General features: G+C 39.4%; 1 protein-coding gene across 1 annotated transcript; it reads left to right on the top strand.

Annotated features, from left to right (window-relative positions):
- Positions 1–30,349: 30,349 nt before the first annotated feature.
- On the top strand, positions 30,350–126,745 carry DEPDC1B (DEP domain containing 1B). Its single transcript, XM_066375530.1, has 11 exons — positions 30,350–30,434; positions 39,962–40,227; positions 56,086–56,221; positions 59,305–59,432; positions 60,961–61,091; positions 64,376–64,423; positions 68,099–68,239; positions 119,725–119,891; positions 121,427–121,603; positions 124,096–124,281; positions 125,833–126,745. Exons 1-11 carry the CDS (start codon positions 30,387–30,389, stop codon positions 125,992–125,994), a joined length of 1,590 nt encoding a protein of 529 aa, XP_066231627.1. The 5' UTR covers positions 30,350–30,386; the 3' UTR covers positions 125,995–126,745.
- The last annotated feature ends 17,434 nt before the right edge of the window (positions 126,746–144,179 follow it).

Raw genomic sequence — 144,179 nt, 5'->3', positions numbered from 1 at the left:
GCCCCCAGCTTCATTCTTTTTCCTTAGGATTGTTTTGGCTATTCGGGGTTTTTTATAGTTCCATATAAATCTGATGATTTTTTGTTCCATTTCTTTAAAAAATCTCATAGGGATTTTGATGGGAATTGCATTAAATTTGTATATTGCTTTGGGTAATATGGCCATTTTGATTATATTTATTCTTCCTATCCAAGAACAAGGAATATTTTTCCATCTCATTGTATCTTTTTCGATTTCCCTTAACAATGCTTTGTAATTTTCATTATATAGGTCCTTTACATTCTTTGTTATGTTTATTCCTAGGTATTTTTTTTTTTTGTTGCAATCGTGAAGGGGATTATTTTTTTGAGTTCGTTTTCTAATATTTCATTGTTGGCATAGAGAAAGGCTATGGACTTCTGTATGTTAATTTTGTATCCTGCGACCTTACTGTATTGGTTTATTGTTTCTAATAATCTTTTTGTGGAGTCCTTCGGGTTTTCGATGTATAGGATCATATCATCAGCAAAAAGTGATACCTTTACTTCTTCTTTTCCGATATGGATGCCTTTTATTTCTTTGTCTTGTCTGATTGCTCTGGCCAGAACTTCTAGCACCACGTTAAATAAGAGTGGAGAGAGTGGACAACCCTGTCTTGTTCCTGATTTAAGGTAGAAAGTCCTCAGTTTTATGCCTTTTAATATGATGTTAGCTGATAGTTTATCATATATGGCCTTTATCATGTTGAGATATTTTCCTTCTATACCCATTTTGTTGAGAGTCTTAAACATAAAATTGTGTTGTATTTTATCAAAAGCCTTTTCTGCATCTATTGATAAGATCATGTGGTTTTTGTTCTTTGTTTTGTTGATATGGTGTATTACGTTAACCGTTTTGCGTATGTTGAACCATCCTTGAGATTCTGGGATGAATCCCACTTGATCATGATGTATTATTTTTTTAATATGTTGTTGTATTCGGTTTGCCAGTATTTTGTTTAGAATTTTAGCATCTGTATTCATTAGAGATATTGGTCTGTAGTTTTCTTTCTTTGTGCCATCCTTGCCAGGGTTTGGTATGAGGGTTATGTTGGCCTCATAAAATATGTTTGGAAGTATTGCTTCTTCTTCAATTTTTTGGAAGACTTTGAGTAGAATAGGAACCAAGTCTTCTTTGAATGTTTGATAGAATTCACTAGTATAACCGTCTGGGCCTGGACTTTTATTTTTGGGGAGGTTTTTAATAGTTTTTTCTATTTCCTCCCTGCTGATTGGTCTGTTTAGGCTTTCTGCTTCTTCATGACTCAGTCTAGGAAGGTTGTATTGTTCTAGGAATTTATCCATTTCTTCTAGATTGTTGTATTTGGTGGCATATAATTTTTCATAGTATTCTACAATAATTCTTTGTATATCTATGATGTCTGTGGTGATCTCTCCTCTTTCATTTTGGATTTTATTTATTTGATTCCTGTGCCTTTTTTCCTTGGTGAGTCTTGCCAAGGGTTTGTCAATTTTGTTGATCTTTTCAAAGAACCAGCTCCTTGTTTTATTGATTTTTTCTATAGTTTTTCTGTTCTCTATTTCATTTATTTCTGCTCTGATTTTTATTATCTCCTTTCTTCGGCTGGTTTTGGGTTGTCTTTGTTCTTCTTTTTCTAGTTCCTTAAGGTGTGAAGTTAAGTGGTTTACTTGGATTCTCTCTTGTTTGTTCATATAGGCCTGAAGTGATATGAACTTTCCTTTATTACTGCTTTTGCTGCATCCCAGAGATTCTGATATGTCGTATTTTCATTTTCATTTGTCTGTATATATCTTTTGATCTCTGCGCTTATTTCTTCTTTGACCCATTCATTTTTTAGAAGTATGTTGTTTAGTTTCCACATTTTTGTGGGTTTTCCCCCCTCTTTTTTGCAGTTGAATTCTAGTTTCAAGGCTTTATGATCAGAAAATATGCTTGGTACAATTTCAATTTTTCTAAATTTGCTGATATTGTCTTTGTGGCCCAACATATGATCAATTCTTGAGAATGTTCCATGTACACTAGAGAAAAATGTATACTCTGTCGCTTTGGGATGAAGTGTCCTGTAGATGTCTATCATATCCAGGTGTTCTAGTATTTCGTTTAAGGCCACTATCTCTTTATTGATTCTCTGTTTGGATGACCAATCTAGAGCCGTCAGCGGAGTATTGAGGTCTCCAAGTATGATTGTATTTTTGTTAGTTTTTGTTTTAAGGTCAATAAGTAGCTGTCTTATATATTTTGGTGCTCCTTGGTTTGGTGCATATATATTAAGGATTGTTATGTCTTCTTGATTCAGTGTCCCCTTAATCATTATGAAATGACCATTTTTGTCTCTGAGTACTTTTTCTGTCTTGTAGTCAGCATTATCAGATATGAGTATTGCTACACCTGCTTTTTTTTGGGTGTTGTTTGCTTGAAGTATTGTTTTCCAGCCTTTCACTTTGAATTTGTTTTTATCCTTGTTGCTTAGATGTGTTTCTTGTAGGCAGCATATAGTTGGATTTTCTTTTTTAATCCATTCTGCTACTCTGTGTCTTTTTATTGGTAAGTTTAATCCATTTACATTTAGTGTAATTATTGACACTTGTGGGTTCCCTACTGCCATTTTATAAATTGCTTTCTGTTAGTTTTGTATCTAGTTTGATTCTTCTCTTTTGTTTTTCTTTCATTTGTTTTTGTTTGTTTGTGTTCCATACTTCTTTCCTCTGTTGCTACCTTTTTTAAGTCAAGTGTTTTTGTGGTGGTTTTTTCTAGGGTGGTTACCATTAAGTAATGAAAAGGGTACCTACCATATTCATTGTAGTACTCTATCTTATAAGTATTTCTGCACTTCATCGTCCTTTGCTACTGTTAATCTCCATCCTCTCCCCCCTTTTTTTCCTTTGTTGTCATAGTTTAAGTTTGGTTTTATTGTGTTCTTGCTGGAGCTGTTACTTGTGGTGTTGTTTTCTTTTGTTCTTTGAATCTGGTTGGAAAACCCCCTTTAGTATTTCCTGGAGTGGGGGCTTTCTGTTGATAAATTCTCTCATCTTTTCTGAATTTGTGAATGTTTTTATATCTCCTTCATACTTGAAGGATAGCTTTGATGGGTATAGTATTCATGGCTGAAAGTTCCTCTCTTTCAGGGCTTTAAATATTGGGGTCCACTCTCTTCTAGCTTGTAGAGTTTCTGCTGAGAAATCTGATGATAATCTAATAGGCCTTCCTTTAATGTTGTACTCTTCTTTTCCCTGGCTGCCTTGAGAATTTTTTCTTTGTCATTGGTTTGTGTCATCTTTATTATGATGTGCCTTGGAGTGGGTTTGTTGGGGTTAAGAAAACTCGGTGTTCTGTTTGCTTCTTGAATTTGAGGCTTTAGTTCTTTCCACAGGCTTGGGAAGTTCTCGTCTATTATTTGTTTGAGTATATTCTCCATTCCATTTTCTTTCTCTTCTCCCTCTGATATACCTATTATTCTTATGTTATTCTTTCTGATGGAGTCAGACAATTCCTGTAGGGCTTTCTCGTTTTTTATTATTTTTGAGTCTCTTTCTTCTTCTCTCTGTTGTGCCTCAAGTTGTTTGTCTTCTATTTCACTAATCCTATCTTCAATCTGGGCTGTTCTGCTAGCTAAGCTTGTTACCTCGTTTTTCAGCTCGTGAATTGAGTTTTTCATTTCTGTTTGATTTGTTTTTATAGTTTCAATTTCCTTGGTAATATATTCTTTGTGTTCATTGAGTTGTTTTCTGATCTCCCTATATTGCCTTTCTGTGTTTTCTTGTATATCTCTGAGTATTTTTAAGATTTCTATTTTAAATTCTCTGTCATTTAGCTCCAAGGCTTCCAATATGTTAAGTCTTTTCTCCATAGATTTTTCCACATCTATTTGTGTTACCTCTCTTTCTTTTGTATCCATAATATTCAATTTCCTCTTCCTTATTGGCATCTGAGGGTGGTCTTGTTGATAGCACTAATTAGAATTAATAAAGAGTAAAAAGTAAAAAAAAAAAAAAAAAGGAAGAAAATCTTAGACAAGCATAAGATGATTTGCTTGTGAGTGATGGTCAACTAAGAGATATAATGTGAGGGATAAGAGGGAACCAGAAAAAAGGACAAAAAAAAAAAAGAATAATAAAGAAGAAAAAAATAAAAATGATAAGTGAAAATTTGTTGTATTAAGTGGAGCGAAGACTAAATACAATGGAGACCTTGGGTTGGGAGGACCCAAAATGCCACAAAAATAAACAAACAAGAAAAAAACAAAAACAAAAGCGAAAAAGAAAAATAAAGCCAAAAAAAGCCTTGAGTCCCAAATTAACTAATTTGTTCGTGATTGAGGATTAAATGGGATGAAAGTAAAACGAGAAAAGAAAAAACGAATAGAAAGGAAAAAATAAGAAAAAGAGAAAAACGAAGGAAGAAATAAAAAAGGAAGAGAAAAATACAAGATAAAGCAAAACAAAATAAAACAAAAGAGGAGAGAGTGAGAGTTAAGTGTTTTGGAGTATAACCTTAAAGGAGGGTGAGGATGAAGAAGAGAAATAAAATGTAACACTTATGGGTAGTGTAGTTCAAGAAAAGGGAAGCATAAGATGGGCAGAGAATAGAAGGACCGAGGTGGAGGAAATAAAGGCAATAAGAGAGAAGAAACAAACAACAACAACAACAAAAAAAATTAGTGGAACAAGTTGTAAAGTCTGTGGATTTTTCTTGATTTTGAGATGTTAACTTCTTCCTTTTTCTTTTCTCTCCCTCTTCCTGGTCGGTGACTCTACCCCAGGCTCTGCCCCTGTGTCACACTTAGGTAGGGATTTGCAGTTGATGGGATTCTATGGCAATGTCATATAATTGGCTTTAGTCTTGCTGGTAGTCAAGGCTTGTTGGCGTTTGCAGGGTCCAACGATGAGAGAGTTTGCTTTCCTGGATTCTCTCTCCTTGTCCCCCCTTCCTGAATTAGCAGCCTGGTGATCCAGCTATAAGGCTGCAACTGCTTCTGCCTGGGGAGTAAGAAGCTCAAAGAGCTGGGAAATCCCCACTCTATCCCCACTCAGTGCAAGGCTTTGGGAAAGGCTCTGGCAGTCAGGGCCTCCAGTGTAATCAGGCGGGGGTGGGAGTCAATTGTTGTCAAGGTGACTGTTCAGCGCCTAGCATTCAGTTGGACCTCTCATCCCAGGCTTTCCACACTTTGTAGCCTGTTTCGGCTGGGAAGAAGAGGCACTAGTCTCTGCTTGCGACTAGTGTAGTATAGATCTTATTATCTGCCATGTCCTTCTTGTTAGCGTTTATCCCTGAATATGGAGGCTCTATCAATCAGAAGTTGCCCCCGCCCCTTTAGCGAGAGGCACTAAAAAATATCACGCCTCTTGTCTTGGGTCGCTGAACTGAGAGAGATCTTATCAATTAGAACCGAGGGTGCGCAGATTTCACGGGTTAAGCTAATTTCAGTGATTGGGTCGTAGCTGTGCTCCCGAAGGTATTTCAGGCTGCCTGCGCGCGCCCCTCCCCCAACGCTTGATTGTTAGCTTGAATGGCTGGGTGAGGTGCCCCGCCCACGGAGAGAATCTCCCAAGTAGGGAATACCGCCCTGGGGCCTCTCCCGCTCCCCCCGCTGGTGGCGGCTGGGGCGCACAGGGCGCAGGATGATGGGGCACCCTGGGTGTGCGGGCCAGCAGGGGGCTCTGGGCGCGTGGAATGCCCAGGGTACACGCGCGAATGGGGTGCTCCGGGCACCGGTGGCTGGCGACTCTCACTCGCAGTGCGCTGGCCGCTGGGAACGTTAGAGGTGCTCGCTCTGCAACCGGACCGGGCACGCCAGCGGCTGCTCGCTGCTCCGGAGTGTGGGCAGTGTTCGCTCTGCAACCGAACCGGCGCGCGCCTGCAGCTGCTCGCGGCTGCTGCTCTCGGCTGCTATTCGCGGCTGCTTGCGGCTGCTGCTCGAGGCTGCTGTTCACGGCTGCTGCTCGTGGCTGCTGTTTGCGGCTGCTGCTCGTGGCTGCTGTTCGCGGCTGCTCGCGGCTCCCGAGTGTGGGCTGACTCACCACAGGCGCACTTCCTCGCGGCTTGAATGAACGTCCCTGCGGTAGCTTCCTCCACACCCTCGTCTCTCAGATTCAAATGATAACAGTCCTTTCGCTTTCAGTTTGTGTGGAACTCCGGAATGCTCCGAGGATAAATTTTCCTGTTTCTAGTTGATAAATTTGTTGTGATTTTGGGGAGATCTGTCGGACACGCTGCTCACGGCGCCATTTCCGTGACGTCACTCCTGGCTTATTTTTACTTACAATAATATCTACCAGGTTTATCCATGTTGTCACCAATGCCAGAATTTCCTTATTTTTTAAGGCTGAATAATATTTAATTTATATGCACACACCACATTTTCTGTATCCATTTATCTGATGATGGACACTTAGGTTGTTTTGATTTCTTGGTTGTTGTGAATAATGCTGCAATGAACATGGGAGTGCAGACATCTCTCTGAGATACTGATTTCATTTCTTTTGGGTATATACCAGAAGTAGGACTGCTGGGTCATATAGCAGTTCTATTTTTTATTTTTTGAGGACTCTCCATACTGTTTTCCATAGTGGCTGTACCAATTTACACTACCACCAACAGTGCACAAGGGGTCCCTTTCCCCCACATCCTTGCCAACACTTATCTTTTGTCTTGTTGGTAATAGCTATCCTAGCAGGTGAGAGGTTGTATCTCTTGTGGTTTTGGCTTGTGTAATTTTTATTTTCTTACTTTATAATGAGAAAGTAAAAGAAAAGAGATAATTTTTGTTAGTAAATATAGTATTTTACCTTTTTGAGAATTTCTACTTCCAGAAGCATCAAAGACTTTTAAATTGCTAGAAATAATTTGTACTGCAAAGCATTTTGTTCTTTAAACCATTAACATATTTGACCTAGCTTATATTATCAGGTTTTATTTTTAAAAACTAAATTTTGGAAGGAAGCTGACTCCCTTTAACATCATATACTAATAGTCTAGCTAATGTGTTCTTCCCTCTTTGGCAGGGTAAAATAAACAATATCCATTTTTCTTTTATACAAAAAGAAAAAGAAACTTTAGATATTGTTATTAAATAAACAATATACCATATTTTTTGCTCCATAAGACGCATCTGACCATAAGACACACCTAGGGTTTTTTATTTTTTTAATTTTTAATTTTTTTTTTTTTGTATTTTTCTGAAGTTGGAAATGGGAAGGCAGTCAGACAGACTTCCGCATGCGCCCAACCGGGATCCACCCGGCACGCCCACCAGGGAGCAATGCTCTGCCCATCTGGGGCATTGCTCTGTTGCAACCAGAACTATTCTAGTGCCTGAGGCAGAGGCCACAGAGCCATCCTCAGCACCTGGGCCAACGTTGCTGCAATGGAGCCTTGGCTGCGGGAGGGGAAGAGAGAGACAGAGAGGAAGGAGAGGGGGAGGGGTGGAGAAGCAGATGGGCACTTCTCCTGTGTGCCCTGGCCAGGAATCGAACCCGGGACTCCTGCACACCAGGCCAATGCTCTACCACTGAACCAACTGGCCAGGGCCACACCTAGGGTTTTAAGGAGGAAAATAAGAAAAAATATTCTGAATCAAATGGTTTGTTAAAATATTTAATAAAATACCATATTTTTCGCTCCATAAGATGCACGGGTATTTTCCCCTCCACTATGGAGCGAAAAATATGGTAGATACATTTAAGTACTTCTAGTTACTTGGATCTGAATTGTTAATAGAAAGTCATGTCTCTAACTCACAGGGATTGTAAAATGAAGAATAAAAGCTACTAGTCTAAAACATATCAGTAACATCAGATTGCAGAATATTCTTTGATACAATAATTTTTTCAAATGTATCTTTGTAAGGGATATGCTTTTATGGTTGTACATACCCAGTTGGCTAACATATATAAGATAAAGTGTTTTATAATCAAAGAAAACTGGGCTAATATTGAAAAAGACATGAACTGTACAGATAACTTTTTACCCTGACACATAAAGTAAGAAAATGGGGCAAAGCATTTCCAGGGCTTAGAAATAAACAGATGGCAGAATTCCACAATATTGTAAGAGCTATGTTTCAATTCTTTCCCTCTAATTAGCTAGTGATTGAATAGAATATTGATCCTTCACAGTTTCTTCTTTCCTTGTTTTTTTTTTTTAAATTTATTTATTCATTTTAGAGAGGAGAGAGAGAGAGAGAGAGAAGGAGCAGGAAGCATCAACTCCTATATGTGCTTTGACCAGGCAAGCCCGAGGTTTTGAACTGGCGACCTCAGCATTCCAGGTCGATGCTTTACCCACTGTGCCACCATAGGCCAGGCTTTCCTTGTTTTTATAATTAAAAAAACAAAAAACAAAAATGTTGTTAGGATAAGGCAGAAATGTGTGGTTTATTTGTTCTGAGGTACTAAAGGAAAGAAGGGTCTGTGCATCTGCCTAATTAGGGAAGCCTTCAAGGAGAGGAGCAATAAGACAGGCTGATAAGATGTCCAATGTCCTCCTTGCTGACCAGGTGGTGTTCAGTGGATGGAGTGTTGGCCTGGGATGCTGGGGACGCAAGTTCAAAAGGTTACTGGTTTGAGTGTGGGATCATAAACACCCCCATGGTTGCTAGCTTGAGCCCAAAGGTCACAAGCCCAAGTTTGATGGCCTGAGCCCAAGGTTGCTGGCTCAAACAAAGGGTCATTGGCTCAGCTGGAGTACACCCCCCCCCCCGCCCGCCCTGTCAAGGCACGAATGAAGAAAGCAATCAATGAACAACTAAAGGGCTGCAACGACTAGTTGATGCTTCTCATCCCTCTCTCTCTCTCTCAAAAAAAAGTCATCCTTTTTTTTTACACAATGTTTACAATTTAAAACTCCCAATGCTTAATTGATTGTAACATTGTATGCACTGTGGAAATTAAACAATTTCATTCTAATTTATGTATAGAGTTAGGAAGAAGAAATTTCATTGTTCCCATTTTTCTTCTAATTTTTTTCTTAAATTAAATTATTTTTCCCTTAAACTACATTATCTCTTAAAAGAAAACACAGGCTAGAAATAAAAAATGTGGAAAACACCAAAAGCATAAGTAGAAAATGAAAAATCTATCATATTTTTTCTATCCAAAGAGATTTATACTCTTACTATTTTTTTTATAAGTTTCAGGTAACTTGCAAAATAATACTGTATAACAACCAGCTTCAAAATCTCAGTAGTTTACAATGACAGTTTTCGCACTCATGAGTCAATGGGTTGGATGGACTGATTTTGTCTGGAGTCAGGGTTGTTGCCATATCTTAATTGTTGTAAATAATACTTAAGTGACCATAGTAGTACATAGATCTTTATGAATTAATGTTTTTATAATCTCCAGGAAAATACCCAGAAAAGGAATTGCTGGATCATATCCTAGTTCTATTCTTACGTTTTTAAGGAACCTCCATACTGTGTTCCATAGTGGTTGCACTGATTTATAATCTCACCAGCAGTGTATGAGGGCTCCCTTCTCTCCACAGCCTTGCCATCATTTGCTATTTTTTATCTTTGGGAATAGCAATTCTAATAGGGGTGAAGTGATAACACATTGTGGTTTTGATTTGCATTTTCCTAATAATTAGTGATGTTGAACATCTTTTCATGTCTGTGGGCCATTTGTATGTCCTCCTTGGAAAAATGTTTATTCAGAGCCTTTGCCCATTTTTAAATCAGATTGTTTGTTAGTTTTATAAGTTCTGTATATATTTTGGATATTAACTCAGTATTGGAAGTATCATTTGAAACTATCTTCTCTCATTTGGTTGGTTGCTTGTTTCTTTTTGTTGACACTTTCTTTTGCTGTGCTGAAACTTTTTAGTTTGGTGTAGTACCATTTACTAATTTTTTCTTTTGTTTTTCTTGCCTTTAGAATCCAATTTGCAAAAACAACTCTGAAACCAATGTCCAGAAGCTTAGTGCCTATGTTTTCTCCCTGTGTTTTATTGTTTCAGGTCTTACATTCAGGCCTTTATTCATTTTGAGTTAATGTTTGTGGTGGTATAAGATAGAGATCTAGTATCATTCTTTTGCATATTCTTGTCCAGTTTTTCCAACACAATTTATTGAAGAGACTTTTTTTTTTCCATTGTATACTCATGGTTCCTTTGTTATAAGTTAGTTTCCCATGTATGTGTGGATTTATTTCTGGGTCTCAGTTGTGTTCCTTCAGCCTATGTGTCTAGTTTTCTGCAATACCATACTGTTTTGATTACTCTAGCTTTGTAATATAGTTTGAAATCAGGGAGTGTGATACCTCTGACTTTAATATTCTTGCTTCTTTTGCGAAGTGGCCCCAGCATTCTTTATCTGAAACAAAATGTTTAATTTTACCAACTCATTTGTGTTTTTTAGAGTTTTATAAGGACTCAGTTCTCTTCCATATCTTTTTTTAAAAATTATTCATTTTTAGAGACTGGCAGAGAGAGATAGAGAAGGGGGGAGGAGCAAGAAGCATCAACTCCCATTGATGCCTTGACCAGACAGCCCAGACTTCGAACACTGAAGGACATCAGCGTTCCAGGTCGATGTTTTATTCACTGCGCCTCCACAGGTCAGGCTTTTCCTTATCTTTTGTGGACCATTCCAAATATATCATTAGTTTCTGCATTAGGGAAGGAAATGTTTCCTCTGGCTGGCCAGCCTTCATTTCCTTGTATTAAGTGGATAAACCAATTGGGTATATAGTTCTTGCAGAACAGAGTAGAAGTGTTTTTGATATTCCTCTGCCTGTTATTAGCTGCAGGAGGTCCTTTCCCCTGTCCTCACCAGTTAAAGTTGCCAGAAAACTAGACAGGCTTCCATTCTTCTCTCCCTAACTCCTGATACCAACCCTTTTACATATTTATTGGCTACTTCTATTTAATTCCTTCTGTTTGAACCTTCCTGTGCCCATCATCTGCTCATTTTTCTATTAATTAATGTCTGAAATTTTTCTCAAAAATATTTTTTAAAATGCCTCTGTATTTTTTAAACAAAGGCTCTTTTTACATTTACATAGCAACACTTTGCTTTTTCATTTTGAAATGAAACATTGAAAACAAAATATTTGAAATGTTGAAAAACACTCTTGCTTTTACTTTCTTCTTTCATTTATTTAAGTTTTTTCTATACTTTAATTTCCATAACGAACAGACATACTTTTATGGTGTAAATAAATAAATATATACCCATTAGGATGGCTACTGTTTGAAAAAACAAGCAAACAGAATAACAAGGGTTGGTGAAGATATGGAGAAATTGGAAACCTTGTGCAGCTCTATGAAGAAAAGTATGGTTTCCTCAAAAAACTAAAAATAAAATTACCCTGTAACCAGCAATTTTATCTTTGGGTACACACAAGAGAATTGAAAGCAGTGATGTAAAGAGATATTTGTACACCCATGTTCATAGCAGTCTTCCAAATGTCCATGAATGGGTAAACAAAATGTGGGATTTACATATAATGGAGTATTATTTAGCTTTAAAAAGGAAGAAAAAATTGACACAATGTGTCAACATGGATGAACCTTATATGGTAAATAAAATAAGCTAAAAAACCCCAAATACTTTGATTCCACTTATATGAGGTACTTAGAGCAGTCAAATTCATAGAAACAGAGACTAGAATGGTGGTTTCCAGGGACTAGGGGATGGGAGGAGTGGGGAGTTAATTGGTACGGAGTTTCTGTTTTGCAAGGTAAAAAGAGCCCTGGAAGTCAGTTGTACAACACGTGAATGTACTTACACTGCTGAACTGTACACTTGAAAATGGTTAAGATGGTAACTTTCATGTTACTCTTTCCCCTTCACATTTACTAGACTTGTAACATGACACCAAGTCTATTAGATTTGGTTTCAGAGTTACACTAGCATTGTAAAAGGAGTTGGAAAGCTTTAAAAAATCTGTTAGAGGCCCTGGCCGGTTGGCTCAGTGGTAGAGCATCAGCCTGGCGTGGAGTCCGGGTTCGATTCCTGGCCAGGGCACACAGGAGAAGCGCCCATCTGCTTATCCACTCCTCCCCCTCTCCTTCCTCTCTGTCTCTTCCCCTCCCGCAGCCAAGGCTCCACTGGAGCAAAGTTGGCCTGGGCACTGAGGATGGCTCTGTGGCCTCTGCCTCAGGCACTAGAATGGCTCTGGTTGCAACAGAGCAATGACCCAAGATGGGCAGAGCATCGCCCCCTGGTGGGCATGCTGTTTGGATCCCGGTTGGGCGCATGCGGGAGTCTGTCTGACTGCCTCCCCATTTCCAACTTCAGAAAGATACAAAACAAAACAAACAAACAAACAAAATCTGTTAGAACACTTTCACATAGCATACAGATTATACACACACACACACACACACACACACACACACACACACATATATATATATATATATACACACACACACATATATATATACACACACACACACACACTAGAAAGCCCGGCGGTCATACGAAATGACTGCTGTTCTAGATATTATAAATTGTAATTAAAATGATTTGTGCAGAAGTGTCTGCTAATTCAAACTGAATTACCTGGGGCAGGCAGCGAGGACGCCCCTTTGCTTACTGCCCCACAGGGTTTCCCCCTTCTACTTGCTTAATTGCTTAAAGTAGAGTGCAATGAAGGAAACCACTGGCGGTACATTTCTTAAGAGCCACCGCTAGCTCAATAAATAAAGGTGATTTAAATAATAAAATGTTAATTCACATGTCAAAGATCTCTTTGTACACAACATTTCTTGTGTAGATCTTTCCATCATTTTTAAGCTCGCCTTGCAGAGGACCATCATTTATTTTTAATTTTACGTCCGTTCTTTCACAAACTCTTGAACAGGCAACATAAAATTGACCGTGTCCAAATGCAGGCTCAGGTAAAAAATTGCCAACACGCTGATTAGTCAATAATTTATTCAAGAGTGGTGGATAATTCTCAATTAGTGGAACTACAATGTTTCCGTACTTGCAACATTGAGAAAATCCTTTCTTGCCACGGTCAAATCGATTAGTTTCTAACTTGAAGTTTAAGGACTGACAGTGTTCACATTTAATATTCATGCCACCAGAGGAATGCTCTAAAATTAAAGTTTCTCCGTTTGAAACTGTTTTAATCCTTTTTGCGTTTCAGTCAGCATTACTCTGTCGTTTTTTTGCATTTCTCTCCTGCCTTTGTTCAAGGGACTCATTTTATCAAGACAGGCTTTTTTGTCTTGCATCTGAGGCAAGCCTTGTTTCTCTATGCTCATCAGTCTCATTTTGCCGAGAAAGACGCATTCGCTCTGCGACTGAAGCAAGCCTTGCCTTTCTCTGCTCAGTGGTTTCTTTTTGTCGAGAAAGCCGTTTTTGTGCAGCTTTAGCTCCTTTTCTCTCCTCTTCAGTGCTGTATTTTCTAGGAGGCATTCTTAAAAGAAATTACATTAGGACGTAGTTTTTATGTAAAACAGATGATTGCCAATGCAAACAAATGTTCACCTTCCCCCTGACCCGCTCAATTTGCGTTCAGCCGTGGCAACTTCACCCCATTGGCTAGTACAGTTACGCAAGCAACCAATAAGCTATCGGTGACAAACAGACACTTAAGTCGCATATAATAAAGATATACACACTATTCACAAAATAGTATTTATACTAATATATATATACTATTCACAAAAATTAGGGGATATTTTATCGCTTCATACTCATTTTGAAATATCCCCTAATTCTGTGAGCAGTATATAGTTGACGAGCATACGGATTGTATATAGATACAAGGAATCATTCAAGTTATTCTCTGTACTCTCTTTCTTCCACATATCATTGCTAAAATTTTCTATCTCTCACACTTTACTTGCTCTACTTTATTTCAAATCATTTCCAGGACAGGGAGAGACCAGGTTTTTAGTGAGACCACATCTTATGGTGGCAAAAGGGCAGATCCTTGGAACTCGGGGAAGGGTGAAGGTAAGCCCCGCACTCAGACACTAGCCCCCTTTCACCTCTCACCCATCCTTTTTTCCTCCCCGCAATAGATCCAAATAAATTTCCACTTCCTCAACTTCCTCTTTCTCTTCCTCCAGAAGACTCCAGCCTACTTTTGAAGGTTTTTGAAACGTTTACCAGCTTTGGGTAGCTTTGTGTTCCAAAACTCCTATTCTGAACCCCAATCTCATTTTATATTTCCCTACTAGGTATGAAAGAAAAAGGGGAAATGGAGAGCACCAGGCTGCTGGGGAGAGTTTAGGGAGGAGACCATGACTTAGATTCCCCACTGTTTAGAGAAATATTTAGAGAACCACAAAATGGGTGTGTGCTTGCTTCAGTGCCAGGAAGTGGCAGCGACGTTTCACAGCCACCGCCCTACAACAGCCTTTGTGCACTACTGTGAAGAGCCTTCCACCTGGATTGCTAACGTACACCCTTGCTCCAGCCAATCTTTTCTGCATTAGCCAAAATTCATTTAAAAATAAAGACCCAATTATGCCTCTTTTTTACTTAAGCCTTTTAATGGCTTCCCATTATATGGACGATAAAAACTAAAATCCTTAACTTGCTCTCAAGGACCTCAAAATGGAGTCAATATCCGGCCAGCCTTCCAGCCACCCCAGTAGCCCCTCTCTCTAGCTTTTGGTTGAATAAAGGCCTCAACATTCTTTTGGCTTCTCAACCATTCCAAGTTCCTCTTTACTTATGTCTGGAACCTGTTCAACTGCCTACCTTCCTAGCCCTCTGCTGCCACCACCCCGCCCCCAACATATACACAGACTCCTTACCCTTGAACTGAATAACTCCTGTCCATTTTTTGGATCTTAGCTTTAAATTCATATTTTTAGGGATGCCTTCACTACTACCCAGAGTATGCCAGATTCCCTGTTGTATGCCTAGAACACAGAATGCCTGTTTTTACAGTATTTTCAGTGAAATATTTGTATGATCATCTAGTTCATATTTGTCCTTGCTGCTGGACTATAAGCTCCATGAAGGCCACGACTGTGCTTGTCTTCCTTCAGGTTGTATCCCGGGTGCTTAGCATAACCTTGGGCAGAATAAGCACTCAAAAAATATTTGTTGGATCAATATAGAAATTGATCAGTACATAAAAGATGAGGTGTGAGTGTGTTCTGTGTCACCCTGGGTCAGGTGTTGAGGTGTGGGAGGGTTAAGTCACAACATCTTATTTTTCTCTGCCTGAGTTTGGAAAGAACTTGGAGATAGATGCAGGAGTCAGGCTGGAAAACATAAAAACTTCACTGCTAGTACTGAAGAAAAATTTATAAGAAATACTATTTCTAGTTGAAAAGAATAGAGGCTCTCCTTGGAGAAATGGATAATTTCAGGTCTGGAGGAGGAACTATACAAGATGAGCTTGAAACCTCTTGTAAGTAGAAATAAAGGCACTGCTGAAAGACTACTAGGACATAGTGAAAGGACACAAGAGCTGGTTTCTAAAAGACATTAATAATAATGTAATGGGTCATACATAGTAATGGGTCATAATTCACTAAAGCATTCTTGAGTCTATAATAATACTTGAAAAAGCAGGAAGTGGAGTAAAGTTGAGGAAAGTTCTTTACATAGCATGTCACTTTAAAAATGTAGAAAGAATGATAGAATTAGAACATCGCTATTTTCAATCACAGTTGTAATAACAGATTATCAGTCAATGCTAAAACCACTGGGTATGAGTTTGTTGCGAAACAGGATATTCATGTTTTCATAGTATCACCCTACAGATTATTTATTAAGTAGATAAAAAAAGATACCTTCAAAATAAAGAAATCTGGTGGGTACCACCTTAACCAAGTGATTAAACTCAGCATCAGAGATAATGGGAGAAATGGACATATTCTTTCTGGTGTAATGTTAATGGAAGCACACAACATCATCAACACAGCATTCTTGCTAAATATTTAATATGAATCTAATCGTCAAGGAAGCTTCATTATGGCATACTGTAGGACACAGTCAATCCCTTTCAAATTCATCAGTGTCTCATAAAAAGGAGGGAGATTCTAGATCATGGGGAGTAAAGAGAAAAGACAACTATGTAGTAGGCATTCTTTAAAATAGGTAAAAAGGAAATTTTTTGACAAATTGAAGAAATTTAGATATGGATCATATATATGGTCATTTATATTTGTAAAACTTCCTGGGGGTAAAAATGGTATCGTGGCTAAATAGAAATATGTCCTTGTTCTTAGAAGATGTTTATTGAACTATATAGGTTTAGCCCCTCCCCAACCTTCCTAAAAAAATAGAGCAAGACAGAGAGATAGCAAATGGAGCACAATATTAACAACTAATGGATGTATTTGGAGGGTGTGATTAGAGCATATAGGTGTCATTGTACTGTTTCAACTTTTCTGTAGGTTTGAAATTTTTCCAAATAAAACTGGGGAGAGAAGTGGTTAGGAGGAGATGGCTTTAGGCCTGTTGACTAAGTGGGCTTGGTGGTACTTCCTTATACCTAAATTAGATAGCCTTACCTTGCCGAAGTCACTTCTGGACAACCACAGGCTTCTCCCATCCCCTGTTCCCTCTGCCCCTAGCCAAGGGCCTGTTATTATAAAATTTATGGCTCAGACTAAGTAGAAAAACAAACTTAGCAATTTTTTGTAGGCAGGCAGATCCCACCAAAAACCCCATAGGGCCTGAGCCATTCTGGCCCAGTTTTACTTCCTAAACTCACTGTTCAGAGAAGTTACCAGACAAGAAATATTATTCTAAGGCAGTGGGTTTCAAACTAGACTGCACTAGGGATCCTCTGCCCAGATCATAACCCAGAACAATTTAGCCATATCGGTGGGGGTGGAACCCAGGCAACAGTAGTTTTTGAGCTCCCCAAACTTGTGCAGACAAGTTTGGGAATGGCTGCTTTAAGGTAAGTCTCTCCATGTGGAAATATGACTAATTGAGGAATAAGTATTCACTCCCAACATCAGTCAGGGAAGAAAAGCAATCTACCTGAGCCTTTTAGGTTGTGGTAGATTGCAGGCTCAGAAGGAAAAAATCTCCTTGGAGCTGTTAGTGAAAAGAGAGACAGAGAGAGAGACAGAGACAGAGAGAGAGCTCTTGCCCTACAGCCACCCAGCCCCTACAGTCATCCAGTCCCCACCCTGCTTCAGCTCCTCTGTGGCCACAGCATTGTAAAACTTTTACATTACTTCTAGTAGTTATTTTGTAGACCTCATAGGATTTTCTATAGAAATGATAGCTGTCTGCAAATAAAGACAGTTTAAGTTATTCTTTACAATCTGGATGCTTTTTATTTCTTTTTCTTGCCTCACTGCAGTAGCTAGAACCTGCAGTACAGTGTTAACTAGAAATGGTGGGAGCAGACACCCTTGTCTTGTTGCTGATCTTCAGGAGAAAGTTCAGTCTTTGTCATAACATCTGATGTTAGCTGTAGGATTTTCATAGATTCTTATTAGTATTAGGTTGAAGAATCTCTTCTCTTCCCCAGTTTGTTGAGTTTTCTTTTTTAAATCAAAAGTGGATGTTGGATATCATGGAGAGTAAAGAGAAAAGACAACTATGTAGTAGGCATTCTTTAAAATAGGTATAAAGGAAATTTTTAGACAAATTGAAGAAATTTAGATATGGATCATATATATGGTAATTTATATTTATAAAACTTCCTGGGGGTAAAAATGGTATCGTGGCTAAATAGAAATATGTCCTTGTTCTTAGGAGATGTTTATTAATACTAATAAGAATAATAAAATAATGTTGTCAAATTATTTTTCTACTATTTTCTGTTTTCTTATCCTAAAATAACTTTCTAAAATAGAAACTTCAAACATAACAAAAATAGACAGAATAGTAATATGAACCTGCATATGTACCCATCATGCAGGTTGGTAGAGATGGAAATTCTTAGGTCCCAATAAAGTCCTGCAGAATTAGACACTGGGCAGGGCCAGCAATCAGGGTTTTAAGGAATCCTCCAGGTGACTCTGATGCCTGCTAAAGTTCTAAAACTGCTGCTCTAAAGCACTAGGGAGTCTTCAAAAAAGATAACTATAATACAATTATCACACCTAAAATTTTAAACTCTTAATTTTTATTATCTTAATCTATTTATATTCTAAAATCTAACTGCTTTTAAATTTTTTAGTTTTTATTTTTATAGTTGATTGAGTTATGATCCAAATAATGTGCACACATTGTGATTAGCTGGTTTGTCTCTTAAATCTCTTATGGGTTCTCCCTCCATCCTCTGCGCCCCCCCTTCCTTGCACTTGTACACACCTGGTCATTTATAGAACCTCCCACATTCCAGATTTTGTTGGTTGCAACTCCTCATGTTTTGGGGGTTTTTTGGGGTTTTTTTTTTACAGAGTCAGAGAGAGAGTCAGAAAGAGGGATAGACAGGAACAGACAGGAACAGAGAGATGAGAAGAATCAATCATTAGTTTTTCGTTGCACATTGCAACACCTTAGTTATTCATTGATTGCTTTCTCATATGTGTCTTGACCGTGAGCCTTCAGCAGACCGAGTAACCCCTTGCTCGAGCCAGCGACGTTGGGTCCAAGCTGTTGAGCTTTTGCTCAAACCAGATGAGACCGCGCTCAAGCTGGCGATCTCAGGGTCTTGAACAGGGGTCCCCAAACTTTTTACTCAGGGGGCCAGTTCACTGTCCCTCAGACCGTTGGAGGACCGGACTATAAAAAAAACTATGCACAAATCCCTATGCACACTGCACATATCTTATTTTAAAGTAAAAAAACAAAACAGGAACAAATCCAATTTTTTTTTTTTTTTTTTTTTTTTTTTTTTTTTTGCATTTTTCTGAAGCTGGAAACAGGGAGAGACAGTCAGACAGACTCCCGCATGCGCCCGACCAGGATCCACCCGGCATGCCCACCATGGGGCGACGCTCTGCCCACCAGGGGGCGATGCTCTGCCCATCCTGGGCGTCGCCATATTGCGACCAGAGCCACTCTAGCACCTGGGGCAGAGGCCACAGAGCCATCCCTAGCACCCGGGCCATCTTTGCTCCAATGGAGCCTTGGCTGCGGGAGGGGAAGAGAGAGACAGAGAGGAAGGCACGGTGGAGGGGTGGAGAAGCAAATGGGCGCTTCTCCTGTGTGCCCTGGCTGGGAATCGAACCCGGGTCCTCCGCACGCTAGGCCGACGCTCTACCACTGAGCCAACCGGCCAGGGCAACAAATCCAATATTTAAAATAAAGAACAAGTAAATTTAAATCAACAAACTGACCAGTATTTCAATGAGAACTATGCTCCTCTCACTGACCACCAATGAAAGAGGTGCCCCTTCCGGAAGTGCGGCGGGGGCCAGATAAATGGCCTCAGGGGGCTGCATGCGGCCCGCGGGTCGTAGTTTGGTGGCCCCTGGTCTTGAACCTGGGTCCTCGGCATCCCAGTCCAACGCTCTATCCACTGCGCCACCACCTGGTCAGGCACAACTCCTCATGTTTTGCTATCCTCTACATTTCCCATAAATTGATAGGTAAAACATAGCACTGCAGTCCGGTTCAGTTTGCATTGGGGTTGGGGGCATGAACTCTTACCAGATGGCGTTGTGGTTCCTGTTTCTTTAAAAGCTTCTGGCCAAAACTTGGTTCTAGCTATTCGCACTGCAGCTCTGTACTTACTCCAAACTTTGCCTCAGCCTCCTACCTCATTCTACCTTCTTTCTTCCCATGTTTTTGGGGTTTATATTTCTCTTGGCCCAGTTTGGAGACCTTTATCTCATGGCCTTTATCTAACATTCTCTTAAAACGCTACCACTGGTAACTTCAGCTTCAAGCGCAGAAGAACAGGAAGAGGCACTATCTTCTGGGATGCTGCCTTGGTCCTCAGGATGCTTCCTGGTGGGCCTGCAGAACCCCACCTCCAGCCCACAGCTTGTGGGGATCCTACAGTAATGGCATTTCGTGGTCACTCCTCTGGTGTCCCCTCCCCCCAAAGGGGCTACTGTCAGGAGACCTGGAATCAGCCTTACTGTCTTATTAACAGTCTCCAGGGTTCTGGTATGGAGACAGGCTGGGGACCAACCACTCTAGAGAACTCTGCAGAGACACTCTCCCTCAGAACCCTTCATTGGAGCTGGAATCAAAGCACTGCTCTATCCTTAATTCCAGGAGCAACAGAGAAAGCTAAATAAGAAAATGCAGTCAAACAGGTTTGAATGTCTAGAAAGTCTCTAATTTTAAATGAAAGAGAAAAATCCACAAATGGATTATCCAGTCAAGCTTGGAACCAAGTGCTGTGTTTTTTGTCCTCTAAAGAAAATCCTTTCATCCCTTCGTTTTTCAGAGCTGGTTTCTGGGTTACATTGTAGGTGGATGACTAAATTCTTGGTAATTTGTGAGTTGGCTCCCGCTCCCTCTGTGGTCTGGGGCAAACACCTCCTTGTTTCTTTTCCTTTCTTACACGTAGAGGGTCTGCTTCAGGTAACCTTGGGAGGGGGTGGTGGAGACTGGAGGTGACATGAGGAGGTCTGCTCAGGGGCTGGCCATGTTTTGTTTCTTGATCTGGGTGCTGGTTCCAAGAATATGTTCAGTTTGTGAAAATTCCCCAAGCACGGTACTGCTCATCTATGTGCTTTCCTCTATATATGTTATAATTCAATAAAAAGTTGTAAGAAAGATTATCTGTGTCAGAAATAAAAGTAGAAGATAAAAAGTAATCATCATTAGTAAGGACAAATTCTTGAAATGATTTTGTGGTTTTTATATCCATGCCCGTTTCAGTTACTGGGCTCTGACAGCCAGTAAGAGTGGCAGTGTTGTTGCAGGCGAACACAATAAGCATTGTTGCCTTTGTGAGTCCTGTGAGATAGCCCAGCACATACAGACACCCTGCCCCAACCCCGGCTCACAGACCCTCCTTGTTCCCCAGCTGCTTTTGCCTCACAATCTCATTTTCATCCTGCTCTGGCTTAGTGCTGCTGGCCACGGCCCCCTTGGGGCTCTCTGGGTTCCTGTGTTTGTTTGTGGTCCATGGGTCTTGGCTGCCAGGATTCTCTGCTGCTGTGTCCAAGAGTAGCAGATTCCCTGTGAAATATCTTGCCCCACAGGGAGCAACCCCTGCCTTGGATGCCATATACTTATAAGTGTCTGGCTGTGAGACCCGGCCATAGTGTTTCTCAAAAGTTCTGCACATTCACACCCTCCTTCACTTTTGTTTCTGTAAATTGCATTCTTTATGGCAATATTAAGTACATTTGTTATTTCAGGGGCCCTTTGTGTTGAATGTTTGAAAAGTGCAGAGAATTTTATCCTACTTTTTAAATTTTTTTTAAAACTGAGCTTCGGTGCTATGTGTCAGACAACTGATCTGCTAATCCTGGAGTTTATCATTTGACAATATGTCAGCTACCTGAAAGTTCAATAACGTATGACCTGTAATCTGCTAAGGCAAAATCTTGAATCTTATGACATTGAGAGTAAAATAGAAGAGAAGGTCTTTGAATGGATGTCCAGAGTTGAAACCTCTGGGAAGGGAACAAGAGTGGGACAAGTCCCAGGTGTGGGCCATGGCCAGGCTGAGGAGCGGCAGGGGGCGCCATGCCAAGAGCAGGCAGAGAGGCCTGGGCTGAGCTGTGAAGCAGAGAAACAGGCCAGGCAGGACAAGTCCCCTGCTCTCTATATTCTTCCTTTCTCAAAGTCCTCATTTATCTGCAGGGGTCAACTTCTGCAACTCTATCCTGCCCTCTTGATCTAATATTTTCAACCATGGGTCATCTCTATTTGGATGTTTCACTGTTAATAAAATGCTGCATGTCCAATTTCCGACTTCTTTTGGCCATTGGCATTTATGAGGACCAGATGTAATGACTTGGGTGAATTCTCAAACACTAGTATAATAGAGTTTCCCCATAACATACATTGGTATGTAGAGTGGAGAACATCAAAGTTAACTAAACAGGGGATCCTAGGTGGTTGGCAAGGCTCACTTTCAAGCAGATGACATTCTCTTGCATACCAGCTGCCAAGGTGGGAGGTTCAAGGTTTCATACCACGCAAACAAGAAATATACATGTTGTGGAAATGTGTAGTTCATGGTAAAGAGTCAAATCATAAGTCTATAAAATCTAGGTATCTCTAGGTACCTCTGTTGGTAGAATCTATAAATTGAATTTTAAACAAGCTGCCTTGGTGATTCTTATGAATAGTGATGTCCCTTCTCGGGGCTCCTTCTTGCTTACCCAGACAACTTCTGTTTCATTGTGGTTAATGGTGCAATATTTCTGCCAGTCTCCCAGATGACATTAAGGGCCATCTATGGCTTTTTCTTCTCCCTCATATCTATAGCCAACCATTCACTAAATATTGATATTTCTTCTATCCCTTCTAACTGCCATGTAGTAGCTAGAACCAACATTGAGAGTTTGCTTACAGAAGGTGTATCAGTTTTCTTTTGTTACATAAGAAATTACTATAAATTTAGTGATAAAGAACAATACCTATTTGTTAGTTCACACTTCAGTAGGTCAGAAGTCTGGTATGGTGTGACATGCTCTCTGCTCAGTCTATCAGGTGTCAGAGGCTGAAATCGAGACATCAGCCAGACTGAGTTCCTCTCTGGAAGCTCTGGGGGAAACACCTGCTTCCAAGCTCATTCAGGGCGGCAGAATTTGGTTCCACTTTAAATCTCTTGACTTTTGCAACCAACTGAAGAAAACTCTTTCATCCTAAAGAGTTCATGTGATTAAGTCAGGCCCACCTAGATAATTTCCCTATTGCAAGATCAACTGATTTGGGACTTTAAGTCCAAAAAAAGTACCTACACGTGCAAAATCCCTTTACAGTAGTAGGTAGATTAGCATTTGATTGAATAGGTGGGAGAATGTGTGTACATGGGACTGGGAATCTTTGAAACCATCTTAGAATTTTGCCTACCATAAAAGTGAAGTAGAACACTAAGGAATTTCAGTATATTTTCTCAGTTAAGTCTTTCAATAACCCTATGAAGCAGATACTACTATTATTTCCATTTTGTTGGATAGGAAACTGAGACACAAGGGAAAAGTCTAAGCAGCAAGTTTCATGACACTCCATTGCTCTTGAAATTTCATGTCCGTATTCATTCAACTCCCTTCTAAATAGCTTTCCTGCCTTCATGATCTTCCTCCTCTAATTCATACTACTATATATTCTTTGCCCAGACCAATGTTAGTTAAAAAAAGTTTTTTCCCATCAGGTCACTTTGCTAGATATAGAGAATTATACCTAGCTATAACAACAAAGATGCATAGGTACAATATGCCAGAAAAGGAACTTATGCACAAATATAAAAATCTATTCAGCTATATTCTTGATAAAGATTTTATTATGCTAACTTAGAATTGTAATGGTATGAGTATTAAGGTGGCAGGAGGGAGGTATATGTGTGAGTTATAACACAAGATATGGAGTGCAGACCATATCTTTCCAGACTCAAAAAGGAGAAGCAAATATGAGTAATCCTTAACAAGAAAGATTGCTAACAATAAAACCCTTAATAACAACAGAATGTAGGTTCAGAAGCAAATTTTACAGGTTAAATTAAAAATATAAAAGTTAACTCAGATTGTAGAGTACATATATACAAGAAATGCACTTATAGACAAAATGAATCTCATTTATCTTTGAGATGAATAACTTTTGAAGCTTAGTTTTACTTGCTTATTCATTCAACAAATATTTGTGGATTGCCACTATGGGCCAACCACTGTACCAACCCAATTAACTATTTTTTTTTCCTATGGGAGTATTATAACAGCTTTCCAACTGGTTTTCTTGCTTCCCCTCTTGCCCTCCACTCCTATGCCCTTCACAGTCTACTAGCCACACAGCAGCTAAAGTGATGCTTTAAAAGATCTTACTTAAGATCTTGACACTTTGCTCTTAATACCTTCCAATACATTTTATTTTATTATGATGATTTTTTTTTGTATTTTTCTGAAGTGAGAAGCAGGGAGGCAGAGACAGCCTCCCGCATGCGCCTGACTGGGATTCACATGCATGCCCACCAGAGGGCAATGCTCTGCCCATCGAGGGCATTGCTCCGCTGCAACCAGAGCCATTCTAGCACCTGAGGCAGAGGCCATGGAGCCATCCTCAGCACCTGGGCCAACCTTGCTCCAGTGGAGCCTTGGCTGCGGGAGGGGAAGAGAGAGATAGAGAGAAAGGAGAGGGGGAGGGGTGGAGAAGCAGATGGGAGCTTCTCCTCTGTGCCCTGGCCAGAAATTGAACTCAGGACTTCCACACGCCAGGCTGACACTCTACCACTGAGCCAACTGACCAGGGCCCCAATACATGTTAAACTAATTTGGAGTACAATGAGAATTCCATGGCCCATAATGTAGCCTAATAAGCCCTTCTTTTCTCTGCATCCAGCCCCCTCTCCTCTACTCTCCTTTTCACTCACTACGCTTTAGAAACACTGGCCTCTTTCCCATGTTCCCTGGACATGGAAGGCAGGGGTATACCTCAGGCTGTTATTCACACATCAGCTAAGAACATTTTTCTCTAGACAGCTACTCCTTTATTTCACAGGTTGTTTACTGAAATGCCACTTCACCAGAGGGACCCTCCCTGGCCACCTGAGAGAAAACAGCATGCCTCCACCCCCACTCTCTCCTTTTTCTTCTACTTTTTTTCCCAGCCTCAATTACCCTCTGGTGTATAGGGGGTCCTCGGGCTACAACACAGTTCCATTCCTATGACAGTGATGTAACCCGAATTTTGGTGTAAGTCAAAACACATCCTAACCTAAGTCACTTACCTATCCTAACACAGTTGTTAAATCATAATCTAGAACATAAAAACACAACTAATCCACAGAAAAAGGAAAAGGACATAAATATGCTCTACTGTACACTGTACTGTAGTAACAGAAAAAAAATGACAAAGCAACACAAATAGAACATTTGCGCTTTTAGCAGTCCAAAATGGCGTAGGTAAGCATACTGGGGGAGGCCAACTCCCTCTGTCATACGCTGTTACTGCGTATTCTTCCATTGTGGGCAACCAAACTAGTTCACCCACTTAGTCCATAAGTACCATGCTAAAGGCGTAAGCCGAAACATTCAAGTCTCATCTCAATTTTTTTAAGTTTTTATGGGAGTGAGTGTTATAAACTTGAAACATATGTAGAGACTGTCGTAACCTGAGGGCCCCCTGTATATACTTTAAAAAAAAATATTTCAGAGTTGGCTTGTTGTCCTCTACCTACTGGAATGTCAAGTTTCTGGAGCTAAGGGCTTTGTTTTATCTACTGTATTCCAGTGACTGGAACAGTGCCTGACACGTAGTAAGTATTCATACGTGAATAAATGAAATGAATGTAAATCCTCTTATTTGTGGCATTTATTTTTTTAAATACTGAAATAAAAATATTATTCAACTGCTTAAATGAAATAGTATGGTTTTATATTTTCTATGTTTTTATGATTTCTTCTTTACCTGTACCCCAAAGAACACAATGTTCCTGTTAGTGAATAGCACTGATACAAGTTCAGGTGGTGGGTGGGGGGGTGCGTTTCCCAACAGACTGATGAGAGTACAGACCAATAGCAGTGGAAATCAAGTCACGGTTATTTAGGAACCTCTGCAAATAGACTGTCACGATGGCTTAAATGCCGACAAACACAACTGAATGTAGTTGCAGAACAATAAGGTTTCAGCAGAGGAGTTCTTTTAAAATGACACATCCAACCAGCCAGCAGTCCTTTCTGAGCAGGAAGACCGAGTGGCAGCCAGGGATTCTCCTGACAGTGAAGGCATGGCTCCCAGCCACTCCCTACTCAGTGTGATTGAGAAATACAATTTCCAACTCCACATTATACATGACATCTGTGTTGCTTTTTCTTCCACAGCTTGAAATTTCCTAATGTTAATGATAAGTCAGTGGATGATGGTGATACTGCCACTTCTCAATGTACTAATATTCACCTTATAAAGATGTTCTGAGGATGAATCAAAACTGTTCCACGGATCTTGATGACCTCACACTTACTATGCCAAAGAAGAGTATGCATAGTAATTTATTAAAACTGCTGTACTCAGAATGTGGAAAAGAATTTTAATAATTAATTGAGATATAACTAAGAATTTAACTGTCTTGGGGGTGGTAATCTGATTGATTATAATTACAATTATTATACTTCATATGTAGTCATTCCTAGTCAATACAAAAATATTAACAAGCCAAATAATTAGAAGGTTGAAAAAGAAGTCAAATGTGTGATGTTTATGAAACTCATTCCTGGGAAGGGTCATATGGATGGACTTACGAAAGGTTTCTATCATCTTCTTCCCCCTCTCCTGAAGAGTGTTTTTGTATAAATATAAATGACAAATTTGACTTTATATTTGAAAATTATCCATTTTGATTTCTGAAGGTATTAGTAAAAACCAACTAATCAAGCAACCAAACCAAACCAAACTCCCCAGGTTTTCATGGCAGAAAATCTAGGTTCAAGTTCAAGTTGTGTTAATTGGACACGTAACCTCTCTGGTTAAGCAAGTCACTTATCCTCTCTGAAGCTTACCTTCCTGAACAGTAAAAAGAAGTTATTCATAATTTACATATACAAGTAAGTCTGAGAATCAAATGAGATAATGTGAAAAAGCTTCGAAAGGTGCTCTACAAAAGTAAAGATGGTAGGCCCTGACTGGTTGGCTCAGTGGTAGAGCGTCGGCCTGGCGTGCAGGAGTCCCGGGTTCGATTCCCGGCCAGGGCACACAGGAGAAGCGCCCATCTGCTTCTCTACCCCTCCCCCTCTCCTTTCTCTCTCTCTCTCTCTTCCCCTCCCGCAGCCAAGGCTCCATTGCAGCAATGGGCCTGGGTGCTGAGGATGGCTCTGTGGCCTCTGCCTCAGGTGCTAGAATGGCTCTGGTTGCAACAGAGCAACGCCCCGGATGGACAGAGCATCGCCCCCTGGTGGGCATGCCGGGTGGATCCCGGTTGGGCGCATGTGTTAGTCTGTCTGACTGCCTCCCCGTTTCCAACTTCAGAAAAATACAAAAGGAAAAAAAAAAAGTAAAGATGGTAACTTATTTCTTGCAAGAAATAAGAGTTTTGTCCAAAAAGGGACTGAGGTAGCTTATGGTATTATGTATATACTACCAGAGAAGAAGTAGAAAATATAGGTAGAAAAATAAAACAACTCAGCGTTGCATTTTTTATATTGATAGTTATTGTTATTAAGAATTGGTCACGAAGTTGGCTCTAAGCTTCTTGTAGATAAATCAGATAAAAATGTTCAGTTACAATAGTCATGAGTCTGTCAGAAAAAAACATAAACTGGAAGTTTTTTATGCTTATTAAACTGGGGTGCCAATGGAGAGGGAGTGGGTATTGTGGTACGCACTCAGCTGTGAAAACACAGTATAAATTATCTTGTGCTTCAATTTTGAGTAAGTTAAAACATTTTTTACCTTAACAACATATCATTTATTTAGTTATTTATTTTTTGTATTTTTCTGAAGCTGGAAACGGGGAGGCAGTCAGACAGACTCCTGCATGCACCGGACCGGGATCCACCCTGCACGCCCACCAGGGGGCGATGCTCTGCCTATCTGGGGTGTCGCTCTGTTGCAACCAGAGCCACTCTAGCGCCTGAGGCAGAGGCCATAGAGCCATCCCCAGCACCCAGGCCATCTTTGCTCCAATGGAGCCTTGGCTGTGGGGGGGGAAGAGAGAGACAGAAAGAAAGGAGAGGGGAGGAGGGGTGGAGAAGCAGATGGGCGCTTCTCCTGTGTGCCCTGGCCGGGAATCGAACCCAGGACTTCCGCATGCCAGGCCAACGCTCTACCACTGAGCCAACTGGCCAGGGCCTATATCATTTATTTACAATTTTTGTTTCAGTAGTTACTGTGTAGCAGATATTGTTCTAGGAACTGGGATACAATGGAAAACAAAAAGTCCCTGATCTCATGGAGTTTGGATTCTAGACCAGAGTAATGTTTGCAACTGGATGAGAACGAATATACTTTTTACTCTGCTAAAATGAAATTCACAGATAATCAACCTACACATAATTAAAAATTTACATGACATTCATTTATTTGAAGATAAAATTAAAAGGAATTTATAAAAAGGCAATATTCATTTGGAAATGTAAATAAATACTTAAGCATGGCTACACCTAAAGATTTAATGAAATAGGCAAGTACTTACATCTACTTATAAAAAATAAATTTGGATGAAAGAGAAGTAAAGACAATAGTCAACTTAATATTGTTATCACTTTTTTCTTTATATTTGACATTTTGAAATAAGGACTAAATAAGTATATTGCATCAACATACACTATACTCATGAATTACACCTTTATAGATACAGACTGACACCACAAACTGTGCTGTCATTACTGACATTGTAAGCAACTTTTCCTAAACAAAATAATATTCCTGGAAACTAAAGTGTGTATTAAAACTGCCTGGAAATATTTTTCTATTTATGTAAAATAGAGCTAGGTGCCCAGCTCACATAATTACAAACAGGTTTTTCACTTGCCTCAATACTCAGTGGGACACTAAAAAGTCATGCAGAACATTGGGCAGTCTGTTGGTTGTGCAACTTGAAATGCTGTCATGGGGTGCAATCCCTCCTCCCTCCTTTTTTTGGTAGAAGACAAAAAATAAACTTGTAATTTAGAGACTGATAAGTGGTATGAAGACAATAAAACAGTGCAAGAGTCGAGTGGCAGCATTCTAACCAACCCCGAATTGTGAGACAGACAGTCTTGCACCAAGCTGGGGTAAGAACATTTCTGGCACGGGAACAGTCCAAAGCAGACGTCCCCAAACTACGCCCCGCCCCCTGCCGCACTTCTGGAAGGGGCACCTCTTTCATTGGTGGTCAGTGAGAGGAGCACTGTATGTGGCAGCTGGTCTGAGGGACAGTGAACTGGCCCCTGTGTAAAAAGTTTGGGGACCCCTGGTTTAAAGGCTGAGAGGTGTGAAAAAACTTAGGGAACAGAAAGAAGAACATTGTAGTTTGAGCTAGGCCAGAAAGGTAGAAAGCACTGAACTTTTAGATCACAGAGAGGGAGAGAATTTCCCCATTATTCTTTGTGATGTTGAAAGACCAATATCAGTAATCCAACTGAAACTACATTTACAAAGACTGTCTTTGTGGCCCCTGCTTATTTTGAAGATGTGCCTTTCCATAAAAGGAATTACCTTGGCTATAGCTTCTAATGGACTCTTGGGAAAATGCTCAGAAAATACACATAGTGTTTTGTATCAGATCCCATTTCCACCAACGTGGCAGGTTGGGGATGGACAAGGGGCTGAGATTTCTTTTCTCCTTATCTTTGTGCCCCACTGCTATTCCTTGCCAAGAACAAGCAATTCTCTTCCTTGGAATTCAGAGGTGCCCCCTACACCCCCTGCAAAAAACAAGGTTTGCTAAGGATTCACTCTTTGGAAGTAAAATGATCTTTATTACTTTTTTCTGATTACAAAATACAAATGTATTATTCAGGAATTTTTCTGGCTTTCTAAAATTCAGCTAAATACATACCTAAACCAGCAAATGAACAAAGGGGGTTATGAAGATGGGCTAAAGTTGGAGTCTAAATCTTCACTCAGCTCTTATGTCTTATCCTGACTACTCACTGAGGGGATCAGATTTGAACTCTGAACTGCAGTCATAGGTATGGAGTTGGTACTTCATTTCTCCTTTTGAAAAATTGCACACCAGACTACCAATTCCCATGTGGGGAAAATCCTGAGCGGTAAAAAAGATCTCACAGCCCAACGGCGAAGGGCTGAAAATTTCAGTTTGATACAAAATATAGAACTCAACTTCAAGGGTAAGCCTACTCTACCAAAAGAACAAAGAGAAAAGCTGAGTCGGGGCTCTTTTACAGCTCTTGACTGTTCGTACACGCCATCGACACTCCTGTGGCCAAGGGCTCTTAGTTTTTAAAAGTCCCTTCACGTGTAGCCGCTGTCCGCTCGCCTCATTTCGCTGCCCACGCCTCCCAACCGTGGCAGCACCTCCGGGTTCACGGTGCCCCTGGAAGGGCACTCTGTCCACTCCAGCCGGGTTCGGTCAGGGAGTTCCAGACTTTCACTGACGTTCTAGCGGAGACAGCAAGTGTATGCCGGGTGGGCGGGCCGTGGGGAAATCTGAGGGGGACTCCAGCCACTTCGTCCCCGGGGGTCGCAAAGACAGTCCTTCCCGCCAGTCCACACTGGCCCCTGTAATGTGCACGCAAGGTGGGCCGATGGTCAGGAGCCGACTTAGCCCGTGAGTGAGTCCACATCTCGCTCTGCAGCAGGACTCCAAGGAAACACCGGCCCGCCCTCTCTCCCTTGGGTCCCGGCGGCCCCGCCCAGCAGTTCCTGTCACGTGCCGCAGCGCCGGCCAATCAGTGCCCGCTGCGCGTTGGCTCGCGATTCAAATTGCGGTTCCGTGAACTCGCAGGGAAGATCGCCGTCGGGGCCGCCGCTGCCGCCGTGTGCGGCCATGGAGCACCGCATCGTGGGGCCCGGCCCGTACCGAGCCACCAAGCTGGTGAGTGAGCCTGCGGGGGTTGGCAACACCTCTAGTCCCGCGGTGCCCCGGCCTTCCCGCCGACTGCGTACTGGTCAGTCTCCGCCGCTCCGGGCGGGCGGGCTCGGGTTTGGAGGGGGACGTGTTCGGGCCCGGGTGGCCGTTTTATGGAAGTTGCTCAAAGACAGGATAACGGGGCCCGGAGCCCAGACCGTCGGGGGCGCAGCCGCGTTCCCGAGATCTTGGCCTTGTTCTCGGCAGCCAGTGGCACCTCCCAATTTGAAGAGCCCGTAAAACCAGGTGGCCCCCCCGCCCCTTCCCCGAACCTCTTTGTCCTGCGTAATCCTGCGCCTGCTGCCGGGAGGGAAAACACAGTTTGTAACCTTGGGGACCCGCGCAGGGCGTGTCTCCGTCTTGAGTGTCACTTGTGGTGACACTTGAGGTTCTTTCTAACGGTGCGCACAACAGAGTGGATCATCCTGGCCACATTTCCGGTCCCTGGCGTTTCTGTCTTTGTCATCACCGACACAAATGGGTTGGCCTGGTTGACAGGTCTGAAAGAGCCTTTGCAGACCCTGATAGTCCAGGGTGCTGCCTTTTCTCCAGAGAGAAGAGCTTTGGTATTCAGAGTTCTAGGACATACGTAATTGATTTCTTTATGACCTGGAGCAAGTTATTGTAGTGATTTCAAAGGATTACCATACTGGCATAAGTGGTGACAATTTGGCATGTCCATAGCAGGCTTTTTAGACAGCTTTATATGAGAGCATAATAGTAATTTGGGAGGAAGGGCCCTCCTTTCTTGGACTGTCACCACTTCTGGTCACATCATGGAAATTAGTCTCATTGTTCTTTGCATCTTAACGGATATCCAGAAAAATATGTGAATTAAGTTCTAAACTCTCATCATTCAACTAGACTTGTATATGTGGAAGAGATGAGGACAGTGGGACAATGGGAACTATATAATTGGGTTTCCTTTTCTTCCTAGAGCCAATCACACTATGGCCAGTGGGGTCAATCCAGAGCTAAGAAAGCCAGCTTCTAGTGGGAATGATAGTTGGGACAGGTGGTTCTTTAATTTATTTGGCTCATAGGCCACTTTGAGAATCTTATAAAGATGATCTGCTCTTAACAGAAAAGTGTACATGCCACATACTTATGAAATTTTACATATGATTTCAGGGAACTTGGAGAGTCTGTGGCATTGTTTCATTTGGTTTAACCATTTACTTGCCCACAATTTTGTGAGTCAGCTCTCTGCCCTGGGCTTTTGCCAGTGGTACTTCTGTTAGGGCTACTCATATGCGACAGTCATCTGGTGACTTGACTGGGACTGGATGGTCTAAGACGACCACTTGACTTAGTTCTGGGCCAAGTGTCTTCACATGGGGTATAGTGTGGTTCTCACACACCAAAAGGTTTCTGATTGAAACTTTTTTGTTTAGATCTCATTGGTCAGAGCAAGTCAAACAACTAAATCCAGCTTGTAGAAATTCAGCTCCACTTTTCTTTTTTTTTTTTCAATTACAGTTGACATTCAATTTTTATTAGTTTCAGGTATACCGCATAGTGGTTATTAGACATTTATATAACTTGTGGTGTTATCCTCCCCATCCCCGGTAGGTCTAATACCTGCCTGACACCATACATAATTATTACAATGTTATTGATTATATTCCCTATTCAGTTCCACTTTTTGTATTTTTCTGAAGTGAAAAGCGGAGCGGCAAAGAGACAGATTCCCATGTGCGCCCGACTGGGATCCACCTGGCATCACCTAGGGCAGTAGTCCCCAACCCCCAGGCCGTGGACCAGTACCAGTCCATGGGCCATTTGGTACCGGACCACAGAAAAAGAATAAATAACTTACATTATTTCCATTTTATTTATATTTAAGTCTGAACGATGTTTTATTTTTAAAAAATGACCAGATTCCCTCTGTTATATCCATCTAAGACTCATTCTTGACGCTTGTCTTGGTCACGTGATACATTTATCTGTCCCACCCTAAAGGCCGGTCCGTGAAAATATTTTCTGACATTAAACCGGTCCGTGGCCCAAAAAAGGTTGGGGACCACTGACCTAGGGGGCGATGCTCTGCCCCTCTGGGGTGTTGTTCCGTTGCAACCAGAGCTATTCTAGGGCCTGAGGTGGAGGCCATGGAGCCATCCTCAGTGCCTGGGCCAAATTTGCTCCAGTGGAGCCTTGCCTGTGGGACAGGAAGAGAGAGTCAGAGAGAAAGAAGAGAGGGAAGGATGGAGAAGCAGATGGGCTCTTCTCCTGTGTGCCCTGGCTGGGAATCGAACCTGGGACTTCCACACGTTGGGCCAACCAGCCAGGGCCTCAACTCCACTTCTTTATGGACAGACAGAATTGCAGTCACATCACAAAGGTGCCTGTGAACAGAATGAAAGAAATGATTGCGGCCCTGGCCGGTTGGCTCAGCGGTATAGCGTCGGCCTAGCGTGCGGAGGACCCGGGTTCGATTTCCGGCCAGGGCACACAGGAGAAGCGCCCATTTGCTTCTCCACCCCTCCGCCGTGCTTTCCTCTCTGTCTCTCTCTTCCCCTCCCGCAGCCAAGGCTCCATTGGAGCAAAGATGGCCCGAGCGCTGGGGATGGCTCTGTGGCCTCTGCCTCAGGCGCTAGAGTGGCTCTGGTCGCAATATGGCGACGCCCAGGATGGGCAGAGCATCGCCCCCTGGTGGGCAGAGCGTCGCCCCATGGTGGGCGTGCCGGGTGGATCCCGGTCGGGCGCATGCGGGAGTCTGTCTGACTGTCTCTCCCTGTTTCCAGCTTCAGAAAAATGAAAAAAAAAAAAAAAAAAAAAAGAAATGATTGCATTTATCTTTGCAAGCAATCTACAGACACCCAGAATGATTCATTTAAAAACAATCAAAAAATACAAATTTAGTTTTTCCTTTGGGGTAGCTTCTAAGAGGTATGGATGGTGGTGGTAGGGAACAAATAGGGTGTTTAAAAAATGTTTTTTATGTCTCCTACTTCACAATTGCCTCTACCTTTTGCAACCATCTGTACTTAAGGCTATTGGTAAGTCCAGTGTTAGGGATGAACTAGAGATTGTACTTTATCAGGGTCTTTCAAAACTGTATTCTCCTTTGTGGAAGGAAAACAACACATCCTCCCCTCTCCATCAATTCACTCACATTTCTTATACAGGGGAAACAGAGGGAGGCTCTGGATATTGGTTCACCTAGTTCTCATTCTTCCTGCTTTAGACTAAAAACAAATCACACCATAATTGCAATTGTTTTTTAATCTCATTTTCACAGAAATGTATGAAGTACCACTTTTTATAGATACAGAATGCCTGTGTATTGATTAGATAGTGCTTGAGTCTGAGTTGCATTAAAATATTATCAAAGGAATTGATAAAGTATCCTCTACTCTCCAGAAGTCTTCAGTCCCTAAGAAGTGATGTTCAAGCCAAGTTTAGCTAAAACTGATAATGTTAAGCAGAAAATTAAATTATGTTAAAAATTAATGAAAATACCTCAGTTTAACCAGAATTTTCCAGGTAGTCAGTCTAGTTCTAACCTTTATTCTATTTGATAAACCTGATCTTAAACTAAGATTTTGTAAAAACAGAAATAATAGCCAAGTTTTTTTCCTAAAGTGAGAATTCCTGATTTGTCAGTGATCTTACTCTTATTACAGATGCTTTCCCTCCTGTGAAATCTATAAATGTTTCCCTGAGAAAAATTCAGCTGTGCCTTAAAGCTTTTACTTGACTAGGTAAATCGTAAAGCTTGTGATAGATCTCTCTTTCCCTTTCTCCTCCCACTCCCAGTTTACCATTCCCCCCTTTTTTTCAATAATACTCTCAACCTAATCTCCAGGAAAAGCTTTGGAAAAATCTATTGGCATACAAAGAGCAGGCCTTTTACTTGTTCCTTTTAGGGCTCACCGCACTTTCTCAGCCATATACAGCTCCATTTTCTTCTTTGAAGGTTCTAGTAGGGGAGCACAGCTACTTGTATACCCTTGACTGGAGAACGGTCCTCTCTATGGGGGAAGGTCATCCTCTTCGACTGAATGTGTAGCTTCGGGAGGGACGCACATGGAGTGGTGAGAGAGGAAGCCAGCCAGCCAGATCAGCCGAATCAACCCTGGTGGTCAATGGGGTGACAGATGTCACAGCCAGATCAGCCGCACATCCACAGCTCCATTTTCTAAAGCATCAAAGTCATTCCTGAAAATAACATTTATGAACTAGTTAAATTTTTATGCCAGAAATCAAATGACAGACTTATAAGTCAATTCATGATGAATATGAAAGCTAATTAGCACTTAATCATCACTGAAATAGATTTCATTTTTATAACCCACATAGAAACAATTATTTTAAAAGAAATAATGAGAAAGAAAATTGCTTTTACTGAAGATTGCTTAAATTTACTGATCCTTTCTATGAACCTAATTCTGAGTTATCTATATCATCTGATGCAACTGGTAAACTTTAAAAGACAGCCATTATCGAATATGAGAGCTAGAATATACTCCAAATATTGTCTAGTCCAATTTCCTCATTTGATTGAGTCCTAAAGGATGATCTGACTTGGTCAAGTTCACATTGCTAGTATGTGGCAAGTACAACTAGATCTAGAATTTTCTGGTCTACAAATTCCCTGCCAGGTGCTGTATTATTATAACACCACTGTCATAATATTTTTGGTCCTAAGAAGGAAGGAAATGAAATATTCTGGAGGAAAGAACAGGAAGCACATTTCAACACTCAGTATTGTATTTTGGAGTTGAACTCATGATGTTAAGCAAAAATAGTTCTTCTGTATGATTCTTTATGTCAAACTAGAGGTCTGAAATAAAAAAATGATACCAAAATACTTTTTTAATCATAAAACAAATTAGCCCCATTTGCTATAAAGATTCTCTCTTCAACTGTAATGATATCATGGAAGAAAATCAGATTCTCAAGCTCTATTTTATTGTTTGTTGACATAGGATATTTTCTTCTGAAATATAAGTGAGAATGGTGAATTAGTTTAAAGATAGCTGAATTATTTTTCTTTATTGGCAGAGTAGCTAAATAGCTACTTAATTATTTTTGGAAATAAGTAGGTACAGAGACCCTGGTCTTCACTAGGCTTTGAAAATCTAGTGGAAACACTGGGTTGAGTAAATATAAACTGTAATGATAAATGCCATTAAAAATAAAACAAATTCAGGCCTTGGCCGGTTGGCTCAGTGGTAGAGCGTCGGCCTGGCGTGCAGGAGTCCCGGGTTCGATTCCCGGCCAGGGCACACAGGAGAAGCGCCCATCTGCTTCTCCACCCCTCCCCCTCTCCTTCCTCTCTGTCTCTTTCTTCTCCTCCCGCAGCGAGGCTCCATTGGAGCAAAGATGGCCCCGACGCTGGGGATGGCTCCTTGGCCTCTGCCCCAGGCGCTAGAGTAGCTCTGGTGGCAACAGAGAGAGCCCTGGAGGGGCAGAGCATCGCCCCCTGCTGAGCAGAGCTTCAGCCCCCTGGTGGGCGTGCCAGGTGGATCCCGGTCCGGCGCATGCGGGAGTCTGTCTGACTGTCTCTCCCCGTTTCCAGCTTCAGAAAAATACAAAATAAATAATAAATAAATAAAACAAATTCAAAATCATTTTTATAAATTCCCTATTCAAAAAGAGATATGAACCTTTGATAAGGTTGTCATAAAATATTTTGTGTGAAATGAAAACCAGCTGTCAAGAGAACACCTAAAAGTCCAGTTGGAATTCTAATAGATTTTTTTTTTCTGTGTGTGGACTGCATTGAGTTGAAGGTTCACACGACTAAAAGTGTGAGAACTCAAACAAATTTTAAAGGCTATAGGCGCCCCAACTTATCAGATTTTAACTTAGTATTAAATGACTGGAATCACAAGGGTATATAGTATTATGCTGGAATAAACAAATAACTCAGTGGGAGAGAAAAGAGAGTTCAGAATTTAAAAAGGTAACATGTAAGGTAGCTTAATATTTTAATTCTGTGAGAAAAGGATGGCATAATTGGCTCTCCATTTGGAAGAAAATAAAGTTAGATCTCTCCTACCTTACACTGTAAAAAATTTTAAAGTTTCAAATATTAAAATAAAATATCTCTATAATATTAAAAGAAAATTTTGATAAATATTTTTAATACTTCAGGATGGGGAAACTTTCTTAGTTAAGAGAGTAAACCCTGAAGCCATAAAGAGAGAAATTATATTTGTTTCCTTAAAAACAACATCATTAACAACAAAACCTTCCCAAAGCTAGAGACCACATAAACAAATTGATAAGCCAGGAGAAAACACTTCTAAAATATTTAAAGAAGGATTAATAGTCCATATTTTTTCATTCAGTATATACAGTGTGTCTGTAAAGTCATGGTGCACTTTTGACCGGCCACAGGAAAGCAACAAAAGACGATAGAAATGTGAAATCTGCACCAAATAAAAGGAAAACCCTCCCAGTTTCTGTAGGATGATGTGGCAGCATGTGCACATGCGCAGATGATGACGTAACACCGTGTATACACCTGAGCAGCCCACGGCCATGCCAGGCGAGATGTGGACAGTACAAAGGAAAGTTCAGTGTGTTCTGTGGCTCGCTAAATTCGAATCTGTGACCAAAGTGCAACATGAATATCGGCGCGTTTATAACGAAGCGCCACCACATAGGCATAACATTACTCGGTGGGATAAGCAGTTGAAGGAAACCGGCAGTTTGGTGGAGAAACCCCATTCTGGTAGGCCAATAGTCAGTGACGAGTCTGTAGAGGCTATACGGGATAGCTACCTAAGAAGCCCTAAAACAGGGGTCCCCAAACTACGGCCCGCGGGCCGCATGCGGCCCCCTGAGGCCATTTATCCGGCCCCTGCTGCACTTCTGGAAGGGGCACCTCTTTCATTGGTGGTCAGTGAGAGGAGCATAGTTCCCATTGAAATACTGGTCAGTTTGTTGATTTAAATTTACTTGTTCTTTATTTTAAATATTGTATTTATTCCCGTTTTGTTTTTTTACTTTAAAATAAGATATGTGCAGTGTGTATAGGGATTTGTTCATAGTTTTTTTTATAGTCCGGTCCTCCAACAGTCTGAGGGACAGTGAACTGGCCCCCTGTGTAAAAAGTTTGGGGACCCCTGCCCTAAAAAATCTGTGTGTGAGCCCACATCGAACTGCACTGAATAGGTATGAAACTGGGAGAGTTTTCCTTTTATTAGGTGCAGATTTCACATTTCTATCGTCTTTTGTTGCTTTCCTGTGACCGGTCAAAAGTGCACTATGACTTTATGGACACACTGTACTTACTGAACAGATGTACTGTATGTCAGACACTACACTTGGTGTGGGGGATACTAAACTAAGCATAATAGACTAACTTTCCTGATTTATGTGCACTTAGCTTTAAATTCTAGATTAAAACAGGTCCTTAAGGTTGATTTAAAAGAGAAACGGTCCAATAGAAAAATGGGAAGTCTCAGATGAAGAAATAAAAATGACTAAAGATGAAGATAAGAAAATGTAGGCAAAACATAGCAATAGTATTTCTTGTACATAGGTTGACAGAAGTGAGAATGGTAACATCTACATATGGCCAAAGAGAAGGCAGTAGGCTCATACATGTTGGTAGGAATGTAAATTAATACAATTCATTTAAATATATTGATACTCTTTAGAAATCTGTTCTATCAAAAGTAAATAAAAGCATGGTAGTCAGGTTGTATAAACAAGAATTTTTTTTTTTTTTTCATTTTAGAGAGGAAGAAGCATTGCTTTGTTGATCCACTCATCTATGCATTCATTGGTTGATTCTTGTATGTGTACTGACTGGGGATCGAACCCACAACTTTGGCATATTGGGATGACACTCTAACTGTATAGTGCCAGAATGTACTTTTTTAGAGAGAGAGAGAGAGAGAGAGAGAGAGAGACAGACAGACAGACAGGGACAGACAGGAAGGGAGAAAGATGAGAAACATTAACTCATAGTTGCGCCACCTTATTTGTTCATTGATTGCTTTCTAATATGTGCCTTGACAGGGTTGGAGATGGCTGGGTGTTAGAAAGTATGAAGAGAAACCTGGAAGAAAAGGCCTAATCAGAAGGGAATAAAGGAACCATTGTTGGGCAAAATAAAAAGAATATACTGAGATCAGAACTTTCTGAGATTAAAACTATAATTGAAAGAAAAAAGTAAAATCAGAAAATCTGATACTGTTTTTTAAATTGAATTTATTGGTGGTGACACTGATTAACATAATAATACAAGTTTCAGGTACCCAATTCTACAACACATCTCTGTACACCATATTGCGTGTTTACCCCCAAGTCTAATATTTAATCATCGCCATTTATCCCCCCTATGCCCTCCTCCGTCCCACCCCCCGCAATCCTCACACTATTGTGCATGTCTAGTTTTTTCTTTTTGTCCTTTTTTTGCTCAATCCCTCCACCCTCATAAACCAGTCTCCTCTCCAAGAGCTATCAACCTGCTCTAAAAAAAATCTGATTTTAGTAAGAAGGGAAATGAAAAATAAAATTTATAGTTTTGTGAAGTAATATACTTGAAAGAGAAGAGTGTGTGGAGAGAAAATGGTATGAGAGTCAGACTGAGCTTTCAGGACTTTTAGGAGGATGGGTGGGAAACCGAGGGTTTAAAAGATGTTGGAGTAATTATGTAGGAAGAACACCATATGTGAACATTTTATTTACTCTAGGGATGGCTGATGAAGGTGTGGATGTCTAGATTTATTTTTAAAATAGGAAAGTACTTTAGTCTGCAAATTTTAAAACATATTTTGACAATAGGCACTATATCTCTTTTACTCTCCCCATACAATGTCATGCAATAAACAGTAAATAATTGCTGAATGAGGTAAAGTCATATGGAACATAGGGTTCCAAGAAGTGAATTAAGCATATTGGGCTAAGTTTACTATTATTTTTGAGCATATGGTTCTCATTAATCTAAAAATCCATTAAGTTTTCATAATAAGACAGCTTGATGACAATATTTCCAGTAAATATTTATGGAGTGAATACACTAATTTTTAAAAATTACATTTTTTTTAGAGCAAAGCTTGTAAATACCGTATTTCCCCATGTATATGATGCTCCCATATATATGACACACCTTAATTTGGGGGCCATGAAATTTGAAAAAATATGTATTACATAAAGTTATAGAACTCAAGTTTTATTCATCATAAATTCATACAACTCATCACTGTCAAAACTCCCATCCATTAGCTTGTCCTCATCTGTTGACGAATCACTGTCTTCAACGAGTGCAGAAAGAAGCACGAAAAAGCAGGAAATGCAAGTAAAAAATCTACAGCCACTGTGTAAGACACACCCAGTTTTTATACCCCCCCTTTTTTTTGATAAAAGGTGCGTCTTATACATGGGGAAATATGGTACATAAATTTCAAGGCTCTATTATTAATGAAATCTTTTAAATGAAATACTGCATTTGTTGTCTTAAATATTTTGGATGCAATAACCTTTAAAACATCAATTGATTACCAAATGCCTTTCTCTCTTTTTTCTACTAGTGGAATGAAACCGTTGAGCTTTTTCGCACTAGGATGCCTTTACGGAAACATCGCTGTCGTTTCAAAAGCTACGAACGCTGCTTCACGGCGGCTGAAGCTGTGGACTGGCTGCATGAGCTGCTGACGTGCAGCCAGAACTTTGGTCCTGAAGTGACCCGCAAACAAACGGTGCAGCTGCTGAAAAAATTCCTGAAGAATCATGTTATTGAAGACATCAAGGGAAAGTGGGGTCAGGAAGATTTTGAAGATAACGGGCATTTATACAGGTAACAGCAACCAGTAAACCTCCCCTGAAGGGGAGGAAACGTGGATCTGGTCAGTGTTGAAACTTCCTCTGGGAAAGAATCTACCTTGTCCCTTGGAGGGATGCTTCCCCTGTGCTGTGTTGAACTGAAAGTGTTGTTACTGTATAACCATTTGCAGCATTGTACTTTTCCTAGAGAATCTGAAAAAGGTTAGCAGTAGCTCTGGGTTGGCCTGTGTATGCAATGAGAGGCGTGTATTCAAGGGCACCAGTGGCAAAGTGGGTCTGATATTTAAGCAGAACTCAGGGCTCATGTGAAGATTGTACTAGAAGTCCCTGATGTCTCACATTAACCCTCACTGTACGTCTGCTTTTTCTCATTTTGCTCATGTTACAGTATTTTTTTATTATTGGACACTTAGCACCAGGTAATCTGAAGGAAATGGATGTCTCTGCTTATGTATCCATGCCCACTGCTGGCTAGGCTGTTACTGCCCGAGGTGGAAGGGACCTACCTAAGATTCTGGGAATGGGAGGAGACTAACAAGGAATGAAGCCCCACAAGTCCAGAAAAGAGGAACTGTTGACTAAGCTACAGAGAGGCCTATCAAAAGGCTAAGAAATGAGAGAGATTTAAAAAAATGGAGAATATGGGCTTCTAATATTTGCTTTCTTTTACTCCAGAATAATAAGGAATTGAGTCTTCATCTGTTTTCAAATCTAATCTGCCTCTCGCTCCTAATCTACCTTGTCTGCTCTTTGTAACTTGGCTGCGAGCAGCAGCACTGCAAAAAGAGCAGCCTGCCCCCAGAAAAGTAAGGAATCCTCTTACAACACATTTCGTGGGGGCATCTGGGGACCACGCAGACACCTGGCTTTGAGTAGAGAAAACCTGACTCTCCAACCTGAAACATTTCTTTGGCTTCTTTGAGACGAGCTGCTGAGGAAGGTTGCAGAGCAAGGAGAGGGTGCCAAGGCCAAGACCACACATTGCTGTACGTTTGGAATCTAATTTCCTCACAGAGTTTCATAGCCGTCTTCAGCTTCTATATATCAAGATTATCATCTTGGCAATTAGTTGTTTATCCATTCGGCAGTTATTTCTGGCTTGCTGATCCAACTTTTAATTAGGGTTGTGCGTGATGTTAGACTATTCTGAGATCACAGTGCTTATTAGCACCAGGCAGTAGAAACTCTAGCACTGGTTCCACATGCCGCATTTCATTGGGGATTCTTCAGTGATTATTTCTCTTGGGAAACTCGAATTGCTTGTTTCCCATCAAGATTTAGGCAACACACTGCTAAAAGATTGTCTGATGAGTCACTTCCAACCTGTTCCATTGTGACCTTAAATGGGGTGCCTCTCATTTAGTCCTCTGAGGCTTTAAGCGTCATCAGAACTGGAAAATAGGACCAGGCTCTAGGAGCTAACTGCCCAGCGCTGACTGAGAGCGTGTGCCCTTCAATATGAAGACTTCCTCACGTCTCCCCTTTAAAAAACAAGAGTGCATGCACAGATTAAATTTGTCCATGAAATAATGATTCTCCCTACCCCCCAGTAGTTTCTCCTACGGAATACTGTGAGTCATAATGGAAGCAGTATTTTCTTTTATTGTTTACCATCTGGAAACTCAGTCTTCCCTTCTCCTGAGTGGAAGTTTTATAAATTAACCCCTGATGTGTGATGTTCTCAGATTAATCTGGGATGTAATCTATGCAGACATGTAAATCACTTGTTCAGGAGGCATTTGTGTGGAGGCAGCTGTTGCTCACAGACAGCTTCTGGGACTGGTGCTGAGCACCATCTCGATCACATGCCAGTGCTCCCTGGAAGAGTGGGGGTCCCTTCCCCACCAGCTCCATTTCCAGTGCTGCTTGCAGTTAAATAAGTCCTAGAGCGAATTACAGTGAATGCACACAAGGGAGATTAGGAGCTAGAGGCAGATTAGGTTTGAGACGTGATGGAGAATCAATACGGTAAAGAAATTCCAGAACATGTTTCTAAATATCAGGCTTTATGGAAGAGGAGACTTTATTAGTAGGATCAAGACAAGAATGCACATCTGAGAGTTCTTAATGGGAAGAAAGGAATGAGAATTCTAGAGCACCTATGAGTGCCAGACTTGTATAATCTTCATTTAACTCAATACCTATAGATGTAGGTAACATCCTGATTTTAAAGTTTAGGGAAGGAATAGGTCAAAGTCATTAACTTTTCTAGTCACTCAGCTAGTACTGAGAGAGTCAGGATTTGAATTGAGGTCTCTTTCTCTGAAAACTATGTTCTTGTGGTACACCACTCTGCTCCCATTTTCATGACATGAGGGTGACTTGCTTTCTAAATAAATTAGTGAATGAGTAAACACACAGAATAGTAAACAAACATGTGCGTGGTCATCACATGCTTAGATATTCACAGAGTTCTAGTAATGTATTATTATGTAATATGTATTAAATGATCAGTTGTCTTTCAAGAGGTTCTCAAATAAAGGGGGTAAGGTAACCATAATTAACCTAAATATTTATACAAATATTGTAGGGGATCAGTGGTTTCCTGGGTCTGTGAAATACAGAAAGGCATAGTTAGAGGGAGCTACATGAAATATAAAGGCTCATATAGTATGTTTTAAAGATAGATTATATACACACATATTTTATAATGATGGTGAGTTAAGCTTTTATTTTGAAACATGTCACATTTTATTTTTTTAAAAATGTCATGTTCTGTGACTGCATTTATATTTGTTAACTGTGATTTTTTTTTCTCAAGAATCAAAGAGAAGTATAGTAGAAGGAAATTATGAATTTTAGTATGTAAGAAAGGAAGGCAAGATCCTAATATCTGATGTTCATAATAATCAGAAGAGAAACTGCAGGGAAGGGCCCAGTTATTTACTGAGCCACTTCTTTCCTGTTACTAATATAGGTTACTAGAAAGAGTTCTGGATTTGCTTCTCGTGAAGACAATTTTAGATTTCACTGAAGGGAACTCAGAGTTGAGTCAGATGCTATCATTTGTGTCTAACAAGGCTTCTGATGAGAGCCAGTTATACTATCTTGTATTTTTCTAAGAAATTTCAATTTATGAAGCAGTTTCCTCATGATTTATTTGATTTTCATGACAACCCTGTGAGATGGGCAAGGTGGGTACTTCATCCTCGGAGAACGCAGACAATTTTCTCTTTGAAACATCTAAATAAAATACCAGGAATGTTCTAGTTAAAGAAATTTTGTGGTGATCATTGAACCTCTCCATTTATGTATGTGAACAGACAATTATGTAGGATTATTTAAACCTGATGTATTAGGTTATATAAAAGTAGAAGTGTGTAATATGGAAAATACTTGCTTTGGACTGTTTAACGAGGAAAGTGGCCTCGTGTATGTCTTTAGCAGGTTGGGGTCCTGGGTCTGGAGCCTACACCTGACCCTCCCTGACCTGCTGTCACTACTGATGCTGGCCTCGCTGGGTACTTGCATCCGAGCCAGTGGTCACAGAGGGGCCTTCACTGGCTCAGCTGTAGTGGTTTAGAGCTAATGTGAAGGGAACCATTTTCTTTTTATTCTCCTACCTCTCTCTGTTCCTCTTGTTCTGTTTCTACGTCTCTGTGTATCGCTCTCATGTTCCCTTCTTTTCCCTTTCCTTTTTCTCCTACTTCATTTTTCTCTCTTCTTTCTGTTTCTTTTCCCTCATAATTAGCTTTTATTCCTGTCTATTTCCAAAATACTGATTTTGATTTGAAAATAAATGTTTTTATGTAGATATTGTCAACTTTATTGACTACTGTCACTTTAACTGTTCTTAATTTAGAAAACAGAGGAATCATGCTACCCAGCTTTACTATGTATAAAGCCACACTAATGAAGACTGGTGTTGGTGAAGGGATAGACATAGGTCAATGGAACAGAAGAGTCCAGAAACACACACAGATATGACCAATTGATTTTTGACAAAGTTGTAAAAGTAATTTAAAGGAAAAAGAGTAGTCTTTTCAGTAGTGGTGTTGGGACAACTGGATATTTATCCTCTCTGTACAAAAACAATGAACCTCAACCTACGCCATGCACTTGATACAAGAAATTCAAAGTGAATCATAGATTTAAATGTAAAACTACAAAATTTTAATAAAAAAGGAGAAAATCTTTATGTCCTGGGGTTAGGAAAAAATGTTCTTAAACATTGATGCCAAAAGCGTGATTTATAAAAGAAATAAAAACATGATAAATTTGACTTCAAAATTATTAACTTTTGCTCTGTGAAGGACACGTAAGAGGATGAAAAGACAAACTGCAGATGGGGAGAAACTATCTGCAAACCACAGAAATGACAATGAATTGGTATCAAGAATATATAAAGAACTCACAAAACTCAACAGTGAAAATACCAATTAAATGAATAGAATGCTTGAACATGCACTTAACCAAAGACAACCAAATAGCAAATAAACACTTCAACTATGTTTAGCATAGTTAGCATTAGGGAAATGCAAATTAAAACCATGACAAGATATCATTGCATATCTATTAGAATGGCTAAAACAAAAATACTGACAATATCAAGAGCTGTTGAGGATGAAATCTCATTTATTGCTGGTGCGAAGCATAGGTTGGAAGTCACTCTAGAAATCAGTTTGGCAGGGGTTTTTTTTGTTTGTTTGTTTAAGTTCAATATATTCTTACACTATGACTCAGTATTCCTGCTCCTGGGCATTTACTCTAGAAAAATGAAAACTTGTCATTACACAAATCTTGTACATTAATATTTACAGCAGCTCTGTTAATAATCCTCAGTAGCTAAATACAAACCAAATGTTCTTCAGTGAATGAATGGGTAAACATTGTATATCTATACAACTGAATGCTACTATGTGTTGAGAGTGGTGGTGCAGTGGGAGGGTGTGACTATAAAATGAAAGCGGGAGGGAATTTTTTTGGTTGGGGGAATAATGGAACTGTTCTGTTTCCTGACTATGGTGGTTATACAAATATGCAAAAATTGATAGAACTGTACACACACACACACACACACACACGTACACACGTGCATGTACCCACACACAGACTAGTTTTACTATATGCTAATATAATTTTTAATGCTAGAGATTTGAAAATCTCTATTTGTGCCTCTAGTGAAAGAAATCTGAATTTACATTGTTTTAGGTTTGTGGCCACTTAGTCATTTTCAGTGGCCTGGAAAAAATTCTTCATTACTACCCTTCGGATCTTTTGAAGGAACTGTTTTAGGAGCACCTTCAAGTTATTGGACTATTGGCTCCCTCTAGTGGACATCCTTGTTTTAATAGTAAAAGCTCAGAATGTGTGCCTGTGATTTTTTTCTTGTGTTTTTATTCATTTCATCAGGTGCTAGGTTCCTGTTCTATAATAGTTGGATAAATTCCTTAACCTTCTTAGGCATTAGTGGGGTTTTCTTTTCATCTATAAAATGACAAAGATGAACTATATATACCTTTAAGGACTTTGTAAATTCCAAACTTTGATTCCAGATATTGAGTACATAATCATGTGTTTCTCATTCTAAGGCTATGAGGGAGATAAAAAGGAAATATAACATGGTTCTCTTTCTCTTTAACTTTGCAGCTTGTTTTTATAGTTTATACACATGGGAAAAAAGACAATAACAGAACCAAGACAGTATTTAATCAATTAACTCAAACGAACCTGTAGCAAACAGTGAATTAGAGGTGCTATAGTGGTGGTCCTTGGGATGACACATCTATTTTGTTTGACTGGTATAGTGTTTGGTCATTAAAATTTTATCTAATTTTTATTTTAAATATTTTGTGAAGGTAATACTTTAATGTGGTTCAAAATTTACAAAGTAAAAAGAATATATATAATAAAAAAATCTCCCTTCTACCTCTCTTCCCCAGCCACCTAGGTTTCTCCCCCAAAAGCACCTAATGCTAATAGCTTCTAACACAGTGATTTAAAAAATTATCAACCTGAGCCTGAGCCTGACCAGGCGGTGGCGCAGTGGATAGAGCGTCGAACTGGGACGCGGAAGACTCAGGTTCAAAACCCTGAGGTCGCCAGCTTGAGCATGGGCTCATCTGGTTTGAGCAAGGCTCACCAGTTTTGGCCCAGGGTCACTGGCTTGAGCAAGGGGTCACTTGGTCTGCTGTAGCCTCCCGGTCAAGGCACATATGAGAAAGCAATCAATGAACAACTAAAGTGCTGCAGCGAAGCATTGATGCTTCTCATCTCTCTCCCTTCCTGTCTGTCTGTCCCTATCTGTTCCTCTCTCTGTCTCTGTCACCCCCCCCCCCAAAAAAAAAATTATGAACCTGAAAGTCTTTAGATGGGGCAAACGCATTCCAGTTGCCATACTTTCCACCATTTCTCTACATTACACCTGACTGTCTCATGACTATGTTGTCTGTCTGGCCAGTGCAGGAATTGTGTCTGTGACCTACTCAGTGGGATGGGATAGTGAGTCCTTATGGAGGAGGTGGTGGAGGTCTTCAGCCTGAGTCCTGAGAATGGGGTAGGATCTGAGTGAGAAGGGATGGGAAGGGAGATGATATTTCAGGTGATAAGAGTGGCAAGACCGAGGCTCTCAGAAATGCACGCCAGCTCTGTTGGGAGAACAAGGAGACTGACCTGGCTTAGGAAGTTGTTTTAGGTCAGGATGTCATAGGGATGCATTTGATGGAGTTTTTTAAATACCTGTCTGTGGAGTAGACTTTTATTTTAAAAAAGACAAGGCAGTCAAGGTTAGTGTTTTGAGTAGGAATAGGAATAAAGTCTGCGTTCTCGAATAGAGTTAATTGAATAGTAGTAGTAGGATAGACATTTGACTTTATTTTTTTATTTTTTTTTATTACCACGCATTTAAAACTTTCTTATTTTGTGGAATTTTTGTTTATATGAACCATGATGGGAGGCAGGGCCCTGTTCCTACCAGTGGAAGCCTCAGTAGGTGAGATACTCCCTCTTAGGGTGCAGAATTGTGTTGGTATGTTCCTACCTAGAACTTTGAACCTTGAGTGAGGGATGCAGAGAGGAAGGAACAGCCTGGAGTTCCTTGTGATGGTGGTGGTGGTCAGCAGGAGCAAGGGCAGAGGTCTCGGAGGCGGCCAGGCGCCAGGCGCCAGCAGTGCCTTTCACACTAGACTGTCACTGGGTTCCTGTGCTGCATGCTGCTGTGGCCTCCTTTTCCCCTCGTCCTGACATTTTTCTCTCTTTTTTCTTAATTTCTTTTTCTTTTTTTATTGATTTGAGATAGAGAAAGAGGAAGGGAGGGAGAGAGAAAATCATGAATTTGTTGTTTCACTTATTTATGCATTGGTTGATTCTTGTATGTGCCTTGACCAGAGATTGAACCCACAACCTTGGCCTGCAGGGACAATGGTCCAACCAACTGAGCCTACCAGTCAGGGCCTTTTTTCTCTTTTATTATTTTTTTCTTTTCCTAATCCTGGTTCTCCAGCTCTCCTGTTGATTTTGTGACTTCTTTGGACATTTTCAAGTTTCTTTCTGGTTAAATTAGCCAGAATTGGTTTCTGTCACCCAGAACGCAGCCTTGATATAACAAGCAATGCCTGCAGAGGGAGAAAAACGGGAGCAACTTTTGGGTCCTAGGAAATAGTGCCAGGATTTTTGTGTGTATATGGACTGACCAAAAGCTAAGCAACAGATCCGAAAGAACTGAGGCAGTCAGAGATACTGAATCAGACGTATTCCAGCTGAGGATCCTGGTAGTCCCTGAGGCACAGGAGCATAGTCCATGAAGGGTAAGTAGGAGGCTGGTTACACTTGCGCCCTGGGCTGGAAGTTCTCATTTGGGCTGTTAAGTCCCATTGATTCTGAGGTTACATTACTGCTGCCATCATTGCGTATAAAAAATGCCAGTACATGTAGGTGTGTAAAATAATGCATTGAAATAGACTGTCCTGACTCAGAAAAAGCAGTTCCTGATAAACTTTTTGTTTTGTAACATTTTTTAAGGCTTTTTGAGGATTAGTTTGTAAGGATTTCATGATTTATTTTTCTATCCTGGCCCTTCATTTGTGGTCTTCTTCATTCCTGCATTTCATGTTCTCTGTCAGGTTTCTGTATCCCTTTCCCTAATAGTTGTTTGATGTACTCAGTCTTTGCCAGTTTGCCCTTGAAAATCCTTTCTTCTTTAAACCTGACCTAGGTTTCTTTCCTGGGAATTCATGGTGTTGGTGATTATCGTTAATAGGGAATGGAGCAATGGCTCACTGAGCGCTCCCCTTGTAGATGAAGAGAATGTGGATTGGATTTCTCAAATACTGTTAATCTTGAAACAAAACAATAAAGATCATGTAGGTACCAATCAGTTTTTCTCAGTTAATCCTAAACCACAACATTCTGAGAGTAGTGGAAATGTGCCTTGAGATATAAGACCACGTTTATAAAAGTCCTTGAAAAGTGAGGGTGTTGCACTCTGGATTTGAGGAGTTTATAAACTTTCAAAGTAGAAGTAGGAGAGGCCAAACAAATGTTTTATGTGAGTATCAGAAAGTATAGTCTATTTAAACCTCTTTATGCCAATGATGTCCAGTGAGCATTTTACCAGTTGCTTGGTTAATACTTATGCTCTGGCTTTTCTTAGAGCAATTTCGTGTTCTTTGGGGTCAATGTTAATTAGATCTCACGTATGCTGTGTCTCTCCATTGTCCTCCATTCCTGCTTCCTTTTCCTTTCTCAAGCATTGTGGAGTGCCTGCTTATGCCACACTGGAAACACTTTGGATGCATGACCCTATCTTCAGTTAAAAGTTTAGATAGGAAGACAGATAAGTCAGAATTCATTGTCACAAATGCCACTCTAAGGATGTGAATTTGGTGCTGTTGAAGGACTAGGACTAGGGAATCAACTTTGCTTGAGTCAGTCAGCAATTCTTTTGGGATAAGTGCTTGCCAGGCAAGGAGAGGAGAGGTTGATCAAGGTAAGGGGATTTGCTAATAAAAGGCATCATCATGTCATGAATGAGCTGGAGTATGTAAGAACATGTCTGTCATTATGCAGGGAGTGCTGGTAGGAAAGGTAGTGAAAGAATTTGCTCTTACCTCTGCCCCACACCCAGCACAATGCCTTGTATTTATTGAGAAAAGTTCAAAGGTTAGTAAGTGAAGTTTCCTCCCCCCCCCCCCCGAAAGAAGTTAAGCAGTAATCACCCCACCTCTATTCCTGAGTTAGTAGCTCAGTCATTTCCCACATCAAATAAGCATAGCTAAGTATAATACAAGCTGAGTAATGGAGAAGCTGTAACAAGCACAGGGTTTATATATAGTGAGGCAGACCTGGGTTTGATTCCCTGCTCTGAGTTTCTGCTGTCCATGTGATCTTAGGCAAATTGCTTATACTCTGAACCTCCATATCCTCATCTACAAAGTAAGGAAGCTAACATTTCTGTCTTGAGGGTATCACTGGTCTCACCAGACCAGTGCTCAGCAAACTTGTTCTGTAAAGGGCCAGATAGTAAATGTTTGTGGGTCAGCCCTCCTCAGACGCACTGCCTGACTGCTGTTGCAGGGTGAAAGCAACCACGGAGCACATGTAAGGGACTGGGCATGACTGTGTTCCAGTAAAACTTCAGTAATTAAAGCAAGTGGGAGGGTTTAGCCTGCAAGCTGTGATTGCTTACTCCTGCCCTAGACTAAGTTTCTAGGGCAAAAACTGGTATTAATTCTTGTATCTCTGTTACCTTGATAGGAGGCGCCTAAATTGTTTGAAGTGATGTGAAGTCATCACACATAGATGAGTGCAAAGTACTAGAAGATTCTTTTAGTTTAGACCCTCTGAGAAGAGAAGGAGATGCCAAGATGAACCTCTATATTGCAGGTGACTTAATGCCAGTGTCCTGGGTCACCTGAAGGGAGAAAGGGAAAAGGACAGGAATTGGGGATAGCCTTCAGATCATGATGCAGATCTGCCCTCTGTGAAATAGAGAGGGGAAGAATTGGATAGCAGACCACAGGGTGCAGTTCTGAGAAAGTGTAGGCCAGCCTGACGAGGAGTCCTGGGCAGAGGTTGTCTGCTTAGAGGAGTCCCGGGTCTTCTGTTAGGGTTGGTCAGCTCCAGGAGCTTCACTGTGCCTACTCATGTGTGGGAGCTTCCTGGGAGAAGCATGGAAGGAACAAGCAGCTACATATTGGAGTCTGTTGGGTTCCTGAAGGGAGATCGAGGCTGTGCACCTCCGTGGCCAGCACAGTCCGTTTCTCATGCGGCCCAGATCTGCTTCACAGGGCTTTCTTCCCACGCTGGTCTAGGAGATGGAAATTACTAGGAAGAATAGTGTTGCTGCAGCCGGTCTAATGGCTACACTAGTGCTCATCCTCTCTCTCTTCACACTCCATGCAAATTTCCTCACCCTCACCTATCACCTTGGCAGGCTTTGGCTGGCTTACCTGGTAGTGTGACCCAAAAGTTCATTTCTGAGAGTCGGAACCCTGGATAACCGTGCACCTCTTAGGCAGTATTTCTGCACATGCCTGTTACAGTGCACAGGAAGTACCAAGAGCTGCCACAAGTTTCCTTCCTCTACAGCAGTGCTGGTCAACATGGTCCCTCCCGTCCACTAGTGGGCGTTCCAGCTTTCATGGTGGGCGGTAGCAGAGCAACCAAAGTATAAATAAAAAGATAGATTTAACTATAGTAAGTTGTTTTATAAAGATTTATTCTGCCAAACTTAGCAAAAATCCGACATAAAGTACTTAGTAAGTAATTATTATTATGTGCTTAACTTGCTGTAACTCTGCTTTATAAATTTTATAAAGTAAAGTTACTTCCCTACTTTATAAATCACCATTACTGTGGAACCAGTGGGCGGTTAGAAAATTTTACTACTAACAGAGATACAAAAGTGGGAGGTAGGTAGAAAAAGGTTGACTACCCCTGCTCTACAGGGTCAGAGCAGCCTGCCCTCTTTCTGCTGGTCAGGATCAGTCCCTGCTGCTCCCTGCCACAAGGCGTCCACAGTGCCCCTCTGTGTTTCCTGGCAAGAGCACTCACTCTGTAGGGGGCAGGACCTCTAGTTGTGGGATTGGGTCATTGGGAGGCCTGGAACCGGGTGCTTCTACCCCTTGGTTGTTGGCCGTGTATTCATATGTGTGTGGGAAACAGCACCATGGAGTCCTATATGTCCAGCTTGTCTCCATGACAACACTGTCTAGATTACATTAGGTTTATAATAAATCTTGAAATCTGGTAGCGTGTACCCTGACTTTGCTCTATTTCAAAATTGTTTTGGCTATTCTAGTTCTTTTGCATTTTCACATGAATTTAGAATCAGTTTGCGTATCCTACAAAACTTTCTGTTGAGGTTTTGAGTGAAACTGTGGAATCTGCAGATCAGTACGGAGATTTGACAAATTAACAAAATTGAGTCTTTCAAGTAATGAACATGGTTTATCTCTCAGTTTCTTTAGATTTTCAATCTCTCAGCTTTGTTTAGTAGCTTTAAGTACAGACTCTGCACAAGTTTTGTTAGATTTAGACCTAAGTAAGTTTATGATTTTTGGTGTTAATGAAATGATGGTTGTTTTCCCTGTAAATCTTGTATATTTTTTTAGAAGTCGTCAGTAATTTATATATTTTCTTCCATCGCAAAAGAAATTTGTTTTCTAAATATTTATTGCTTATCTGAAGTAGGATTAGCTTGCAGATTGGATCATATCTCTTTCCTTCTTAAAAATACTTATTTGGCCCTGGCCGGTTGGCTCAGCGGTAGAGCGTCGGCCTAGCGTGCGGAGGACCCGGGTTCGATTCCTGGCCAGGGCACACAGGAGAAGCGCCCATTTGCTTCTCCACCCCTCCGCCGCGCTTTCCTCTCTGTCTCTCTCTTCCCCTCCTGCAGCCAAGGCTCCATTGGAGCAAAGATGGCCCGGGCGCTGGGGATGGCTCTGTGGCCTCTGCCTCAGGCGCTAGAGTGGCTCTGGTCGCAACATGGCGACGCCCAGGATGGGCAGAGCATCGCCCCCTGGTGGGCAGAGCATCGCCCCTGGTGGGCGTGCCGGGTGGATCCCGGTCGGGCGCATGCAGGAGTCTGTCTGACTGCCTCTCCCTGTTTCCAGCTTCAGAAAAATGAAAAGAAAAAAAAAAAAATACTTATTTGATCCTTTACTCATAATGGAATCTTTATCCACATAGAATAAGAGATGATTTCTGAGCTGGGAGTTTAGAGGCTTCCTTAGTTTGACAATTAATTATTTTTCTTTGTCTCTCATTCTTTTTCCCTTGAATACTTTATGATCCTAATATACTTTCAAGTAGTATTGTGAAATGCAATCAATAGCAGTTTTTCAGCATTTAAATGATATAATGCTATTAGCATTACTGGGCTGAAAAAATATGTTGAATGGGTACAGAGTACATTGAAACCCAGCAAATTGTTCTGAGTTTGCCTAACCGATGGGTTTCTGGGAAATGGCAGTCTCAGGCCACTCCTACAGTAATCACTGCCTGGTTGGCTTTTCTATACAAAGGCATAGTGGCAGACTCAGGCTGGCAAGAGCTCTGTAGATGCTGCAGATTTCTGCTGATGCTATAGGAATAATTTCAGTATATAATATTTGGACAGGAGTTTAAGTCATTGTGTCCTCTGTCATTTATGACTCAGAAAATTTATTGAAATTATAAACTATGTTTTACTTGTGGTTTAGATGCCGTAGAGTATTTTTGTTGATTGATTAATGAATTCTAATGTGTTTCAAGTAAATTTATCAAAAGATAGTAGTTCTATTATAGATTGTTTTCTAATTTTTTTGCAACCAATATTTGGCAGTAGAGGTGGCAGTAGGAGACGTGGGTTGTTTCGTTGGATGATTAGCTGTAGCAGCACCTTTTCTAGCCTCAGTGTACAAGTGTGGAGTTTGTACTAGATCATTTCTAAGGGACTTTAAATTCTGGAGTCCATGATCATGTTAGGATTAAATTTATAATTTATAAAGCAAAAGCCCACTAGAGGGAGCTATAATGTAGCCCACTAGAGGGAGCTCTGTTCTTTTAAAAAATGTTTTCAAACAGTTTTATTGAAAAATAGATCTTCCATAGAAGAATGTATAAATTGTAGTTGATCACTTTATATAGGAATGAGAAAATGAACACCTGTTTACCCACACTTTGCATCTTTTCCTCAGAGGTCATCAATATCCTGATTTCTGTTTTAATTTTACTGTTGCTTCTCTTTATTGTTTTAACACTTATGCATGTATCCTTAAACAATATATTGATTTGTTTCTGAAATATTTTTCTGTTTTGACCTTTATATAAAAGATATCAAAGAGTAAATGTTCTTCTCTGACTTGTTCTTTTATTTCTCATAATTTTTGAAATTCCTTCATGATGATATGTTTATTACAATTCATGGAATTTCCAGTGGTGATTTGGGTTGCTTTCAGTTTTTTGCTGTTATAAACAATGCCCCCATGAACATTTGTGGACATGTTTCATTTTGCACATGTGGAAGTTTCTTTAGGAGAGCCAGAATTCCTTGAAGTGGAATTAGTTTAGGGGATTTGCCCATGTTCAACTTTACTAGGTAATGCCAAACTATTTTCTGTGGTGGATTTGCTAATTTTTATTCCAATAGTAGAAAATATTTGATACTGACTGCCTTAAGTTTTACCCATCTGGTACATGTAAAATGCTGTCTCCTTGTGATGTTATTTTGATGGCTTATATATTTTATTTTATTTTATTTTACTCATGGTTTTATTGTAAAAAATTTAGAAAAAGTTCATCTGACAGTTTGCCCATTACCTATATGCAAGATAATTTACTTCCAAGATGTTCTTTCTCTGCTTACAAACATGTGACTTTGTGCTTCTTGGCCCCTCTGTTTCTGCATGAGGTTTCATCCTCTGGGGCATCTCCGCATGGGTTGTGCTTGTGGCAAGATGGTCTTAGGGTACTGCTGTTCTCTGTTGCAGGAATTATAATATATATGCAGTATTGGATGAGAATGCAAGGCTGTGTAGGAGTGTGTTTGTGTGTGTGTGCACACATGCTATACTTTGGCTGGAAATAGTACTTTGTTGTGATTGTTGGTGCCTAAGAAGCAGGATTAGAATTCTGTAAACCAGGCTCTACTTAAGAACTAGGGTAACTTTCACTGGCTTTAGGGTTTAATTTAAGTTGTAGTTTGGAATCATTGAAAATAACTGTCTTGGTAACTTAATACTAAAAATTTAAGGTATCTTTTAGTTTATTTATCTTTAACTTGATTTAATTATTGCAGACCTCATTTTTTCCCTACTGACTCAAAACTGACCTTTCAAGTCAGTTACTGGATGTTGGATATACTTGACAGAGAAAACAAAACTCAGCTTTTCTCTGTCAGTCATCTTTTTTCAAGTCTATTGTGACTGCTTTTGAAATGTTTCTCCATAGTACTCTTTATTTGTGATTCTCCTAATTCACCTCAATAAAACTTTCCTTGTAAACTATAGGTATTTAAAAATTCCTTAGTTCTGCATTTGCTTTAGGAATAAGATCTTTATAATTTATTTGATTATATTTCCTATGAATATCATGGACAAAATTTTAAGCCTTTATTTTGGCTTAAATAAATAAAACGTCAAAATAGTTAATTGCCTACTGACATCTATGTCATCATTAAGAACCTGGAGTCAAACAAAAAGAAAAGGAAGAAAAAAGAACTGGAGTTTTACATTGCTTTATAAGGCAGTGCAATGCAGTGTACTGTTTTCTAACAGGCTAACAGAAAAAGATCCTCTAAGGAAAATATGTATTAATAACCATTCTGTTCTTGATCAGGTATGGTCTAGGCAAGTTTAAAGAGAGTTACTGTGTTTCCCCGAAAATAAGACTGTCCCATAATAATTTTTGCTCCTAAAGACACACTAGGTCTTATTTTCAGGGGATGTCTTATTTTTCCATGAACAAGAATTCACATTTATTGTTGAACAAAAAGTCAACATTTATTAATATACTGTAGTCATGTCATCACAAACATCAGCAATAACCAGCCAAACTCTGAATTCCATCAAGAATTTCTTGTGACTCTATTTCCATGTACAACAATCTACCCTGTTTCCCCAAAAATAAGACAGTGTTTTATATTAATTTTTGCTGCTAAAGACACGCTAGGTCTTATTTTCAGGGGAGGCCTTATATTTCTAAGCTTGAAAAAAATTGTACTAGGTCTTATTTTCGGGGGATGTCTTATTTTCGGAGAAACAGGGTAGGTTGTATTTAGGCTTCTGTGTTCAGTAGTAGTAATGCTGTTGATTCCTTAGAGGGATAGAAACAGAGGAATACTGAAAGGCAAAATAAGGTCATTGGACAGCTTTCTTCCACCATTGATTTCTAGACCGAAGCTTCAATCTCACTATGAAGTGATGGATATTCCAGGGGAAGAGAATTAATCTTTATTAGAAGTAGTTCTACTTTAGAATATTAGGTCAACTGATTTTTGTTCTAATATATGCTTTCTTAGCAAGTATTACTAAGGATCTATCAATAATTTTTATTTGCATAGTCTACAAATTTCAGCTGGAGTTAGGAGGCAGTAAGGGTATTGGGCTAGGTGAAAAAAACGGCTTACCTAAGCATACCATTAAGAACATATTTAATCATGAAAGTCAAATGTTAAGGCAACAAGATTTACCTATTTAAAAATATATAACCTGTTTGATTCCTGTTTTTCTTTATAAATGTTATTTGATGGGAATGAGGAATGTATATTTTTTTAAAATCGTCTATTGTTTGGTATAATTAGCCATGTATAATGATTTGATTAAGTATGAACTCATTATATGAAGTTTGCTGTTATATAATTTCTCAAGGATATAAGTAAGAAGTGACTATTGTTAAAATATCTGTGCCTTCCACTAACTATGATAATAGAGATTTCCTTCTTGGTTTTTAGATTTCCTCCTTCCTCACCCCTGAAACCATATCCAAAGAGACCCCTATACCAAAAGGATGTTATTAAATTTCCAGAATGGAATGACCCCCCACCAGGCGCTTCACAAGAGAACATCCCAGTGAGGCCAGTTGTGATGGTAAGTGCCATTACTAAGAGGCTGAGGGCTAGCAGCAGGGAGAAATAAGTGGTGGTCTGTGAACCACCAGGCTTAGTCCGGTTCTCTCTGTCAGTTCCTTATGAACTATGATCTGAAAGTACTTTAAAACAGTATCTGCGAGACCAGTAACAAAGAAAGACTAGGTTTTGGATTTTTTCATCTTGCCTTTTGGCACTTGGCCTAAATAAATGGTAGCTGTTTTCATATGTTCAGACCAACCGATTCTCTGTTAAACTTTTTAACTATATCCTTTTCTTTTCTGTTCAGTAATTTGCTCTTTTCTCTCTTTTCTTGAGAGCGAGAAGGCTGGGGCATGGAGTATTGTGGAATGAGCCCTATACAATATGAACAAAGGAAGAATCTGCTAGTCTTGGAAAACCTAAGCTCATTGTCCTTTTTGAGGACATACATTTATTTTCTTTAAAATATCCCCGGAAAAGACAACCAACATTTAAATAATGCTTAAAAAATAAAATACAGAGAGAAATTTTGGATGGCAGTTTTTAAAAATTGTAGTAACGCCAGTGTTTAAGTGAATAACTTGATGTCCAATTTATACTTTTGCTTGTAAAGTATGATTTTGTTTGCTGTAAACATTTTTTGGCAATGTACGTAAAAGAAATAAAATTATCTGAAGAAGTTGTGTTATGAGAAAGTGACACTGGTGACAGAAACTGGGACTTTATAAGGGCTTGCAGATATGTCAGGACAGTGATGAATTTGGTTTTAAGTATGTTTGATTGTAAAGTTGGGTTGTATTAAATGGAAGTGTCTGGCCTGACCAGGCAGTGGCGCGGTGGATAGAGCATTGGCCTGGGATGCTGAGGACCCAGGTTTGAAACCCAGCGGTTGTTGGCTTGAGCACAGACTCATCCAGCTTGAGTGCAGGGTTGCCAGCTTGAGTGTGGGATCATAGACATGACCCAATGGTCACTGGCTTGATGCCCAAGGTCTCTGACTTGAGCAAAGGGTCACTCTCTCTGCTGGAGCCCCCTGGTCAAGGCACATAGGAGAAAGCAGTCACTGAACAACTAAGGTGCCACACTAAGAGTTGATGCTTCTCATCTCTCTCCCTTCCTGTCTGTCTGTCCCTGACTGTTCCTCTCTCATTCTCCTTAAAATAAATAAATAAATAAATAAAATAAAATAAATAAATTGAAGTGTCCAATAGGAAGATGAAGATAATGGCACTGGAGCTTAGAGGAGAGGTCATATTTGGAAGTCAATAATTTATTCTTGCAACAAAGATTTATTGAGTCCCTACTGTGTGCCATGCATTGTGTGAGCCTATGCAGATGCAGTAACATGTGATACAGTTTTGCTCTGAAAAGAGCTCATACTCTAATGAAGCATGCAGTACAAAAATAGGTTATTAGAAAACAGGATCTGTTTCTCTTGGTATAGGTTTTAGAAGGATGAGGTTAATGGTCAATAGAGAAACTGTATCTTTCATAAAGAACTTGAGTAGCCCTGGCCAGTGGTTCAGTGGATAGTGTCAGCCGGGCGTATGAACATCCTGGGTTCGATTTGTGATGAGGGCACTTTGCTTCTCTTTGTCCCCCCTCTCTCCCTTCTCTCTCTTCTTCTCTTGCAGCCAGTGGCTCAATTGGTTCAAGTGTTGGTACCAGGTGCTGAGGATGGCTTGGTTGGTCTGAGTGCTTCAAACTCAGGCACTAGCTCAGTTGATTCAAGCATCAGTTCCAGATAGGGGTTGCTGGGTAGATCCCAGTCGGGTTGCATGTGGGAGTCTGTCTCACTATCTCTCCTCCTCTCACTCAAAAATACCAAAACAGCCTGACCAGGCGGTGGCGCAGTAGATAGAGCGTCGGACTGGGATGTGGAGAACCCAGGTTTGAGACCCCAAGGTCGCCAGCTTGAGCATAAGCTCATCTGGTTTGAGCAAAGCTCACCAGCTTGGACCCAAGGTCGCTGGCTCGAACAAGGGGTTACTCAGTCTGCTGTAGCCCCATGGTCAAGGCACATATGAGAAAGCAATCAATGAACAACTAAGGTGTTGCAACAAAAAACTAATAATTGATGCTTCTCATCTCTCTCTGTTACTGTCTGTCTGTCCCTATCTATCCTTCTCTCTGTCTCTGTAAAAAAACAAAAACATAAAAAAAAAACTTGAGCGCATTATTCATTTCTTCTTTCTCTCTTTCTGTCTCTGCTTCAAGTTTGCTTGTTGGTTTTTGTTGTTTTGTCTTATCTTCTCTCTTGCCTAGACATTATATCAAGTAAAATGAAATACATAAAATTATTTTTTGTGTGTTTGCTGAGGGGGCAGTATACAGTGCAAAGTAACAGCGTGGGCTGTGGAGCCAGACTGCTGGGTTTGAATTTATTAGTTATTTGAGCTTGTTTCTATTTCATTCACTGTGTGTTTTCTTTTTTGGTGGAACTGGGATAGTAATAACTCTCTAGGGTAGAGTTGTTTTGAGAATCTAGTGAATTCACAGGTACTCAGTAACTTAACTGTTATTTCTATTATTAATGTATTTAATAGTATTGTTCATAGGCAGAGACAAAAGAAAAAATTACCCATATCATCCAGATGGAATTAATATTAATGTTTTTGCTGAGTATTAGTTTTTCTCCTTGCCATCTCTCGCTGTTGTGGAGCTCTTGAGTACCTGCCTTTGGCTGGAGCCTATGATCTGGCGGCTGCTATTCAACATTGTACTTATTTGATCTTTGCTTACAAAAAATAGAGAATTCTTGAATATAATAGAATATTATTTTAAACAACCATTCAACTTATACAATGTGTGAAAGTTTTATTTCATTGTCACTTCACTGATTATTTGGAACTCCCACAGGAAATGTCATGCTTATTGTCATAGCTCTTTTGTGGTTCTTGAATATTCATTTATAATATGATCTGATCTTTAAAGGTCATACTTTATTTCTCTGTAGTCCATGTAAAGAAAGTTAGTTCATATTTCTTGTTAATATTTTAAATCAAATTACAAATAACCAAATTAAAGAAATTTCTCATAAAGCCATGCCACTGTCTATTGAAATATTTATTCTCTTTCTTTCTGCCCCCCTCCCACCATTAGAACTCGGAGATATGGTACAAGCGTCACAGCATTGCTATTGGAGAGGTGCCGGCTTGCCGTCTTGTCTACCGCAGACAGCTGACAGAGGCCAATGTGGAGGAGATATGGAAGTCTATGACGTTGTCATAGTATGTGCACTTGATATTAATGAGACTTTTTTTTTTTTTGTATTTTTCTGAAGCTGGAAACGGGGAGAGACAGTCAGACAGACTCCCGCATGCGCCCGACCGGGATCCACCCGGCTCGCCCACCAGGGGGTGACGCTCTGCCCACCAGGGGGCGATGCTCTGCGCCTCTGGGGCGTCGCTCTGTTGCGACCAGAGCCACTCCAGCGCCTGGGGCAGAGGCCAAGGAGCCATCCCCAGCGCCCGGGCCGTCTTTGCTCCAATGGAGCCTCGCTGTGGGAGGGGAAGAGAGAGACAGAGAGGAAGGAGAGGGGGAAGGGTGGAGAAGCAGATGGGCGCTTCTCCTGTATGCCCTGGCCGGGAATCGAACCCAGGACTTCTGCATGCCAGGCCGATGCTCTACCACTGAGCAAACCGGCCAGGGCCTAATGAGACTTTTTAATGTATTTGTTTCTAATTTGTTCCACCAGTATTCTCTGCATATTTTATATTTTGAAATTATGTATCAAAATCTCAACTTGATTGAATTATATGCAGCTATGCTGGTTATCAAACATAATTCAACTGAATTTTGAGCATTTCTATGTCATTTATATAAAATACTGCTGAAAAAAAATTAGAGAATATTTTAAAATGAGTATAAAGCAGTAAAATATCCCCTAAATTTTGTGAGCAGTATAGTTAAGAAGAGACATTTGAAATTTCTTAAACTTTAGTAAAACTGACCTCTTAACTTACTGAAACACATAGTGGGAACTTTGGTCTTTTAGGTGTTTGATGTAATATTGGTAATTAAAATTAATGATGTTATAGCAAGTTTTTTTTTTTTTCTCATAAAGATTTCATAAAGTAGCAGTTTCTCATCACTGGATAAGCTAATTTTTAATTTTTAAATTTTTTTTATTTTTCTGAAGTTGGAAACGGGGAGGCAGTCAGATAGACTCCCGCATGTGCCCAACTGGGATCCACCCGGCATGCCCACCAGGGGATGATGCTCTGCCCATCTGGGGCGTTGCTCTGCTGCAACCAGAGCCATTCTAGCGCCTGAGGCAGAGGCCGTGGAGCCATCCTCAGTGCCAAGGGCCAACTTTGCTCCAATGGAGCCTTGGCTGCGGGAGGGGAAGAGAGAGACAGAGAGGAAGGAGAGGAGGAGGGGTGGAGAAGCAGATGGGCGCTTCTCTTTGTGTGCCCTGGCCGGGAATCGAACCTGGGACTCCTGCATGCCAGGCTGACGCTCTACCACTGAGCCAACCGGCCAGGGCTAATTTTTGTTTTTATAATATGTTATGAAATCATTTTTTTGGCATTCAAGATGTTACATTAATAAATTAGTGAAACAATTTGTTAATGGTAAAGGGTATTTTTAAAATGTGTCTGTCTTACTCAATTTCTAGCCTTTTTGCCCCACAAGATTGGATGAAATATATGAAAACAACACATTTTAAAGATTGATCTTTTACAATGCCAGGTTTTTGGGTAAATAATGATTTTTTTTAAAGTAACTAATTAATGTAATTATTTATCTTTTTAGTTTACAGAAAATCCTTGGCTTAGATTCCTTAGAAGAAGTTTTAGACATTAAACTTGTCAAGCCCAAGTTCATCATACATAATGTATATAGTGTGAGCAAACAGGGAGTTGTTATCCTTGATGACAAGTCAAGTAAGTGCATAAAAACCATTTTGTTCTTATTTGGTCCAATATGTTGGCTGTACAGGTCTGTCATTTGACATTTTCCTAAACCCTAAGTTTACCCCCTCATTATACATAGCCTCCTCTCATATCCTAGTATCTTTTAACTAATTGTTGGATTAAAGAAACATCATAGAATGATGAATACTCAGGAGTGAAAACCTTGGCAAAATCCATCCAGAGGCTAGTGCAGTGTTAGCCACCCTGAGCATTAGTGGTTCTGTATTATTCTTAGGAAATCCCTGAAAACTGAGTCGCTTTAATATCTACCTGAGAACTTAAGTCAGTTTTTTATTTTATTTTTTCTCTCTTTTTTTATTATTATTAATTTTAATGGGGTGACATTGATAAATCAGGGTACATATGTTCAGTGACAACATCTCCAGGTTATTTTGACATTTGATTATGTTGCATACCCATCACCCAAAGTCAAATTGTCTTCCGTCACCTTCTATCTGGTTTTCTTTGTGTCCCTCCCTCCATCACCCCTCCCTCCAGTAACCACCACCATCTTTTTTTTTTTTTTTTTTTTTTCTTTTTGTATTTTTTCTGAAGCTGGAAACTGGGAGGCAGTCAGACAGACACCCGCATGTGCCCGACTGTGATCTGCCCGGCATGCCCATCAGGAGGTGATGCTCTGCCCATCAAGGGCGTCGCTCTGTTGCGACCAGAGCCACTCTAGCGCCTGAGGCAGAGGCCATGGAGCCATCCCCAACGCCCGGGCCATCTTTGCTCCAATGGAGCCTTGGCTGCGGGAGGGGAAGAGAGAGACAGAGAGGAAGGAGAGGGGGAGGGGTGGAGAAGCAGATGGGCACTTCTCCTGTGTGCCCTAGCTGGGAATCGAACCTGGGACTTCCGCACGCCAGGCCAACGCTCTACCACTGAGCCAACCAGCCAGGGCAACCACCACCATCTTGACCATGTCTCTGAGTCTCATTTTTATGTCCCACCTATGTATGGAATCATATAGTTCTTAGTTTTTTCTGATTTACTTATTTCATTCAATTTAATGTTATCAAGGTCTATCCATGTTGTTGTAAATGATCCTATGTCATCATGTTTTATGGCTGAGTAGTATTCCATTGTATATATGAACCAAAGCTTTTTATTTATTTATTTATTTTTTAATTAATTTTAATGGGATGACATCGATGACTCAGGGTACATATGTTCGGAGAAAACATCTCTAGGTTATTTTGACATTTGGTTATGCTGCATTCCCATCACCCAAAGTCCAATTGTCTTCTGTCACCTTTTAACTGGTTTTCTTTGTGCCCCACCCTTCCCCAACCCCTCCCTTTCCTCCCCCCCACCCCATAACCCCCACACTCTTGTCCATGTCTCTGAGTCTCATTTTTATGTCCCACCCATGTATGGAATCATATAGTTCTTAGTTTTTTCTGATTTACTTATTTCGCTCAGTATTATGTCAGTTTTCAGGTGGACCCTGGGCTCTGACTTTAGGTTCTCATTGCCCTTTCTTTATGGTATCTATGTGTCAGTTTTTCTGGAAAGTCTTGGTTTATGTCATTTCTTTTTATAAAGATAGTTTTTTAAATGTTGAAGGTCTTCTATTTTTTTATACCTTTTTTCTGAGCCAATTTACAAATCAAGAAAGAAAAAAGACATTTAGCAGCTACCTATCCTGGTTTTTGATTTGGAATAATACAATCATGGTGCATGTAGTGGGCCAGAATCTCCAAACTGACTTTACGGCTTCTTCCTCTGGGTAAGGGATGGACTAGAATTGAATGGGCACTTTGATTGGTTCTTCCTTTACTTCAAATTATTGATCCTGGGAGTTAACTGAAACTAGTATGCCCTTTGGATGTAGGAAGGTGGTCTAGCACTTTTGAGTTTTATAATTTATTACTGGAGTTAAAGTGGGAGGCTCCTGGCAGCAGACAGAGCTGTATCACAAGGAGCCGAACAGTGGAGAGAGGGGAAGAGGTTGCTCGAGGCCAAGTCTCCCGACAGGAACAGAGGGGTCTTTGAAACCAGAAATGCTTTGATAGCCACTGTATCAGGAATGGAAGACATCAGCGAACAGAAATAGATTTGTGAATTCATGAGTTGTTTGGTTAATACCAGCATGTACAATTAAGTTATATAGAATTAGGAGGATGTTGCCTTTGAAATACATCTGAAATCCTTTCACATTCTCTGAGTACAGAAGCATTAATACTTTTAGCTACCAGTCAGATGATCAGTCATTTTTTGTCTTGTTAACCCTTTGAGTAGTACGAACGTTTATGTATATCCTCATGCCTCCTGACCATCCAGAGAATGATTGATTTATCTTAAAAATGTATAAGGCAACATTTAAAAAAGGCAAATGTATGTTCTTCTTGTTTCCCTAAATTGGTTATCAAACAAACATGATTTTAAGTTAATAAAACTGTAACTGGAACTAATTTCAATTTTTGAAAAAAAACCTTACTCCCGGGGTTCAGCAAGCCTGAAAAAAACTCACTACTCAAAGGGTTATTAAGTAAGTTCTTTAGAAAGGAAAGAGCATTTCAGAAGACTGAGGTTCATGAGGCCCAGCGGTTTAGCCAGCGTCATTGCAGTTTTCCAGCAGTGGAGAAGACAAGCTCATGGAAGCATGAGTGCCGGCCTGTCTCCTCAGGTGCCTGTGGTAGGGCCAGGAAGGAAGAGGAGGCTGCCTCCCAATGGCTCCTCGAGGGCTTTTGTAGCAGTGCTAACATTGTAAGGCTGTTCTAATATGAATAGCCAAGATAATATGTCAGCAGGCCTCTGTTTCTTTAAAACATTTTGAAAATTGAAACATGTAAAATGATGCCAATCATGTTTCTGGACCTTGGGAATACAGAATTTGACTTTTTTTATTTTTTGCTGTTTGGTGAACTGTTTCACAAATGCATTTGAAGACTATATTTTCGCTTTTCCTGTATTTTTCTTTGCCGGATATAATTCTTAGGATAATTGATTTGTTTGTTATTTCATTTCCCTGGAGCAAACTGTCAAATTTACTCTTGTCACTAAAGCTTTAAAAAGTTCATTTTGTCCTTAGAGAATTTTGCAGGCACAATTTATACAAGTACATCTAACACTGTTGCTCAGGAAAAATTTCCATCTTGTAAATGTTCTGATACATAAATAGGTGATTTGTGATTAGTGGATATGTTTCATAGTGCTTGGATAAGTATTACATTCTTATACCAACTATGTATGTAACTTCTAGAGTTATATGCAATTGAATAAAATATCTTTTTAATTTTGTTTTTCTGTAGAAGAACTTCCTCATTGGGTTCTGTCAGCAATGAAGTGTTTGGCAAATTGTAAGTACTAATTGGTCAGCTTTACGAAATTAACAGATGTAAGTGCCTTGAATTAGAATATATTTGTGCTCAATGGCCTGAACACTGATTTGCCACCTGTGAGACTGGCAGTTAATTGTTTTGGGATTACTATACTTTTAGTGATAAACTTGTGATTTGGTAAAAGGGCTGAGTTATAGAATGCTTTCACAGGAATTGTGTGTTTCCATTTGTAGTGGATGATTTTTATTCCTAAAACATGTGTTTCTTAGTGTCCCCTATATTTACATCATCAGTTTGCTTATTGGTTCCTATTATTGGCTTTATACAGGGCAATGGTTTAAGTGCGAGAGGAATGTTTTAGAAGACTAATATAACTGATATGCAGGATGGTTTGGAATAAGACTCTGCATGCAGAGAAACAGAAAGACTGTTTCAGCAGTTTGGATGTATAATGCAGGTGCCTGAATCAGGGTGGTCCCACTGAGGTTTTTTATAGGCATGTGGCAAGTCATTTCATAGGTATATGATATCCACTTTGTTGGATATCATAGTCACTGTGAAGCAATGAATAATTATAGTATCTCATTTAACACTTCTATTTTTGGACAGATTTTCAGAAGACTTGAGCCAGAGAAGGGATTCTAATGGTTAATGGTTTAACTCAAACAAATTATTTTAATGAGAAGAATTCTTGTTATTTTGACTGACTGATAGTGATGATATTTAATCTCTAGGGCCATTTGAAGCCTCATAGATCACCACAGAGAGATAGTTTCTTTCTTCCCTTTGGGTGAGACTAGTATGTACAGAGATGGCTGTAGAAAATTTTGAATTAGAAGACTATGAATTATTTATTTAAATGAAGTTAGTTTTATTTGATTATAGAATGAAACAAGTAACTCTTCAGCTTACTGTGGGTGGTCTCAGTGATAATATACAGAAAACAATTATATACCGTCATTCTGAATGTGAATAGCCATTATTAGTTTGTATGTTCTCTGTGTTTAACTTAAAATTACCATCTTTTTTTGGTTAATATTTTGGAACTTCTGAAATGTAGAGTTCTGTGGTTTTACCTTGGGAGAATGATTTTTATTCTTCTTGCTCGATCATTTGAGATCAATTAAAGTTAAATTACATCTTTGGCCACAGTTGGTAGTGACAAGATAGAAGGTATAAATAGGAGGTTGGAACTACCATTTATGAATTCCTGATAAATTTAGGATTTGGAGGTTGATCGGCTGGGAATGAACAGAGGAAACTGGAATAACAAATCCAGGCTATAATACGTTATAAAGTATGTACTGCAGTGTGATTATGATTTTGAATTTTTAGTCATGGTCAAAGCTTAGGGAAGAGTACAGTTTTTCCCCAAGGAATATATATACATAAAGCCACCAAACTTCTACAAAAAGGTTATTAGAACAACTGGAATTTTTCCTTAATGGAGAGGAAAGATGTGAGGAGCGACTTAGTAATGTTCTCTGTGTGTGTTCGATAGATGTTGTTATATTAGGAGGAATCTCTTGGAGATGGGAACATCTATAAGGTATCAAGTGCAGTGGATGGTTGGCTTGTTCATAAAGTTGCTTGTTTATGTGTCAAAGAAGAAAAGGTGCTCAAAGGGCAAGGTCAATCTTTGGAACAGTTTTATAAAATTATTAACTTTTCCAAATTCTCATTTGTCCCCCAAATTTATTTTGAGTCTATTAAAGTTATGACCTATTTCTTACCCTTTTTATTTTTAATCAGTTTAGATTCCCATTATTGTCAATTAAAAGGGAACAGACAGGATAGACCGATTATATGATATTTGAAAGGCCTAGGACCTTCTTGTCTGTAAATCTGCTGCTGCTCCTCTCCTTCCTTTAAGCCCATGTGCATTCACTGTAGACCATGTGTGCATCGGCCTGGGTACTTTCATTGCTGGCCAAACTCATGGTTGACCACAGAATGAAGGACTGATGCTTAGTAAATATAAAATTGAGTTCCTGTGTTTTTTTCTTCTTTGTGCTTGTGGATTGCAATAATTCTATCAGAAATGGATACAAACAACTCTCTTCCAAAATCTGTGAGGAATAGCATTTATAAAAACCAAATTTAAAAATATTCTGAATTTTAAGATGATTAAGAAATAAAAAAAATCAGAAATGTGGTAACATAGACTCTTCTCATAGAGCTCTCTATGCACTAACTTTTTATTTTTTTCATATGTTTAACAAGAATGATGAAATGTTCACAAAAGGGTACAATTGCCTAGAATGAACTGCATACTTACCCCGGGAGGGACTAAGTCAAGGCAATGTGTATTGTTTACTGAGACATATCAAACTAATGACAGTATTTCAGTTGACAGCCTGCAATATTTTAGAGGAGGAAGCAAGCAAAAATGGTGGCTATGTCTGCTGCTAGGTTAATGTGGTACCACACATACACATCTTTCAAAGTTTTTATTATTTCAGTCAGTCAAATTATTTTTTGTAAGAAGTGTACAGAATATTAAAAGGTAAGAAGAGTTTTTACAGAGACCAACAGAAAGCCATATTCAGGATGGCCCAATGGTCTTGAAATGTGAATGTCCAGAATGCTTGTCTGTCTTAGTTCGATCTTTGCTCTTTAGTTACGATTCTATAGTTAGAACTTCCTTTCAGTTTTTACTGGCTTCATTTTTCATTCTCCTGAGGGTAGAGATCTATTTGGGTACAGTTGTTTAGTCTTGTGTTCTACTGGCCCAGACTGGCCAGTACAGTTGAACTCCTTCCTTCCATGCTGTGATGGGAATAGGGGAGGCTGGCCACACTGTTCCTCATGGGACTACTTGCCATTGCCCTCCAGGCACGGGCAGCTCCAGCTCGTCTCTCCCCTTGGCAGTGTAATTTCACTATCACTGTCTGGATTGCTGGGGGCATTTGCTGCCAGCTCTGTCTCTGTAGAGAGCTAAGCATGTCTTGCTCCTCTTTGGTCCCAGATACAAGTGGATCTTTGCCTGGCATCTGGCATAGGATAGGGCTGGGACCAGGTTGTCCAGGGTTCTTATGATTACTCCATCTTTGCAGTATGACTCTGCTTGACAAACTGTCTTTTGATGGTTTATTGGGATGAAATAGAAGGTTTTATAATCAGAATGAATTATAAGACACAATGTAAAATCTCTTTTGGAATATCTTTAAGAAAAAAGGCATAAATTCTTATCAGTAAGAAATAATTTACAGGCAGAAATTGATTATTTCATTGGACTCTGACCCTGGAATTTTATAATATAGCAATGATAAAATAATGAAAAGGTTTAAAATTGCTTGGTAACTTATCTGTTACAAATGTGAGTTAATTGTTATCATGAGCTGATTTTTATGGTCAACTATATCAAGACTAGAAAAATACTGAATATTTTTTAAAAATTATTTACACTTAATAAAAATACCTTTCAGAAGGGCATAAAAAAGTGGATTTCTTTTAAAATGAAAGTAAGCTGGTGATTTTTCTTATTGTTTTGTAATAGACTTCAATTTAGACATAAATCATATTTGTGTAAGCAAAATGTATAATATCAATTTACTTAATGTCAATTTTCCTCATGAAAACTTTTCTGATTTTGACTACCTGTACACAACACACATATGCACAGAGACTGATATTTAGAGGTGATTGCCTTGTTAATGTTTCTCTTTTTATCTCATTCTCTTTTTTTAATAGGGCCTAACTGTTCAGATTTGAAGCAGCCTATGTACTTAGGATTTGAAAAAGATGTCTTTAAAACTATAGCAGATTACTATGGTCACTTGAAAGAGCCCCTGCTTACATTTCATCTTTTTGATGCCTTTGTCAGTGTTTTAGGTAAGTTGGAATATAATGAGCATTTATTTGCATTGTTGATAGTGAGTTATTTCATTTTCATTATTGTGAGACTTCTGTTAGCCAAACTCCATAAATTTTGAAATAAAAATCCGCAGAGTAATTGCCTGGTTGGTGTCCTGCTCTTGAAGGAGAAGAAAATGGTTAAGCTCTATTATGAAAGTCAAAGCAAGGACCACTAATTATTTCTTAAGAAATAATATGTTGTATATCATTTTCGTACAAAAAAGTATAACTTATTGGTAGAGAAGAATGTAAATTTGACACTTGCTGTTTGTGACTAGATCTGCTACTCTGGATGTGACTGCATGAACAGTCAAGTATGGGAGATTAATAGCCAGAACTTGCAAACAGCTCAAGCGCCCATCAGTAGATGAGTGGATAAAAAAAGCTATGGTACATTTACACAATAGAATATTACTGAGCCACGAAAAAGAAGAAAATCCAAACTTTTTTGACAGCATGGATTGATCTGGAGATTATTGTGCTACGTGAAATAAACCCGTCAAAGAAAGACAAGTACCATATATTTTCACTTATATGTGAACTCTAATGAACAAAATGAACTAACAAAATAGAAATAGGCTCATAGATACAGAGAATAGACTAACAGCTGTCAGATGGGAGGGGAATTGGAGGTGGGTGGGTGAAAAAGGTGAAAGGATTAAGTAAAGAAAAAATACATTATAGACACAGACAACAGTGTAGAGGGAAAGGGGTTGTGGGGGAGGAAGAAGGGGGATAGATGGTGATGGAGGAAGACTTGGAGTAGTGAACACACAATGCAATACGCAGATGATGTAGTATAGAATTGGGCACCTGGAACCTGTATAATTTTATTAACCGATGTCACCCCAATAAATATATTAAAAATAAAAATAGAAATCTAATTTGTTTATAGAAGAAACAGGCTTTTGTAGAAATATTTGTTACTTGTGACATGTAAAATATAGTAACTTTATCATTCACACTGTCAAAAAACATGGTAAAAGGGGAAAAACATCACTATTATTGCTATATGTCTTTCTGACATAGTTTCTCTTTCTTTTTCTTTCTTTTCTTTTTTTTAAATTTACGTGAGAAGAGGGGCGATAGACTCCTGCATGTGCCCCAACTGGGATCTAACTAGCGACCCCATCTGGGGTCAATGCTCTGCCCATCTGTGGCTGATGCTCTGCCAATCTGGGGCTGAGCTTGCAACTGAGCTATTTTTAGCTCCTGAGGCAGAGGCTCCAGGGAGCCATCCTCAGTGCCTGGAGCCAATGCACTCATGTCACTTGAGCCATGGCTGTGTGTGGGGGGGTAGGGGGTAGGGTTGTGGGGAGGGAGAGAGAGAAGGGGAAAGGAAAGAGAAGCTGATGGTCACTTCTCCTGTGTGCCCTGACTGGGAATTGAACCCAGGGCTTCTGCATACTGGGTCGATGTTTTACCACTGAGCCAACTGACCAGGGCATTTATTTCTTCTAGGAAATCAGCTTTTCCTCTTGATGTTATGTTTATTCAATAAGTACTGTTGTTTTCTTGCCAAAAGGTTTGATTTAATCACCAAATCGTGTATCATCCTCTGTTATGTATATTTGTAGGAATTAGTATACTCTTGTATATGAGGTTAGCAACCTTCTCCTTTTCTTTCTCCTATTTCAGTCTCACATTCTTGGAAAGTGTGGATGCTGCTGTAGTATTCTAACAAAATAAAGTTTTAATGATATGTGAATAATTTACCTGATCTTACAGCACAGTTACATTTTAAGATTTTGTAGGTTTTCTGATAATAAGAAACAAAACCAACAGTTATCATGTACATAAGAGTGAGTTTGTTTTCAAGGAGACCAATATTGGGAATAAAGAGGTTGGTCCTATTACTGAGTTTTGAGGCTACTGGGTCTTGGTATTTTGTTTTTAACCAAGGAGGACGGGGGCTTATATACTCGTGAATATCATGCCTAGTGATGAAGACTTGCTGTTGTTTAATATGTGTATGAACTGATTGAATTGGGCCTCATTGTAGTCACTTAACTGCCATTATGCTATTGGTAAAAGAAGAATTCTAAAGACTGGATTAAAAATCACTTCTTAGATTCTTTTTTCCCCTCATGTTTCATTTTTATAACGTGCTATGATAAAATTACCTGTAGAAACAAAAGAACTTGGAACTTTAAAAAAAAATTTTTAATTTGAAAGATATTTATGATGTCATTGGTGTATTCTACCACAATTGTTCATTTTGAACTTCAGTAGGAATTACAGCTGATCATTTTTATTTTTTATTATTTTATTTTATTTTTTGCGACAGAGACAGAGAGAGGCAGAGAGAGGAACAGATAGGGACAGACAGGAAGGAAGGGAAAGAGATGAGAAGCATCAATTCTTCATTGTGGCTCCTTAGTCTATTTAGTTGTTCATTGATTGCTTTTTCCTATGTGCCTTGGCCGGAGGAGGGGGGTAACAGTAGAGCGAGTGACCCCTTTTTCAAGCCAGCGACCATGGGGTCATGTCTATTATCCCATGCTCAAGCTGGCAACCTTGCACTCAAGCTGGTGAGCCCGCGCTCAAGCCAGCGACCTCAGGGTTTTGAACCTGGGTCCTCTGCCTCCCAGTCCTACATTCTATCCACTGTGCCACCGCCAGGTCAGGCAGAGCTGATTATTTTTAAGTTGATGTCAGAGTCAGCCACCCTCTAAAATAGGCATCCCCAAACTACGGCCCGCGGGCCGCATGAGGGCCCCTGAGGCCATTTATCCGACCCCCTGCCGCACTTCCGGAAGGGGCACCTCTTTCATTGGTGGTCAGTGAGAGGAGCACTGTATGTGGCGGCCCTCCAGTGGTCTGAGGGACAGTGAACTGGCCCTCTGTGTAAAAATTTTGGGGACCCCTGCTCTAAAATATCATCTATATAGGGATTAGTGTGAGGAAGGATAGGTAGAATGGAGAATTTATTGCAGTTGGGCATCAGCAAGACTAGACTAATTGTGTGGATGATATATTAACCTTCCCTGATACAGTCCTTCTTTAGTGAATTTATTTGAGAAACCCTGCATTGAAAACCATATTCTTATGTAGTGAAAGAAGAAAGTCTTCTAGATTATGGAAGACCATAATTTGTTTATATGATTAACAATGATTATCTAATATAGAAATCCTGTTAGAGCCTGTGGGAAAGGATGTCATATAGATACTATGTATCTACAAACTAGATGTGTAGGTTGAACCCAGTATGGTTAACTCATTTCTTAAATCAGGGATTGGGAACCTATGGCTCGCAAGCCAGATGTGGCTCTTTTGATGGCTGCATCTGGCTCGCAGACAAATCTTTAATAATAAAAAAAACCGTTAAAAATATAAAACATTCTCATGTTTTACAGTCCATTCATTTTCTACTGCTCATGTTCATGGTTGCAGGTGGCTGGAGCCAATCACAGCTGTCCTCGAAGACACCACCAAATTTTTATTGGATAATGCGTAACATATACGTTGTATGGCTCTCATGGAATTACATTTTAAAATATGTGGCGTTCATGGCTCTCTCAGCCAAAAAGGTTCCCAACCCCTGCCTTAAACCTTTTGACTTAACGTTGATTGGAATAGGATGCCATTAGGTAAAAATATTTTAAAGTAGGTAATCTGTCTATTCTGTTTAGAAGCTAAAAATCTGACAGCATTTTCAATAGAAGTGATTTTTAATTCTGTTATTAAATTTCTTTTGAGGTCTGTCCTTTTACCTATAGTATGAAATAACTGTAGTTTGATGCTAAAGCTATGACCCTGAGAGCAGTTAGTCATTATTGATATATGAAACAAATTATCTTAGAGTTTTTGAGGAAAAAAGAGAAAAAAAGACATTTTCAGAGAGAGAGAACTTATTCTTACAATTAAAAATATGATTTAATTTGGCTCAGCAGTCTGACTTAACATAATTGTCCATAATAATAAATCTTTTTTTTTTTTTGTATTTTTCTTTTTTTTTTTTTTTTATTGAACTCAAGTTTTATTCATCATAAAATTCATACAACTCCTCATCACTGTCAAAACTCCAGTCCATTAGCTTGTCCTCATATGTGTCTGATGATGAATCACTGTCGTCATATATTGCCTCATCCTCAGTTTCATCTATGGCATTTGAAATGCTACACTTCTTTTTTTTTTTTTTTTTTTTTTATATAATTTTATTTTTTTTAATGGGGTGACATCAATAAATCAGGATACATATATTCAAAGATAACAAGTCCAGGTTATCTTGTCGTTCAATTATGTTTTGTATTTTTCTGAAGCTGGAAACGGGGAGAGACAGTCAGACAGACTCCTGCATGCACCCGACTGGGATCCACCCGGCACGCCCACCAGGGGGCGATGCTCTGCCCCTCTGGGGCGTCGCTCTGCCTCGACCAGAGCCACTCTAGTGCCTGGGGCAGAGGCCAAGGAGCCATCCCCAGCGCCCGGGCCATCTTTGCTCCAATGGAGCCTTGGCTGCAGGAGGGGAAGAGAGAGACAGAGAGGAAGGAGGGGGGGTGGAGAAGCAAATGGGCGCTTCTCCTATGTGCCCTGGCCGGGAATCGAACCCGGGTCCCCTGCACGCCAGGTCGACGCTCTACCGCTGAGCCAACTGGCCAGGGCCAATCTTTATTTTTAAAATGGCAGTTTCTTATATTAAGGTCAGAGTTTGTCTGACTCTTGAATGGGGTGAATGAGATAGAATAGCATTCATAACTCACACTCCAGACACACCCTAGAATCTGTGTAGCTTGCAATAATTTGGCATGTTGAAGAATGGGGAGGCAGATGGGAAGTACAATACGGCATGGGAACAGGTAAGTTCCCATGAACAGGTAATTTTCCAGAGTATTCTGGAAAATTGGGTGACTTGTGAGTTGTATGTATAATGTTACATTCTAAGATCCCACATTAGTGCTCTCTGGGCCAAAGAGAAACATCTGGTTTTACCTGAATGTTTTTAAAAAAGAAATATAACTAATTGCCAAACTCTAATGAATAAGAAATTCATATAAGAATGTATAATGTTGGCTTCTTTAGAAAAACTGGAAGATCTGGCAATTCTGGGCTTAAACTTTCAGTTGCACAAACTGCTGCAGTTGTGAAGTGTCTCCACTAGAAGGAGCAAGTGTTTCAAGGACATGAATTCCAATTTGCCAAGTCTTCAGTTCTCCCCATTGCTTTTCAGACTCTAAAGCCAAGCTCACTTGATCCCTTTTGCTCATTTGCTCCATTTGTCTGCTCCTCTAGGCACTTAAGCTTGAGACTCCTGGTTTATTAGCTACTAGCTGGAAGACTGAGATAGTAGTAGCTCCTTGCTGTTCCCTTCTTCCTAAATGTTTAGAAAATGCTGCTGAAAATCACTAGAATGATTGTACACTGGATCATCTGACTCAATAGGTTGAGATCTCCTCTGTTGATAACCTAGAAATATCCATAAGGTTAGGTTTTTCTATTCTTTGGTTCTTCTGTCTGGTGACTTCTAGGAAATCTGGTGGAGATGTTTGCCATATTTTCCTTGTTACCTCTTTGCACTTATGTTCTCCAAGTTATCTTGGGGTCCTTATCTAACCATGATAATTCTTAAGGGTAAAACAATTATTTTTATTTTTCAGGGAGTGTCTAGGTGTGCTTGATCACAGAGGGCTCTTGCCCATGTTAGTCCAAAGTTCTTGCTGGTGTTACTCTCTGTTCTCAGGGCCTGGGGTAAGCTTATGGCCAGAGCTTCTTAGGATGCAGATGGGCCAAAGTAAGGATATTGCGTCACCTCCAAATGTAATGACTACTGTTATGTGAAGATTGTTGTATTCTTTAAGGGTGGAAATTTAGGGAAATGCCTATGTATTCTTTGGCTATAATTAAATACATAGCTATTTATAAGCATGCCAGTAATCACTAGTATACTTGAAAAAATTTCTGGGAAAAATATTTAAGACCTTTCTCACACCATTCAGCAGGATAAATTCCAGCTGTGTTTGAGAGTTAAATGTAAAAAATACAATCTAAAATATGGTTGATATGTATCTGATGTTAGGGTGGGTAAAGGACTTTCTAAGCATAAAAGCAAAAGTCATAAATATGCTAAAGCAATGGGACTCTTCATGCATCATCTTGAACGTGGGTGAATCTATATGTCTTTTAAGGAATTCACAAAGGCGACTTGTTTGCCTTTCTATAAAAGGCTCTAGAGAAATAGTCTCTCTTGCAGGGTGTTCTTACCAATCGATGTGTGGTCTGAATTCTTTCAGCATAGTATAAACCTTTTCCTTTTTATTCCTCTTTGCATGAAAACGAAACTTTTTCATGACATTTTTTTTTTTTTATTCCTTTGGTTGTTTGAAACCTGCAAGGAACCCTTCTTGAATCTCTTGTTCTCTGGCTGAATAGACATGGTCCCAGTGGCCTTTTTAGGAACTCCAGACCCTCTCAAAAGTCTTCACATTTCATTTCTTTTTTGAAGCTTCCATAAGAACTAACTTATTGTTAACATTACATACGTTTGTAGAATGATTAGGTGTACTTTGCAAAAATGAAAAAAACAAGTGAGAGGAGGGGAGACAGATTCCTGCATGCACCTCAACCAGGATCCACCAGCAACACCCATCTGAGGCCTATGCTTGGACCAACAGAGCTATCCTCAGCACCCAGGGCCAATGCTTGAATCAGTCGAGTCATCGGCTCCGAATGGGGAAGAGCAGGGGTCCCCAAACTACGGCCCGCGGGCCACATGCGGTCCCCTGAGGCCATTTATCCGGCCCCCGCCGCACTTCTGGAAGGGCACCTCTTTCATTGGTGGTCAGTGAGAGGAGCACAGTTCCATTGAAATATTGGTCAGTTTGTTGATTTAAATTTACTTGTTCTTTATTTTAAATATTGTATTTGTTCCCATTTTGTTTTTTTACTTTAAAATAAGATATGTGCAGTGTGCATAGGAATTTGTTCATAGTTTTTTTTATAGTCCGGCCCTCCAACGGTCTGAGGGACAGTGAACTGGCCCCCTGTGTAAAAAGTTTGGGGACCCTTGGGGAAGAGACAGAGAAGGGGGAGAGGAAAGGGGAGAGGAGCAGATGGTCGCCTCTTATGTGTGCTCCAACTAGGGATTGAACTTGGCACGTTCACATGCCTGGGTGATGCTCCATCCACTGCACAAACCGACCAGGGCCAGAAATTTGTTTTTCCTTTTTTTTTTTTTTTTTTTTTGTATTTTTCTGAAGCTGGAAACGTGGAGAGACAGTCAGACAGACTCCCGCATGCGCCCGACCAGGATCCACCCGGCACGCCCACCAGGGGGCGATGCTCTACCCACCAGGGGGCAATGCTCTGCCCCTCTGGGGCGTCACTCTGTTGCAACCAGAGCCACTCTAGCGCCTGGGGCAGAGGCCAAGGAGCCATCCCCAGCGCCCGGGCCATATTTTCTCCAATGGAGCCTCGCTGCGGGAGGGGAAGAGAGAGACAGAGAGGAAGGGAGGGGGGGTGGAGAAGCAGATGGGCGCCTCTTCTGTGTGCCCTGGCCGGGAATCGAACCCGGGACCCCTTCACGCCAGGCCGACGCTCTACCACTGAGCCAACCGGCCAGGGCAGAAATTTGTTTTTCTATTGATTTGAAAATAGAAATCTGATTTAACCATTGAGGAATGGGAGGAATGGCAACAAAGGAAGTTTATTATAGCCAAAGTGTCACCTAACCTCTAATAATGAAGAATGTAAGTTTTCATTGATTTTGATTTTATTTCTATCTTAAGTAATAGTTGGGTTTCTTTGACTATTATTTATTAACTTATTTTTCTTCAATCCAGCTAAATAAAAAGTTTTCATGACTGGAAAAACTCACAGATGAGTTGGTTGATTTTTTTTTTTTTTTAAAGAGGGGAGGCAAAGACAGACTCCCACATTTGCCCCAACTGGGATCTACTTGGTAAGTCCACTAGGGGACGAGGCTTTGCCCATCTGGGACTCTTGCTCTGTTGCATCAGGAGCCATTTTTTAGCACCTGAGGCAGAAGCCATGGAACCATCCTCAGTGCCTGGGGCCAACTCGCTCTAATCAAACCATGGCTACAGGAGGGGAGGAAAAGAGAAAGAAAGAGAAGTGAGGGGGGTGTGGAGAAGCAGGTGGGTGCCTCTCTTGTGGACCCTGGCCATGAATCGAACCTGGGACATCCACACGCCAGGCCGTTGTCCTACCACTGTGCCAACCAGCCAGGGCCTTGATTCTTTTTATTATTTTTTCATTATTTTATTTGTATTTCACCAATGGAAACATTACCAAGCTGCGTTAACTTGGATTGTTGACCTAGTTATATCGATTTTGATAAATTGTTCTGCCTTTTGGGGCCCTAGTTTTCTCATTGTTAAGTTGAAGTTAAGCCTGTCATATTTATAGATATGAAAACATGAAACTTAAGCCAATGGGTAACAATTTTCCTACTAAGTTTTTTTTTTTTTTTGGAACAATGCATAAACTAAGAGAATAATCATATGTTACTATCTAGTCATTTCTTTGAAATGATAGGAAGATTTTTTGTGTGTGACAGAGAGAGAGAGAGACAGATAGGGACATATAGACAGGAAGGGAGAGAGATAAGAAGCATCAATTCTTTGTTGCAGCTCCTTAGTTGTTCATTGATTGCTTTCTCATGTGTGCCTCGACTGGGGCTGTAGCAGAGTGAATGACCCCTTGCTTCAGCCAGCGACCTTGGGCACAAGCCAGTGACTCTGTGCTCAAGTTGGTGAGCCCACACTCAAGCCGGAGACCTTGGGGTTTCAAACCTGGGCCCTCTCTATCCCAGTCTGACACTCTATCTACAGCGTCACTGTCTGGTCAGGCAGGAAGATTTTTTTATGTAAAATTACTTGTGATAGATCTGTAGTCTGCAGTTCGGGTAAACACCATTATATCATTCTGAAAAGGAAACAAGTTACCTCTGCTACAGAAGGCCCTTGTCATTTTATTAAGAAGAGGAAGATTCAGTTTTTTTATGATGACACTGAAATTGTAGAAATGATGCAAGATGAAAAAGCTACTCTTTGAGAACTGTTCTAGCAAAATGAAATGAATCCAAATAATATAATAGTTACAACAGTAAACTTCTTTGGCTATGAAATGAGAATAGAATGCTAATGTCCTTCAGAAGTCTTAAAACAGAACCTTAAAACAAGAAGCTCTTTAAAATCAGTAATATCAGTATACTTTTTTATCTTGAAGAACCCGAAAATACTTGCTGAAGATGTCTTTTGGATTCAGCTATATTTTAAAGCCATGTTCTTATTGCAATTATTTTTTTCTGAATCCTGTAGTGTGCTTTTGTCAGTAGGCTTTTCTTGAAGGGAAAAAAAAAGATTAGGTAATTGTCAGCAATGAGAAAGAAGTTTGGACACAAAAATAGAGAGCTCAGATTAAACTATTTTTGAGAATCTAACTATTTCTACATGTATTTGAACCGAGGAAAGCAATGTATAGCACTCCAAGATTCAAAGGTGGAACTAAAAGTGAGTCCTGCTTTGACATTTGAACAGATTGAAAAATAGCATCCTGGGGACTTGATGCCGAGAAGGACTTAAGTATTATAGATCCATCAAACCTCAGCCCTTTTCTTATCTCCTCTTTGATCACATCCATACCATTTTGGGAATCAGCCATGTGCTGAGTATTTTCAGTTCTTATTCTCGTCTTGTATCTATCTCCTGAGATCAGTACCAGCGTACCTGACTTCTGGCTCTGTATTTCTGGACGTTTATCATACAAAAGCCTCAGTTCAAACTCAATAGTCCCTAAAGCCATTGTTTCAGAAACTAGGTGTTGAAGGTGAACTCTAAGTAGCAGAACAGCATTTAAAATTTTTTTTAAAAGACACACAAGAGTATATACATAATATCAGAGTGCATTGCATATAGTAAGAGTAGGTATTTTTATAAACTTTTTTTGTTTTAAATACCTATGAATACAGTTATGTATTATTACAGTGTAAAATATATTTCTTAATTTTAGTTGTTGTAAAACACTTTAAAAAACCTCTAAATTTCATCTTTACCTACCTATATAGTAAGGTAATTGTGAGGCTTTAATGAATGTGAAGACCTCTCGGGAACGTATAACATTGCTCAAATATTACTAGTAATACTACTGAGTTGTGACAGATGCTTATATTATGCGTGGCTTGTTCTTTACACCTAGATTAAAAATAACTTTTCCCCTGTCTCATATTTTATAGAGTTATATTCAGTTTTTCATTCCTGTGTGTTGTGGAATTAGCATTTTAAAGTGGTTCGAGTTTCTTCAGGCATAAACTACATTCTATTTTTACTTGATGAGAGGGAAACCAGCAGTAGTTACCACCTGACTTTCATTTTGAACTCTCAAGAATATGGTTTTGAAGTACCCTCCTTAGTATAAAAGAGCTAGTTTCAGGTTATGTTTAGAAGTTCTCTGTTTGTTTTACTGTTTCTAATCCTTGCCCCCAAGTCAAGAATGTAGGATGGTATTTTATTTGACACTCTGCTTATTCATTGTTTGTGATCCTCTTTAAACCAGCATTTCTACTTCTAGGAACTTATTCTTAGGAATTAATTGACCACATAGAAAAAGTAGGTAATACAGAATGGTACTTAGGAATACATGCCCTAGACTGTGTGGGCTAAATCCCACTAACTAGCTTTGTGATTTAAGCAAATGACCTAATCTCTTTAAGCCTCAGTTTTTAAAAATCTGAAAATGGGAATACTATACCTCAGATATTGTTGTAAAGAATAAATGACATATCTTAACTATTTAGTAGACTGTTGGGTACATAATAAATGCTTAATAAATGCCAGCTATTTTCATCATTATAAATTAGTTTTGTCAATATAAATGTTAGTTGTTATTAGTTCTAAGTTGGGTTTTTTTTTGTTGTTGTTGTTGTTTTTTTTTGTGGCAGAGACAGAGAGAGTCAGAGAGAGGGACAGATAGGGACAGACGGACAGGAAGGGAGAGGGATGGAAACATCAATCTTTCTTGCAGTTCCTTAGTTGTTCATTAATTGATTTCTCATATGTGCTTTGATGGGGAGGGGTACTACAGCAGACCAAGTGACCCCTTGCTCGAGCCAGTGACCTTGGGCTCAAGCTGGTGAGCCTTGCTCAAGCCCAATGAGCCCGCACTCAAACTGGAGTCCTTGGGGGTCTCGAACCTGGGCCCTCCACGTCCCAGCTCGATGCACTATCCACTGCGCCACCGCCTGGTCAGTGTTCTAATTTTTAAAATTTTTTTTATTAATTTTAATGGGGTGACATCAATAAATCAGAATACATAATTTCAAAGAAAACATGTCCATATTATGTTGTCATTCAGTTATGTTGCATACCCATCACCCAAAGTCAGATTGTCCTCTGTCACCTTCTATCTAGTTTTCTTTGTGCCCCTTCCCCTCTCCCTCCCTCCCCCGCCCCGTAACACCACACTCTTGTCCATGTCCCTTAGTCTCGTTTTTCTGTCCCACCTGTGTATGGAATCATGCAGTTCTTAGTTTTTTTCTGATTTGCTTATTTCACTCCATATAATGCTATCAAGATCCAACCATTTTGTTGTAAATGATCCGATGTCATCATTTCTTATGACTGAGTAGTATTCCATAATGTATATGTACCACATCTTTATCCAGTCATCTATTGAAGGGCTTTTTGGTTGTTTCCATGTCTTGGCCACTGTGAACAATGCTGTGATGAACATGGGGCTACATGTATCTTTACATATCAATGTTTCTGAGTTTTGGGGGTATATACCCTGTAGAGGGATTGCTGGGTCATAAGGTAGTTCTATTTGCAGTTTTTTGAGGAACCACCATACTTTCTTCCATAATGGTTGTACTATTTTATTTTCCCACCAACAGTGAATGAGGGATCCTTTTTCTCTACAGCCTCTCCAGCATTTGCTATTACCTGTCTTGTTAATAATAGCTAATCTAACAGGTGTGAGGTGGTATCTCATTGCAGTTTTGATTTGCATTTCTCTAATAACTAAAGAAGATGAGCATCTTTTCATATATCTGTTGGCCATTTGTATTTCTTCCTGGGAGAAGTGTCTGTTCATGTCCTTTTCCCATTTTTTTATTGGATTGTTTGTTTGTTTGTTGTTGAGTTTTATGAGTTCTTTGTATATTTTGGATATTAGACGCTTATCTGTGCTGTTGTTTGAAAATATATTTCCCATTTAGTTGGCTGTTTATTTTGTTGTCAGTATCTCTTGCTGAGCCAAAACTTCTTAGTCTGATGTAGTCCCATTCATTTATCTTTGCCTTTACTTCCCTTGCCTTTGGAGTCAAATTCATAAAATGCTCTTTAAAACCCAGGTCCATGAGTTTAGTACCTATGTCTTCTTCTATGTACTTTATTGTTTCAGGTCTTACATTTAGGTCTTTGATCCATTTTGAATTAATTTTAGTACAAGTGGACAAACTTTAGTTGAGTTTCATTCTTTTGCATGTGGCTTTCCAGTTTTCCCAGCGCCATTTGTTGAAGAGGCTTTCTTTTTTCCATTGTGTGTTGTTGGCCCCTTTATCAAAAATTATTTGACCATATATATGTGGTTTTATTTCTGGACATTCTATTCTGTTCCATTGGTCTGAGTGTCTGTTTTTCTGCCAATACCATGCTGTTTTGATTGTCGTAGCCCTATAATATAGTTTGAAGTCAGGTATTGTAATGCCCCCAGCTTCATTCTTTTTCTTTAGGATTGCTTTGGGTATTCGGGGTTTTTTATAGTTCCATATAAATCTGATGATTTTTTGCTCTATTTCTTTAAAAAATGTCATTGGAAGTTTGATGGGAATTGCATTAAATTTGTATATTGCTTTGGGTAATATGGCCATTTTGATTATATTTATTCTTCCTATTCAAGAACAAGGAATATTTTTCCATCTCATTGTATCTTTTTCGATTTCCCTTAACAATGCTTTGTTGTTTTTGTTATATAGGTCCTTTACATTCTTTGTTATGTTTATTCCTAGGTATTTTTTGTTGTTGTTGTAATCGTAAAGGGGATTATTTTTTTGAGTTCGTTTTCTAATGTTTCATTGTTAGCATATAGAAAGCCTATGGACTTTTGTATATTAATTTTGTATCCTGTGACCTTACTGTATTGGCTTATTGTTTCTAGTAATATTTTTGTGGAGTCTTTGGGGTTTTCGATGTATAGGATAATATCATCTGCAAAAAGTGATACCTTTACTTCTTCGTTTCTGATATTGATGCCTTTTATTTCTTTATCTTGTCTGATTGCTCTGGCTAGAACTTCTAGCACCACATTGAATAAGAGTGGAGAGAGTGGACAACCCTGTCTTGTTCCTGATTTAAGGGGGAAAGCCTTCAGTTTTATGCCATTTAAAATGATGTTAGCTGATGGTTTATCATATATGGCCTTTATCATGTTGTGATATTTTCCTTGTATACCCATTTTGTTGAGTGTCTTAAACATAAAGTTGTGTTGTATTTTATCGAATGCCTTTTCTGCATCTATTGATAAGATCATGTGGTTTTTGTTCTTTGTTTTGTTGATATGGTGTATTACGTTAACCATTTTACGTATGTTGAACCATCTTTGAGATTCTGGGATGAATCCCACTTGATCATGATGTATTATTTTTTTAATATGTTGTATTCGATTTGCTAGTATTTTGTTTAGTATTTTAGCATGTGTATTCATTAGAAATACTGGTCTGTAGTTTTCTTTTTTTGTGCCGTCCTTGCCAGGTTTCGGTATGAGGGTTATGTTGGCCTCATAAAATGTGTTTGGAAGTATTGCTTCTTCTTCAATTTTTTGGCAGACTTTGAGTAGAATAGGAACCAAATCTTCTTTGAATGTTTGCTAGAATTCACTAGTATAACCGTCTGGGCCTGGACTTTTATTTTTGGGGAGGTTTTTAATAGTTTTTTCTATTTCTTCCCTGCTAATTGGTCTGGTTTAGGCTTTCTGCTTCTTCTTGACTCAGTCTAGAAAGGTTGTATTGTTCTAGGAATTTATCCATTTCTTCTAGATTGTTGAATTTAGTGGCATATAGTTTTTCATAGTATTCTACAATAATTCTTTGTATATCTATGATATCTGTGATAATTTCTCCTCTTTTATTTTGGATTTTGTTTATATGAGTCCTCTTTTTTCCTTAGTGAGTGTTGCCAAGGGATTGTCAATTTTGTTGATCTTTTCAAAGAACCAGCTCCTTGTTTTTTTAGTTTTTTCTATAGTTTTTCTGTTCTCTATTTCATTTATTTCTGCTCTGATTTTTATTATTGCCTTTCTTCTGCTAGTTTTGGGTTGATTTTGTTCTTAATTTTCTAGTTCCTTAAGATGTGATGTTAAGTTGTTTACTTGGGCTCTTTCTTGTTTGTTCATAAAAGTCTGTAGTTATATGAACTTCCCTCTTATTACTGCTTTTGCTGCATCCCATAGATTCTGATATGTTGTATTGTCATTTTCATTTGTCTGTATATATCCTTTTTTTTGTATTTTTCCCAAGCTGGAAACGGGGAGGCAGTCAGACAGACTCCCGCATGCACCCGACCGGGATCCACCCGGCATGCCCACCAGGGTGCGATGCTCTGCCCATCTTGAAGCGTCACTCTGCTGCAATCAGAGCCATTCTAGCACCTGAGGCAGAGGCCACAGAGCCATCCTCAGCACCTGGGCAAACTTTGCTCCAGTGGAGCCTTGGCTGCGGGAGGGGAAGAGAGAGACAGAAAGGAAGGAGAGGGGGAGGGGTGGAGAAGCAGGTGGGCGCTTCTCTTGTGTGCCCTGGCTGGGAATCGAACCCGGGACTCCTGCACACCAGGACGACGCTCTACCACTGAGCCAACCGGCCAGGGCCTGTATATATCTTTTGATACCTGCGCTTATTTTTTCTTTGACTCATTCATTTTTGAAAAGTATGTTGTTTAGTTTCCACATTTTTGTGGGGTGTTTTCCTCTTTTTTGCAGTTGAATTCTAGTTTCAAGGCTTTATGATCAGAAAATATGCTTGGTACAATTTTGATTTTTCTGAATTTGCTGATGTTATTTTTGTGGCCCAACATAGGGTCAATTATTGAGAATGTTCCATGTATGCTAGAGAAAAATGTATACTCTGTTGCTTTGGGATGAAATGTCCTGTAGATGTCTATCATATCCAGGTGCTCTAGTGTTTTGTTTAAGGTCAATATATCTTTATTGATTTTCTGTTTGGATGAACGATCTAGAGCAGTCAACGGTGTATTGAGGGCTCCAAGTATGACTATTTTTGTCAGTTTTTGTTTTAAGGTCAATAAGTAGCTGTCTTATATATTTTAGTGCTCCTTAGTTTGGTGCATATATATTAAGAATTGTTATGTCTTCTTAATTCAGTGTCCCCTTAATCATTATGAAATGAACATTTTTGTCTCTGAGTACTTTTGCTGTCTTGTAGTCAGCATTATTAGATATGAGTATTGCTACGGCTGCTTTTTTTTGGATATTATTTGCTTGGAGTATTCTTTTCCAGCCTTTCACTTTGAATTTGTTTTTATCCTTGTTGCTTAGATGTGTTTCTTGTAGGCAGCATACAGTTGGATTTTCTTTTTTAATCCATTCTGCTACTTCGTGTCTTTTTATTGGTGAGTTTAATCCATTTACATTTAGTGTAATTATTGATACTTGTGGGTTCCCTATTGCCATTTTATAAATTGCTTTCTGTTAGTTTTTTATCATGTTTGATTCTTCTCTTTTGTTTTTCTATCATTTGTTTTTTGGTTGTATTCCATACTTCTTTCCTGTGTTGCTATCTTTTTTAAGTCATGTGCTTCTGTGGTGGTTTTTTCAAGGGTGATTACCATTAAGTAATGAAAAGGATACCTACCATTTTCATTGTAGTACACTATCTTATGAGTGCTTCTGTATTCCATCGTCCTTTGCTACTGTTAATCTCCATCCTCTCCCCCCCTTTTTTTTGTTTTTGTTGTCACAGTTTAAATTTGGTTTTATTGTGTTCTTGGTGGAGCTTTTACTTGTGGTTTTGTTTTATTTTGTTCTTTGTATCTGGTTGGAAAATCCCCCTTAGTAATTCCTGGAGTAGGGGTTTTCTGATGATAAATTCTCTCATCTTTTCTGTATCTGTGAATGTTTTTATTTCTTCTTTGTATTTAAAGAATAGCTTTGATGGGTATAGTATTCTTGGCTGAAAGTTCCTCTCTTTCAGGACTTTAAATATTGGGGTACGCTGTCTTCTATCTTGTAGAGCAGGGGTCCCCAAACTTTTTACACAGGGGGCCAGTTCACTGTCCCTCAGACTGTTGGAGGGCCGTACTATAAAAAAAACTATGAACAAATCCCTATGCACACTGCACATATCTTATTTTAAAGTAAAAAAACAAAACGGGAACAAATACAATATTTAAAATAAAGAACAAGTAAATTTAAATCAACAAACTGACCAGTATTTCAATGGGAACTATGCTCCTCTCACTGACCACCAATGAAAGAGGTGCCCCTTCCGGAAGTGCAGCGGGGGCTGGATAAATGGCCTCAGGGGGCTGCATGCGGCCCGCGCGCCGTAGTTTGGGGACCCCTGTTGTAGAGTTTCTGCTGAGAAATCCGATGATAATCTAATAGGCCTTCCTTTATATGTTGTATTCTTCTTTTCCCTGGCTACCTTGAGAATTTTTTCTTTGTTGTTGGTTTGTGCCAGTTTCATTATGATGTGCCTTGGAGTAGGTTTGTTCTGGTTAAGAAAACTTGGTGTTCTGTTTGCTTCTTGAATTTGAGGCTTTAGTTCTTTCCACAGGCTTGGGAAGTTCTCATCTATTATTTGTTTGAATATGTTCCCCATTCCATTTTCTCTCCCTTCTCCCTCTGATATACTATTTATTCTTTTTTTTATAAATAAATTTTTATTAATTTTAATGGGGTGACATCAATAAATCAGGGTACATATATTCAAAGAAAACATGTCCAGGTTATCTTGTCATTCAATTATGTTGCATACCCATGACCCAAAGTCAGATCGTCCTCCATCACCTTCTATCTAGTTTTCTTTGTGCCCCTCCCTCTCCCCCTCCCCCTCTCCCTATTTCCCTCCCCCCCATAATCACCACACTCTTGTTCATGTCTCTTAGTCTTGTTTTTATGTCCCACCAATGTATGGAATCCTGCAGTTCTTGTTTTTTTCTGATTTACTTATTTTATTTTATATATTGTTACCAATATCCCACCTTTTTGTTGTAAATGATCCAATGTCATCATTTCTTATGGCTGAATAGTATACCATGGTGTATATGTGCCACATCTTCTTTATCCAGTCTTCTATTTTTTTTTTTACAGTGATTAAAGCCTTTAAGCAAATTCTTGGCCAATACAGCAAGAATCCGTAAAAGAGTAGTGTCCTTAACATGTTCACCAAGTCCAAGTTGGCACCAACACCATTCCATATCCCTGCAAATGCAACCCAACCCCAGTTCAGTCTGTTAGGAGCTGTCTCAAGGAGCAGGAGTCCTGGAAAAGTCCACACCTAGGAAAAGTCCGCATGGCACTGGAATTGTTGTCACAATTCTATACTTTGCAGCTCACGTCCAAGTCCCAATGACCACTGCTTCTAGCTGGTAATGATTCAAGTAGACTGGAAAAGCCATCTGCAGCATGTGTGGAGATGGAGCTTTTGTTTTCCTCTGTCTGGAGAGATGAGACCAGGTTGCTTTTTCCTGGAGCTCTGCAACTGTGGCGTGGTAAAGAGAACCTTGGGATACACTAAGCTGGGTGGCAAAGGTAGATTCATAATAGAAGTTGGCAAAAGGGGGAAAGAGAGCTCTAAATTAGGAGTAGGTCCCAGCCTGAAATATGAGTGGGGTATTGAGGTAGGAGGAATAAAGGAAACACTATATATTAAACAAAGCAGCAGAAAATAGGACTATCAACACCCACAACAGAGATCTTCGAGGGAAGAATAAAAAACCTGACTATTCAGGCAAGACATATAGTTAAGTGGCCCTTGTGCAAATGAGATCAGTTTACCTGCTTCTTGGAAGAAATACCCTAGGCTCGTCCACAGTGTCGTAGATGGGGCCAATGGCCCTGGGCACCTTCAGCCTTCAGTGACAAACCCCAGCATTCTGGGCAAGTTTAGGTCATAGGTGGCTGGAGCAGGGCTGGAAGAGACTGAACCCTCCCTTAGAGGAGCGAGGGGGAAGCCTGCCTTCCAGTGTCCCTGTTTCCTCACAGCAAAGGCATGTGAGTCTGGCAGGTTTTAGCTCAATGACTTTCCTTTCTACTATTGAAGTAGGACCCAGATGGCATCCTATGAGACCCCTTTGGGGCATTGGAGCCTTTAAGGGCGTATCCTAAAATCTGTTAGTTCACCTGATCTCTATTGGGCTTTTTCTGCCTCTTGGTATCTTAAAAGCCTTGCTCAGAAGATCTCGCTGAGGGGTTTGAGGATCCACATCTGCCTATATAAACCTTTTTTGTACATCTGGAGCTATTTGGAAAAAGACAAAACAGTGTTATTAGCTGGATCAAATAAAAGAAGGTAGAAGTTTGCAGGAGAAAAAGATTTGGCGTCTCCTGTTCATCAGCATTCAAAAGAAATTAAAAAATTTTTAAGTAAAAAGCATGATATGGTAGACCCGTAGGAGTTCCAGAATATGGCTCTCCCCTTTAAAATTTTTTTAAATTGACCTTAAAATATTTTCTGGGTACACTTTAATAATACCTTGACTTTAAATATTGTAAGAAATACCCATAATTCAAAAGGTTTGACAAAATACATTAAATGCTTTTGCTACATATGCAGGAGCATTGTCAGTTTAAGCAGTTTAAGAAATCCAATAATAAAACAATGCATGCAGACAATGAGCTATAACATGCTTAGCAGTCTCTCCTGTTCTGACAGAGGTTACTATAAATCCAGAATATGTATGCATTGTAACGTGGACATAGGACTGTTTGCCAAATGAAGGTATATTAGTAACATCCAATTGCCAAAGTTGTCCTGGTAGGGGTCCTTGAGGGTTAACTCCAAATGAAGGGGCAGATTGTAGTATAGGACTCCTTGGACAGGATTTCCCAATCTGCCCTGCTGCTTCCTGAGAAAGTTGAAACTATTTACACAGGGCTACAGTGTTCTGGTGATGAATAGTATAAGACTGAAATGCTCGATCTGTCATAGTTGCTCCAAATAATTTTCTTTTGGGTAGCTTGTTCAAGAAGGGCATTCCCTTGTGCTAAAGCTCCAGGGAGCATGGAGTGAGCTCTTGTATTCCTATAAAACATAGGAGCTCTATGTTGACATACAAGTCTTTGAAGAAGGTGGAACTGCTGAAATAGTTCATCAGCATTTGTCCCTAAGACAGCAGTCTTAATAGTGCCAACACCATAAGTAAATATTTGCTGTCTGTATATAGATTAAAGGAGGAATATGGCAAATGCTGAAAAGGCGTGATAATGGCATATAATTCCAGTCTTTTAGCTGATCTTAAGTTGACAGTTTCAGTATAAAGTTGTCCATTGATTTGAAAAAATGATTTGCCATTTAGTGGAAGTTTCCCAGAGCCATTGTTGTTGATCCTTTGAAAAAAGGAACAACAATAATTTTGAGGCTCAAAACCTATAAGCTGGGCCCTGGCCAGTTGGCTCAGTGGTAGAGCGTCGGCCTGGCGTGCAGAAGTCCTGGGTTCGATTCCCAGCCAGGGCACACAGGAGAAGCGCCCATCTGCTTCTCCACCCCTCCTCCTTTCCTTCCTCTCTGTCTCTCTCTTCCCCTCCCGCAGCGAGGCTCCATTGGAGCAACGATGGCCCGGGCGCTGAGGATGGCTCCTTGGCCTCTGCCCCAGGCGCTAGAGTGGCTCTGGTTGCAATAGAGCGACACCCCGGAGGGGCAGAGCATCTCCCCCTGGTGGGCAGAGCTTTGCCCCCTGGTGGGCGTGCCGGGTGGATCCCGGTCGGGTGCATGCGGGAATCTGTCTGACTGTCTCTTCCCGCTTCCACCTTCAGAAAAATACAAAAAAACCCACAAAAAACCTATAAGCTGTAAGGGTCGCCTATGCCCCTTGATAATCCAGGAGGCAACAAGATCAAAATATGGAAGTGTATTCCATGGGCTATTAGATGGTTCAATGTGCCCAAGCTGTAGCTGCTTTTGTACCAGTTGAGCAGCTTCCCTAAGTTTCTCCTGAGAAAGGGGCCATTGGTCTATCCATACAGGATTATTTGATTTCCACGTAATTGGGTTTGCACAATGCATTATTGAGGTAGCAGGAGCTACCAAGGCCCCTATGATAAATTTTGATATCGTAATCCACACCTTCTGGTATTGGGTGTCACTTCTATGGGGGTGAGAATTCCTCTCTGTTCTTTCCCTAGTCCCTTAGTGGGCAAAAATCCCTGATCAAGCATCTGAGTACTGACTAAACTATTAGGACTGACAAGCAATGCTCCCATATTTTTCAAATATCTCTACCCCACAAATTAACTGGCCATCCAGGAAGCACATAAGGCTTAAAAAATCCAGAATGACCTTCTTAATCTTCCCAATGTAGAAAACTAGAACTTTGTTGAGGGGATTTACTCTGCCCTATACCTTGTAATTCTGTGGCTGCTGCATGAGTGGGCCAGGAAGGAGGCCAATGTAGCTTAGTAATAACAGATACATCAACTCCAGTATCTAAAAGTCCCTTAAATTTATACCCATGTATTGTTAGTTCCATTTCAGGGCATTCCTGACCTATTTTTTTAAATCCAATTGGCAAAATCGAGGAGCCAAATCACCAATTTTCTTGGGGCCCCTTTTGCAGGATGTGGCCAGAGAAGCAAATTCTTCTAACTGCCTGAATTAGCCGTGAGACAAATTTTTTTTTGGATTAATTTTGATGGGATGACATTGATAAAATTGTCTTCCGTCACCTTCTAACTGGTTTTCTTTGTGCCCCTCCCTTCTCGCAAACCCCTCCCTCTCCTCCCCCCAACCCTGTAACCCAAACAGAGTTGTCCATGTCTCTGAGTCTCATTTTTATGTCCCACCTATGTCGGAATCATATAGTTCTTAGTGTTTTCTGATTTACTTATTTCGCTCAGTATAATGTTATCAAGGTCCATCCATGTTATTGTAAATGATCCGATGTCATCATTTCTTATGGCTGAGTAGTATTCCATAGTATATATGTACCAAAGCTTTTTAATCCACTCGTCCTCTGTTGGACACTTGGGCTGTTTCCAGATCTTTGCTATTGTGAACAATGCTGCCATAAAAATGGGGGTGCATTTCTTCTTTTCAAACAGTGCTATGGTGTTCTTGGGGTATATTCCTAACAGTGGTATAGCTGGGTCAAAAGGCAGTTTGATTTTTAATTTTTTGAGGAATCTCCATACTGTTTTCCACAGTGGCTGCACCATTCTGCATTCCCACCAGCAGTGCAGGAGGGTTCCCTTTCTCCACATCCTCGCCAGTACTTATTCTGTGTTGTTTTGTTGATGAGTGCCATTCTGACTGGTGTGAGGTGATATCTCATTGTGGTTTTAATTTTCATTTCTCTAATGATTAGTAATATTGAGCATTTTTTCATATGCCTATTGGCCATCTGTATGTCCTCTTTGGAGAAGTGTCTATTCATTTCTTTCGCCCATTTGTGGATTGGATTGTTTGTCCTCCTTGTATTGAGTTTTACAAATTCTTTATAAATTTTGGTCATTAACCCCTTATCAGATGCATTGTCAAGTATATTCTCCCATTGTGTAGTTTGTCTTTTTATTTTGTTCTTATTGTCTTTAGCTGTGCAGAAGCTTTTTAGTTTGATATAGTCTCATTTGTTTATCCTGTCTTTTATTTCACTTGCCTGTGGAGACAAATCGGCAAATATATTGCTGCGAGAGATGTCAGAGAGCTTACTGCCTATGTTTTCTTCTAAGATGCTTATGGTTTCATGGCTTACATTCAAGTCTTTTATCCATTTTGAGTTTATTTTTGTGAGTGGTGTAAGTTGGTGGTCTACTTTCATTTTTTTGGAGGTAGCTGTCCAGTTTTCCCAACACCATTTGTTGAAGAGGCTGTCTTTACTCCATTGTAGTGTCTTACCTCCTTTGTCAAGTATCAGTTGTCCATAAAAGTGTGGGTTTATTTCTGGGTTCTCAGTTCTGTTCCATTGATCCTGTTCTTATGCCAGTACCAGGCTGTTTTGAGTACAATGGCCTTATAATATAACTTGGTATCTGGAAGTGTGATAATTCCCACTTTATTCTTCCTTTTCAAGATTGCTGAGGCTATTCGTGTTCTCTTTTGGTTCCATATAAATTTTTGGAATATGTGTTCTATATCTTTGAAGTAAGTCATTGGTATTTTAATCGGTATTGCATTGAATTTATAAATTGCTTTGGGTAATATAGACATTTTAATGATGTTTATTCTTCCTAACTATGAGCACGGTATATGCTTCCACTTGTTTGTATCTTCCCTGATTTCTTTTAGCAATGTTTTATAATTTTCTGAGTACAAGTCTTTAATCTCCCTGGTTGAATTTATTTCTAGGTACTTTATTTTTTTGGTTGCAATGGTAAAGAGGATTGATTCCTTAATTTCTCTTTCTGACAGTTCATTGTTAGTGTATAAAAATATTTCTGAGTATTGATTTTATATCCTGCCACCTTGCCAAATTCATTTATCAGGTCTACTAGTTTTTTGACTGCGACTTTAGGGTTTTCTATATACAATATCATATCATCTGCAAATAGTGATAGTTTTACTTCTTCTTTTCCAATTTGGATGCCTTTTATTTCTTTTTCTTTTCTGATTGCTGTGGCTAGGACTTCCAGAACTATGTTGAATACGAGTGGTGAAAGGGGGCAACCCTGCCTTTTTCCTGATCTTAAGGGGATTGTTTTTAATTTTTGCCCATTGAATATGATGTTGGCTGTGGGTTTGTCATAGATGGCCTTTATCATGTTGAGGTATGTTCCCTGGATTCCCACTTTGCTGAGAGTTTTGATCATGAATGCGTGCTGGACTTTATCAAATGCTTTTTCTGCATCTATTGAAATTATCATGTGGTTTTTCTCCTTCCTTTTGTTTATGTGATGAATCACATTGATTGATTTGCAAATATTGTACCAGCCTTGCCTCCCAAGTATAAATCCTACTTGATCATGGTGTATGATTTTTTTCATATATTGCTGGATCCGGTTTGCTAATATTTTTTTGAGGATTTTAGCATTTAAATTCATCAGGGATATTGGCCTTTAATTTTCTTTCTTTGTGTTGTCTTTGCCTGGTTTTGGAATCAGAATTATGCTCGCCTCATAAGAGGAGCTTGAAAGTCTTCCTTCCTCTTGAATTTTTTGAAATAGCTTGAGAAGGATAGGAGTTAGTTCTTTGAATATTTTGTAGAATTCACTTGTGAAGCCATCAGGCCCAGGACTTTTCTTTGTTGGGAGTTTTTTGATAACTGTTTCAATCTCATTTGTTGTAATTGGTCTGTTTAGGTTTTCTGATTCTTCCAGATTAATTTTTGGAAGATTATATGTTTCAAGGAATTTGTCCATTTCATCTAGGTTGTCTAGTTTTTTGGCGTACAGTTCTTCATAGTATTTTCTTACAATATTTTGTATTTCTGTTGTATCAGTTGTTATTTCTCCACTCTCGTTTTTAATTTTATTTATTTGAGTCCTCTCTCTTTTTTTCTTGGTGATTCTGGTTGAAGGTTCATCGATCTTGTTTACCTTTTCAAAGAACCAGCTCCTCGTTTCATTGATCCTCTGTATTGTTTCTTTAGCCTCTATGTCATTTATTTCCGTTCTGATCTTTATTATTTCCTTCTTTTTACTAGCTCTGGGCTTTACTTGCTGTTCTTTTTCTAGTTCTTTTAGATGCAGGGTCAAGTTGTTTATTTGAGCTTTTTCTAGCTTCTTGAGGTATGCCTGTAATGCTATGAACTTCCCTCTCAGGACTGCTTTTGCTGTCTCCCATAAACTTTGAGTTGATGTATGCTCATTATCCTTTGTTTCTAGGAATTTTTAAATTTCTTCTTTGATCTCATTGTTTACCCATTCGTTATTTAATAACATGCCATTTAGTTTCCAAGTGAGTATTTTTCAGTTTTTCTGTTGTGGTTGATTTCTAGTTTCATGCCATTGTGATCAGAGAAAGTGCTCGATATGATTTCAATCTTTTTAAAGTTGTTGAGACCGCTTTTGTGCTGTAGCATGTGGTCTATTCTAGAGAATGTACCATGAGCACTTGAAAAGAATGTATATTCTGCTTTTTTAGGGTGAAAGGTTGTGAAAATATCTATTAAATCAAGTTGATCTAGTATGTCCTTTAAGTCTACTGTTTCTTTGTTAATTTTTTTTCTTGAGGATCTATCTAGTGATGTTAGTGGGGTATTGAAATCCCCTACTGTTATAGTACTTCTGTTGATCTCGCCCTTTAAATCAACCAAAGTCTGCTTTATATAGATATTTAGGTGCTTCTATATTAGGTGTGTAGATATTTATAATGGTTATATTTTTCTGTTGGATTGCTTCCTTTATCATTATATAGTGACCTTCTTTAGCTCTAACTATAGTTTTGTTTTAAATTTTAAATTTTAAATTTTTAATTTTTTTATTTCTTCATTGTACAGAGGAGAGAGAGAGAGGGAGAGAGAGAGAGAGAGGAGAGAGAGAGAGATGGGGGAGGAGCTGGAAGCATCAACTCCCATATGTGCCTTGACCAGGCAAGCCCAGGGTTTCGAACCGGCGACCTCAGCATTTCCAGGTCGATGCTTTATCCACTGCGGCACCACAGGTCAAGCTAACTATAGTTTTTGTTTTAAAGTTCATTTTGTCTGATATAAGTATTGCTATCCCAGCTTTTTTAAAATTTCCATTTGCGTGAAATATTTTTTTCCATCCTTTTATCATCAGTCTATGTGCATCTTTTGATTTAAGGTGTGTCTCTTGTAGACAGCATATATATGGGTCCTGTTTTCTTATTCATGCAGCTACCCTATGTCTTTTGAACGGATCATTTAATCCATTTACGTTTAAGGTTATTATTGACATGTAATTGTTTATTGCCATTTTATTCTTTAAAACTGTATTCCTCTTTTGCTATATTCTTTTTCTCCTTTGATCTGTTTACAACAGGTCCCTTAGCATTTCTTGCAGCCTTGGTTTGTTTGTAGTGAATTCCTTGAGTTTTTTTTTTTGTCTGAAAAGCTTTTTATTTCTCCTTCGATTTTGAACGATAGCCTTGCTGGATAAAGTAGTCTTGGTTGTAGGCTCTTGTTCTGCATTACTTTGAATATTTCTTGCCATTCCCTTCTGGCCTCAAGTGTTTCTGTTGAGAAGTCAGAAGTCATCCTTATGGGGGCTCCTTTGTAGGTGATAGTCTTTTTTTCTCTAGCAGCTTTTAATATTTTCTCTTTATCACTTAGCTTTGTTATTTTAATTATGATGTGTCTTGGTTTTGATTTCTTTGGGTTTCTCTTTAATGGAGTTGTCTGTGCTTCTTGAACATGTGAGATGTTTTCCTGCCTTAATTGAGGGAAGTTTTCAGCTATGATATGCTTGAACAAAGTCTCTATCCCTTGTTCTTTCTCTTCTTCTTCAGGAACCCCTATGATGCAGATGTTATTTCTCTTCATGTTTTCACAGAGCTCTCTTAGAGTTTCCTCAGACTTTTTGAGTCTCTTTTCTTTTTTCTGCTCTGCTTCTGTGCCTTTATTTATCGTGTCCTCTAACTCGCTGATTCGATTCTCTGCTTCATCCATCCTGCTTTTAATTTTTTCCATTGTGTTCTTTATTTCAGATATTATTTGTCATTTCTGACTTCTTTTTTATTATTTCAATGTCCTTTTTTATATTTGTTATCTCTTTATTTAGGTGTTTTTAATGACCATCTATTCTAATATCTTTGAGCATCATAAGAATTGTTATTTTAAACTCTGCATCTGGTAATTTGGTTATATCTGATTCGTTCAGGTCCTTTTCTGGGGATTTCTCTTGGTTCATTTGTGTTGCATTTCTCTGCCTTCGCATTTTCTCTATGTAAAGGAAGGTTTTGGACACTGGATTCCACTGGTTATGTCCTCTGTTCCCTAGTTATGGTCTGTCTGCAGGCCCACCACCCCCTCTTCTGTTGCTGCCTAGGCCTTTTGGGTTTGGGCATTGCCAGTGCCTGCCCACTGGGGCTGTTGCTATGGTTACCACCTCTCCTTCATGGGAGTGGCTGTGATCATGTGCTCAATGTACAAGCCTTGGTGGCCTTGGCCTTTGCCCCGACTCCGTGGGTGGCGTTATACTCGGCCCTGAGGGTAGTGGCCAGCACCTCTGCTCAGCTGTGGGTTTCCGCCTGTTTCCGGGCTTTCACCCCACCCTTGCAGGAGGTGCCCACTCGTGGGACAGCTGCTACCCTTGGCTCCACAGGCCAGGTGGGACTGCGTGCCCAAGCTCAATAGTGGGACTCTGCCTGTTGTGGGATTTTGGCTCCACCCCCTTGTGGGAGCCAGCTCCCAAGTCAGGCCACAAGCCTCGGTTCCATGGGTGGGGCAAGGCTGTGCTCCTGCGCCCTTGCTCAAGGGCTGGTCTCCACCCCTTCTGTGGTTCCCGCCCTTCTCCCACAGGCTGGATTGAAGGCTGCTGGCAGCTGGGCTTGACCACTTTTGCACGTTTCCTCCTCCCCAGCCGGGCAAAACTAAGCTTACAGCTGAGCCCAGTGGCAGCCAGCTGGCTTCTGCCATTGCCGTCAGAACCGCGCCTCTGCGTCCCGCCTCTGCCCGCCCTCCGGAGCCCTCAGCCGTGTGGGTGGGGTCGCTGCATCTCAGACCCTAACACTCTCTCTGTAGACCTGAAAGCTTCCTCTTTCTAAGCGACTCTGCTCTGAATGCCGTGGAAGAGCTTGTTTGGCTGGTGTCCTGCTTTTCTTTGGTGGTATTGCTGTTTCCGGGGGAAATATTCACTTCAGATTTGGGGAGTGTCTTGTCCCAGGGGTTAGGGTGGCTGTCTGCCAAAATGTTTCTCCCTGTTCCTCCTAGATTCACTCCCTTCCTGCTACTCTTGTCCTCTCCTCTCTCCCCGTCCCCCGGAGTTCCGGGTGAGTGGTTGTGAGAAAGGTGTTCTGCTCGGTCCCTTTAAGAAGAATCCTGGTCCTGAGAAATCAGACTCTTTCTCACAAACAGTATCCTGACTTGTTTACAGCTAAATACTGTCCATACGCCTCTTCTAGGCTCTGGGGCTGCAGGCTGGGGCTTTGTTCCTGAGATTCAGGGCCCTCCCCTCTCTGCTAAACTCACTTCCCGCCACGTGAGTCTCTCCCGGCTGCCATTCGCTCTGGGGAGCTGGGCAGCCCTCTCCGCATTTCTGCTTTTCCTACCAGTCTCGGTGTGCTTTCTTCAGTGTTCCTTGGTTGAAAAGTCCTCTTAGTTTAGTCCAAAGTTGGTTTTTCCAGATTATAGTTCTTAAAATTAATTTATAATCCACTTTGGTTTTGGGAGGTGGATGTTGGTACGTCTGCCTACTCCAGTGCCATCTTGTCTTCCCCCCATTTATTCTTATGTTAGTCTTTTTGATGGAGTCAGACAATTCCTGTAGGGCTTTCTCGTTTTTGTTTTTGTTTTTTTAATTTTTGAGTCTCTTTCCTCTTCTCTCTGTTGTGCCTCAAGTTGCTTGTCTTCTATTTCACTAATCCTACCTTCTATCTGGCCTGTTCTATTAGCTAAGCTTGTTACCTTGTTTTTTAGTTCATGAATTGAGTTTTTCATCTCTGTTTTGTTTTGTTTTAACAGGGACATAGAGAGAGTCAGAGAGAGGGATAGACAGGGACAGACAGACAGGAATGGAGAGAGATGAGAAGCATTAATCATCAGTTTTTCATTGTGAGACCTTAGTTGTTCATTGATTGCTTTCTCATATGTGCCTTGACTGCGGGCCTTCAGCAGACTGAGTAACCCCTTGCTGGAGCCAGCAACCTTGGGTCCAAGCTGGTGAGCTTTTGCTCAAACCAGGTGAACCCGCACTCAAGTTGGCGAACTCGGGGTCTCGAACCTGGGTCCTCTGCATCCCAGTCCGACGCTCTATCCACTGCACCACCACCTGGTCAGGCTGATTTGTTTTTATAGTTTCAATTTCCTTGGTAATATATTCTTTGTGTTCATTGAGTTTTCTGAGCTCCCTAAATTGCCTTTCTGTGTTTTCTTGTATATCTCTGAGTATTTTTAGGATTTCTATTTTAAATTCTGTGTCATTTAGATCCAAGGTTTCCAATATATTAAATTTTTTCTCCGTAGATTTTTCCTCATCTATCTGTGCTACATCCCTGTCTTTTGTATCCATGATATTCGATTTCCTTTTCCCTAATGGCATCTGAGGGTGGTTTTGTTGAGAGTAGTAATGAGAGTTAATAAAGAATAAAAAGTTAAAAAAAAAAGAAAATATTTTCCATTTTTTTCCCTCTCCTCTCCCCTCCTCCTTGAGAAAAATTTGTGATGAACTGTGAATTATATTGTGCTAAATGGAACAAAAACTATATATAACAGAGGCCCTGAGTTGGGGAGAGGTGGTAAAGGGGCAAAAAAGGAGGTAGGGACACACAAAATATAAAAAAGGAAAAAATTTGGGTCAAGAATAAAATGATTTGCTTGTAAGTGATGGTCGACTAAGAGATATAATGAGAGGGATAAGAGGGAAACAGGAAAAAGGGAAAAAAAAGTAAAAGATTACTATTGTATTAAGTGGAGCAAAAACTAGATAGAATGAATGAAGAGCCAGGGTTGGGAGGAATGCTAATGAGTTAAAAAGCGAAGTAAAAAGCACCCAAAGTGCCACAAAGAAAAAATTTGAGTCCCAAATAAAATAGTTTGTTCGTGATTGAGGATTGAATGAGAGGAAAAGTAAAGGAGAAAAGAAGAAACTAACATAGAGGTAGAAAAAAAGAAAGAGGAAAAAAACCAAAATGAATAAAAAAGAAAAAAGAACAAAAAGAGAGAGAGAGAGCTAAGGGTTTTTGAGTGCAACCCTCAGAGAGAGAAAAAAAATGGGAAATGTAACACATGGGTAGCATAGTTCAAGAAGAGGAAAGAACAAGACGGGCGGAGAATAAAACAACGAAAGTGGAAGAAGAAGAAAATAATCAAGACAAGATGAAAGAAACAAACAAACAAAAAAAAATGGAAAAGGTTATTAAGTCTGTGGATTTTTCTTCATTTCGAGATGCTATCGTCTTCCTTTTTGTTTTCTCTCCTTCTTCCTTGTCATTGACTCTGTACCCCAGGCTCTGCCCCTCTGGTATGCTTAGGTAGAGATTTGCAGTCTCTATGGCGATGTCATATATTAGGCTTCAGTCTCATTGGCAGTCGAGGCTTGTTAGCATTGGCAGACTCCGATAATGAGAGAGTCTTTTTTCCTGGAGCCTCTCTCCTAGTCTCTCCTTCCTGAATTAGCATCCTGATGATCCAGCTATGGGGTTGCTGCTGCCTCTGCCTGGAGAGTAAGAGGCTCAAAGAGCTGACAAATCTCCACTCTATCCCCACTCAATGCAGGGCTCTGGGTAAGGCTCTGTCAGTCAGAGCCGCCAGCATAATCAGGCAGGGCTGGGAGCCAATTGCTCTCAAGGTGCCTTTCTATGCACCTCCTGGCATGTCCAGTATGCCTCAGCACTCTGGGACCACTCTCCCCAGGCTTTTTGCACTTTGTAACCTGTTTTGGCTGGGAAGAAGATGCCCAGTCGCTGTTTGCAAAACAGGAGGTTTTACAAGCTGCCAGATCCCTCTTTTTAACGTATAGTCCTGAGTATGAAAGCTCTGCCAATCAGAAGTTGCCCCCACCCCTACGTGCATAACAAGAGGCACTAAAAAATATCACCCTTGTCTTAGATCGTTGAACTGAGACAGATCTTGTCAGTTAGAGCCACATAGGTCAGTTGGGACGTGAGCAGACTGTGGGTTAAGCTAATTTCAGTGATTGGATCCGCAGATCTGCTCCTGAGTCAGACTGCAAGCTGCTTGCATGCCCCTCCTCCTAACGTTTTCATATTTATTTATTTATTTATTTTTATTTTTATTTTTTTTTCCTTCCAGGGGCTGTTAGCTTGAATGGCTGGGTGAGGCGCCCCACCCACCCAGAGAAGTTCGGGCATAGAGAAGTTCACTTTCATGCACTCTCTTCACGCATCTATTCAGGGTGCAGGGACCACACTGAGACTCTAGTCACAGCCCACGCAAAGGCCTCTGACTCTGCCCCTCTGTCCGGTAACATGGGTGCCCACTCTTGGGGCGCTAGGAGGAACCTCTCGCACACTATCCATGTTCGCCGACCAGGATATCGAGGCTAATAGTGGCTGCCGCTTGCCTGGGGTGAGGCACCTGGCCTTCCCAGAGAAGTTCGGGCGTAGGGAAGTTCACTTTTGCACACTCTTCGTGCACCGCTGTTCAGGGTGCAGGGACCACATTGATACTCTGGTCACAGCCCATGCAAAGGCCTCTGTCTCTGCCCCTCTGTCTGGGAATACGGCACCCACTCCCGGGGCACTGGGAGGAACCTCTCGCACACTATCCGTGCTCGCCAACCAGGATATCGAGGCTAATGGCAGCCGCCACTCGCCCGTCTTTGTCAGGGTCTGGCATGGGCATTAGCTTGTGTTGGGCTGGGTCGCCGCAGGGACAGTCTTTCCTCGGCTTAGACGTCTGTGCCTCAGCCTGGCTCGGATGTCTGTGCCGCTGCCCAGCTCCCTCCACACTCTTAGCCCTCTATCTCAGTTCCAAGCGAAAGCAGCCCTTGCTCAGATTAGTGAGGAAGGTGGAGTGTTCCTTTCTTCATCTTATTTCCTCCTGGGTTGATTATATATGTAGTCAAATTTTTGCTCAATCATACCTTCGTGTTCAGTGTTGGGACTTCTAGATGCTCCAAGGATAGATTTTTCTGTCTCTGGTTGAAGAACTTGTTGAAATTTTGGGGAGATTTATTGATATCGCTCCTCATGGCGCCATTTCTCTCAGTTTCCTCAGTGTTCTAATTTTTAAAGAAAGAAAAATAAGCTCTAAAACCTCTATCAAATGTTTCAAATTCTTTTCTGCTATACCAGAAGATCTACTCGAGTTCTGTAATAGTTTGTGAGATTCATGTACTCTTATGTATAGTAGAACAGTTTGCTTGATTGGGGTTAGTAGATGGAAGTACTGCTCATCATTACTTCCTGTGGACATGGCTTCTGTTTTATTTTCAGTCTGTTCTTCTATTATGTGATATGTGTAATGATGTGAATAACTGGGGCACAGGTAACTGTTCTTATGACTCAGTTTCATTTCCTGTCTTTAGCATCTGTATTTCTAATACTAATGGAATTCTAGAATTGTAACTTTTTAACCTATTGCCTCTTGAAACATTCAAAACGTTAAAAAGATTTTATCAGCTCTCTCCCTCCCTCTCCCTCTCTCTCTCTCTCTCTCCCTCTCTTGGTTCCTGAAATTAGCATTGCAGAGGAGAAGCAGCCAAGATGGCGGAGTGCTGAAGGAGAAACTAGTTTTTGCAGTTTGTGCAGAGAGAAGGAGATGGGGAACAGAGGTGAATAAGGCTGGTGAGGTAGAAACCTTTGGTTCTAGGAAAACTCAGATAAGTCAGTGGCTTTGGGAGCCCTAAATGGAAAGGGAAGTGTTTTCCCACTGTATGTATTTCTCGCCCACCGGGTGTGAGCTAGGATTAAAGGTAATGGCCCACCAGTTCTTGGCTCTGTTGTTTCATTACCGTCTAAATCAAATGTGAACCTGCACGGGCCAGGCAGCTGTGATGGTGGCCGTTGCTACCAGCCTTACACTATACCACTATGTTGGGCAGATAAAATATATTATGCTCACTTTGTTAAAGACGGTGCTGCCCACATGGAAGCCCGTCGCCCAGGTGATGGTATTGGTTGCCCTTCTTGCTTGGGATGGGGTGATTATATTAATGTGTGTTGGGGGTGGGCTGTGGGCAGGCAGGATCCTTGTATCCTGGAGCTTGGTTTTGGGAGTAAGCCTTTCCCACCCTTTTTGATGTGGGGTGGTGCACTCTCATGAGGAATCCCATTATGCCTCAGATAAGTGACTTTGTATCAGAGACTTTCTTGTTTGTATATTGGATTAAAGGCTTTGATTTAAAAAAAAAAAAGATTTTATCAAGTATTTTACTGTAAATTTTGTAAATTAATGTTTTTGTGATTTAAAATTATAGCCTTAACGTGGTTGAGAAATGCTATTAATTCATATCTGCTTTATACTCTAGGTTCACTCTATTTATTTATTTATTTATTTATTTATTTATTTATTTATTTATTTATTTATTCATTCATTCATTCATTTATCTGAAGTGAGAAGTGGGGAGCAGACTCCCTTATATGCCCGACCAGGATCCACCCGGCATGCCCACCAGGGGGCGCTGTTCTGCCCATCTGGGGTGTTACTCCGTTGCAACCCGAGCCATTCTAGGATTGAGGCAAAGGCCATGGAGCCAACGTCATTGCCCCAGGCAACTTTGCTCCAATGGAGCCTTGGCTGTGGGAGGGGAAGAGGGAGATAGAGAGAAAGGAGAGGGGGATGGGTGGAGAAGCAGATGGGCGCTTCTCTTGTGTGCTCTGGCCGGGAATCAAACCCTGGACTTCTACACGCTGGTCCAACGCTTTACCAGTGAGCAAACCGGCCAGGGCTAGGTTTACTCTTTTTAAAATATAGATTTACTTAGTGACTACTAAAGCCTTAAGGTTTTTTTTTCTGGTGCCTGGAAATTTTGCCAAAATATTACTTCTGACCTAATATAATGATGATAGGTGGCTGATAGGTGAACTTTTAAAACACAATCCCAAATTAAAATGATTTTTATCTAGAACACATATAGTAGTAGCTCAGAAAAGTATGCCTATATATTTAGAGTATGGTATTAAGTTTTAGCCTTTCAATTTTAGCACCAGATAACAACCAGGTAGAGTTTATTGAGAGAGGTAATCATTGTTTCTGAAAGCTATCCTTTTCTTGGCAGAATAATAAGTCAAGAATGCAGCTGTGTATAAGAAGGATTAACACACAGATTTGAATCTCAGCTGAATTTCTAAGTCAAAGTCTTAACTATGAGCTTTGATTTCTTGTCTGTCAAATGAGGCAATATTTCCTTCTTTATACATAGTCAAACTGATTAAATGTAAACAGATAAAATCGCTTAATACACAGTAACCAGGGCCTAGAGGCATTCAGTAACATCACTCAGTCTTCGAAGGTGGAGGAGCAAGATTTTTAGAATCTCATTTGATTCAAAAGCAACCAGAATGGTGGTATTACTGATCTCCTAAGTCTTTCAGTCACTCACAGGACATTAATTTAGCACCTGTAATATTCAGGACACCAGAGCAGGAAACAGAAAGCTATATGCTTGGCAGCGCTAAATTTGAAATGTGTAAAACCTTCCTGTATGTTTCTGTGTTTAAATTTAATAAACATGTATTCTCTTGAACATTATGAATATAAAGGCATTGCTCAAAATTTTGGACTCATTTTATTATATAAGTATTATTTTAATAATCTTCACCATACCCCTGTGAGATTGGTGCTACTTACTATTATATTTCTGATTGCAGATGAGGAAAATTTCAGTAGATTTGAAAAAGCAGTTGAATAGTTTTTTCAAAGTCATTTGGTGCTATACTGTCATACCATGCTCCTAGTATCTCTGCTTTTCTACTATTGAGTATATGACATGACTTTTAAAACAATTTCTTTGGTAACTTTGGAGAAATTTTATAAATTAGAGGTATTATAGGAAATTATTTAGTTGAATTCATATGATATTTTAAAATCTAATTTGTAATACAACAAATAGTGCTGTACCATTGTGGAATGAAAATGAGGAATTTTTTTTCTTGTCAGTAGCCTTATAGGTAGTTTAGGCATTAAGAATGCAAACTCTAGACCTGACTTAAACTCTAGTTTCTTTACTTATAAGCTGTGCGACTTGGAATTATCATGAAGATTAAACAAATGTGTGTATATATGTTTTAGTTATTAGTTTTTTGAAGATCAATATTCTACCAACTGAAAACCCAAGGCTAAATAAATAAGTTTTTATTTTTTAAAAGTTAATTGGGGAAATTTTCTGCTTTTGACTATGATGGAGAAACTGGGACCATCTTGATCCTTCTATCAAAACACAACTAGCGGCCCTGGCCGGTTGGCTCAGTGGTAGAGCGTCAGCCTGGCGTGCGGAAGTCCCGGGTTCGATTCCCGGCCAGGGCACACAGGAGAAGCGCCCATCTGCTTCTCCACCCCTCCCCCTCTTCTTCCTCTCTGTCTCTCTCTTCCCCTCCCGCAGTCGAGGCTCCATTGGAGCAAAGATGGCCCGGGCGCTGGGGATGGCTCCTTGGCCTCTGCCCCAGGCGCTGGAGTGGCTCTGGTCTCGACAGAGCGACGCCCCGGAGGGACAGAGTATCGCCTCCTGGTGGGCGTGCCGGGTGGATCCCGGTCTGGCACATGCGGGAGTGTCTGACTGTCTCTCCCCGTTTCTAGCTTCAGAAAAATACAAAAAAAAACCCACACACAACTAAAAAATTAGACAATATGAAGCAACTGCCTTCAGACTTTGGACCACAGTGTAGGACTGTTGTCCATGGCAGAAGTGAAAAAAAAAGAGGTGAGCCATGTGATTGCCTTGGTTCTGCATGGAAGAACTTTTCAGATTGTGATCAGGGAGGTGGAGCCCAAGCAGAGCATGTCAGTCTTGGTCAGTTGGATAGAAATTGGATGAAGAGACTGGAACTTGTAGTTCAGAATACCAGAGAGTGTTATAGGCTGCATTTTGTCCCTTTCAAAATTTTTAAGTCCTAACCTCCATTACTTAAGAATGACACTCTATTTCTATTAGAACCTTTAAAGAGATAATTAAGGTAAAATGCAGTATATGGGTAACCCTAATCCAGTGTGATGGGGATCTTTATAAGAAAAGATTAGGACACAGCCTAAGGGATGGCCAAGTGAGATCAGAGCAAGAAGGCAGCCATCTGCTAGCCAAGGAGAGAGGTCTCAGGAGAAATCAGTCCTACTGACCCATTGATCTTCTAGCCTTCCGAACTGTGAGAGTATAACTTTCTGTTGTTTATGCTACATACTCTATGACATTTTGTTATGGCAGCCCTAGCAAACTAATACAAAGCTGTTTATAAAGAGAAAGAAGTTTAAAAATATGCATCCCCTTGAATCTGTTGCTGAACAAATACTAAGCTGTACTTTTCTAGGGTAATATACCTCAAAGCTGGGCTAATCAAAATCACATTAAGATACCACTTAACACCCACTAGGATGAGTATAATAAAAACGATGGATAACAAGTATTAGTGAGGATGTGGAGAATGTTGCTGATGGGAATGTAAAATGACATAGCCATTTTGTAAGCACTTGACAGTTTCTTACGTAGTTGAACATAGAGTTACCATGTAATTTGGCAATTCCATTTTTAGATATATACCCAAGATAATTCATGTACATAACTTGTACATGAATGTTCATAATGTTCATAGCAATATTACAGAATAGCCAAAAAGTAGAAATAACTGAAATGTCCATCAAATGATGAATGAATAAAATGGGATATATCCACATAATAGAACATTATTCAGCCATAAAAAAGAGTCAAGTACTGTTACATGCTACAATGGGGATGAATCTTGAAGACATTTTTCTAAGTGAATGAAGCCAGACTCAAAAGATTACATATTGTATGATTTCATTATATTAAATGTTCAGAACAGGCAGATGTACAGAGATAGAGATTAGTGGTTTCCAAGAGCTGAAGGAGGAGATTATGGGGAGTAACTGCTAATAGGAAGGAGATTTCTCTTTGGAGTGAGAAAAATGTTCTGGAATTAAATAGTGAGATGCAAAGTTTCGTGAGTATACTAAAAAACCCCCCACTGAATTGTACACTTAAAAAAATAGTCTTAGCCTGACCTGTGGTGGCGCAGTGGATAAAGCATCGACCTGGGAATGCTGAGGTTGCCGGTTCGAAGCCCTGGGCTTGCCTGGTCAAGGCACATATGGGAGTTGATGCTTCCAGTTCCTCCCCCCTTCTCTCTCTCTGTCTCTCTCTCCTCTCTCCCTCTCTGTCTCTCCTCTCTCTCTCCTCTCTAAAATGAATAAATAAAATTTAAAAAAAAATTAAAAAAATTTTAATTGGATAGGATTAGGAGCAGATTAGACGATGCAGAAGAAAAGATCAAGGAATTTAAATACATAGCAATAAAAGTTAGCCTGAACAAAGCACAGGGAGAAAAGAAGGCTGAGGTGAGGACTAAACTGAATAGCCTCAATGATATATGGGACATTACCAAGCAGTCTAATATACATGTAATTGGAATCCCTGAAGGAGGCTTCTCAAACTGGCTCACTTATCCTTTTGCTGCATCCCCACCATTCTTAGAGCACTTGCTGTCACTACCGGCTCATCTTGTACTTTTTTTTCCAAGCCCTGGAACCAGCCATTTCTTCAAGAATTCTTGGTTCATTTAAAAAAATGATATTTAAAAGCCAAGATTTAATACTAGATGTGCTCATTGTCATTGGAGGTATTGTTCATAAAAAGAAAATAACATTCTTAAATTGCACTTAAGGAACCCTACAATTTAATTTTTAGATTTCTACCAAAAATACTGTTTTGGGGGAATGGTGTTAATTGGCAGAAGAGACTAGTATAACACATATCCATGTGCCCACCCTTTTAACTTAACTGTACATTTAGCAATGTTGCAAAGATGTACACATGTGTTTTCTTATATGTAGAAGCAAAATTTCTAGGTTGTTATTCACTAGTTCTAGCAAATTGCTTTCCAGAGAGGTTCCAGCAATTTATATACTCATTAGCACTATATTTCTGTTAGACCATTTCCTTATCAATTTTTGGTTTCAACAGGCTTTTTAATTTTTCCAGTCTGTTGAGTATGAAAAGGAATCTTATTTATTGGTTATGTGAGTTTTCTTCAATACTTTTTCTATCCTTTGGGGTTTTTTGTTTGTTTTTTTTTGTTGTTGTTGTTGTTTTTTGTCATTCTAAAAATAAATTCTGAAGATTAATCCTTTTTACCTTCAATCTGACAGATATCACTTCCTAGTCTTTGGCTTGTATATGATTTTAATCACATGGTAAAGAGCTTTTGTGTTTTACCTTGGTCAAATTAATTTGTGTGGAAGTAACATAAGAGAAATGGTGCAGTGAGGGACACTCCCGATCTCTCCCCTTGAAATTTCAACAAATTAAACAACTAAACACAGAGAAAAAAATCTCAGGAGCACCTGAAATATACACACACCAGACAAAGGTATGATTGGGTGAAAAGGTGGCTAAATATATAATCCACTCTGAAGAAAATAAGACAGAGAACGGGGTATTTCACTTTCCTCACTGATCTGAGGAAGGGGCACTTTTGTTTAGAGCCAAGCCAGGTGGAGAGACTGATTTAGAGGGGAAGGAGCTGAGTTAGAGTAGGAGCTCAAACAGAAGAAAGAATACACCAGCTCTGCCTGAGATCGCGGATGCAGGGTGCACGCACAGGCAGTGAGCTCCACCTAAAATTACCAGTGCAGGGTGCCTGCATGAGCCGGTGCCAGCATCTTTGTGCATTCCCGGCTCTACAGTCACCGGCGGTATGCGAGTGACTCCACCTAGCACACCGGCATGGGCACACCCACGTGCGGGCTGGAGGCTTAGCGCGAGATGATCAGTGATAGGCACCTGCGTGGGCTGTTGCCAGCATCTTTGGGCATTCCTGGCTCCAGGATCACCAGAATGGCGCCCGCATGCGTGGGCCAAAACTCTTGGCTTGAGACTGCCTGGGCTGGACACCTCCTTGGGCTGATGCAGGCTTCTGAGTGCATTCCCGGCTCTGACTGAGATCATAGGTGCTTGGGCGCCTGAGTGGGCAGGTACAGGCCTCTGTGTGCATTGCTGGAGTCATGGGAGCTGGATACACATGTGGCTTACTACAGGCTACCAAACAGTGTACAAGGGAGAAGCCTGTGGAGATTAGACCTGTGGCACACTGAGGCATCCTAGACTTCTCCGTGGGCCCATAGAAAGGCTCTTGATCTGCAATTGGCTCCCAGCCCTGCCTGCTCTTGCTAGTGGCTCTTGTTGTCACTGCCTTACCCAGAACTGTGCTTTGAGCGGTACTGGAGGAAGGACCTGGCTGCTCTTAGAACCTCTTGCTCTTCACACAGTGGCTGGGATGAACCTCATAGCTATGTCCCCAGGTTGCTAGCTCAGGTGGGAAGAACATGGGGAGAGGCACTTGGAAAACTGAGACTGCCATTGTTAGAGCCTTAAAGCCATAACAAGCCCCACCTACCAACAGGACTGTGGCCCAGCCTACATCATTGCCACAGTGACACACCAGCAGGCCTCTGCCCAAGAGCCCCAAAGGGGCAAAATTTGTAGTACTGTGCCACCTGATGGAAAAAAAAGGAAAAAGTTACCTCTCAAAACCAGGAAAAAAATTACATTTTTATAACTTTTTTTTTTATTTTGGTCATTTTATCTTCTTTCCTTCTTTGTTTTTCCTTTTGCTTTTGAACTTTATTATCCATAGTTGTTACATTTTTCATTCTTGTTTTTTGTGAGGGTTTCATTTCAGAAACCTTTACTTTTTTGTTGTTGTTTTTTGTTCTTTTTTTCTCTTCTCTCTTCCCATTTCTTCTCTTTTCTTTTTTTTTTTAAATTTTTTCTTTTTCTTTCATTCAATCATCATTTATCATCAAATTATTATATAAGGTCTACCAGAAAGTTCTGTCTGTTTTTGGAATAAAACAAAATACAAATTTTTCTTACCGTCAATAAACTTTATTAAATAATATAATTGCCATTATTATTAATGGTTTCTTGCCAGCATGAGGGCAATTTGTATATCCCATTTTTGAAAATGTTTTATCTTTTGATGCAAAAAATTGAACCAGTGCTTGTTTGATATCTTCTTCATTTTTGAATTTTTTGCCCTTCAAAAAATTTTGTAAGGACAAAAACAAGTGATAGAGGGTGCTAAGTCCAGGGAATATGGTGTATGCGACAGACATGCTTCTATAGCATTTCTTCCTTGTTGAAATTCATAAAAATTACAGTGGCGTAAATGAACTTTATCAGCAGCCATGGGTATACTATGGCTTCACACATAAGACTAACGTGAATCAACTTTGTTTTAGTTAATTTGCTATGTCAGTATGTATACATTAAGTGATAAAAATAGAGATGCACACATGCGCCAAATAAACATGTGCTTACGTATTGAAACTTGTAGTGATAGAAACGGACAGAACTTTCCGGTAGACCTTATATTTTCAACTCCTATTTTTCTTTGTTGCAATTTGCTTGTTTTTTACTTCATTTTTTTCTCTCTTTTGTCATTTTCCCCAAGTTTCTGCCCCTTGTTCTCTAGTTTTTGTCTCACTTATCATTACAGAATTTTCATTTTCTCATTGTATTTTTTTAATTTTTATTTTTAAATTATCTCTTATTAGTGTTATTAACAACACCACTCTCAAATGCCATTAAGGAAAAAGATATTAAATATCATGTATACAAAAGACAGAGATGTAATTCAGATAGATGATGAAAAATCTCTAGAAAAAATTTTCAATTACTTCGAAACCTTGGAGGTAAATGACAGAGAATTCAAAATTGAAGTCCTAAAAATACTCAGTTAAATACAAGAAAGCTTGGAAAGTCAATTTAGAGAGCGCAAAAAACAATTTAATGAACAAAAAAAATACTTCACCAAGGAAATTGAAACTATAAAAAGGAACCAAACATATGAAAAACTCAATATATGAACTGAAAAATGAGGTAACAAGCTTAGCTAATAGAACAGGCCAGATAGAGCAGAAAATTAGTGATATAAAAGACAGGCAACTAGAGATACTATAGAGAGAAGAGGAGAGAAACTCACACATTAAAAAAAAATGAGAAAGCTCTACAGGAATTGTTTGACTCCATCAGAAAGAGCAACATGAGAATACTGGATATATCAGAAGGAAAAGAGAAAAAAAGGAATGGAGAACATATTCAAATAAATAATCGATGAGAACTTCCCAAGCCTGTTGAAAGAATTAGAGCCTCGAATCCAAGAAGCAAACAACTCCGAGTTACCTTAACCCAAACAGACCTACTTCAAGGCAAGTCATAATGAAATTATCACAAACCAATGACAGAGAAAAAATCCTCAAGGCAGCCAGAGAAAAGAAGAATACAACATATAAAGGAAGGCCCATTAGGCTATCATCAGATTTCTCAGCAGAAACTCTATAAGCCAGAAGAGAGTGGACTCCAATATTTAAGTACTAAAAGAAAGGAACTTCCAGCCAAGAATAATATATCCATCAAAGCTATCCTTCAAATATGAAGGGTAAATGAAAACATTCACAGATACAGAATAGATAAGGGAATTTATCACCAGGAAACTCCCACTTCAGGACATACTAAAGGGGGTTATCTGACCAGCTACAAAGAACAAAATAAAACAAAATCACAAGTAAAAGCTCCAACAAGATCACAGTAAAAACAAGAATAATCTGTGACAACAAAAGCAAAAAAGGGGAGAGGACAGGTTAGCAGTAGCAAAGGAGGATGGAGTGCAGAAGCACTCATGAGATACTGTACTACAATAAAAATGATATACTTTTAATTACCTAATGGTAACCACCCCTGAAAAAAACACTACAGAAACACATGGCTTAGAAAAAGAAGAAACAGAGGAAAGAAGTATGTAATACAACTAAACAAAAACAAATGACAGAAAAACAAAAGAGAAGAACCAAACAAGAAACAGAGCTATCAAAAAACAATATATAAAATGGCAATAGGAAATCCTCAAGTGTCAATAATTACATTAAATGTAAATGGATTGAACTCACCAATAAAAAGATACAGAGTAGCAGAGTGGATCAAAAAAAGAAAATTCAACTGTATGCTGCCTTCAAGAAACACATCTAAGCTACAAGGATAAAAACAGATTCAAAGTGAAAGGTTGGAAAACAATTCTCCAAGCAAATAATATCCAAAGAAAAGCAGATCTTGCCGTACTTATATCTAACAATGCTGACTACAATACAGCAAAGGTAATCAGAGACAAAGATGATCATTTCATAATGATAACGGACACTGAATCACGAAGACTTAGCATTTCTTAATATATATGCACCAAACCAAGGTGCACCAAAGTATATAAAACATCTACTAATTGATCTAAAAATAAAAACTGACAAAAATACAGTTATACTTGGAGAGCCCAATACACTGCTGATGGCTCTAGATTGTTCATCCAAACAGAAAGTCAATAAAGAAATATTGGCCTTAAATGAAGCACTAGAACAATTGGATATAAAAGACATCTACAGGATATTTCATCCCAAAATGTCAAAGTATACATTTGTCTCCAGTGTACATGGAATATTCTCAAGAATTGACCATATGTTAGGCCACAAAACTAACATTAACAAATTCAGAAAGATTGAAATAATATGTTCTCTGACCACAAAGCTTTGAAACTAGAATTCAACTCCAAAAAAAGAAGTAAACAAACCCACAAAAATGTGGAAATTAAACAACACACTTCTAAAAATGAGTGGGCCAAAGAAGTAAAAGCAGAGATCAAAATATATATACACATGAAAATAACATGACATATCAATCTCTGGGATGCAGCAAAAGTAGTAATAAGAGGGTAGTTCATATAACTACAGATTTTTATGAACAAACAAGAGAGAGCCCAAGTAAACAACTTAACATCACATCTTAAGGAACTAGAAAATTAAGAACAAAAGCAGCCCAAAACTAGCAGAAGAAAGGCAATAATAAAAATCAGAGCAGAAATAAATGAAATAGAGAACAGAAAAACTATAGAAAAAACTAAAAAAACAAGGAGCTGGTTCTTTGAAAAGATTAACAAAATTGATAATCCCTTGGCAACACTCACTAAGGAAAAAAGAGGACTCATATAAACAAATCCAAAATGAAAGAGGAGAAATTATCACAGATATCATAGATATACAAAGAATTATCATAGAATACTATGAAAAACTATATGCCACCAAATTTAACAATCTAGAAAAAATGGATAAATTTCTAGTATAATGCAATCTTCCTAGACTGAGTCATGAAGAAGTAGATAGCCTAAACAGACCCATAAGCAGGGAGGAAATAGAAACAACTATCAAAAACCTTCCAAAAATATAAGTCCAGGGCCTTTTGGCTATATTATTGAATTCTATCAAACATTCAAAAGAAGATTTGGTTCCTATTCTATTAAAAGTCTTCCAAAAAATTGAAGAAGAGGCAATACTTCAAACACATTTTATGAGGCCAATGTAACCCTCATACCAAAACCTGGCAAGGACAACATACACACACATAAACTACAGACCAACATCTCTAATGAATACAGATGTAAAAATTCTAAACAAAATATTAGCAAATCGAATACAACAACACATTAAAAAAATAATTCACCATGATCAAGTGGGATTCAATCCTAAATCACAAGGATGGTTCACCATACATAAAACAGTTGACGTAATACACCATATCAACAAAACAAAGAACAAAAACCACATGATTCTATGAATAGATTCAGAAAAGGCATTTGATAAAATGCAACATTATTTTGTGTTTAAAACACTCAACAAAATGGGTATAAAAGGAAAATATCTCAACATCTTAAAGGCCATTTATGACAAACCATCAGATAACGTCAGATTAAATGGCAAAAACTGAAAACTTTTTCTCTAAAATCAGGAACAGGACAAGGTTGCCCACTCTTTCCACTCCTATTCAATGTAGTGCTGGAAGTTCTAACCAGAGCAGTCAGATGAGAGAACGAAATAAAAGGCATTCATATTAGGAAAGAAGAAGGAAGGGTTTCACTTTTGGCAGATGATATGATCCTGTAAATAGAAAACTACAAAGACTCCACTGAAAGACTATTAGAAAGAATAAACCAATACAGTAAGATTTCAGAACACAAAATTAATATACAGAAGTCTATTGCTTTCTTATATGCCAACAATGAAACTTCAGAAAGTAAACTCAAAAAAATAATCCCTTTTATGGTTGCTACAAAAAATAAAACAGGCCCTGGCCAGTTGGCTCAACGGTAGAGCGTCGGCCTGGTGTGCGGGGGACTCGGGTTCGATTCCCGGCCAGGGCACACAGGAGAAGCGCCCATTTGCTTCTCCACCCCCCCCCTCCTTCCTCTCTGTCTCTCTCTTCCCCTCCTGCAGCCAAGGCTCCATTGGAGCAAAGATGGCCCGGGCGCTGGGGATGGCTCCTTGGCCTCTGCCCCAGGCGCTAGAGTGGCTTTGGTCGGGGCAGAGCGATGCCCCGGAGGGGCAGAGCATCGCCCCCTGGTGGGCAGAGCGTCATCCCTGGTGGGCGTGCCGGGTGGATCCCGGTCGGGCGCATGCAGGAGTCTGTCTGACTGTCTCTCCCCGTTTCCAGCTTCAGAAAAATACAAAAAAAACCCCCCAAAACCCCCCCCAAAACCCCAAAATAACCAACCTAGGAATAAACATAAGAAAGAGTGTAAAGGACCTGTATAATGAAAACTACAAAGCATTGTTAAAGGAAATTGAAAAAGACACAATGAAATGGAAAAATGTTCCTTGTTCTTGGATAAGAAGAATAAATATAGTTAAAATCACCATATTACCCAAAGCAATATACAAATTTAATGCAATTCCCATCAAATTCCAATGTCATTTTTTAAAGGAATGGAACAAAAAATCATCAGGTTTATATGGAACTATAAAATACCCAGAATAGGCCCTGGCTGGTTGGCTCAGCGGTAAAGCTTTGGCCTGGCCTATGGAAGTCCTGGGTTCAATTCCCTGTCAGGGTACACAGGAGAAGTGCCCATCTGCTTCTCTATCCTTCTCCCTCTCCTTCCTTTCTCTCTGTTTTCCACTCCCACAGCCAAGGCTCCATTGGAACAAAGTTGGCCCGGGCACTGAGGATGGCTCCATCTCCTCCGCCTCAGGAGTTAGAATGGCTCCAGCTGCAACAGAGCAACACCCTAGATGGGCAGAGCATCACCCCCTGGTGTGCATGCTGGGTAAATCCCGATCGAGTGCATGCGGGAGTTTGTCTGACTGCCTCCCTGCTTCTAACTTCGGAAATATACTAAAAGCAAGCAAAAAACCCCCCAAACAGCCAAAGTAATCCTAAGGAAAAAAACGAAGCTGGAGGTATTACAATACCTGACTTCAAATTATACTACAGTACCATGATAATCAAAACATCAGGGTATTGGCAGAAAAATAGACAGACTAATGGAAGACAATATAGCCCAGAAATAAAACCACATATATATGGTGAAATCATCTTTGATAAAGGATCCAAAAACACACAATGGAGAACAGAAAGCCTCTTCAACAAATGGTGCTGGGAAAAATGGAGAGCCACATGCAAAAGAATGAAACTCGGCTACAGTTTGTCTCCTTGTACCAAAGTTAATTCAAAATGGATCAAAGACCTAAATATAAGATCTGAAACACTAAATTACATAGAAGAAAACATAGGTACTAAACTCATGGACCTTGGCCATAAAGAACATTTTATAAATTTGACTTCAATGGTAAGGCAAAGATAAATGAATGTGCCTACATCAGACTAAGAAGCTTTTGCATAGCAAAAGAAACTGACAACAAAACAGACAGCCAGCTAAATGGGAGATGATATTTTCAAACAACAGCTCTGATAAGGGCCTAATTCCAAAATATGCAAGGAACTCACAAAACTTAATAAACAAGCAAACAATCCAATAAAAAAAATAGGAAGAGGACTTGAACAGAGACTTCTTCCAGGAAGAAATACAAATGGCCAATAGATATATGAAAAGATGCTCATCTTCACTAGCTATTAGAGAAATGCAAATCAAAACTATAATGAGATACCACCTCATACCTGTTAGATTAGCTATTATCAACAAGACAGGTAATAACAAGTGTTGGAGAGGCTGTGGAGAAAAAGGAACCCTCATTCACTGTTGGTGGGAATGTAAAGTAATACAACCATTATGGAAGAAAGTATAGTGGTTCCTCAAAAAATTAAGTGTAGAACTACCATATGGCCCAGCAATCCCTCTATGGGGTATATACCCCCAAAATTCAAAAACATTTGTACGTAAAGACACATGCACCTCATGTTCATCACAGCATTGTTCACAGTGCCCAAGACACTGAAACAACCTAAAAGTCCTTCAATAAAAGATTGGATAAAGAAGACTTGTTACATACATATGTACTATGGAATACTACTCAGCCATAAGAAATGATGACAAGGATCATTTACAACAACATGGATGGACCTTGATAACATTATACTGAGTGAAATAAGTAAATCAGAAAAAACTAATAAGTATGATTCCATACAAAGGTGGGACACAAAATTGAGACTGATGGACATGAATAAGAGTGCAGTGGTTACCAAGGAGAAGGGAAAGGACGGGAGGGTAGGGGCATAAAGAAAACCAAATAAAAGGTGAAGGAGGACAATTTGACTTAGATGATAGGTGTACAACATAATCAAATGCCAAAATGATCTGGAAATGATTTCTCTGAATCTATGTACTTTAGTTCAGTAGTCCTCAACCCCCCGGGCTGCGGACCGGTACCGGTCTGTGGGCCATTGGTACCGGTCCACAGTGAAAGAATAAATAACTTACATTATTTCCGTTTTATTTATATTTAAGTCTGAACGATGTTTTATTTTTAAAAAATGACCAGATTCCCTCTGTTACATCCGTCTAAGACTCACTCTTGACTCTTGTCTCGGTCACGTGATACATTTATCTGTCTCACCATAAAGGCTGGTCCGTGAAAATATTTTCTGACATTAAACTGGTCCGTGGCCCAAAAAAGGTTGGAGACCACTGCTCTAGTTGATCAATGTCACCCCTATAAAATTAATTTGTGTGTCTCATGAAATCTTTCTATATCTTTCTATCACAAAGAGATTCTGTATTTCTAAGATTTTTAAGGTTTTGTTTCATGTTTAGGTCTCTAAATTCTTTTTTATTAATGTTTTTAATATGTGTTAGAATACATATTAAATCTCTAGGGTAATACACCCCAAATATATGTATTCAATAGACAGAGAGAGATAGAGACAGAGAAAGGGACAGGTAGGGCCAGACAGGAAGGGAGAGAGATGAGAAGCATCAGTTCGATGCAGCTCCTTAGTTGTTCACTGACTGCTTTTTCATATGTGCCTTGACCAGGGGGCTACAGCAGAGCAAGTGACTCCTTGCTCAAGCCAGAGACCTTGGGCTTCAAGCCAGCGACCTTTGGGCTCAAGCCAGAGACCATGGGTTCATGTCTATGATACCATGCTCAAGCCAACAACTTCATGCTAAAGCCAGTGACCTTGCTCTCAAGACAGGAGAGCCCACGTTCAAGAGGGTGACCTTGAAGTTTTGAACCTGGGTCCTCTGCTTCCCAGTTTGATACTCTATCCACTGTGCCACCACCTGGTCAGGTTGTATTGATTTTTTAAATTTAGTGGGTGCCATTTGTTAATAGGATCATATAGGTTTCAAGTGTACATTTCTATGTTACATGATCTGTATATTGCATTGTGTTTCCACCATCCAAAGTCAAATTATCTTCTGTCACCATATATTTAGCCTCTTTTACCTCCCCCACCTCCTTTTCTCTGGTAACTACCATACTGTTGTCTGTGTCTATGAGTTTCAGTTTTATATCCCACATATGAATGAAATCTTATGGTTTTAGGTTTTTCTGATTGACTTATTTCACTTAGCATACTATTCTTCTTTTTTTCTGGGGTTTTTTTTTTTTTCTTTCATTTTTTCGAAGCTGGAAACGGGGAGGCAGTCAGACAGACTCCCGCATGCGCCCGACCGGGATCCACCTGGCATGCCCACCAGGGGGCGATGCTCTGCCCCTCTAGGGCATTGCTCTGTTGCATCCAGAGCCATTCTAGCGCCTGAGGCAGAGGCCACAGAGCCATCCTCAGCGCCCAGGCCATCTTTGCTCCAATGGAGCCACAGCTGTGGGAGGGGAAGAGAGAGACAGAGAGGAAGGAGAGGGGGAGGAGTGGAGAAGCAGATGGGCGCTTCTCCTGTGTGCCCTGGCCGGGAATCGAACCCGGGACTCCTGCACGCCAGGCCAACGCTCTACCACTGAACCAACCGGCCAGAGCCTAGCATACTATTCTTAAGATCTATCCATGTTATCACAAATTGCAGTATTTCATCTTTTCTTATGGCTGATTTGTATTCCATATATACCCTTAACTAATTTATTTTAAATTAACTTTATTTGAGGTATAATTAGCATAAAATTAAACTGCCATTTTAAGTACAGTTTGTTGAGTTGGTCAAATTATACTGGTCAGTTTCAATGAATATATAGATCAGTCCATTATTGTTAAAGACTCTCATGCTCTTTTAGTCAGTCCCCACCCCATCACTGCACCAGACAACTAGCAATGCTTTCTATCTGGAAGGATTAGGTGGTGGTTGTTTTTTTAGTGTTTCATACAAGTGTAATTATAATTATACAGTATGTATTTTGTATCTGGCTTCTTTTGCTCAGTTAGTCTTTTTGAACCTTGTAAAGGTTATTACATGTTTGTTACATTGAATATTTTGATGCATGGATAGTCCACAATTTATTTGTTCATTCACCTATTAAGGGACATGTACAATTGTTTTCAGTCATGGGCTATTATGAATAAAGCTGTTATGAACATCCATGTATAAGATTTTATGTGAATATATGTCTTCTTTTAGGAAAATAGCCAGAAGTGTAATTGTTGGATCATATCATAAATGCATGTTTACTTTTATATGAGAGTGACAAGCTATTTTCCAAAAAAGGTGTGTTGCTTTACATTGTATCAATGATACTTGAGTGTTCCAGTAGCACTGCATTTTTTTCAACACTTGACATTATTAGTCTTTTAAAGTATAGCCACTTCATTGAGTGTGTAATGGTATATCTATTTGGTTTAAATTTGCATTTTTCTGATGACTAGTAATGTTGGATGGATGTCTGTATGCTCAATGGCCATTCATATATCTTCTCTTGTAAAATATTATTGAAATTTTCTACTCATTTTTTATTGCCTGTTATTTCTCTTATTATTAAGTTGTAAGAGTTATTTGCATGTTCTCCATGTAAGTCCTTTGTTAACTATATGTATTGTAAAATTTCCCCCCGGATTATGGTTTTCGTTTTCTTAACAATGTCTTTTAAAAAGCAAAAATGTTTAATTTTGATGAAGGTACCATAGTTTTATCATTTTCATATATGGTTGATGCTTTTTTGTGTCTCAAATTTTTGCCCACCTTTTAATAATATAGTATTTCACATATACTGTTACTACTTTGCTATGATATTGTTTCATTTTTTCCCCTCTTACCTTTTGTGTTATTGTTTCATATATTTTAGTCCTACCTATGTTTTTTAACAACATGTTACAAACCCTGCTATGCATTGTTACTGGTTTTTCTTTAAACGGACTTTTTTTCTTCAAAGAATGTAAGAAATTAAAACAAGTTTTATCTACCCACATGTTAATCTTTTCTGGTATTCCTCATTCCTTTGTTTAGATCCAGATTTTCATCTGGTATCATTTTCCTTTTGCTTGAAAAGGATCCTTAACATCTTTTATAGTATAAGTCTATTGGAAAATAAATTTTCTTTTTTGGTAGGGGAGGTAGGGGACTCCGAAAAGTTTTTGTTTTGACTTATTTCTGAAAGATATTTTCAATAGATGTAGAATTACAAGTTCAAGTTTTTGTCCTTTCAGCACTTTAAAGATGTCAGTCCCTTGTTTTCTGGCTTATATATCTTCCAATGAACAGTCTATGGTAATTCCTTATTTTTGTTCCTTGGTACATAATTTCTTTTTTTCCTCTGACTGCTGTTAAGGTTTTCTTTAACACTGATTTTTAGAAATTTAATTATAATGTGCCTTTATGTAGTTTTCTTTGTGTTTATTGTGCTTTGATTCATTGGATTTCTTTGATCTTTTCATGTATAGCTTTCATCAAATTTGGAAACTTTGGGGCCATTATTTCTTCAAATATTTTTTCTACACCTCTTTCCTTCCCCTTTTCTAATTACACATATATTAGATCACTTGACCTTTTTCCACAAGTTGCTGCAGCTCTGTTTACTGCCACCCCCACTTTTTTTTCACTCTTTGCTTTTGTTTTGGCTATATATTACTGTGTATTTAAGTTTAAAAAAATTTTTGCAATGTTTAATCTGTTGTGGTTCTCATCTAGTAAATATTTGAGGCTTAGTATTTTTCATCCCTAGAAGATCCATTTGGTTCTGTTAATATTTTCCATTTCTCTCCTCACTGTGTTCATATTTCTTTTTAAATATATAGACATAGAATACCTATGAATGTGTAATGTGTTGTTCTGCTGATTTCTTTATCTGTCATTTCTGAATTACTTTTTACTCTGGCAGCTGTATGGAGAATAGATTGTAAGTGGGTAACAAGGAGGAAGGAAGATGCAAGGTTCAGATAAAGTAGCAGTTGGAACTGATGAGAACTAATTTAATTCTAGATTTATTTCTCCATAGGCATTCTACTTTTTCCATGAAGCCTTCTCTCACATTAGCCCACATATCTGTTGTTTTCCTATTATAAGCGAGTCCAATTTCACCTTATTATGTTTCATGTATATGTTGATATATTACCCAGAATCCTCCAGTGGCTTCTCAGGTCACTTATGAGAAAACCTGAAGTTGTTGTTGATAATCTACAAGGTTCTGTGTGCCTCTAGGCTTCCTCTCTATCCTCATTTTTGACTTGAATATTCATTACACACCACTCTGTCTTCACACTGGACTCATTGCTGTTCCATAAACACTTCAAACATACTCCCACATCAAAATCTTTATAATTGATATTTTCTCCGCCTTGAAAATTTTTCTCTTTGATATTTCCCTGGCTTACTGTTTCCTTTAGATGACTGCTCGAGTGTCACTTCCTTAGAATGAGACCTTTCCTGAAACACTGGAAATGTTTTCCCATCACACCCCAGCTTCTATCCTCTTTTATTTTTCTGCACAGCATTTTTCTACCTCACATCATGTTTCTATATCTCTTTGCTTATTATCTGCTGGGAAGGGAGCTCCATGAGATCAGACAGGATTTTATTTATTCCCCATTGTATCCTTTCTAAAACAATTCCTGGAATATAGGTAGGTCTTAACATTTGTTAGATAAATGAAAGAATGAATTAAAATATCATAAGCCTTTTTTCTTTTCATGGATTTGATTATGTAGAATTGAAAGCAGGTCTGTATAGATGGTAATGATAATAAGCAGCAATATTTCTGGTGAAATTTAGGATCTAAACGTAGTATATAAAGTTTCTTCCTCCTGTCCCCTTTTTCTCCCATGCTCATCCATTGCCTTTGGCATCAAACTCAAGCTCCTTAATCTGGTTTTCAAGGCTTTCTAAGATCTCATCCCCGCTGATATTTTTAACTTTGCTTCTGCTGCATTCATAGTGAGTGATTTATAGTTCCTCTAATATACCCCTTGCAGATGTCTCTTGCAGCACCTCTTACTTTTACATTTTGTCATTTACTTTTCATGGCTCTCTTCTCACAGTGTGTGTGCTCTTCAAAGGAAGGAACTTGTCATAGTTTTGTAATTCCAGAACCTAGCATAGTTCCTGGCATATTATACACGGTCAGAAAGGTCAGAAATATTTATGGAATGTAAAAGATGGTTTTGTCTTCAAGTTAGAGACTAGAAATTGGGAACGGCTATATCTGGACCAGTAAATTGGTGGAAGCAGTTTCGTCTCTTTAGTGAACTTGGACTGGCTGTGTCCAGGGACAAGTAGGGATGAGAGTGCACAATATTAGAGTACCCCAATTTTTAGCAAAATCATAGTTGGTGAGGAGGGATGGCATTCACCACAGTTGAATCAGCTCCCTTAACTAAAAAAAAATAAAAAATAAAAGTGTGAGAAAGGGTATTTATTGGACAGGTGTTACTTAGAAAGAAGCAGAGCCATTTGGAGCAACTGACTATGGAACATTAATTCCATTATTTAGTCTGTGAAAATCATGTAATATGGTGATCTGCTCATCATGAAGAAACAATACAAGGGGCAGAATTCAGGGCAACAGTGGCATATTTATGTTGTTCTCAGGTTATCTTGGACCTACTAACAGTGTTAGTGTTAGGGGTTAGGCTCAATCTGACTGCTTTTGGTTCAGTGGTAAAGAATACTATGAAAATTCAGTTATATCTGTCAAAGGTGTGGAGAGGGAAATTACTATATTTGTTCTATATATTTGTCAACATTAGTTGACAGTTCGCATTTTCTGTGCTGAATTGTGAGTGACAGTAAATTTATAATCAGTTGGCCCAGTGTAGTTGAATATGTAAACATATGCTGTATAATTTTAGTAATATGTATTTTGTAAGAATGTAAATATAATAGAGTCAGGTAGGCTATAGGTTTTTAAAGATTAAAATCATTCTTTTTAAATTAGGTTTGTTACAGATAGAGAAAGTGGCCATTGAAGCATTTCAGATTTGCTGCCTTCTTCTGCCACCTGAAAATAGGAGAAAGTTACAGCTGTTGATGAGGATGATGACAAGGATTTGCTTAAATAAGGAGATGCCGCCACTCTGTGATGGCTTTGGCACCCGAACACTGGTAGGTTGATTTCTAACATCTAACATGACTTGAGTTTTGGGAATATAATTCACCTGAGTAAAGTTTGCTAGCTGGGCAGCCAGAGGAAGGCACATGAGGCATGGCTTGGAATCCACCCAGACTGGCGCTGAGCTTTCGGTCTCAGTGTCTGCTCTATCCTGCCTATTGTCAACATGGAGAGAGGGAGGGGTGGACAGAAAGGATAAGTAATCTCTCAAGAAAATAACGCTCTCTCCTCCAGGTCAGAAAGTGTTGCAAAGCCTTTGTTACTGTAACCAGTAGTAAGAAGTAAAATACAGAGTTGGACCAGACAACTCGGAAGCAGAAAAAGAACTTGTATTGTGGTATGATCTAAGGATCCATGAATGAGGGTTTTCTTAAAATATTCTCAGTTTTGCTTAAAAATTAAGTAATTTTGAATTCTACTTTGTAATATCAGTATGTGTTTTAAAATAGGGTTTATGTTTAGAATTCCTTATTAGCTAAATTCTCAATTTCTCTCAGAAAAAGTCTTGGAGTAAAACTGATGTTCTATTGGTATGTGTTTGTTCTCTCCATACTCTGGTGACCCCTGCACCCTGAGTGTCCTCTGGCCCAGTTTTAGAAGTGTAGAGTGAGATCAGAGGAGTACTCAGTGCCCAGAGGGGTGATTCATGACTTTGGGGGGTAGGAGGGCTGAAGGAAAGTTTGCACCTGTTCTCCAGAAGAATTCATGTGTAACATGGCTTCTCTGGAGTCTGTTGTCTCCTGATAAAGAAACTCTATACACATAAATGTGAGCGAAGATAAAGTATCATCTGCTGTGTTGATAAAGTGATGTCTTATTAAACAGAACTACATGCTTATAGGTTTTGAAATAAGATTGTTGGCAATAAAATTAGTTGGGGGGAGTCCATCCAAAGGATAGCATTAAGAATTGTGAACTTAATATGAATTCTGTGGAAACAGCTGCTATAATATTTTTTATATTTCTGCTTACCATGAAGAATCTTATCACTTAATGCACTTCCTGTAAAGTGTCATGATTTTCTTCAATGGTGACAGTCAAATGTACATTCAGAGTCCTAGAAGAAATATCAACCAAGAAAGTGTATAGTGCCTAAAGCACACAGACTGTGGTAGTAGATTTTTTAAAAATCATGAAATTAGGGTATCATCAGACTGAATGGATATAAAGTACACTGAACTTAGAAGTGCTACAAGTCATGGTGGTAATGATAATTTTCAGAATTTGTTTAAATATATGTATTTAAAACCACCTGTGAAAGGGGGTTAAAAGCTATTCAAACATTGCTGCTAGTGTCTGTGAAATGGGATGCACATTCTGTTCATGCTGATTAATGAGAAAATCAGCCTACCTGAGATGACCAGGTGTGGCCAGTGTCCAGTGAGGATGTGTGCCCTGTGCTGTGGGCCATTTCTGACTAGTCACGTTTGCTTATTATAAATTAGATTGCACTTAAGTTAGAGTAGGAAAAAGAAATTTCATCTGTATTAATTTAAAACCTCTGCCTTTTAAAATTTTTTATTTTTAGATGATTCAGACATTTTCCCGTTGCATCTTGTGTTCCAAGGATGAAGTAGACCTGGATGAGTTATTAGCTGCTAGGTTGGTGACATTTCTGATGGACAATTATGAAGAGATTCTGAAAGTCCCTCTGACCTTGCAGACTTCCATAGAGGAGCGTGTGGCTCACCTACGAAGAGTGCAGGTAAAGGAAGTGATGTTATCAAACCCTGTGAAATTGTCAGCAGGAAGTCCTGTAAGCTTGCTAGACTTCTTGGGACTTTATGTTATGAAGATTAAGTGCATTAATATGTACAAAGTGCTTACAACAAGACTTGGCACATAGTAAGCACTACAAGTTTGTTATCATTGAAAATTTGTGTATTGCCTACTTTCTTGTATACATCAATGAAAACTGCATGTTTTGATTGCAAATTCCTTAAATGAATTTGTTCAGAGTCTATATATACTTCCTGATGGAAATGATTTATGTGAATACATGTCTTGATTCTTAATAGCCCTGCAACCTAGATACTGTTAATATTTGTATTTTTTGGATGAGAAAGCTGCTTGTCCAAGGTCACAGAGCCAGGATTCACAGTGATGAATCAGCGTCCAGAATCATGTTCCCAATAACCATGCCATGCCGCCTCACTTTAAGAGGAGCTGTGTGTGGTAGAACAAGAGCCCAGGAACCATAAATATGTGGGTCAAACTCCTGACTCCCCTCTTCCCTGGTTGTGTGGCTCTTGGCGAGTCCCTTACCCTCTCTAGATCTTAGTTTCTCCAAGTATCAAAATGGGCATTGTGAAGTATTTTACAGTATAATACCATGGATTACTGTAAAACCTTTTGCACAAATATCTGACATATGGCAGGTTTTGAAAGGGTGTGTTATTACCAGTATTGTTGTTATTGTTATGTTAAAAGATGGTCCTGAGGTCAGCCATGGCATGCTTGTCTGGTTTGGCTGCTTTTCTGGGCCTAGAGCTGAAACACAACTGAGGCCTAGATGTTATCTCTAGGGCTTAATGCTTAAGCGCTATTCTCTGGTTCTCTCTCTCTTTTTTAAAAGATTTTATTTATTCATTTTAGAGAGGGGAGAGAGAGAGAGAGAGAGAGAGAGAGAGAGAGAAGGGTGGGAGGAGCAGGAAGCATCAACTCCCATATGTTCCTTGACCAGGCAAGCCCAGGGTTTCGAACCAGCGATCTCAGCATTGCAGGTTGATGCTTTATCCACTGTGCCAATTTGTTGCTCCTCTAAGGGGGTCTAAAGCCACATGACTGAGAGAAACGGTCAGGGGATGTCCAAATTCCTTGACAGGCTATATGAAATCAGTGGGTCTAAACCACATGACCAACTAAAGGAGGAAAGGTCACCCTGAGGGAAGGTTGTAGTGGGGTCCTTGTTTTCTCAGTTTTGCCTGTTGCTGGACACCTGGGGTGTTTTGCCCTAGTGGCCTTCTGTGCCCAGCCTATAGTCCTTGCTCTGCTCGTGTCTTTGTAACTGCCTACCACACACTTACTCTTTCACTGTTAGAATTAGTAGAGGTACCGTAGAGCTGTTTGTTGTAGCACTTAGCTCCTCTAGTTCTCTGTTCTCTCACATAGATTACTTATACTTAGCTCCTATGTCATAACGCAGGGGGCAGTGCTTCTTTGAAAATGAACAGTGTTACTGGGATGTTCTGGTGAATTGTTTTGGGGCAGTTTGGGGCTGATTTTGGGATAGGCCAATTGTGAAGTAGGCATTGTTTTTCTCATTTCTTAGGCTCTTGCTGTCACCTACCTAGGACTCACCTTTTATTCTGGCCCTTTCCTGCTTTTCCTGGCCTTCTTGCTTCAAATAAAAAAGAAAGTGTCCTGTGCAGACCTCTTTTCCCATGGCTCTGGTCTGTCTCTTAGGTTGTCTCTGACGGATCTAGGAGACGGATGCTGAGGCATGGAATGTACTTAATGTTAAACCTTCTTGGCAACATTTATTTTTAACTTGTAGCTTCTGGGAAAAAAAATCTTAAGCCAAAGAAGTGAACGTAATAGTAACAATTATATCTACTGCAGAAGAACAACAGGTACTCTGTTTCTGAAAATATGACCCTCTTGGGGGTCATATTCATTAAAATATTTTTAATGAATGTTCATTTATTCATAGGTCTTGGTATCGTTTTTCCTCCTATTTCTCCCTTCTTCCTTTGCCCATGCAGTGTCTGCACATTTGTTGTTTTTATCTGATTCTCACTATTCACACTATTTCCTACATGACAGCTGAGCTAAAGGTGTGCCTCTGTCCATCCACAAGGGAGGGAGGACCAGACTCTTCAGATGGGGGAAGGAACCTGGTAATTCATTGTGTATGTCTGACATCGTCACTGTTTGAATTGCTTTGTGTGAACATGTTCAATTTATGTTTCAATTTCACACCTTATTAATAAAGAGGGATCTTGTTTATTAAAATGGCTCTTGGGTTTAAAAGGTAAAAATTTTCTTTAAACTTGTGGCTTTAAGTGATTTTTTTGAAGTTCTGGAAACACTTTTTAACATGGTTTTAACACGGCGTCCCCCCCCCCCCCCCATCAAATTGAGGAATCAGTGGCATTCCTAGTAGGAGATACACTGTGTTTGATCTGAACGGAGTTTTATAATTTATTTGAAAGTACAGTACACTTCTTTCTTTGACTACTAATCCTTTTGGCTCAGATAAAATACCCAGGAGCTGACATGGATATCACTTTATCTGCTCCATCATTTTGCCGCCAAATCAGTCCAGAGGAGTTTGAATACCAAAGGGCATATGGCTCTCAGGAACCTCTGGCAGCATTGTTGGAGGAAGTCATAACAGATGCCAAACTCTCCAGGAAAGAGAAGAAGAAAAAATTGAAGCAGGTAAAAAGGATATTTTTTAGTCATTTTATTTAAATTTTCTATTGTAATAGATTTCATATGAATCTCATCCTCTGCGATAGCCATTTTGAAAGTATATTGCTTAGTTCATGTATTCCAGAAGTCTCCCTGTTTTACATGGTATGGTCAGTTTCCCACATCTTTATTCGCCAGTGTAGATCTTTTACCATTATTGAACTCTTTATTTATTCTCTAATATTTGTCTTTTATTTTGATATGTGCCATATGATATGAGTTAGTGGAGCAATTACTTTAAATTTAGAAAAGCTATTAAATGAGGACAGATTTCTTTGAAAGGCAAATCAGACTGAATTTAGAAATATAAAATGTCTAGAAATTAAAAGCCTTTTATTTTAGATAGCCAGTATCAAGTTGGTTTCTTGCCTCAAGCATCACTGTTTTTAGTTCCTGTTAGACAACATGGCTTAGGGTTTCAAAGAATAGTCTTCAACATAAAATAGGTTTACTATGACCATTCTTAAAATACTGATCAAAGATTAAATGAATGGTTTTTATTTTTAAAGACTGAATCCTGCATAGCTTGTTTCCTGATCACACCATTCATACAGGATTATACACAGCTCAATGGAGTTCTTGATTCCCAATCATATTTTTCTCAGTAATTTTGTTTGTTTGTTTGTTTCTTTCTTTTTTTTACAGAGAGAGAGAGAGTCAGAGAGTCAGAGAGAGGGACAGACAGACAGGAACAGAGAGATGAGAAGCATCAATCATTAGTTTTTCGTTGCGCATTGCAACACCTTAGTAGTTCATTGATTGCTTTCTCATATGTGCCTTGACCGCGGGCCTTCAGCAGACCAAGTAACCTTTTGCTTGAGCCAGCGACCTTGGGTCCAAGCTGGTGAGCTTTGCTCAAACCAGATGAGCCCGCGCTCAAGCTGGCGACTTTGAGGTCTCGAATTTGGGTCCTCTGCATCCCAGTCCGATGCTCTATCCACTGTGCCACCGCCTGGTCAGGCTTTTCTCAGTAATTTTGAAGAAGAGTTCAGTGGTGAGCAATGAAGAAAACATATTTTGTGTCCCTCTAAGCTGTTTTAATATACTGTATACTCTAATGTTTTCCATTTGGGCAGAAGCCTGTGGGGCTGAGTTGGAGATGCAGGGAAATGATGAAATGTATTTGGAACAAAATATTCTTTAATTGTTTATAACATAAGTTATTTTCAAGTCAGAGTTACTTGTGAACATTTTTAAAGTAATGTTTATTTATTGTTAGCAGGGGGGGAATGTTAAGAAATGGGACTTAAATGAGAAGTTTATTTGAAGATTGGATAAAACTAAAGATGAATTAGATATATAGAAATAATTTAATATAAAGAAGTGAATTTGTGTTGTAAATTTGATTGTGATTTGTTTTCTTCTTTGTTCTCTTTGCTGATGGAAAACAAAAAATGTTAAAACAAAACAAAAACAGTAAAGTTATGGAATCAGAAACTCTTATTTTAAAATTAGATTGCCCAATTTTATTGGCTCTTATCTGCTTTTTTTGGACTCATTGTGGATCTTATTTTTTAGTTTCAAAAATCCTATCCTGAAGTCTACCAAGAACGATTTCCTACACCAGAAAGTGAAGCACTTCTGTTTCCTGAAAAACCAAAAGCCAAACCACAGCTGCTAATATGGGCACTAAAAAACCCCTTCCAACCATTTCAAAGAACAAGAAGTTTTAGGATGTAATACTTCCACAGCCGGTAGAGATCTGTGGTAGTGTTTTGAGTAAATAGGTGGTTTAAAGAGTATGGTAGTGAAAGAAAGAGCAGAAAATACAGACTACTAAAATGTAAATATGATCTGACTTCAAAAAATGTTGAGCTCTTATCAGTATTTTTCTAAACCTCAATGCTATTTTTAAAGTGTACAGAGCAGGTAGACATTAAGAATTTAATATATGGTGGTAATGTTAACCTGTTTATAATTATTGGAAAATTTAAGGGTATTTTTATTTGTTGTTTTTCATGGTGTTTACGAAATAATTGTGTATACATCTTAGTTACTGATGTCTTTGTTACAACCCAGTCTTAGAAATAGAGTATATACTTGAATAAGAAATACACTGAGTATTGTTACTGTGATGCTATTGACTTAAAAGCCAATTATGATATCTTCTGGGTAAATTGTTTTTCATTGTTGCGCAAAGGTTCTTAAATGTCCTGTGTTTTTTATTGGAGATTTGTTAGGTGCTATTACAGATATTACTAAAGCTGGTTCTTTTATAACATATATATTTGTTGATATTTACCTATAAGCAGAGGAGATTTACATATGCCTGCAGTGGTATAATTTTAGTCTTGGCTAAAGATTTGAAAACCACACAGGATAAATTCTTCACTCCTCTTACACATGTGATTCTAAGTCAAATCTTTGTTGTTTCATGAAAACACAAATGAGTTAAGTAAAAGGAGACTGCCTTCTTTATAAATATATTTCCCCCAGCAGATATTTCCTCAAAAGTATATTTCCTCATACTTTTGACAGTAAATAGAATGTAAATAAACACTTTTTAAAAAAATATTGTACTTGGTGTTATTTTTTTTTCTTTTTCTTTTTGGCATGTAATTAAGTTGGAGAGTATCCTCAAATGCTTAATATCATTGCTTTGGCCACTGTTCTCATATTAGTCATTTATTTTTATGATAAAATAAGAAGTGAGGTTTGGGCTCTTGTACTAGCCTTTAGAAGGGTGATTTGTTCATTTCTTTTACTTAGCTTTATGCCTTTGCAAATAGTGGTGCACTTGGATTATGGAGTATCTGGCAGGCTTCTAAGAGCAGCTACCCAAAATGTAAGAGTAAAGCCCGCTAATTGGCACTCTGCCCTTTGTTCTTTTTTTTTTTTTTTAATTTTAATGGGGTGACATTGATAAATCAGCGTACATATGTTCAGAGAAAACATCTCCAGGTTATTTTGACATTTGATTATGTTGTATACCCATCACCCAAAGTCCAATTGTCATCCATCACCTTCTATCTGGTTTTCTTTGTGCCCCTCCCCTCGCCCCCACCCCAGTAACTACCACACTCTTGTCCATGTCACTGAGTCTCATTTTTATGTCCCACCTATGTATGGAATCATATAGTTCTTAGTGTTTTCTGATTTACTTATTTCACTCAGTATAACGTTATCAGGGTCCATCCATGTTGTTGTAAGTGATCCGTATATAAAGACACATGCAGCCCCATGTTCTGCCCTTTGTTCTGATGTTTCTTTGTAATTGGGAACTGCCCCTCTTCTTTAGAAGCAGAATACTCCAACAATTGACTCAGATTTTGCTTACTTAAAAATAGAAAAATGTATTTGTACTGGTTTGAGTACCACCTTACTTTGCAAATATATAAAGTAATGGGAGATTTTGGTGTTTCAGGATTTATTCTCAAAGCTTGGAATTCTTTTGAGAGCAAAGGAATAAGTCTACTTTTTACTCAATTTGCTCTCCAAAGTAGAGTTTATTTTCTTGAGTTTCTTCTCCTATAGCTTGTCTTTGGAAATACATGTTTTCTTTCCCTCCCCTATATATATTACCCCCCTATATATTACTTTTTTAAAAAGCATAACATACTTATGGAGAGATCATAAAACATCACCATCACCCAAGTGTGAAATTAATGAATGAATAATACCAATTTTTCAAAGTGGTTGTACCAATTAACACTCCCATCAGCAGTATATGAGTTCCTTTTGTTTAACATCCTCATGCAAACTTACTATTGTCAGTTTGAATTGTCAATGTGGTAGGTATATAATGGTATATTATATGGTTTTACTTTGCATTATTAACATGATTAAAGACTATTTCCAAATATTTTTTCCACTTTTGTTTAAATTTTAATATCAGCTTATCAAACTAAACACACAGTTGAGATTCTGACTCGGATTATATTAAAGGTATAAATCAATTTGGAGAGAATTGCTATCATTACAGTAGTAAGTCTTCCAGTCCATGAACATAGTTTATACTTTCATTATTTAGAATAAATGATAAAATTATTTAATTTTTTTGTACATATTTTGTTAGTTATTCCTACATACTTGGTATGTTTTAAAATGTTAAGTATTAAAAATTTCAAATATATATAAAAGTAAAGATAATAGTATTTATCCCTAGCTTCAACAGTTACTACTTAACTGATAGGTAGGTGTCTTTATGTTTGATTCTATTATAAATGGGGTTATTTTAAAGTTTCCATTTTCTGTTTTTTGCTTATATAACTGTGTGTGTGTCAGTGTGTGTGTGTGTGTGTGTGTGTGTGTGTGTGTGTGTATTCAGTATATTTTGTGTACTGGTTTTTGTACCAAACAACCTTGCTAGACTTTCCTATTCTAAACATCTAGTGTGGTTATTAAATTTTCTACATGCACTACATGTAAGCAAACGGACTGTTTTTGTTTTTATTTCTGTGGTTGATAGCATCTTAAATGTCTCCAAGACCCCTGCCTCTTGGTACTTAAGCCCTTGTGTAATCTCACCTTGAGTGTGGATTGGACCTCGTGATATATACTTGTAATAAAGTGAATATGGCAAAAGTGATGGGATAGCACTTCTGAGACTAGATTACAAAAAGGCTCTGGCTTCCATCTTGCTTGTGCTCTCTCTCACTCTCTCCCTGGCTTGCTGAGGAAAGCAAGCTGATCTGCTGGGAGCTGGCCAATGGAGAGGACCATCAGGCAAGGGACAGTCTCTTCCCCACAGCCAGTGAAGACATGAGGCCTGCCAACAGCTGTATGAGTGATCTTGAAGGTGGATCTTTTGAGGCTTGCCAATAGCCACATGAGTGATCTTGGAGGTGGAATCTCCTTCAGTCAAGTCTTGAGATAAAGGCGATGTTAGCTGACCCCTTTGATTGCAGCCTGTGAGAGGCCCAAAGCCAGAGGACTCTAAGCTGTGTTTGGATTTCAAACCCACAGAAACGATGAGATAATAAATATTTGTTGCTTTAAGTTACTTAATTCTGGGATAATTTGTTATGAAGTGATAAGTACGATATACTTTCCAATAGTTATTTCTTCCCTCCCTCTTGCTACCTTTATTTTTTTTTATCATTATGAAATGTCACTATTTCTTGTATTTGTTTGCAATATTTCAGTACACTTATCTTTTAGTTGTGTCCCTTATACACAGCATGTAGTTGGATTATTTTTTTAAGAAACCACAATCTTTAACATTTAGACAAATTATATTTAATATAATTAATCTAAATTTGGGTACAAATCGTTATTGATGTTTTCTAACTTTTTGTCTTCACTTTCTTGCCTTTGCTCAGATTCAAAAAAATAATTTTATGTTTTCTACTAATTTGAAGCTTAACAACTCTTTCTAATCTTCTCATTGGGTCCCTAGAAATTACATCTTTCATACTCATCTATCAAAGTTGAAAGTTAGTACCTTTTATTCCTTTCAGACTATTCAGGGACCTTATAAAGCACTAAAAACACCCTTCCAAATTAGATATTGTTGTAATGTATTTTAATTTATTTTTTAAACATCATATTATATTGTTATTATATATAGCTCTTGTTTATTAGACTTACCCACATATTTTAGCACATTTTTCTTCTGAAAGTGCATTCTTTAGAATTTATCTTTAGTAAGGGTTTGGTTGTTTGAAAATACTTTTTGATTTTGCCCTTATTCTTTTCTAACAGCATTATTGAGACATAATTAACACGCACAATTAACCCAATAGTTTTTGGTATGTTACAGTTTTAATTTTTAAAGTTGTGGTAAAACATAGATAACATAAAATTCACCATTTTAATCATTTTTAAGTGTAAAGGATATTCCTACTGTGTACAGAATTTTGGGTTGATAGTTATTTTATTTCAGTACATTGTAGTTACTATTTCCTTTATTAGTTGACTTCCATTGATACTGTTGAGAAGTCCACTGCCAGTCTAATTGTCACTTATTTATAAATATGTCTTTTTCTTACAGGCTGCTTTTTGGGATTTCCTCTGTGTCTTTTGTAATCTTCCATTTACATGATATACTTTTTTTTATTATAAATAAATTTTTATTTTAATGGGGTGACATCAATAAATCAGGGTACATACACTCAAAGAAAACATTTCCAGGTTATCTTGTCATTTAGTTCTGTTGCATACCCATCACCCGAAGAGAGATCGTCCTCTGCCACCCTCCATCCAGTTCTCTCTGTACCCCTCCCCCTCCCCCTCTCCCTCCTTCCCTCCCCCCACCCCCCGTAACCACCACACTCCTGTCCATGCCTCTTAGTCTCACTTTTATGTCCCACCAATGTATGGAAGGAATCCTGCAGTTCCTGTTTTTTTTCTGATTCGCTTATTTCACCCCGCACAATGCTACCAAGACCACCATTCCGCTGTAAGTGATCCAATGTCCTCATTTCTCCTAGCTGAATATTATACCATGGTGTATACGTGCCCCATCTTCTTCATCCAGTCCTCTATTTTTTTTTACAGTGATTAAAAGCCTTTAAGCAAACTCTTGGCCAATACAACGAGAATCCATAAAAGAGTAGTGTCCTTAACATGTTCACTAAGTCCAAGTTGGCCCCATCACCATGCCAAATCCCTAAAAAATGCAACCCAACCACAGTTCAGTCTGTTAGGAGCTGTCACAGGGAGCAGGAGTCTAGGAAAGTTCCCCACAGGAAAAGTCCGCATGGCACTGGAATTGTTGTCACCTTTCTATACTATGCAGCTCATGTCCAAGTCCCAATGACCGCTGCTTCTAGCTGGTAATGATTTAGGTAGACTGGAGAAAGCCATTTGCAGCATGCGTGGATATGGAGCTTCTGTTCTCCTCTGCCTGGAGAGTTGAGACCAGGTTGCTTTTCCCTGGAGCTCTGTGACTGTGGCCTGGTAAAGAGAACCTTGGGATACACTAAGCTGGGTGGCAAAGGTAAATTCATAATACAAGTTGGCAAAAGGAGGAAAGAGAGCTCTAAATTAGGAGTAGGTCCCAGCCTGAAATATGAGTGGGGCATTGAGGTAGGAGGAATAAAGGAAACACTATATATTAAGCAAAGCAGCAGAAAATAGGACTATCAACACCCACAACAGAGATCTTTGAGGGAAGAATAAAAAACCTGACTATTCAGGCAAAACATAGTTAAGTGGCCCTTGTGCGAATGAGATCAGTTTACCTGCTTCTTGGAAGAAATACCCTAGGCTCGTCCACAGTGTCGTAGATGGGGCCGACGGCCCAGGGCACCTTCAGCCTTCAGTGGCAAACCCCAGCTTTCTGGGCAAGGTTAGGTCATAGGTGGCTGGAGCAGGGCTGGAAGAGACTGAACCCTCCCTTAGAGGAGCGAGGGGGAAGCCCACCTTCCAGTGTCCCTGTTTCCTCACAGCAGAGGCATGTAAGCCTGGTGGGCTTTAGCTCAATGACCTTCCTTTCCACTATTGAAGCAGGACCCAGATGGCATCCTATGAGACCCCTTTGGGGCGTTGGAGCCTTTAAGGGTGTATCCTCAAAGCTGGTAGTTCCCCTGATCTCTATTGGGCTTTTTCTGCCTCTTGGTATCTTAAAAGCCATTCTCAGAAGATCTTGCTGAGGGGTTTGAGGATCCCCATCCGCCTCTATAAATCTTTTCATATATCTGGAGCTATTTGGAAAAAGACAAAACAGTGTTATTAGCTAGATCTGATAAAGAAGGTAGTAGTTTGCAGGCGAAAAAGATTTGGTGTCTCCTGTTCATCAGCATTCAAAAGAAATGTAAATTTTTTTTTAAAGTAAAAAGCATGATTTGGTAGACCCGTTGGAGTCATTGGCCTGGTGTGCAGGATTCCTGGGTTCGATTCCCGGCCTGAGCACACAAGAGAAGCGCCCATTTACCTCTCCACCCCTCCCCCTCTCCTTCCTCTTCGTCTCTCTCCTCCCACCCGCAGCCAAGGCTCCACCGGAGCAAAGCCACCCCGGGCACTAAGGCCCCAGTCGCTAGAATGGCTCCGGTTGCAACAGAGCACCACCCCAGATGGGCACAGCATCCCCCCCTGGTAGGCATGCCAGGTGGATCCCAGTCAGGCGCATGCAGGAGTCCGTCTGACTGCCTCCCCATCTCCATCCTCAGAAAAATACAAAAAATAAATAAATAAAAGAAAAAAAATACTAAAAAAAAAGGGGGCGGGGCATTCCCTTGTGCTAAAGCTCCAGGGAGCATGGAGTGAGCTTGAGTATGTCCTATGAAACATGGAGCTCTATGTTGACATATAAGTCTTTGAAGAAGGAGGAACTGCTGAAATAGTTTATCAGCATTTGTCCCTAAGACAGCAGTCTTTATAGTGGGAACACCATATGTAAATATTTGCTGTCTGTCTATAGATTAAGGGGGGAATATGGCAAATGCTGAAAAGCCATGATCTTTGTGCCCCTCCTCTCCCCCAACCCCCTCCCTCTCCTCTCCCCACCCTGTAACCCCAACACTGTTGTTCATGTCTCTGAGTCTCATCTTTATGTCCCACCTATGTATGGAATCATATAGTTCTTAGTTTTTTCTGATTTACTTCTTTCACTCAGTATAATGTTATCAAGGTCCATCCATGTTGTTGTAAAAGATCCTATGTCATCATTTCTTATGGCTGAGTAGTATTCCATAGTATATATATATCAAAGCTTTTTAATCCACTCGTCCTCTGATGGACACTTGGGCTGTTTCCAAATCTTTGCTATTGTGAACAATGCTGCCATAAACATGGGGGTGCATTTCTTCTTTTCAAACAGTGCTATGGTGTTCTTGGGGTATATTCCTAACAGTGGTATAGCTGGGTCAAAAGGCAGTTCAATTTTTAATTTCTTGAGGAATCTCCATACTGTTTTCCACAGTGGCTGCACCAGTCTGCATTCCCACCAGCAGTGCAGGAGGGTTCCCTTTTCTCCACATCCTCGCCAGCACTTATTCTGTGTTGTTTTATTGATGAGCGCCATTCTGACTGGTGTGAGGTGATATCTCATTGTGGTTTTAATTTGCATTTCTCGAATCATTAGTGATGTTGAACATTTTTTCATATGCCTGTTGGCCATCTGTGTGTCCTCTTTGAAGAAGTGTCTATTCATTTCTTTTGCCCATTTTTGGATTGGATTGTTTGTCTTCCTGGTATTAAGTTTTACAAGTTCTTTATAAATTTTGGTTATTAACCCCTTATCAGACGCTATGTCAAATATATTCTCCCATTGTGTAGTTTGTCTTTTTATTCTGTTCTTATTGTCTTTAGCTGTGCAGAAGCTTTTTAGTTTGATATAGTCTCATTTGTTTATCCTGTCTTTTATTTCACTTGCCTGTGGAGACAAATCAGCAAATATATTGCTGCGAGAGATGTCAGAGAGCTTATTGCCTATGATTTCTTCTAAGATGCTTATGGTTTCACGGCTTACGTTCAAGTCTTTTATCCATTTTGAGTTTATTTTTGTGAGTGGTGTAAGTTGGTGGTCTACTTTCATTTTGTTGGAGGTAGCTGTCCAGTTTTCCCAACACCATTTGTTGAAGAGGCTGTCTTTACTCCATTGTATTTTCTTACCTCCTTTATCAAATATCAGTTGTCCATAGAGCTGTGGGTTTATTTCTGGGTTCTCTGTTCTGTTCCATTGATCTATGTGCCTGTTCTTATGCCAGTACCATGCTGTTTTGAGTACAATGGCCTCATAATATAACTTGATATCTGGAAGTGTGATACCTCCTGCTTTTTTCTTCCTTTTCAAGATTGCTGAGGCTATTCGTGTTCTTCTTTGGTTCCATATAAATTTTTGGAATATGTGTTCTATGTCTTTGAAGTAAGTCATTGGTATTTTAATCGGTATTGCATTGAATTTATAAATTGCTTTGGGTAATATAGACATTTTAATGATGTTTATTCTTCCTAACCATGAGCACGGTATATGCCTCCACTTATTCGTATCTTCCCTGATTTCTTTTATCAATGTTTTATAATTTTTCGAGTACAAGTCTTTAATCTCCTTGGTTAGATTTATTCCTAGGTACTTTATTTTTTTGGTTGCAATGGTAAAGGGGATTGATTCTTTGATTTCTCTTTCTGACAGTTCATTATTAGTGTATAAAAATGCCTCTGATTTCTGAGTATTGATTTTATATCCTGCCACCTTGCCAAATTCATTTATCAGGTCTAGTAGTTTTTTGACTGAGACTTTAGGGTTTTCTATCTACAATATGTCATCTGCAAATAATGATAGTTTTACTTCTTCTTTTCCAATTTGGATGCCTTTTATTTCTTTTTCTTGTCTGATTGCTGTGGCTAGGACTTCCAGAACTATGTTGAATAAGAGTGGTGAAAGAGGGCACCCCTGCCTTGTTCCTGATCTTAAGGGGATTGCTTTTAATTTTTGCCCATTGAGTATGATGTTGGCTGTGGGTTTGTCATAGATGGCCTTTATCATGTTGAGGTATGTTCCCTGGATTCCCACTTTGCTGAGAGTTTTGATCATGAATGCGTGCTGGACTTTATCAAATGCTTTTTCTGCATCTATTGAAATTATCATGTGGTTTTTCTCCTTTCTTTTGTTTATTTGATGAATCACATTGATTGATTTGCGAATATTGTACCAGCCTTGCCTCCCAAGAATAAATCCTACTTGATCATGGTGTATGATTTTTTCCATATATTGCTGGATCCGGTTTGCTAATATTTTTTTGAGGATTTTTGCATCTTATAATTTTCTTTTTTTGTGTTGTCTTTGCCTGGTTTTGGAATCAGAATTATGCTCGCCTCATAAAAGGAGTTGGGAAGTCTTCCTTCCTCTTGAATTTTTTGAAATAGCTTGAGAAGGATAGGAGTTAGTTCTTCTTTGAATATTTGGTAGAATTCACTTGTGAAGCCATCAGGCCCAGGACTTTTCTTTTTTGGGAGTTTTTTGATAGCTGTTTCAATCTCATTTGTTGTAATTGGTCTGTTTAGGTTCTCTGATTCTTCCAGATTGATTTTTGGAAGATTATATGATTCAAGGAATTTGTCCATTTCATCTAGGTTGTCTAGTTTTTTGGAGTACAGTTCTTCATTGAATTTTCTTACAATATTTTGTATTTCTGTTGTGTCAGTTGTTATTTCTCCACTCTCGTTTCTAATTTTATTTATTTGAGTCCTCTCTCTTTTTTTCTTGGTGAGTCTTGTTAAAGGTTCATCGATCTTGTTTACCTTTTCAAAGAACCAGCTCCTGGTTTCATTGATCCTCTGTATTGTTTCTTTAGCCTCTATGTCATTTATTTCTGCTCTGATCTTTATTATTTCCTTCCTTCTACTAGCTCTGTGCTTTACTTGCTGTTCTTTTTCTAGTTCTTTTAGATGCAGGGTTAAGTTGTTTATTTGAGCTTTTTCTAGCTTCTTGAGGTATGCTTGTAATGCTATAAACTTCCCTCTCAGGACTGCTTTTGCTGTGTCCCATAAATTTTGAGTTGATGTATGCTCATTATCGTTTGTTTCTAGGAATTTTTAAATTTCTTCTTTGATCTCAATGTTAACCCATTCATTGTTTAATAACATGCTATTTAGTTTCCAAGTGTTTGAATGTTTTTCAATTTTTCTATTGTGGTTGATTTCTAGTTTAATGCCATTGTGATCAGAGAAAGTGCTCGATATGATTTCAATCTTCTTAAATTTATTGAGCCCGCTTTTGTGCCCTAACATGTGGTCTATTCTAGAGAATGTACCATGACCGCTTGAAAAGAATGTATATTCTGCTGTTTTAGGGTGAAAGGTTCTGAAGATATCTATTAAATTGAGTTGATCTAATATGTCCTTTAAGTCTGCTGTTTCTTTGTTAATTTTCTTTCTTGAGGATCTATCTAATGATGTTAATGGGGTATTGAAATCCCCTACCTTTATAGTATTGCTGTTGATCTCGCCCTTTAAGTTCATCAAAGTCTGCTTTATATATTTAGGTGCTCCTATATTAGGTGCATAGATATTTATAATGGTTATATCTTCCTTTTGGATTGCTCCCTTTATCATTATGTAGTGACCTTCTTTATCTCTAACTATGGTCTTTGTTTTAAAGTCCATTTTGTTTGATATAAGTATTGCTACCCCAGCTTTTTTTTCATTTCCATTTGCATGAAATATTTTTTTCCATCCTTTTATCTTCAGTCTGTGTGCATCTTTTGATTTAAGGTATGTCTCTTGTAGACAGCATATGTATGGGTCCTGTTTTCTTATCCACGTGGCTACCCTATGTCTCTTGATCGGATCATTTAATCCATTAACATTTAAGGTTATTACTGATATGTAATTGTTTATTGCCATTTTTTTTCTTTAAAACTGTTTTTCTCTTTTGCTATATTCTTTTTTTCCTTTGATCTGTTTACAACAGGTCCCTTAGCATTTCTTGCAGCCTTGGTTTGGTTGCAGTGAAATCCTTGAGATTTTTTTTTGTCTGTAAAGCTTTCTCTTTCTCCTTCAATTTTAAATGATAGCCTTGCTGGATAAAGTAGTCTTGGTTGTAGGTTCTTGTTCTGCATTACTTTGAATATTTCTTGCCATTCCTTTCTGGCCTCAAGTGTTTCTGTTGAGAAGTCAGAAGTCATCCTTATGGGGGCTCCTTTGTAGGTGATAGTCTTTTTTTCTCTCGCAGCTTTTAATATTTTCTCTTTATCATTTAGCTTTGGTAATTTAATTATGATGTGTCTTGGTGTTGGTTTCTTTGGGTTTCTCCTTAATGGAGTTCTCTGTGCTTCCTGAACATGTGAAATGTTTTCCTGCCTTAAATGGGGGAAGTTTTCCGTTATAATATGTTTGAACAAAGTCTCTATCCCTTGTTCTTTCTCTTCTTCTTCAGGAACCCCTATGATGTGGATGTTATTTCTCTTCATGTTGTCACAGAGCTCTCTTAGAGTTTCCTCAGACTTTTTGAGTCTCTTTTCTTTTTTCTGCTCTGCTTCCATGCCTTTATTTATTGTGTCCTCTAACTCACTGATTCGATTCTCTGTTTCATCCATCCTGCTTTTAATTCCTTCCATTGTATTCTTTATTTCAGATATTGTATTTGTCATTTCTGACTGATTATTTTTTATTATTTCAATGTCCTTTTTTATATTTGTTATCTCTTTATTTAGGTTTTTGTAATGGCCATCTATGGTTGTTCTAATATCTTTGAGCATCCTAACAATCGTTATTTTAAACTCTGCATCTGGTAATTTGGTTATATCTGATTCACTTAGGTCCTTTTCTGGGGATTTCTCTTGTTTTTTTTGTGTTGTATTTCTCTGCCTTCGCATTTTCTCTTCACGGGAGTGGCTGTGATCACGTGCTCGGGTGCACAAGGGTTCGTGGCCTTGGCCTTTACCCCGCCCCCGTGTGTGATGTTATGCTCGGTCCTGAGGGCACTGGCGAGCACCTTTGCTCAGCTGCGGGTCTCCGCCTGTTTCCGAGCTTTTGCCCTGCCCTTGCAGGAGGATCTCACTCAAGGAACAGCTGCTAACCTTGGCTCTACCGCCAGGCAGGGCTGCGTGCCCAAGCTCAGCTCTGTAGCGGAACTCCGCCTCTTCTGGGCTTTTGGCTCCACCCCCGCGGGAGGAGCCTGCTACCAAGTCAGACCGCAAGCCTGGGTTGCACGGGTGGGGCAAGGCTGTGCTCCTCTGCCCTTGCTCTGGGGCTGGTTTCTACCCTTTCCGGGGTTCCCGCCCTTCTCCCGGAGGCTGGATTACAGGCTGCCGGCAGCTGAGCTTGACCGCTTTTACACGCCCCCTTCTCCCCAGCCGGGCAAGATTGAGCTCACACCTGAGCCCAGTGGTGGCCAGCCGGCTTCCGCCCCTGCCAGCAGAACCGTGCTTTTGTCTCCCGCTGCCGCCCGCTCTCCGGTGCGCCCTCAGCCACGTGGGTGGGGGCGTTGCAGCTCGGACCCTAAGACTCACTACTGTAGACCCAAAAGCTCCCTCCTTCTATGTGACTCTGCTCTGAATGCTGCAGGGGAGCTTGTTTGGCTGCTCTCCTGCTTCCCTTTTCTGGTATTGCTGTTTCCAGGGGAAATATTCACTTCAGCTTTGGGGAGTGACTCGTCCCAGGGGTTAGGGGGTTAGGGTGGCTATCTCCCAAAATGTTTCTCCCTATGCCTCCTAGATTGCACTCTCTTACTGTTACTGTGGTCCTCTCCTCCCCCCCCCCCGTCCCCAGGAGCCCCAGGTGATTATTTTTGAGAGAGAGGTTCTGCGTGGTCCCTTTAAGAAGGATCCTGGGTCTGAGAAATCAGACTCTCTCACAAACAGTATCCTGACTTGTTTCCAGCTAAATACTGTCCTTACGCCTCTTCTGGGCTCTGGGGCTGCAGGCTGGGGCTTTGTTTCTGGGGCTCAGGACTCTTTCCCCTCTGCTAAACTCACTTCCCGCCACGCGAGTCTCTCCCTGCTGCCGTTCGCTCCAAGGAGCTGGGCAGCCCTCTCCGCTTTTCCGCTTTTCCTACCAGTCTCTGTGTGGCTTCTTCAGCGTTCCTTGGTTGAAGAGTCCTTTTAGTTTAGTCCAGAGTTGGTTTTTCCAGATGACAGTTCATAAAATTAGTTTGTAATCCACTTTGGTTCTGGGAGGTAGATGCTGGTACATCCGCCTACTCCAGCGCCATCTTGTCTCTCGATATACTTTTTGAACAATTATTCTGCTAGAAACTTGTGGGGATTTTTTTTTTTTTTTTTTCCATTTTTCTGAAGCTGGAAACAGGGAGAGACAGTCAGACAGACTCCCGCATGCGCCCGACCGGGATCCACCCGGCACACCCACCAGGGGCGACGCTCTGCCCACCAGGGGGCGATGCTCTGCCCATCCTGGGCGTCGCCATGTTGCGACCAGAGCCACTCTAGCGCCTGAGGCAGAGGCCACAGAGCCATCCCCAGCGCCCGGGCCATCTTTGCTCCAATGAAGCCTTGGCTGCAGGAGGGGAAGAGAGAGACAGAGAGGAAAGTGCGGCGGAGGGGTGGAGAAGCAAATGGGCGCTTCTCCTGTGTGCCCTGGCCAGGAATCGAACCCGGGTCCTCCGCACGCTAGGCCAACGCTCTACCGCTGAGCCAACTGGCCAGGGCTTGTGGGGATTTTTAAATAAGAGGGTTGAAGTCTTTCATTACTTTAAATACTATCTTTGTAACAGTCTCTCCAGCTTCTAATTTTGAAACATTTTTTGATCTCACTCTATCCTCTCTTTTTCATTCTCTCATGCAGCTGTCTTTCTGTACTGCATTTCTTCCATTTCAGCACTTTTTTTCAGATATGTCTAGTCTCCTGTTAAATTCCTATATCCACTATTATGGAATTTGTATCCATTATACAGCTCAGGAAACTGAGACTTAGGGAGTTTGAGTAACTTCCCTAAGATTACTTAGTTTGTGAGTAACATAGTAGGCTGTCATAGTCAGTTCTGACTGCAGAGCCCAGACTCCTAATGTCTTCTCTCCCAGTGAGCACTATTTTATGGTTTCTATGGACACTTTTTGATACTTACATATAAGCTCACAGGTTATTTTTTCAGCCTATTATTTCTAAAACTTGAGATCTCAGATTTCTTTTTGATGATGCAGTGTTTTCATTGTCCTAACCTAGCTTTGCCAAATTCATTTCTAGTTTCTTTTAGTCACAAGAAATACTGCAACGGTGATGAAAACAAAGTGTTCCTTTGGAGCTCTGTGAATGCAATCATTTGTTTTATTTGTAAGTATGATTTTTAAAGTATTTTAATCTTTATGTATAATTGCTTTTATTTTTAGGAATGATAAGTAGAAAATACCATAACGATTATTGATTTCAGAGACTACAATAAGGAATTTCTCAAATGAGTGTTCTGTATAGAAAATTCTAGAGTACTACAGCACATTTTTAAGATTGGCATACCTTGTGTGTGAGCAAGGTAATGAAATTCAGCCATTCATCATTCTGACTTTTCACATATCTCCTGGATCTGCCTTCAGGGAAGTCAAATCTGGGTTCTAGCAAATGTAATAGATACAGGGGTCATGACTTAGCGTCTGTGTTACCCAGGAGCTTGATTCTGACTCTTACATCTAGGAGAGAGTTTCTGTACATTTTTATAGGAAGTGTAACTTGAAGAAACTGGTGTTTGTGAATGGCTTATATACAAGAATAGGAAACTAAATATTTCTATGTTTGAAATGTCATAAAAATTATTTATCCATTAAGAGGACTCGGTTAAAATGGTTCTTTACTACACATATGGGTGTGGCTTTATTAAATTATATCTTTACTTTCATCCTCAAGAACAAAAACCTTCAAACATGAAAGGCCTGGAGTCAAGGAAGACTATTAACTACTAATTCATATTAAGATGCAATTCAACTATTTCTGTTGATCATCATAGTATTTACCTAAATTTGAAGTATTCATTTTAGAGTAAGAAATTGGAAATTCTAATCTTAGGGCATTGGAATTATTCCTGCATTTCCTTGCTTAAGATAATATAACTTGCAAAAAGGTGTAAGACGTTGACATCAGTGCATATTGGGTCTTACAGCCAAACAAATTACTACTCTAATACATAAAGTATGATTATTGGGCCTTTAAGATATTATTTGCTCCTGGGTACCCAAGTGATTTGGAAGTTGCGATCTGGGACTACATTAGTAAACAGAGAATTTGCTTATTTGTGTCAACTTGGAAATGCATTTATTTAATTTCATAGAACAAATATACAGCCTGGGATAAGTGGAGGATATGTTCACTAACATAATGAGTAAGTACTGATGGATTTATTGGTGTTTTATTGTCTAGTTAACCATAATATTCAAGCTTTCAATTTGGGGAAATGAAATGGAACAATAATGGGTAAATTGAGTACTAGCCCAATTTTTTAAAATGTCACTTTCAGTTGTTTTATACATATTTGTTTTGCTATATAAGTTTCATATTCCTAATGAATGTAAGATTTAATAAAAAACGTACAGTTTTTGCAAATTCCACTTTGGAGAATTGTTAAGTGAATTGCTTGTTTATTTGAGGATCTAGAATAAATTATGTTTTCCATAACCCATTCTTATTTCAAAACATAAAAAATAGTATATGTATTTGGCTAGAATTGCTCACTCTGTAATATCTCCTTCGGGTGCTCTTCTGTCAAAACTGAGAACACTTACAGTATCCAGAGCCTTTTCTATGAGAATATAACAAAGTTGTTCTTCTTTTTTCCGCCCCTACAAATTTTACACTTGTTTGCTGTCAGCATTTCTCTAATAGTAATAACAAGGCAGTCTTCTGGAGTATTCTAGTGAAACAAATGCAGTCTTATTTAAATAAGGGGAGACTAAAGAGTATTTTAGTTTCACAAAATAAATAAGTAAACTATAATTGATAATTAAAATCAAAGTACTTTTGCCCTATCAAGTGGTGTAGTGGATAGAGTGTTATCCTGGAGCACTGAGTGTCACCAGCTTGATCCCCAGGGTGCTGGCTTGACTCTGAGGTCACGGTTCAAGTCCTGGTCAGGGCACATATGAGAAACAGTCCATGGCACAACTAAGTGGCATAAGTTAATGTCTCTCTTTCTCTCTCTCTCTCTCCCACCTCCCTCTCCCTCCATCCTCCCCTTCCTCTTTCTCCTTGTCTCTCTCCCCCTTCCTCTACCAAACAAACAAAAAAACTGAAATACTTCTGTTTTGGTTAGTTGTAGGCTAATCCGATATGGGAGTGAAAGTGGCCTTTTGCTCGCTGTTTCTACCAAGAACTCGTGACCTTTTGAAGAGTCCTGGCAACAAGCATTTCAGTAATAATTTACCAAGATAGCAGAAAGGTTTGCTGCTAAAAATTGTTATGCCAGGATAAAATGCAGTCTCTGATTTTTTTAACAGCCCATGATTCCAGTTTATTTCTAGTTACTGATACTTATACCAATATTTTAAAATCAGGAGTGTTTTAGACTCTGCTTTTTAAAAAAGCAAAGACAAATGGAAGAGATGTTTTGAAGATTAGAATCAATGTGGCTGAAATATACTTCCCATGAGATCTTAAATTGGACCAAAATATGAGTCACAGAGGAAAATAACTGAATTCAGTCATTTGCTTAGTGCGTTCTGTATAATTTTTAAAAATTAAACCTGGTTTTTGTTCATATGCAACTTTGTCCTAAAGATTCCAATATTTAAAAAGCTTTCTGATACTTATTTTACAGAGTTGTCAAATCTGATTGAATAGTCCTGCTTCAGTATTTTAACTCTTAATCACCTGAAGCAATAATTAACATTTAAAACATACAGTGACATCATTTGTAGATTTCTTAAAATTTTTTGTTTACCAAAATACCAAGTATAATGAGACACAATTACTGCTTAAAGATGATGAAGGCTTTGATTTTGGAAAGTTCCTGTTCTCTTTTCACAGAGAATGAATGATCTGTTAAAGCTCTAGGAGTGTTTGGTTCAGGTTTTTCACAAGTCCTGATCCATCTAACAAGGACAGATGTTCCCAGTAGGGGTTAGTCTTGTATTGGTAATTACTGTACCATAAAGGAAAAATGAGGGATTTTATTTATAAGTCCATTATATTTTATATAATTAACAAGTCATTAATTGTGGAAAATATAATCTTAAAAATCAATTATCATTATTGTAACAAAAGTAACTGGGTAATATTTTGGCTCTTCTATTATGTTTTTTCCTAAAGCCTGAGAAGGCTAAACTGCTTTCTAAATACTCTCCAAAAGTGGGCTATAAAAAGTAAAAATGAGCAACTATCTAAATTCAGCAGCATATGATTTGGAATAAATGTCATTATTAGGTTTTAAAGTAGAAAAACATTACCTGCAAAATTCAGTTTGAGGGAAAAAAACAGGTTAAGATAATTTTGTGCGAATTAGCCCCTTGTCTTAGCTGTGCTCTGCAATGTGGGGATAGCTGCCTGCTCTTTTCTTAAAATAAATCTCTTTTACTCTCATTCCTCAGACTTAGCTAATCTTTGCTCTCTAAACCAGGGACTTTATAATAAATGCAGAGATGGAAATGAAATAAAACATGAACTTACAAATAATGCCTAGGGACTTGTTGACTTGTAGTTGTCACCAGACTATAAGCAGTAAACAAGCACAGCCCAGAAACCACTTTAAAGGTCGCTGGGATGAGTGACTGTGCTGGAGGTGGATGGTGCCCTGGAAAGAGCAGTGTGATGGCAACAGCAGTGATGCCACTAGTAGCTTGGGGTGGCTTTCATCTCCCACACCTTAAACAGACATGATTATAAGTAAATGCTATATACAGCAGTCCCTCGCCATATCGCCGCTCACTTTTCGCAGTCTCACTGTATCGCAGATTTTAAAATTGTATATATCTAATTTTGTATCGTGGATTTTTTGCTATATTGAGGGGCTTTGCGGTATATAGGTATTTTTATATATTTATTATTTTAATTATTTTTGCAGTAAAATAAGCAAAATAAGTGTGGGAAACATTAATAACAGTGGGAAAATTTTATGAAAGTGTGAAGAGGATTTATAAAGCCTTAAAATATATATAAATAATAAATATAAGGTCGCTACTTCACGGATTTTCGCCTGCTGCCAGGGAGTTCTGGAACCTAACCCTGTGATAGACAAGGGACCACTGTATTTGCTATTCAAGTGCAACCTTAAGGCATGACTCTTAGACCCTCCTTCCTAATTAAATTATTATCCAAGGGTCCTTCCTTCCTATAGAATTTGTAGCACCAGTTTCGGTTAGAAATCAAACTGTTTGGATTGTAAGTTGTAGCACTATCTGCCAGTTGGGCAAGTGGCCTTAACCAAGTCACAACCTCTCTGGGTTTGGTTTGCCCCTCAGTAAAGTGAAGGGATGGATTTTGGAGATCACAAAGTCCATCCTCCATGGACAGGAAGAGAGAAGTTGCTGAGAGAAGGGGGGCCAATGGAGTACATCCTACAACAAAGTATTTGGTCCAAAAATATGTCAAATGCCCCATGTTGGCCA

Source organism: Saccopteryx leptura, chromosome 1 (assembly GCF_036850995.1).
Source record: "Saccopteryx leptura isolate mSacLep1 chromosome 1, mSacLep1_pri_phased_curated, whole genome shotgun sequence".
Taxonomy (NCBI): domain Eukaryota; kingdom Metazoa; phylum Chordata; class Mammalia; order Chiroptera; family Emballonuridae; genus Saccopteryx; species Saccopteryx leptura.
This window is presented reverse-complemented; position numbering and strand designations above follow the sequence as displayed.

What these genes read in the sequence shown, in the direction of transcription:
- DEPDC1B (XM_066375530.1), top strand. Translation starts at nt 30,387, where the DNA reads ATGGAGCACCGCATCGTGGGGCCCGGCCCGTACCGAGCCACCAAGCTG. An exon ending in AAGTCTATGACGTTGTCATA is followed by an intron (nt 59,433 to 60,960) that starts GTATGTGCACTT and finishes TTATCTTTTTAG; the next exon opens with TTTACAGAAAATCCTTGGCT. An exon ending in AATGAAGTGTTTGGCAAATT is followed by an intron (nt 64,424 to 68,098) that starts GTAAGTACTAAT and finishes TTTTTTTAATAG; the next exon opens with GGCCTAACTGTTCAGATTTG.